The sequence below is a fragment of the Phyllostomus hastatus genome, unplaced genomic scaffold, assembly GCF_019186645.2.
Source record: "Phyllostomus hastatus isolate PE091 unplaced genomic scaffold, TTU_PhHast_1.1 phas_contig_113, whole genome shotgun sequence".
NCBI classification, from domain to species: Eukaryota; Metazoa; Chordata; class Mammalia; order Chiroptera; family Phyllostomidae; genus Phyllostomus; species Phyllostomus hastatus.
Genome location: NW_025333530.1, coordinates 8,069,605 through 8,213,783, shown reverse-complemented (window position 1 = coordinate 8,213,783; position 144,179 = coordinate 8,069,605). Strand labels below are relative to the sequence as shown.

General features: G+C 39.5%; 5 protein-coding genes across 11 annotated transcripts; 2 read left to right on the top strand and 3 right to left on the bottom strand.

Moving 5' to 3' along the window:
• Nucleotides 1-25,471: 25,471 nt before the first annotated feature.
• Nucleotides 25,472-36,228, top strand: PLET1 (placenta expressed transcript 1). Its single transcript, XM_045839606.1, has 4 exons — nucleotides 25,472-25,662; nucleotides 30,102-30,300; nucleotides 33,025-33,086; nucleotides 35,295-36,228. The coding sequence occupies exons 1-4, from the start codon at nucleotides 25,485-25,487 to the stop codon at nucleotides 35,510-35,512; spliced, it is 657 nt and encodes a 218-aa protein (XP_045695562.1). The 5' UTR covers nucleotides 25,472-25,484; the 3' UTR covers nucleotides 35,513-36,228.
• A 9,806-nt stretch (nucleotides 36,229-46,034) lies between these two features.
• PTS (6-pyruvoyltetrahydropterin synthase) lies at nucleotides 46,035-56,620 on the bottom strand. 2 transcript variants are annotated; one of them, XM_045839088.1, is made up of 7 exons: nucleotides 56,293-56,620; nucleotides 53,974-54,091; nucleotides 51,604-51,683; nucleotides 50,293-50,315; nucleotides 49,855-49,911; nucleotides 47,443-47,513; nucleotides 46,035-47,255 (listed from the first exon to the last, which is right to left on the bottom strand). In XM_045839088.1, the coding sequence occupies exons 2-7, from the start codon at nucleotides 53,979-53,981 to the stop codon at nucleotides 47,132-47,134; spliced, it is 363 nt and encodes a 120-aa protein (XP_045695044.1). In that variant the 5' UTR covers nucleotides 53,982-54,091; nucleotides 56,293-56,620; the 3' UTR covers nucleotides 46,035-47,131. The 2 variants fall into 2 exon arrangements, with proteins under 2 accessions (XP_045695044.1, XP_045695039.1); XM_045839083.1 differs by lacking the exons at nucleotides 53,974-54,091; nucleotides 56,293-56,620 and adding an exon at nucleotides 53,215-53,430.
• Nucleotides 56,621-56,712: 92 nt separating this feature from the next.
• On the bottom strand, nucleotides 56,713-99,333 carry BCO2 (beta-carotene oxygenase 2). 2 transcript variants are annotated; one of them, XM_045839071.1, is made up of 13 exons: nucleotides 99,164-99,333; nucleotides 95,180-95,284; nucleotides 93,559-93,763; nucleotides 80,667-80,878; nucleotides 80,375-80,490; nucleotides 79,598-79,700; nucleotides 74,433-74,561; nucleotides 73,262-73,422; nucleotides 69,878-70,045; nucleotides 60,234-60,371; nucleotides 59,464-59,646; nucleotides 58,842-58,952; nucleotides 56,713-57,031 (listed from the first exon to the last, which is right to left on the bottom strand). In XM_045839071.1, exons 4-13 carry the CDS (start codon nucleotides 80,854-80,856, stop codon nucleotides 56,918-56,920), a joined length of 1,413 nt encoding a protein of 470 aa, XP_045695027.1. In that variant the 5' UTR covers nucleotides 80,857-80,878; nucleotides 93,559-93,763; nucleotides 95,180-95,284; nucleotides 99,164-99,333; the 3' UTR covers nucleotides 56,713-56,917. The 2 variants fall into 2 exon arrangements, with proteins under 2 accessions (XP_045695027.1, XP_045695018.1); XM_045839062.1 differs by lacking the exon at nucleotides 95,180-95,284.
• A 4,396-nt stretch (nucleotides 99,334-103,729) lies between these two features.
• TEX12 (testis expressed 12) lies at nucleotides 103,730-110,272 on the bottom strand. 4 transcript variants are annotated; one of them, XM_045839351.1, is made up of 5 exons: nucleotides 110,153-110,272; nucleotides 108,301-108,379; nucleotides 107,121-107,232; nucleotides 106,970-107,021; nucleotides 103,730-104,301 (listed from the first exon to the last, which is right to left on the bottom strand). In XM_045839351.1, the coding sequence occupies exons 2-5, from the start codon at nucleotides 108,361-108,363 to the stop codon at nucleotides 104,157-104,159; spliced, it is 372 nt and encodes a 123-aa protein (XP_045695307.1). In that variant the 5' UTR covers nucleotides 108,364-108,379; nucleotides 110,153-110,272; the 3' UTR covers nucleotides 103,730-104,156. The 4 variants fall into 4 exon arrangements, with proteins under 4 accessions (XP_045695307.1, XP_045695312.1, XP_045695314.1 ...); XM_045839356.1 differs by having other exon boundaries at nucleotides 110,134-110,181; XM_045839358.1 differs by lacking the exon at nucleotides 110,153-110,272 and adding an exon at nucleotides 110,067-110,140.
• A 4,556-nt stretch (nucleotides 110,273-114,828) lies between these two features.
• On the top strand, nucleotides 114,829-141,750 carry IL18 (interleukin 18). 2 transcript variants are annotated; one of them, XM_045840216.1, is made up of 7 exons: nucleotides 114,837-114,957; nucleotides 121,730-121,785; nucleotides 122,124-122,210; nucleotides 123,015-123,026; nucleotides 132,829-132,963; nucleotides 134,908-135,041; nucleotides 138,511-141,750. In XM_045840216.1, the coding sequence occupies exons 3-7, from the start codon at nucleotides 122,132-122,134 to the stop codon at nucleotides 138,730-138,732; spliced, it is 582 nt and encodes a 193-aa protein (XP_045696172.1). In that variant the 5' UTR covers nucleotides 114,837-114,957; nucleotides 121,730-121,785; nucleotides 122,124-122,131; the 3' UTR covers nucleotides 138,733-141,750. The 2 variants fall into 2 exon arrangements, with proteins under 2 accessions (XP_045696164.1, XP_045696172.1); XM_045840208.1 differs by lacking the exon at nucleotides 121,730-121,785 and having other exon boundaries at nucleotides 114,829-114,957.
• Nucleotides 141,751-144,179: the final 2,429 nt, after the last annotated feature.

Below are 144,179 nucleotides of genomic sequence, written 5' to 3'. Positions count from 1 at the left end.
TCTTCTTCCCTGGCTGGTGTAGCTCAGTAGATTGAGTGCCAGCCTACAAACCAAGGGGTCACTGGTTTGATTTCCCATCGGGCACATGCTTGGGTTGCAGGCCAGGTCCCCAGTAGGGGGCACAGGAGAGGCAACCACACATTGATGTTTCTCTCCCTCTCTTTCTCCCTCCCTTCCCCTCTCTCAAAATTTTTAAGGTGCCTTCAAATCTTCTCACCCATAGTCCCACGGGCTCTGGAGGCATAGTTCAGTTTCTCCTGAACTCCTGGCAAACTCCTCCTACAGTTCTCTCTACTCCTCCCCAGTGACCTGATCAGATTTCTCTGTATCATCCTGAAACCAATATACACCCTAGATTGCCCCCTTCCATACCCTTCTCTTCCTGGGACACCACTGCCACCCACCCTGCAGTCCTGATGAGCGTGAGTAGTACCTTTCCCCAAAGCCTAGCTGACACTGTTCCTAAACAAGCCTCGTGTGGGAGAAGCCAGAAGCTCAGCTCACTGAGTTGAAAAAGCTCAGTCCACATTCCTTTTAGTGATATTTCAATAAAGGTTAAACTTGGGGGCCAATCCCACCAAAGTTTCCTTTCACGTATAGATGTAGTGGATTCTTTCCTCAAAACTACCCATAGAAAATGGGAGCCCTTGAGCTTCATAACGCTAGTCCACGTGGGCTGGCCCTGCGGTTCTGTCTAGCCCACCCCAGGCACTGTGTCACATTCAGTCCCTCGTCCCATTCACTTCCATGCCTCTGCACAGCTGTCTTCTGCCTGGCGTGTCCTGCTTTGCGTGCCTGCCTGTCTTCACAGCTCAGCCCAAACACTGCCTCTGGGAACTGAACACACAGACCGGGGCCTGCTCTGGACCCCTCCCCACGCCTGCCCGACTCCCAGCAGGTGCTCCAAAGGCTTCTCTACTAGAAGGGGGATTGAAAAGGAGACCGGGAATAAATTTCCTTTAGCTACCAAACTCTATCTTCTCCTTTTATAGAAACAGAATTGCAGCTGGGCACTGGCTGCCAGGAAAGGACTACATTTCTCAGTGCCCCTTGCTTCCATGGGACTAAGTTTTCACCATTGGACAATGAGCAAAAGAGACACATGTCACTTAAAACACCTCTGTGTTCTTTCTGGATCCCAGTGTTAGGCAGCAGTTCCAATGCCCTAGGGCATGAGGCTGGGTTCCTGAATGACTGCGTAGAATAAATGAGCTCATCTGCTCACCACAGACTACTAACTGAGAGAAACAAACCTTTTCAGCCACGCCCACTGTGGAGCTCTTTAAGCCACTGTGTATTCTTAGCTGTTTTCCTTACAACAGCTTGTCCTCTCACCCTAACTAATAACAGGAGCAGGCAATTTCCTGGCATCAGTCATACCTTGTTTCAGCTCACAACAGTGATATCCTCTAAGGATCAACTTAATACAAAGTGGTGGGTAAGAGCGTACTGAGTACTCCAGGGAATAACTACAGTAAGTGCCTCCCCAGTGCCTCCCCCGCCACCACCTAAGAGACACGCATGGACTCGCTCTTCTTTCCAACAGTTACCCACCTCTTTTCCTCCTGCCTCTTGCTTCACCTTTTCCCTGCCCTTTGAGGCACAACAGAGGATCCAAGAGAAACTGACGCACACTCAGTAGCAACACTAACCAGCTGAGTGCTCTTCACCAAGTCACCTGCCTTCTCAGGGCACCTTTGCCCTCCTCTCTGATGAAGGGCTGGATCTGACCAGAACTGCTCATGAGAATCACCCAGGGAGCTTTTTAAAATTGAAATGCTGAGTCTCATGCCAGACCAATTTAAACCAAACTTCGGTGGGGCAGGAAGTATCTAACCTAAGCATTAAATTCCGTCTTCAGGTTGACCTCATCACACCTCAGAGCCTAGTGGTTCCAATCACAGTGCAGCTCAGCCTTCAGTGGACTTTGTGTCTTTGCTAGCCCAACACTTAGGGCAGTAGTAGTTGTCACACATAGTTGATGCTCACTTTTCCTTCTGAGAGGTTGCTGTCATTTTAAATAAATCTCCATGTTTCCCGCATTTGATTTCAGAATGCATGAATGAAACTTTCTCTAAGAAGAAGAAAAAACACTAAATTCAGTTGCTTTTTACTCCTGTGGGGTCTCCAACAGATTGGTGCAGGAGAAAGAAAATGGGCTTTCCATCTCAGCTCTTCCCCTCCCTTGCTGTGTGCTTTGGGCAAGTGACTTATTGACCCCAACTCTAACCAATGTGGCCACTTCAACTACAAAGTAAAGAGCATCCTGGAGTAATGAAATATCCACCCTGCAGTGGCCCTGGCTGAACCTCTGAGCCCAGTTTCCTTAGCTATAAAACGGGAGCAAAAATCGCCATGACACAGATTCGATGCAAACATATAAACAGTGTATGTCAAACAGCATAGCACCTAGCATGTGGGAAGTGCTCAATAAATGTTCATTTTCTCCCACTTCCCCCCTGAAAGTTTTCTGCACCCTCATACCCATGCATTTGTGTCCTGTGAATGGGGAGAGCCACTGTTCCACAGCCACATGAGATCCTTGCAAGGACACCTCCAGATGCAAGGCTGGTGAGAGGCAGGCGAGGCTCGGCGTGGTCCTGGCAAAGCAGCCACTGACACAGCAAGTTTTGCATTGCCCAGTTCTGAGGGCTCCTTTCACCTCCAAGTCATAACAGGCTTGTCTGGTCACTGCAACAGTTTTCTGGAAGGTGTTGATGAAGTGTCTTGAGGAAGTGGTATCTTTTCATAAATCCGATCAAATCTGTTCTGTCTACCCGCAGCAGGGTGCCACCTCCACCCCCTCTCTCATCTGCCCTAATGTGACATTGTCTCTCATCAGCCAACCAATCTGCCTGCCCACAAGGTAAGTCCTAATGGAACCCATCCCAGGGACACACAGTGTGAATGGGAAACACAGCAGGAAAGATGGAGAAGATGAATACCACTAAGAGATGTCCTAAAGCTTCCATTCCCTGGGAGCTGCCAGCCCCCTGCACTGCAGACCAGACTGCCCAGCTCCCTACAAGGGCTCCCACTTACAGCAGCTACTTATGAGCTTCCAGATAGACAGCCCTATGCTGTGCCACACTCATCGCCCTTCTAACGCAACCTGCCTGCCCTGGGCCCCTGCTCCAAAGGCAACCCCAGGCCCTTCTATTTTGTATCACTCTCCCCTGCCCAGATCATTGCAACAGGAAGCAGCCCCACACATGGCCAATTAGTCGGCTGGCCAGAGACTTTTAATGTGGCCTAACATTAGAAGACAAGGGGGCAGGGTGGTGTCAATTAGATTTTGTCTCAGGAAACAGAACTGAAAAATGCCTCCCCCCCCAAATAAGTCCATTGGTGGCAAGCACCAACACTTAAATGTCTTGAGGTGAAGAGAGATGCCAGAGGGACCACAATAACGTAAGGATAAATCGGAACTATGAATAAGCAGAAGCTATGATGCAGACAGAGGGCAAATGTGGAATACCAGCAAGGGAGCTGGTCAGCAGCACATAGAGAATGGAGACCCACAGAGAGAAGGCAGGTCACTTTATTGGGGGCAACTAGAACAAGGACCTCAGGCTCCTGCTCTAGTGTGACCTCTGTGGACAGTTTTCCTCCCCTGATGTGCCACTGTCATTATGACTTCCTCCTCAAATTCTCTCTGCTAGCACAAAAAAGTCTGTTTGCTGCAACTAAAAGAACTCCAGTAAGACAGTTAGCAAGTGGAGATGGACAGAGAAAATCATGAAAGGAGCCAATTAGTAAGGGAACCACCTAAAAGAAGGACAACTATTCTGGAGTTTCTCGAAATAAGAATAATTAACACATGTATAACCATTTGCAAATTTTGGCTTGGAAAATGTATGGGAAACATGGAAATTGAAGCCAAGCTTGTGCGCGCACTCTCTCTCTCTCTTTCTCTCTCTCACCAGTCACCGTTGCAAAATCAATTCATTTTCATTAGAAAGCCAGATGGAAGCTTTACAATCTACAGCTCACACCCACATCTCAGTGGATCGTCTTTTTTTGTTTTAATTGAATGTATTGGGGTGACCTTCAGCTGTAAAGAAATCCTGGAGCAAAGAGCGAAAGGAGAAAAACATCTTGAAATACGCCCTAGTGGCCACTAGAGGGAGGTGCTTCCTTGTGAAACATGTCGCAGCCAGTTACCCATCAGGGAGGATTCCTTCTTAGCAGAGACCAGAAGATGTGGGGGTAACTGGTTCCCTTTTTCCTCGTAGAGACGTGAGGAGGCAGCACACTCTCGGGAACCAAGTGGGGTCTTTCCCTGCCTTTGTCGAAACAAGGCTGTGTGTCACAAAGTTCACGTTTTCAACCAGAGTTCACGCAGAACCTAGCAGCAGGAGTAGATGGGGAGGTGGAAAGAGGGAACCAGGAGAACTCCAATGCTGTCTCAAAGAGCTGAGAGGACACAGGGCACACCTACTCCGTGCTGCCTTGAGCAGCAGAACAGGACCAACGTGTGAGAGCTATAGGGACAACTTAGCTGCTCAATACAAGAAGGGCTCCTTGCAAACAGAGGTCTCCAGCCATGAAGTAGATTGCTGGACAGAGAACTAATCAAACTGACCGTGACCATATTCTGGGTGTGGTATAGATGGGACACCTGTACTGTATGGAAAGTTGGTCTCATGATCTCTGAAATTGCTTCTAACCCTTGAGTCCACAGGAAGGAGAGAGAAGTGATTATGTTCCCCTGCCCTCTGGGAGGCTCCTTGCCAGCCATACCACTAGGAGCCACCAGAGAGCGGGGTTGCTCTGGAAGAAGCCTTACCATTGAGGTTTTCAGGGCCAAAGCTTGAGAGCTAAATGCCCACCCTGAACTAAAAGACTACCTGTTAGGTCAGGTTAGCACAACGGGTCTGGCTTTGTTGCATCCCAGCTGCTCCAAACACATTGCAAAGGCAAATAAAATATAAAAAGGGGAAACCAAAAAATATAATACCTCCAATCACCAGCTACCAGCATAAGGACTGTTTCCAGACCAGAGGTCCAGGAAGCCAAGAGGAGGAACTCTAGACAGGCGTAATTGAACACATAGGAAGAAAAAAAATCCCAAATTTTCCCATTCCAAATAAGTCTGCAAATCCAAACTTACAAAACACATGAAGAAATCAAATGCTAAGCATAACAGAAAAAAAACATGAGCAATCTGAACATGAAGCAATCCAGTGAAATCAGTTTTAGGAAACAGTAAAATAAATATACAGAAGTGCATTGAGAATGTTCCAGAGAGAAATGAAGGCATAATGTCTGCCAACAAACAAGGGCAATGGCCAAGCAGCACATGCAGCTGGCCCACTGGAAGCAGCACCCACCGGGTACTCACAGAGAGGAGCAGGAGGGCATGTGGAGGTCTCCTAGGGCAGCACAGAAAGGTTGAGCACAGCCAGACATCAGAGGGACCATGACTCTCAGACTGAGGGGTCTCAAAACTATTGATTAGGTATATATCAGTTTCTTCCTCAGACAACCAGAGGTTGGGATGTGACCGCAGTATGATGTGGCAGAAACTGAGATCACTGTTCTTGGTGGGAGGTAGCACCAGTATTCCTGGATGGGATCAAGGCTGAGGTCCAAGCTTGGAGGTTGCAGGTATATGACTTAGCAAACTGGTGACGGGGACCCGTGGTTGAAGAAACACCAGCTCCTATCCAGCCAGGCATGATGAGCCACAGGGCTGGCACCCAGCCCTTGCCGTTGATCAGGACTGAATGTCATAAAGACTGGGCCAGATCTTGTGGATCTCTGCAGGAGTCTTTCCCTGGGAAGTTCAGGAGGAAATTTAGGAGACTTAAGATATTACTGGTGATTCCAGTGGTTTGAGGTCCACACTTAAAGGAGTCTCTCTCGAGACCTATGTTCTCAAAGGCAGACTAGTGTAGTAGAAAAAGCACTGGCTCCAGAAATATGACACCTGTGACTAATTTATGTATAACATTAGGCAAGTCACTTTCTCTCTCAGTGCCTCAGTTTCCTGAACTATAAAAGGAAATTAAACAAATGATCCTTAAATTCTCATAATTCTAACATAGATGACTTAATAATTCATTTCTTTCTTTTTTCTTTTTTTTTTGTTTTATTGATTCTGGAAAAAGGGGAAGAGAGGAAGAAAGAAAAGGAGAGAAACATTAACATGGGAAAGAAACATCAATCAGTTGCTTCTCGCATGTTTCCTGACTGGGATTCAAACCCATGACCCTTCAGTTTGCAGGACAACGCCCAACCAAATGAGCCACAGCAGTCATGGCAATTCTTCTATTTTTTCATATAAGCCCAGGACCATTTCTTTTCTATAGACTTTGTTTCTGATTAATATTAATATCATTTTATAGTGTCCATTGCAGAAAATTTGACAAAAGGAAAAAAACCCAAAGAAGGAAAAATATCACTACAATATCACTAATCGGAAACAAATGGCTGTTTTGCTGTAATATCTACTGGTCTTTCTTTTACTGTGCAAGTATACTTGTCTCTTTTTTTTTACAGAAATTGTGTAATAATACGCACTACTAACGGAGCATGTGATACACATCAGGCTCAGAACTAAGAGCTCTGCATGCATGTTAGCAATCCCTGCAGGGCAGACGGCCATGCCCCCATCTCACAGAAAAGAACACCAAAGGCCAAAAACTTCCAGAATTCCAGAATTTCTACCAGACTAGCTTTCTGAGCTGGTTTTGTGTGGTTCTTTTCTCACTTACTTCACCTTTAACATGTTCTCATTTTTCAAATGCTTTCCTACCATACTATCAAAGGTCCCTCAAGATATCAAATCACATAGTCCCTTACTGTTAGCATTTAAGTTATTTCTCATTTTTGCTATCATGAACAATGCAGTGATTATCTTCTTTCCCTGTATGTAACTCTGCCCACTGAGCTGTAACTACTTACTTAGGAGGAGTTCAGAGAGACTGAGGGTCTAGGTCAAAGAATGTGTGTGTTCTTGAGGCCATCAAAAAATAGTGCCAGGCTGTCTTTCCTCTACATTGAGCAATTATTCCCCCTTTAACTGTTTATAAAAGTCACATTTACCTGTAACCTCATTAATGTGGGGAATTACCTTATTTTTATTCATCTTTGCTGATGTCAGTGAAATTTCTTGTCAATAAAGCTGAACCTCTTTCTAATGCTATTAGCCATTACATGATTCATTGTAGTAAGCATTTCTTATACAAATCCTTGGGAGATATGAGAGAGATAAAGTATCGACATGAAAGAAAGCAGAAATTAATCTTAACTCATTTAACAAAATCAAGCACCTAACATTCACAGCACATGTCATAAGCCCCGCAGACATGAAGATGAGTAAGGTGTAAAAATGAACAGCCACTGCGCATCTACCCTGTGCTCGACAGCAGGCGTGCGAAGTATCATGAGAGACACACCCAAAAGGTGCAATACTTATCCTCCAAAAACTCGCAATCTAGTTGGGGAGGGAAAAAACCAACATACAAGAAGCTGTTTTAAATATATAATAATTTCTCCCTTCCCTGTTCTTTCATGGAACAACCTTTCAATCTCCATTACAGCTTTTTGAATCAGCCTTAGTCCACTGTTACGTGTTCACACGCCTCTCTCCTGGGTCACCTGAGAGCCCCACACACAGAGGTGGCATCTTACTCATACTGTTGTCACATTGTGTCACAGGAAAGCCGAATGACTCCATAACTTCTTCACGATTGTTCAGTGTTGTAAAATAGTGGCAGCTTGCCATGTCCTCTCCCCACTGCCCACCCCACCCCCATGCTAGTCCTCTGTATGCCTGAGAACATCAGAAACACAGGCAGGCACCCAAATACAAGGTTTTAGAAATATACATTAAATTAACATTCACAAGATTAACGTATCGGCTTCACTAAACAACCACCACACTCCCTTCCATGGCCAGTGTCCTAGGAGGTTCCTGTCAGTTCATTTACATGGCTGAACATGTAAAGAGACCCAAGCGTTTGGGGTTGGTTTGCTTCTCACTGTTTCTCACACCTGACTGGTGTTCCCAGGGATTGCCAGCCCTCCCAGGACCTGCAGGCTTCACCATGAATGCCATGCAGGAATGTTCCCCGAGTTTTCCCTTTCTGCTCACTGACATATTTTATCTGTGTAGCTCAAAGCATCTAGGGGCATCTAGGGCCAGCTCAGCTAAATACACATTCGCTTCATTCAAATTCTGATTTTGAATTTAAACTGAATTAATTCAAAGTTTAAGAGCCTTTCAGATTGCAGTGGGCTGGGAGGGTTGGCTGCCAAAGGTGAGACATGCAGCAACCTGAAGTATAAGATTTAGGTGACAATGTAGGCCGGGGTCTCTGTCCCCTCACCCTGTCCTTTCTTCCCTTTTCCCCTCCACTCACTTCTTAGAGGCCTTCCATAAGACAAGGAAAAGAGGTAATTGTTAGCAAAATACCGAAGGAAGTGAGGAGGGGCAGTCAGTACTGTCTGTTCATGGTCTGTACACAGCTTCACTGGCTCTCAGACGTGCGGCCGGGCCGGAGAGAGGCTGGCCGGCTGAAAAGACTACAGGGCTGAGGGAGAGGAAAGGGGAGCCCAGACCAGGAGGGGATTCCCGGCAGTGTGGCTGAGCGGTGTTGTCAAGGGAAAAGTGACGTCCTATGTGCCCCACCTTCGGGGATGGCATGTGTATCAGTTAATAATAACTCTCCTCCTGGTGTGGATTCCAAGAAGATTCATTGATGTGAACCCCAAGAAACAATTTATCTGCTGAGATGGACTCCCCATGGGCAACTGAGGGCCCAAACTTTATAAATTACAAAAGCCTAGTGTCCATTTGCTGACAGGGACCCCTCCCCTAGTCTGTGTACTGGGAAGAACCTCAGACTGCACTCTGGGCTGCCCGCTCTATGCCCACTGTGTGTGCCGTCTGGGTCAACCACTGCAGGGAAACCCTGGTTTTGTCTTTCTTCTACCAATAGACTCAGATCTGCCCCTCCAGTCAGAACTGCACAATTTGGGTACCTCATCTACATAAAACAGACCTCATTGAGAACCTGGGCAGGACTTTTGCTATAAAAAGCAGCCTGCCCTTGGTCTCAGTGGAACACAAGTTCTCTACCTGACTCTGTGTCTCCTGGCCTGAAGCTCCTTTTTGTTCAAATACATACTTTTTATTCTGTAATACAATCTTGGTTTACACTGGTAATGAACTGTGCCAACACCCAAATACCCTTCCCATATATGTCACTGATATGGCCACGGGGTTGTGGGGTGAATAATAACTACCATTGGCCAGACAGGCCCCGTGCTGGGTTCTGTGTCTATGCTACCTCATCAGATACCACCAACTGCATGCCCAAGACTGCCAAGATTCCCAATCAGCAGTTCCCGGACTGCAGTGCACAAGAATCACCATGGAGCTGACCATAATGTCACACAGATGTGTGATTTCCTTAAACCCGGAGTGGGGTCCAGGAGCAAGCATTTCCAATGTGCATCCTGTGACAGTGAGGCAGATATGCAGGGACCACCACAGTCTGCCAAAACGGGATCATTCTGGGGCTCCAGCCTGGCCCTGGATCTAGTGGACCCTTTGACTGCCCTTTGGACCCTTTGAATCAGCCAGTGTATTAAGGTCTCAGAGCTTGCTATACCCAGTCACTGCTGACAGCAACACCTCTGCAGTCACCCCTTGTCTGAGGGACACTTCAATGCATCTCCACTGCCCCTCTACCCCTTCTCTGTTTCCCTCTCTCACCAATCTTCCCTCTGTGCCATTTGAAGCCGACACTGTGTGGTAAGCTCCCCTAATATCTTTGGCCCTTCCCCTGCAACCTTTGGTGTTAGATGAAACCCACTTCTGCTGAGGGGACCACTTCCCAGGCCAGCAGTAGCTCTACAGTGCCTTGGGTAAACTTAAAAAGGGTCACCCTTCTGGATGAGGGGATCGCATTGGTCAAAAGTTCCCCCTAGACAAGCTAGTCCCCAAGGACCCAAAGTGTGGTGAAAGCTCAGATTTCAGCCCCTTCCCTCCTCAGCGCACAAACTATACACATTTCGGCCTGACCACTTCCTTGTAACCGTCCCTGGAGATTGCTCCATCTCCTATTGCCCACTGCCAACAAGGTCAAAGGAAGGCTGTTGCCCTATTCACTGCCCAGTGCCATTTCCAAGCCTTTACTCTTCCCTTTCCTGTAAGTCTCTGACACTCTGAGACTCGGCCAGGTGGTTATATCAGCCTCTAATGTCCCTCAAAACGACCAACTTCCAACCTCACCACTGAAGACTGACTGACAGCCCTCCTTTTGCCTCAACATGCGCCACCTTGTTGCAGAACGTAGACACCCATAACTCGTCCACCACTAGAGCCTCACAGTTCACAAACCTTTTCAGTCCGAGGCCTTCATCTCCACTCCCTTCAGATTCCCCAGCACCCAGGAACCTTGTCAGAAATCTCAAACTCCAGCAGCCCCACACCAAACAGCAGTCCACCTCCAGTGCAGGTATCTGCTGTGTCCACTCCTGCTGCATCTGCTCCTTGGCATCGCAGACAGTGCCCAGACTTGGCTGGGTCTGCATGCCGCACATCAAGGAACCTTTGATGTGTGCTTTGTAGGCCTCCACTCCCACTCTGCTCAGGAACGGCTCCCATCCCCACAGCCCTCTTCAAGTCCCCCACCACAGCCCTCCCATCTCAGCAGACAGCATCTCTTCTTATTTTATGAGAAACTGAACCCATAAATTGATAACTACCTGAACTTTCCAGACCCCAACTACACCCTCTGGTGAACTTGGGTGCCTCCTATTTCCTTCTCCCCAGTCTCCCAGGATGAGAGGCCTTCCTCCAACCCATGGCCAGGCCTCCATCTGTGTTCTCCACCTTGAAACTTGTCTTCGCCATTTTTCACTCTTTATCCTGCAGCCTCTTATTATCTAGTGTGTCTTGCCTCTTAAGCCTATAAATAAGCTCAACTTTTGCAACATTTAAAAACAAACAAAAACTTTCCTTCCTCTGTGTCTCCCAGCTCCACCTTACCACCCTCTTTCTTCTTTACTAAAGCCTGTGCTTGCTCTCCTCCCTTCCTCGTGTCCCTTCTCAGTTCAATCCACGGCATCTCTGATGCTCCAGTTCATGTTCCTCAGTCAAGTATCATCAATCCCTTCCCATTGCCAAATCCAGTGGATAATTTTCCATACTTTTCTTACTGTTGCATTGGATCCTACCGCTCATTCTTTCTTGAAACTGTTCACTCCCTTGTGACTGCACTGCCACTCTCTCCATGTCAGTGTGAGTTTCCACCTCGACACCTTCATGCAGCACTTCACCACGGGTGTTCCCTACCCACCGGGGTTTGACCTACTGCTTTCACATTCCACACAGTGTCCCTGGACGATAGCATCCACTGTTGAAGTTCTCACTATCACCAATATTCTGATAACTCATAAGTTTGTACTTGAGCCTGGACTTCCTTCCTGAATGTCAGAGTTGTATATACAACTGCATGCTAGACAACTCCGTTAGCACATCACGTAGGTACCTCAGCTATTTGTACCTGTCTAAACCTGAACTCATCATCTCCACCCTAGCCCGAAACTTGCTCCCCCTGTGATCCCCATCTTAGTCACCAGCACCTCATCCGCCCACCAGACAAGTCAGACACCTGAAGTCATCCTCAACTCCACCCTCTCCTCAGCAATCTGCCTCTAGGATCTGTTCTTCTTACTGTCCTAATTTTTAAAATATTTCCACTCCCTTCTAGCCCTACACCTGCTGACTTTTGTGATATTTCATTATCCTCCTAGTTGGACTCCTCATTTTGCCCTCTTATATCTATTCCCCACATAATCACTAAAGTTATTCATCTAATCCCAAATCTAGCATGTCAATCTCCTGCTATATAACCCTGTTGCCTATAAGGTAGAGTTTTAAATTCTTGGCATGCATGATCTACAAGGCCTCCCGTGACTTGGCCACTATTCACTCTCCGGCATCAACCCATCTCTCCTTGTCTTGAACATTACATTTTAGATATGCTCTGCTCACATCATGCTGTTTCATAACTTCCACACTTCTCTCATCCAGGAACACCAACCCCTAAACTCTCCCCACTTGTGTGGGTCATCTCCCCCCATCCTTCAAAAGGGCTCATACACTATTTACTACAAAAAACATTCTTGCCCTTCCTTTGTACTCCTAAAGTACCTGTGCTTATCTTTATCTTCTCATTTACCCATTATTCTGAAATGACTTACACTTAACTTCCCAACACTTAACCAAAATCAAAAGCAGGAGTCTTTGTGCTTTCCCCCACACCCCATAATGCTGAGCACAGCACCCAACACATATTAGGTACCCAAAAAAATGATTACTGAATTGATTGTCACAGCTGGGCTATGAGGCAGGTACTAAAATGAAAAGGCTCAAAGCCAGAGAGCAGTTTACACACTAGCAGCTGGAAGAGCTGCAACTGAAACCAGCTCTAAGACCTACGCTCTTTCAAGTACAACCTGGGAAACCAGCTAAGCATAGAGATGGAGATAAGAGTGGCATGCCAGGGCACCAGTCTAAGGGTGATGGTGTATGTGAGCAATCTAGGGAAGTGAAGGCAGGAAAGATTCTGGGGGCAGGAAAGTATGGGCTTGAGGCCCTGGCACAACTGGTTCTAAGCAGAGCCCTGGTTTGAAAAGCTACTGGCAGCACCAGGCCTGAGCTGTCTAGTAACTAAATCTAGATGCTGTGCTTAAAACAGACACTGTTCCCCTAAACTCTCACAACTCTGCTTCACAGCTGTCTTCTGAGACCTGCACATAATTCCTCTCCTGGAAACCAACCTCCAGAAAGTTCAGACAGGGAACATCCCAAGGATATTAGAAGAGAAACAAATATGGACCTGTGTGAACAAGAGCTGCAAAGTCCTGGATGGTCCCTATCCTTCTCCCAGCCCCCTCCAGCAGCCTTCCCCCTACACCCTGAAACATAGAAGGCAGTCAATGAAAGGGGTTAAGAGGCAGAGCCATGAGCTGACCCAATCCAAGGAAAGCTCCAGAACTCACAGAATGAAAGGAACCTTCTGAGACAGCAGCCCATGAGGGGAACTGTACATGTAGCTAAAGGCTCCAAATCTGCATAGATCAGAACCATGCCCTCCCCTGCATGGCTCCCTCTGGGGCTCCTAGGCTGGAAGATGATTGCTTTAAAGGAAGGCACAAGAACATAGGATTGGAATAGTACCAGGGAAAGAAAACTAAAAATACTGTCCTTTGTAGACAAAACACAGAAAACAGCAGCTATGGTATGGATAACAAAGGGCAAAGATAGGGCACCCTTTTCTTGTAAACTCTCTATCAGACAAATGTGAAGGCCAGAATGACCTCATTAGCAGAGAATTCTGCAGGTATTCAGGGCAAGAGCATCCCCACCCTTTGTCCTCACCTGAATCTCTGGCAGTCAAGCCAACCTACCTCCTCCCTTAACTGGTGGTCAGAACAGGAGAGCTTACTTCCTACCTAGGGAAGGGGCTGGAGTGGGCAGTGGAGCCTTTGAGCGGCCTCGGCTCGAAAGTGTACATACTTTCCATTCACAAATGGAGACTTCCACACACCTGCTTGCCATCTTGTTTCTGCTCTGTAGACTGTGATAAAGGCCTTCAGTCTGCAAAGATTCACAAGAAAAAGGAATATGCTATCCTCTTCCCCACTTCCTCTTAGCCAACTCCAACTCCACCCCAACTCAGCTGCAACTGGCTCATTACCAGTAGGATGGACTACCCTGGAGCCCAAGTGAAGCACTTGCAGTCTTAACTCACCTTTCATTGCTCAAGGACCGGCAGAAACCTGGACATCTTAGAATTCCCCGCTGAAGGAGGTGTGGGCAGCTCTCAGGCACCACCTCAGTGGAATCTCTCCAATGATAACAACAAGAAAGACAAGCATTTATTGAGTGCCTTCTCTATGTTGGGCATTGTGCCTTACATGTACTATCTCATTAAAAGCAACAAACTTAGGACATGGGTGCTAATGTTATCCCCATTTTATGGAGAAGGAAATAGAGCAGTTCAATAGACTGGTCTGAGGTTATGTGGGTAGTGAATAGAGAAGGGTGGATAAGAGCAGATCTGTCTTCCTGACTTCAGAGATCCTGCTCTTAACAACCCTGTGTGCATCTTCCTCTCATCGCTTGAACTATGACTTTTCCCTTTTCGTAGCTGCTCAACTTTTTGAAGTTATAGTTTCCCATTAGAGCATGAGCTTCCTGAGGTTAGAAATCATTTTTAATAGTGCTTTAGGAATGATACCAAGAACATAAATGCTGACTGGCCAACTGAAGTTTCAAAATATTATGGATGTTTAATAAATGCTATTTATTGCTTGTTATTAAAACCATTCATGTTCCATATACCACATAGCTCAATTCCTGTCCTCTAGGGCAGGGTTTCACCACCTCAGCCCCATTGATATTTGGGGCTGGATAATTCTCTTTCCTGGGGGCTGTCCTGTCCACAGCAGGATGTTTCACCACACCCCTGATCTCCACTCACTAGATGCCAATAACACCCCTGCCAGTTGTGGCGACCAAAAATCCCTCCAGACATGGCCAAATACCCCTTGGGTGACCAAATCACCCCCAGTTGGGATCTACTGCTTTAGAGCAAGCAAATAAAAATAACAGTACTTATATGCTCAGAGTAAAACAGAAAGAAAACTTATTTCCACCTACCATAAAACAACACTCTTATTATATATAGTTTAAAAATATGAGAGATTCTAAGAATTGTTTACAAAATAAAAGTCCCAGAGCACCAATATCAGAAAGTCAAGATAATGTTCCTATTCTTCCTGAACCAATCACTTTCTGCTTATAGAATTTTTTTGTAGGGCAATGTCATAGACTGGCGGGAGCCCAGAGGCAAAAAAGGATAGACCTGGGTTTGAATCCCAGCTCACAGTCCTAAAATCATTTGCTTTTAACAGGACGGAGCAGACAGAAATCTCAGCTTCTTCACTTACTAGCTTATAGTCGATTCACTTACTATCACTGGTCCCAGTTTCTGTAGACTGGGTGATAGTACTCAGCTCAGGACTGCTGTGAGGATCAGACACCGCAAACTCGAAAGCAGCTCTCTAGCAAGGGTTGGCTCAACAAGGCTCAGAAACAGTCACTCCTGTTTCCTCTCCTCACTTCTCACCAGGCCCTTAAGAGCATCATAAATGTCTTAGTTTTGTTCTCTTCACACCATCCAGCAGAGTGGTCTCACCACTGGCTACACCTGAGAAAACCTAAAGAGCTTTCGGAATGCTGATGCCCAGGCCTTGCTGCACACAGACTAGATCAGAACCTCAGGCTTGAAAGTACATATTGTAATTATTCAAATATTTAGTCATGATAAAGGTACTATAGTATCTTTCCCATAACTTTATTGATACCAAAAATAAAACAGTAATATTTGAATGAGTTCTTAAATTATTATAATTATATATTAGTAATTCATAATTAATCTCTTGCAAATAATTTAAATGAATCAGTATATCTCCAGATGGAATCTATTCTATTCTTAGGATCCACAAATCCCAGTAGAATTTTTAGAGTTTATGTTTTAATTTCAATGATCATTTAAAAAGACTTTTGTGTTATTTTTTTTTAAATCTTTGAAGTAATAATCCTCAACTGAAGGACATGTTCACAGAATAAACTTTTAATCTCTTAACTCAGTGCTTTTCAATGTTTCAGAAAACAATGCTACAGATAATTTGGAAATTCACATGCCCACAAATTACACGAGTGACAAAACTGCACTTGTACACAAGACTAGTAGAGCCTATTTTTTATCAGGAGAAAAAATACTGTCAATTGTTTTATTTTTAGGAAAGATCAGATGCTATAGTAGACAGTAATGATATTTAAATGCTACTACATAGTATCAAATCAGCAAAAAAGAAAAAAACCATAGTTCACGATTAATGGCTAAAGTGATTAGTATCTAAGGTAATTAAATGAATTAGAGGATCTTCCTGTGACTCAGCTAATGGAAAGTTATCGAAAAAGGAAAAGTATGGGCTGCATTCAGGGCTGTTTCAGTAGCCTTGTTGTAATGTATCCACCCAGCCCTTGAAAGCGTGTGTCCCTCCACATGTCATGAACCCCGTGAGGGCAGGCGTTTGTCTCATTCTCCCTGTGTCTGCGGCAGCACCAAACCCACAGAGACACTCAAAAAACATTTCTTTTTTAATATATTTTATTGATTATGCTATTACAGTTGTCCCATTTCCCACCTTCACTCCCCTCCACCCCGTACACTCTCTCCCACCCACATTCCCCCCCTTCAGTTCATGTCCATGTGTCATAAGTACTTTAGCTTCTACATTTCCCATACAATTCTTGCCCTCCCCCTGTCTATTTTCTACCTACCATCTGTGTTACTTATTCTCCATACCTTTTCCCCCTCTCTCCTCCTCCCACTTCCCTGTTGCTAACCCTCCATGTGATCTCCATTTCTGTGATTCTGTTCCTGTTCTAGTTGTTTGCTTAGTTTCTTTTGGTTTTGCTTTAGGTGTGGTTGTTAATAATTGTGAGTTTGCTGTCATTTTACTATACATGTTTTTTTTATCTTCTTTTCCTAGATAAGTTCCTTTAACATTTCATAAAATAAGAGCTTGGTGATGATGAACTCCTTTAACTTGACCTTATCTGAGAAACACTTTATCTACCCTTCCATTCTAAATGAAAGCTTTGCTGGATAGAGCAATCTTGGATGTAGGTCCTTGCCTTTCATGACTTGGAATACTTCTTTTCAGCCCCTTCTTGCCTGCAAGGTCTCTTTTGAGAAATCAGCTTACAGTCTGATGGGAACTCCTTTGTAGGTTACTGTCTCCTTATCTCTTGCTGCTTCTAGGATTCCCTCTTTCATTTTTATCTTGACTAAATGTAATTATGATGTGCCTTGGTGTGTTCCTCCTTGGGTCCACCTTCTTTGGGACTCTCTGAGCTTCCTGGACTTCCTGGAAGTCTATTTTCTTTGCCAGAATGGGGAAGTTCTCCTTTATTATTTGTTCAAATAAGTTTTCAATTTCTGGCTCTTCCTCTTCTCCTTCTGGTACCCCTATAATTCGGATGTTGGAATGTTTAAAGATGTCCTGGAGGTTCCTAAGCTTCTCCTCATTTTTTTTAATTCTTATTTCTCCATTCTTTCCTGTTTTGTTGTTTCTTTCTTCCTTCTGGTCCACTCTGTTGTTTTGAGTCCCAGTTTCCTTCCCCTCACTATTGGTTTCCTGTGCATTTTTCTTCATTTCTTTTATTATAGCCTGCATATGATCCTCTAATTTGTGACCAAAATCAACCAATTCTGTGAGCATCCTGATCACCAGTGTTTTGAACTGTGCATCTGATAGGTTAGCTATCTTTCAGTCACTTAAAAGGATGAGTTCTGGGGCTTTGATTTGTTCTTCTGTTTGAGCCTTTTTTTTGGGGGGGGGGGTCTAGTCACACCTGTTACAGTAAGGGGCAGAGCCTTAGATGTTCACTAGGGCAGGGTCGAGAGGGAACAATGGCGGTTGCTCCGTTCTCCATGGGACCTCAGTCCCCTCTGCTGCTTCCCCCAAGCAAACTGGGCTCCTCTGGTGCCAATTCCCGTGTGGGTGGACTTGTGCACGTGGTGGGACCCTCCAAGGATCCCCCCCCCCCGTGAGGATGGGTGTCTCTCCGAGCACCTCAATTCCCACAGATGTCCTCAGTCAGTGCCCTGAGGTTCTATTTTTCAGCGCTGTAGTCCTGGATTGCACGCCCTGCCTTGCTTTACTATCACCACCTCACTGGGTCTGCTGGTTGCCAGTTACCACCCCTGGGCCGGGGTCTGCCAGCTGCCACCTGCGCACTCAGGGTCCACCCACTGTGGTCCTGCACGCCCCGGATGCCTTATGTGCCCCTGGATGTCTTACATCCCTGGTCCCACTGCTCTCTGCTCTCCGAGCCTCGGCCGGACCCACGCCTGGCTGCTAGTCTCTACCCCTCCTACCGGTCTGGATGCATGGGTCTAATTCAACTTCTTGGTTGTCTGACTTCCATTCAGATCAATTTTCTGTCATTTCTGGATGTTATTCTGTTTCTAAAGTATTGTTGTCCCTATCTTGGTTGTGCATGGAGGAACAATGCATCCACCTATGCCTCCATCTTGGCCGGAAGTCAACAAACATTTCTGAAATAACAAACCTGCTGTCCTCTTATTAGCTTTTTCTTTCTATCCTTATTTTTTCTATATCCTTAATTTCTTACTTTTTAACTGCTGTATTTCTGTAAGCTACCTGGAGATGTATGTGAGTAAGGTAGGATATTAGGAAACCATTACACTTTTTAAAAATTGGGTGTAAGGGAATTCCCTTGAGCAATATATTTCCTTGACTCCGTTCCTTGGAGCAGTGTTTCCATTACCTTCTGGTCAGAGCACACACTGATCACAGCTAATCCTAGGAGTTCTCATCCAGGCCCCACTGCTTAAACCGTACCATACTTTTTTCACTCTTGAACTGTCTGGTTAAACAGTAGGAGCAATGCATTTGAATTGCTTTATAAAATGGTATGCCCTCCAAAGAAATTGTAAAGTGTAGCCGCTCTTTGCAGAGGTAACTGACCTGGGCTTGCTAAGCTCTCTTCAGCACTCTGCAATGCACTTCCCAGGCAGGCAGTGGCTGCCTCTCCAGCAAGGAGCCCATGCTGGCCAGCTGGCCCCAGGAAGGGGGTATCCAAATCTTTCTCTTACCTCTGCTGGGGTCACCTTTTCTAGTTCTTCTTCTATTTGGGCATTGGGAAGCACTGAGCCCTGACTTCCCTTCTTGTCTCATTTCACTTCCTCACCTACCACGCCCTCTCTGGTCAGACCACTAAGTGCCTTCAACATTTTTATTTCTGCCTAAAAATGAACGGAACTGATTTCCAATATGGGGAGGCACCATGGATCCTAACACTGGAAGGAAGAGTTTAAAAGATCCAACCTTCCACTCAACAAGAAAGGGGTCCTTGAACACTCTTCTTGAGTTAATTTTCCAGCTCTACCTAGATGCCAGAAATCACTGCTTCTTGCCACACCAACAAAAGACATTTCTGGGAGTTATGATAAAAAAGTAAACTTTCATGGATCACTAACTTCCAGACTTTGGATTTCAGGGACATAGATAGGATGTCAATTTTTCATTTTGCCAGATGAGGACATTAAAAAAATAAACAGATGGGGGAACCTACTATCTATAATCTACAATGACCATGATTTCATAAAAGAAAGGATATTTTATAAAACATCAAAAAGCTGTACTATGAGAACAAAAATTAAATTGGATAAATGTTTGCTTTCTTTTTAAAAATCTCAACATTTTGTTCTCATTTTTCTTGTTCCATAAAAGCAAGTGAGTAGTTGATCAAGGCTGGCAACAGGCTGGACTTTGGTAACAAGTGACTGCAGAGCAGGGTTACTTCCCCTAGCACTGTGTACACATGGCAGCTCACTCAGTGCCCACCACCCCGCCCTAGCCCACTAGCACTGCATACAAATGGAGCCTGTGGGTAAAGACTGGGCCAATCTAACTGTGCTCTTGACACAGTTTAGGATTAAGTGAAGCCACAGATGTGATCAACAAAAAGTCTTGAGCAAAGATATAAGAACAATGACAATAGTAAACTTCTAGTAAACTCCAAGTTCCATAAAATGCAAATTGACTACGCAGGAGTCCCAAATGTACCACGAAGTATAGACATGGCATGTTAAAATTAAAATATACTATACCTTGACTTTGACTCATCTGAATCTAAGATGCTATGTTGAACTAGTATGTATTAACTAAATAGTAGAACTACAGTGGACAGCATACCCAGCCAGAAGGAAGGAGGAGGCTGGGGGCTAGCCCCAAATATGCCACTAAGAGGGTCTATAGCCTTAGGTAAGTTTTATCTTTCTCTATTCAGTTCAATTAAAATGATCTCTAGGGCCAGTTCAACTTGAAAATTCCTAATGTCATATATAACGGTGTGTCATCTCTCTGAAAATGTACAAGGCCTCAGGGAATGAGAAGGATGATCTACATCTTATAAAAAGCTGACCACTTAGATTGTCCTCTGAAGCATAAGGATCCACATTATGGAATCCCCAAAGTATAACACCTACCACCCTGAACCAAAGAGCTAAAGGGTACAACCTGGTTAGTTCCTAAATCAACACACATTGACTTAAGAATCCACCATGGGCAAACAAACAAGAGGAAGTGTTCTCCAGGTCCTTCCTCCTAGAGCTGTACTGCGTCCTGCAATCAGTGGATAGGAACCACCACTTAACTGTGACAGACATGTCCCCTGCATTATCTCTTAAACCTTGACGCAGCCCTGCAAGGCTGGCATTATTATCCTTATAGTATGAATAAGAGAACTGAGGCTCAGACTGGCTAAGTATAGTCCAAGGTTACAACATGAGGGACAGGATTCAAACAGAGGTTTCTCTGACTCTCAAGTCCATGTGCTTTTCCCCACGGTGGCCATGTTGCATCCCTACCACCTTTTTTTTTTTAATTAGTTTGGGGGGTGGGGGACCGGGAGAGAAAGAGAAATGTCAATTTGTTGTTCCACTTATTTATGCATTCATTGACTGCTTCTTGTATGTGCCCTAACTGGAAATCGAACCCACAACCTTGGCATATAGGGATGATGCTCCAACCAACTGAGCTACCTGGCCAGGGCCTCTCTCATGCCTTTAACACGCCCAGGAGACTAGATAAAAAAACTTGGGGTTCCTCAGACTAATGATCCCTGTATTCACCACTGGTCATTTCTGGTGAATTTCAGGAATCCTCCCTTTAGGTGTTAACCTTGGGAAGACATGCTACTCTCTCCTCTCTGAAAGCTCTTTCCCAGACAGACCAACAAGGTATTCAAGTGCCCACAGGACTTCTGACAGTATGAACAGTCTTAGCATATAAGCTCTCCATAGAATGGCAAGTTTTGGGGTCAGGTCAGAACTTGCTACTTAAAGCAGGGAGATCCAAGATTCTAAGAGAGAAGACTCACCCAAGTTCACCTGATACAAAACAGGGAGCTTCTGGGGCACAATGGACCCTTGCTGGTACCTAGCACCAGGTGTGGGTCCACACGGTGGTCCTGGATGAGTTTCTTTAGGATCCTGCCAACTCCACTAAAATAAATGTTGATGTAAATTCTCTACATCCAAACTTGTAGAGAATTTTTTTAAGAATTTATTTGAGCCAAAACTGATGACAATGCTGGGAAACAAGATTTCAAATGGTCCATAGAATTATGGTTTTGGTTACTTTTATACATTTGGAATTAAGAAGAGAACATAAGAGTGATTACATGAGGATGGGATAAAGAAAGGAGGGCCTGGATTACAGGATAGTTACCAAGATTATGTGCTCTCTTAAGGGTGGTTACACTTCTGAGGGGTCTGAAAAACAGGCATTTCAAAAATGTGTTAACCTAGATGCTCAAAAACAATGGACAGGGCTTGCTTAAGGCAAAAATAAATCTTTTACTAAAAAGTTACTTGCCTAGGGTATGACTAGCCATCATGACCCGTCCAGTTAGGAATTTGTGATCATATCTTACTGGGAGGTAGTTTAGACTAGATTTATTACAGTGTCCATTTTTCATCCAATTAGTCTGACGTTCAGTTCCAACCTGGTTTACTCAGATCAACAGTTAAACCCTCGCTATTTGAGGCATCACCTGAGATCCTGTTAGAATCTGATTACAAACTAAGGAAGGAAGGAAGGGAGGGAGGTAGGAAATAAATTAGCATGTGTTATAAACCTCCTATATGTCCAATTCCCCACATCCCCTTAATCAGCTTACAAATATTTCTCACTTAGTATACATAAAAAGATGTAAAATTAGGATTAATGCCCCAATTTTTAGAATTAGAAATTAAAGTTCAGGTAGGTTAAAACTCTCCTAAAGCCTGGATTCTAAACCATATCTAATACTCAAGTTCTACTGCATTCTTCCTACTCTCCCAACTTGCCCACACAGAATATTATATCAAGAAAAAATTTTGGTAAAATATAAGTCGCAAACCGTAAAATTCAATTCAGTGTTGTTTTTTAGTACATTCACAAGATTATGAAACTATCACTACTTTATAATTTCAGAACATTTCCATCATCCCAAGCCAATTATCAGTCACTTCCCATTCTCCCTTTCCCCCCAACCACTTTCTGTCTATTAAATCTTTCTATTCTGGATGTTTCATATAGGTGAAATCATATTATATGTAGCCTTTTGTGCCTGGCTTCTTTTTGCTTAGCATGTTTTCAGGGTTCATCCATGTTGTAACATCCACCAGTAATTCATTCCTTTTTAGAGTTGAATAATCCATTGGATGGAAATGCCACATTTTTTTATTAGTTAAGGAGTTGGACATTTGGATTATTTCCACTTCTTGGCTATTATTAATAATGCTCCTATAAACATTTATGTACAAGTTTTTGTGTAGACATATGTTTTTAATTCTCTTGTGTATATATACCTAGGAGTAGAGTTGCTGGGTCATATATTAGTAATTCTATGTTTAATCTTTTGAAGAAATGTCAACTATTTTCCAAAGTGGCTGGACTATTTTACATTCCCACCTGCAATACATGAAGGTTCCAATTTCCTCATATCCTTGCCAACTCATCTCCTGTCATTTCCATCATAGACATTGTGAGGCTGTAAATTGGTATCTCTTTGTAATTTTGATTTACATTTTCCTAATGACTAATGACATTCAGCATCTTTTCATACATATATTGGCCATTTGATTATCTTTGGAGAAAGTACTCAAGTCACTTGCTCATTTTTAAAGTGGGGTATTTTTCTTTTTATTGTTGAGTTGTAAGTGTTCTTTATACATTCCATATACTAGGCCTTAATCAAATATATGATTTGCAAATACTTTTCCATTATTTGGGTTGTCTGCACTTTCTTGATAGTGTCCTTTGAAGAACAAAAGCTTTTAACATTGATGAAGTCCAACTTAACTACTTTTTCCTTTGGATGCTTTTGCTTTAGGCATTATATCTATTTAACTGTTGCCTAACTCAGGGTTATGAAGATTTATACCTATGTTTTCTTCTACAAGTTTTATAGCTTAAATCCTTACATTTAGGTTCTTGGTCCATGTTAAGTTGACATAGTGTGAGGAAGAGGTCCAATTTCATAATGTTGCATGTGGATATTCAGTTGTCCCAGCACCATTTGTTGAAAAGACTATGCTTTCCCCCATCAGATTGTCCTGGAATCCCTGTCAAAAATCAGTTGATTATAAATGAACAGGTTTAGTTCTGAGCTCTCAATTCTTTTCCACTGATCTGTATGTCTACCCTTATGCCAATACCACACTGTGTTGATTACTATGGCTTTGTACTAAGTTTTGAAATTGGTAAGTGTGAATTCTCCAACATTGTTATTGTTGTTTTTTCAACATCATTTTGGCTATTCTGGGTCTCTTGTACTTTTCAGTGTACAAGTTGTGTTTCTTTTATTGAATTTATTTAATCTCTATTGAATATCTTCAAGTTTATTAATACTTTCTTCTTCCAGTTCTAACAAATCTGTTGTTAATTCCTTCTAGTGAATTTTTCATTTTAGTTATACTTTTCAACTGTAGATTTTTTTGGTACTTTTAATCATCTCTATCTCTTTATTAATATTCTTTATTTTATGGGTCTTTCTTATATTTTCCTTTTATTCTTTAAACATATTTACAACACTTGAGTTAATGTCTTTGTCTAGTAAGTCCAACATCTGGGCTTCCTGGGGGACAGGTTCTATTTGTTGGAGTTTTTTTCCTATATATAGATCATATGTTCTGTTTCTGGTATGTCTTATAATTTTTTTTAAAAAGCATTTAAACATTATAATGTGGCCATTGTAGACAGCAGATTCCCTCCCAGGGTTTGTTGCAGTTCCCATTGGTTTTTATTACTTATTGTTGTTGCTGTTGCTGTTGTTTGTTTAGTGACTTACCTGATTTAATTCTGTAAGGCCTACATTCTTTATCATGTGTGGCCACTGATGTCCCAGCTCAGTTAGCTTAGTAGTCAGCTAACAAATAGACACAGGTGTCTTTAATGCCTGTACCAATACGTTCTCCAACCTTTGCCAAATTCCTCTGTGGGTGTGTTTTGGGGCATGCTTTCACTGACTAGATACATAGTTTGCAGCTCTGCCATAGTCCTATTTTCTCGCCTGTACAGCTCTGCCTGTACAGAGCCAGAAATGAGAGATTAGGACTTTCTTGGATATGTCCACAGCCCTATACACACAAGTCCTTCTAGATTCCCAGGAATTTGTCAGAGCTTTTCAAAGGCCCCAACCAACATTTTATTCCCCAGATTTTTCTTTTACATTTTTTGTGCAGCTCTTGGTTAGTCCCAATTGGAACCACAGACCAGGCAGCTGCAAAGTTTTTAAAAAATCTCATTCTTTGTTTTTAACAAATACCCTAGGAATAAGACTGTTTGCACATTCTGAGTCAGGTCAAATAAAGACAATTCTGTGAGGATGCAGCTTTTATAGAAAGCTCCAAACCTATTCTGTTACATTACACTGGCTGTCAGTTTGCTAGTTTTCATGACAACCATTGTAAGGCTGTTGTTTTCTAAGGCTACTATAGAGATAGAGTGAGGGGATGGGAATAGGACAAGTTAAAATGCCCTACTACTCACTGTGCTTAAAAACATACAGCCATTTTTCTTAAACAAATGCTCCCCAGATTGTTGCAAGCTTTGGTTAATATCTAGAGCTCAGGAAAAGTTGATTTTTGACAATTTTTGTTAGTGTTCTCATTGCTTCTCAGGAGGAGTGATTTTTTTCAGAGGTCCTCACTCCACCATTCCTTAAGTGCTTCTCTTAAAAAATAGTTCATAAATATCACTTTGATTCAATTCTACATTTTTTGTTATCTTTCTACTGACATAGTAGAATATTTCTGCCCTCTTTTTCCTTCAGTGAGTAATCAGAGAAGAGATACCAAAAACATGTTTTCTGATTTTTTAAAAGTAGTTTCCTTGCTCTACAGTGCAAGATGGAAAAAACTGTTTCTTTCCGAGTGTAAATCCAGAAGCACAATGTTTTTAGTTCTATGCTCGTCACAAAATGAACTGGGAAATGGATATGTAATATTCCAAGAAAAGATGTTTTTTATGCCTGAGTTTCCTACAGGGAGAAGAGTGGAGCTTCTAAATGAGCCAGGTATGTAATGATTACTCAACCCCTAATTTCACTTTGCCAGCATTAAACCTTTCTCCATAGATTTCTTCAAATAGCAGGTACTAAGGTGTGTGAGATGCAGAATAAATCCATAACCAGTACATTCTCTTTCTTGAGCAAAATTGGAATTGATAAAGGGTCATGGTGACAAATTTCAGAAGCCAGGGTGTGGTTAGAGCAGAATTTGCATGTATGACCTCACCCAGGAACTCCAGCATATAAATAGGTGAGGTCTTACCCAGCTCCAGACTGAGCAGTGTCCAAACAGACCAAGATCATGGCAGTTCTTGGGTCCATAATGCCATCCCTGGGGCTGTTTCTGTGCCTCGGAATGCTGTTTATTTCTGCCAGTTCTGCAAATGACAGTGACAGATGCATGTCCTTCAGTGAAGTCATCCCCACCACTGGCATCATGGCCAGTTCAGATGTTTATGAAGACAACAAGGTCTACACAAGTGAGTAGAAGCCATTCTCTCTGTTGTCTTTTTTCTCTAAGGGGAGTTTACGAGAATTTCATAACATAACTCTCCATCTCTGTTGTCATTTATACAAAATATGCATTTTTGACTCAAATAGGCAGTGGGGACAGAAAGAATGAGAATAAGTGAGAAAGTGGGTTGGGTAGAAATATTTCTGCATACTCCCTGTGCCAACTTGAGTGACAAGGAGTCATTAAATCCCCTCAGGCTGAGACCCAGCAAGAGCACACCCACGGCAAGTCCTGACTTAATATTGGCATGTTTATTATCTTAAGGGGTGATAATTGCATCACACTTTGTAATCTTTTCACACCCATTTAATAAAACAGTGCCACTGTGGATGACCGTCTGTTGCACAACTCCAGCAGGCATTGCTCGCATTTAGTACACAGGCAAAAAATCCAGTTCGCTGGACAGGGGAAGTATTGCTACCCCATCTTCTATATAAGGAGCCTGAAGCTGAGAGAGGTTAAATAACTTGCTCGGGGTCTCACTGCTAGTAAGTGGCAGAACTGGCTCTTGAATACTGTTCCTTTCATTCCTAATCAAGTTTTTCTTAAAGGTGCCTCATAATATTTTATAAATATCCTAAACCTACAAGTCAAGGCAAGTGCCTTCTAATTGCTTTCATAACAACATTTAATATAGTGGCTTATATGTATTAATTCATTTAGTCTTCATGACAACCTATTAGGTAGAGAACACTGTCATTCTTGTTTTGTAGATGAAAACACAGAAGTAGAGATGCTAGTGACTTGCTCAAGTCACAGAGCTACTTAACTGGTAGAGCTGGGGTATGGACCTGAGCAATCTATCTTCAGAGACTCTGCCCTTAACCACTACACTATATGCCTCTCAATTATAGTAATGAGAGCTGATACTTACTATGTACTGAGTACTGTTCTAGGGGTCAATGCTATTATCTTCCCATTTTACAGATGACAACTGAAGAACAGGTAAGGCAAAGTTTTACCCAAGATCACTAGTAACATAACCAATATTTGAACCTAAATAACAGTCCAGCTTTGTTCAGCCAGGCTGTCCAGCTTCAGAGCCTGTCCTCTTATACTGTGCTATCCTGCCTCTCTTACAACTCTAACCAAGTTTTACAGAGACTGCAAGGGTGATAGCCACACCCATGGTCTACAGATTCCAGGCTTCAGCAGGTAAATGACTATAGCCTGTCTTCATACACCCATGCCAGCTTATAGGTCGTTCTTTTTTTTTTTTAATGATTTTCATGGGTACTGTCACTAAACGTCTCAATTATGATAAGACTCACTATGTCCTACTCGCTCAGGCAGTGGATCTTGTCCTAAACAGGGCAGGGAGGATAATATTGTAATTCAAGATGAAGATAAGGAGGGCATATATGTGACCATGTATATGCGAAAGGACCTGGGGGGCCAGAGGGACTACTACAAAGGAGATGATAGAGCTCTGACTTAAGATGCTCTCTCAGGTGAAGGATTTTGCTGTTGAAATGGAACAAACAGAAACCTACCTTGTGAAAGTAGGGTAGGGGGTGCAGAGATGGGGGGTGATGAGCTTTCTGAAAGCAGGAAGGAAGGAGAAAAAAGAGTCAAAAGATGATTAGTAAGACTCCTTAAAAGGGAAAGACCCCTTGAAAGGGAACGTGCTAGCTGAAAGGGAAATTGCGGCATTTACAGAGGCAGTGGTGAAGCAGAGAAAAAGGAGAAGAAAGGATGCAATGTACTTCCCCAAAGCTCATCTGATTTCATCTCAGAATGTGCCACAGTTCTGTGATACACTGTAGGAATGATTTAAGTTGAGTCAAAACCTTGTGCCCACAAGAGTTTGAAGTGCCAGATTCTATACCTATGATTACAAAACACTCTCTGTGATTTCCCCGTAGAGTGTCATTGCAGGACTTGGCTGGCCAGGGCACTAACTTTTACAGAAACCAAGTAAATGCCCACACAAACTAACTTCTCCTTATTTAGATTTTGAAAATCTCTAAATATCAGGTTTTGTGTCAACATTGGTAAGTCGTGTATAAATGGCTTAGCAGGTCCCAAGACAATTGCAGTTTAGGCAATACAACAGGTTCCCTGGGTCTGTCTTCACATCATTGAAAGAAACCCCTAACACAATGACATTTATGTTAAGACTGTAATAGGTCAGCATCTGCCTCCATTTTTTACTTCTATGGACTAGAGGGATATAACTTGTCTTTTTTTCCTGAATCTTCAGCTTTAAGGGTATTTACTATACAATACTGGATGCAGAATTTTTTAAATCAATTAGTAGTTATTGATGCAGTAGGAGTACTGATGCAGATGAAACCACAGTACACAATTGAGCCAGGATGTAATTAAGCACTCAACTCTACAGTAAAAAAACATAAATGTTTCAGCAGTGAGAGGAAAAGAGGCTGAATTGACCCAGCGGTGGGTCATAAGCAGGATTTTGGAAAGTTAATGGGGATGAAATGTGTGATAAGAATGAAGTAAGAATTCCACACAGACAGCAAGACATGAACAAAGACCAGGTCCAGGTCTTTGCCATGCCAGTGTGTCTGCAGAACCAGAGGAAGACTGGCTGCCCCTAGAGTGGGGGCGCAAACAGCAGCGTGGGGTAAGTTATGAGGGTCACAAAAGCTACATGCTGGGTACTGTAACTGACAGAACAGAGGCAGAAATGTTTAGATGCTCTAGAAATAGCACTTTAAAGGTTTGGGAAAGGAGTGTCTGGATGGAAGTGTTACGTGTGGAAGTCTGATCTGGCTGCAGCCTGAAAGGAGGAAATCGTGGAAACCAGAAATCCAAATAAAACAGATGCCTGGGAGAGAAGAAAGGAGGACATGAGCCAGAGTGAGTGAGGGAAAGCAGAAGAAAGAACAGAGGCAGGAACATGCCCATGGGAGAGCTGACAGGTTTGGTGACTACCTGGATGACAGCATCACTTGTCACAGTCCACCTCACCACCATGCACACATCTAGGATGAATGCCAGGTTCTCACCAAGCAAGTCTGGGCCCACAGGACCTGGTTCAGCCCACATAAATTGGCAATCACAAATAAATAGAACAGAGGAGTGTTTTGTGCTAGAAATAATAACAATTGAAGTTTATCTAACATCCACAATGTATTAAAGTCTTTGCATTGTTCCCTTTAATCCTTTCAAGATAAGGTAGCATGATCTCCATGTGAAAAGGATAACATCATTATGTCCAGACCTAGAACTAGGCCTGGTGCAAAGCGGGCATTCAATAAATATTTGTGGAGTGAATGATGAAGAATAAGGAAACTGAGGCTCAGAGGTGAACTGATTTGTTAAAGCTAGAATTCAAAACCAGGACTTCCTGATACTATTGTTCTACATGATCCATGTTTTTTGGTTTGTGAAGGGGAAGTCTTTGAAGGAATTTTGGGAGTTTGAAAGTACCCTGGTAAACACCTTAGCATTGAAGAATTCTTTCAAAAGGTATCTTTTAAGGAAGGACATGAAATATTCTTTTGAAATTATCTCCCAATTACAGAATTCTGAAATTAACAATTGTCAGTGGGGTCCCCTGTGAGTACATGCCAGGCTAGGTCATAAGTCTCAGCTGAATGAAGAAGGTTAGGGAACTCTAAGGGGTCATTTGACAGTTACCTGGATTAGGGCCCTAGGGGATCAGAGGCACCCTTTCCCTCACCCTCAACAACAGAGACCAAAAGCTTCAGCATTTCTAGGACTAGGAAAGAGGCTTAGCTTTAATTTGGCAATGACATTGCCAATTTTCAGGAAGCACTTCCCAGGGGGCCCATTTGACCCGTTCTCATGCACCAACCCTTACTCTTCCCGCATTCCACAGCCCCTGAAAGAAGGGCAGGGTACATTCATCTGACAGATGAGACCCAGGCTCAAGAGGTTAAGGACAGCCTCAAATCTCACCCGTGGTGCATAGCAAAACCAGGACCAGAGAATAGGTTTCCTTTTATCTACCTTTTTTTTTGTAGGTTTTATTTATTTACTTTCAGAGAGGGAAGGGAGGGAGAAAGAGAGAGAGAGAGAAACATCAATGTGCAGTTGCTGGGGGCTGTGGCCTGCAACCCAGGCATGTGACCTGACTGGGAATCGAACCTGCGATGATTTGGTTCGCAGCCCGCGCTCAATCCACTGAGCTACGCCAGCCAGGGCCTTTTATTTACCTTCTACTGTAGAAAATTTAGAAAACACAGAAAAGCAGTAGGAAGAAAAGAAAAATCATCTGTAATCCCACTACCAAGAAATCATCATAGTTAATATCTTGATAGCTTTCCTTTCAGACTTTTTTCAACTTCCATAAAAGTGGGACCGCACTATATGTACATGCTATTTGTAACTTTTTTTCAGTTAATTTTGATTTCATGACCCTCATCCCTTCTTGCTACATAGGTGGCTGATTGTCTCCTTATTATTTCTTCCTAGTACTTGTTCCTGTGACTTACAGGACCAACTCGGTGGTCCTGCGAGCACTGGACATGAACAACAACTCCATAGGCTTCTGGTACAGAGCAGACCTGACCTGCAACAACAGCGTCGTGTACTTCCTGAAGGGCACACATGAAGGGTCCTTCCACGCCAGTTGGAGATCTCCTTCCACGAATGTAACAACAGTGGAGATACAGTAAGAACCTGTACATAGGATTTGGGCTTTTACAATTTCATATTGGGTTTATGCAGTTTTATACTGATCTTGGAAGACTCAAAATATAATCTAGATATGATATGGAGAATTCAGTACCTACACTCCTCTTCTGCCTCACCATTTTTAGCCTACCTTTTATCTGTAGGAGTTTACACATACACACACAAACACTCACACCATGTATGTTCAACATAAACAGAAAGAATTGGTGTTAAAGAAAATACATACATACATTCATAATACATATATATGTGTGTGTATAGAGAGATTTTTAGAGAGGGGGGAAGGAGGGAGAAACATCGATCAGTTGCCCAACTGGACTATTGCAATAGGAGAAAAGAGACAGTATAGAATCAGGCTCAATTATTAATATAACATGGGGAAGTGGAAATGTATAGGCAAAGAAAGAGCAGGGTGGGAGTCAGTGGAGGGAAAATTACTGAAAGGAAACATCAAGGCCTGTAAGGGGGTGAGGAATTTCTAGCTAAACTGCCCTAACAGGATTATTGCTGAAGGGCATGCCATGGGGATGAAATATCACCTGGGGGATGGTAGAAAATGAGGAACTCAGTCGGACATTAAAGGTTATCAGATATCAAGGGTAAGAAGTTCTTGTTAGTCCTGACTGGTGTGGCTCGGTTGGTTGGGTGTCGTTCTGAAAAGCAAGAAGTCACTGATTCGATCCCCAGTCAAAGCACGTACCTGGGTTGCAGGTTCAGTCCTAGGTCTGGGCGTGTATGAGGGGCAACTGATTGATGTTTCTCCCTCCTTCCCCCATCTCTAAAAATAAATAAAATCTTCAAAAAATATATTTAAGAAGAAGTTCTTGTTAAACTGACTTAGAAGCATTCTTGCTAAATCTGGATTTTACAAGCAGTGCACAGATGCACTGCCTAGGAGGTTCCGAAGCTGAACCTCCTCCTGACTGAAGTTTGATCAAGCAAAGAATCTTTGTCACTGGGCACCCTGTTTGCTTCAAATTCTCTATATTCAAACTGGAGAATCATTTCTTAAAACTGGTTCCTTTTAGAAATAGCTTGCAAACAGAAAGTGTGATGATTGTGTAATAACTGGCTTCCTAGTGTCACACCAAATGGACACACTCTCATTCCAAGGTGAGACCAAACAGGGGCTCACATTGCACTTTAACAAAAACCTTCCTCCCAGCCAGGGATTTGTCACCAAGTTTATTTAGAGACCCAATGTTGAGAGGTCCTTAGAGTTCTGACCTGTCATTTTGGGCTGAAAGCACAAGTCTGACCATTAGTCTGTGTCCACTGTGAACAGCAACCAAGTCTTTGTGGATAGTGGTGGTGATGGTGCGGACAAGCCATCCTACACTCACTTGCCACGCCCAGGGCCTGCTTGGACCTAGATGGCTCCCACAGAGTGACCTGCAAGAGCAGAGTCCAAAAGGAGCTGCTACAACCCAGCCTCACAGCTAGAGCAGTCTCTTCAAGGCCAGCCAAGGCTAATTAGAGCACCAACTTTTCCTTTCATCTCTCTTCATTACAGCAACAAAAGATAAAAGACCAAACAGGGACAATATGCAAGAGAAACAGCACATTCCCACTGACAGTGTGGTCTCCAGACCTTCCTGACTCATACCATGCTTTGATGCACTGGCTTCTCTGCTTGTCTGCAATGTACACACACAGCCTTGCTCAGCACAGCCGACAAGGAAAGGGGAGCAGCAAGTGTGATGGGAGATAAAGAAAGCAGGGAACTCCTCTGTGCTGGTAGGGCACAAAAGGGGTGTGAAGAGTTGTCTGGCCATGAACTTTACAATGAGGTTTGGTGAGGCAAGGCCATTACAGAAATGATTACTGAGGTTAAACATCACATCCTCAAGAAAGCATTTCCTAAACTCCCAGATAAGTTCCAGATCCCCGTTTTTACTCTCACACTTCCACTGCTTTGTCAGAGCACCTATTGCCACTGTGATCAATTACATAATTTGTTAATTGATTATTCATTTAAAATCTGTCTCTCTGAAGGGACTATAAATGCCACAAGGGTAAGACTATGCCTGTTTAGTTCACCACTGTCCCCTCAGCACCAAGCATAGTGATTGGCATGTTGTGCACTCTCATTAACTCACTGTTGAATGTATGAACAAGAGGCTGATATAATAATGGACCTACCTATATAAGAACAACACACCAAATTCTACAGATCTTTTAATGAATATTAAGCACCTACTATGTGTCAGTCATTGTTGACAACAGAGCCTGCTCTCAAGGTGCTGGCCCTCCAGCACAGGGAGAAGCTCATAGCAAGGCAATGCAATAGAGGTGCACATCTCTTTGATCTGTCTGGATTAATGATGATAAGGAAAACAATGTCACAGAGTTACTGTTAAATCTGTGGCCAGATGTGGTCTGGCTGGATGTTACAGGCAGAAGGACTGGCTTGAACAGAGACCAGAGGTATATACCAGCCTGTGGAGAATTCAGGGTGATGAAGTTGGCTGGGGTGGGGGATGGACATGATCTCCTCTGGAGCAAGATCAGGGAGGATCTTAGTTAAGACAATATATAGCAGACCAGTATTTAATGATCTGCTAATTGTGCTGTACAAAAAAGTAAGCACAAAAGGAACTAAGAGGTTAGGATCCTCTGGGAAGGCAGAAATGTGAGTGGAACTTGTGAATTCCACAGCTGAGGTCCTCACCATTATCTCTCATTGATTTACCCTCCACAGAGCCTTTGCTGTCAATGTACAAAAAATGGCTACATTTTCTTCTCTGAAACTGAAAAAACAAGGTAAGTTCCTTTGTAGACCATTTACATATCTAACAGTGAACTCAGTCAGCCTGGAAAGTTACTTTATGGGTACCTAGGAAAAAGTCTTTTAGTCACGCAATACCCAGATATCAGTTGAGCCTTCTAGCACCTTGAAACTTACTTAAGATTAGCTCAACCCCTTATCCTATGCCTTGTAGAAAAAAAAAGTCATCCCCAAGACTTCTGCCAATTTCTAGGGGCCTTATGTTCCCACAGTCACCTATGGCTCCAGAATGCTGCTTCCTCAGCCATTTCTATTCAATGCCACATAGACAGCAACATGAAAGTCAGCTCCCTCCTCAATTTCCATAGGCTTCCAACTCACATAAAACCTTCACAGGTATAGCAGACTTTATAGGGAAGAGGTGGTAGGTTTTCACAAAGAAGAACTGACAGCATAAAAATACCAAAAATTGCATTCATTCTTGGAATGTCCTTCAGCTACCACCACCACCGGGAATTTGCACTGTCTCTCACAGGCTGTAGTCCTCAACTTCAAACTGTCCTGAGGTCCCTTGCCCTTCCTTTCTGCTCTCTGTCCCTTTCTTTCTCTCACCTATAGAGAGCTAAAACAAATTCAAGAAATTGAAGTCCAGAAAATATTGGTAACTTGTGTAAGGTCACACCAAAGGTAAATGGAAAAACTAGGACTCAAATTCCTCATCTTATATTTTTTACACTTTTTTTAGACACGTCAAAACTATAAAGACAATCTTTTTTAATGAAGTTTTTAAATACAAGGTTCAACCAAGAACAAGAAACATTAACCTTTCTCAATGTATCAGTCCTCCTCAGGAGCCCCCAAACACTGCAATACATCTACTACTGCCCATTCCCACCAGTCATACACTGCAAATGTGGTCAAAGGGTATCCATTTTCAAAAACAAATTTTAAAATGATTATGCCTAATGAAACTATTACATAAAAGCCTTAACTATTTCACTGGTGGTTTTCCCTCTGTGAAAGGACTGGATGTTATTTTCTTCCTCAAGGACACTTTCAGTATGAATAGGAGTATAAATGCTAAGAAAGGTGGAGGAAAGTTCATTTCTAGTCAGGACTCCTTATCTCCATGCTAATAAAATCCAGTTGAAAAAAGGAAAATACAGTGGTTGTGTCAGACTTTCTGGTTCAGTGAGATGCCAGAGAAACGTCTGGCGAAATGCTAAATGAGATAAGGCAATGCCACAGACCTAAAGGCACCTTCCAAGCAGGCAGAGGAACCATGGGCCTAAGCAAGTCACTGGACAATTCCCTTCCTTAGTCCCTTCCATGGTCACCTCAGACCCTTGAAGGCATCACTGCCAAGCTCCAGGTTTTCCAGAATCAGACATCCCACCCACCATCCACTTCCCGCTCCCCACGCAGGGTTGCAGGCTTGGCTTTCTCTGCTTCTCAACAAAGGCAACCTCAGAGAACCAATGTGTAGTCAGATACTTCATGGGAAAATGACCAGTGCCTCGGAAACCACAGAAAGAGATTCAGGGGTTTGCACAGAGTCTCTTTTCACTTACTTTAAAGAAGGAGTAGCCATCCTCAGGTCTGAATGGTAACCAGTTTTGTTTGTTTGTTTGTTTTAATCCTCGCCTGAGGATATGTTTATTGATTTGAGAGGGAGAGAGACTGACAAACATCGAGATAAGAGAGAAACATTGATTAGTTGCCTCCCATAGTGCCCGGATCAGGGATCAAACATGCAACCTACGCACGTGCCCTGACTGGGGATTGAACCTACAAACTTTCGGTGTATGAGACGATGCTTCAACCAACTGAGCAACCCAGCCAGGGTGGTAACTAGTTCCTATAAGCTTTACATGCACCTTTAAAATCAGCGACAAAAAATAATTGTGCCATTCAGATCATATTTGCACTGATTCATCTAATACAATATTAAGGACACTTGAGGGCTGACAACCAACCCAACAGCAAATTCAGTAGTTACATAAGTATAAATTCACTCCCCTGTAGGACTGTGTAGACCTTAAGGGTACAGAGTGTTCTTCCTTTTTTTCCTTGACATTCTGTTCCCCTGAGTTTTCCCCTCCTCTACAAACATTTGGCCCTTGGGACATTCTTACTGAATTCTGTTCATGAACTCTGGCTCCAGTGTTCAATCAGATTAGCCTCATTTCTCCAGAGCCCACCCACTACCCACCAGAAGTTCTGATGCCATTTTTTTTTTCCAGCAATGACCGCCACACCGTCATACTCCATGATCTCCACGACCAGGCCAACCACAGCCCGAATCCTGACCACAACCCAAAGCCTAACCACAACCCGAAACCTAAATCCAACCTCAACTCCAACCACAACCAAAAGCTTGGCGAACAGAATCTTCCTCAGCCCCATCACAGATGCCATTCAGATCCTACTTGTCTTTCTCACCAGCAAACTCCTCTTCTAGAGGATACTAGAACAATTGTTCCTGCATCTACTGCATCCTCCTAAGTTCAAGTTCAAGCCAGGGCTCCGCCATGTGTGTGAATGAAGGACTTGTGCTCTCAATGTACAACTCTACTGCCACTGCTTTGGACCAAAAAGGAGACTGGGTTGAGTAGCCAGTCCACTAACTGGTGAATCTGGGACACACAGATATTCAACTGGATCTTTAAGGACACAAATTAGGCTTTCTGTAACCTCTTAGACCTGGTCGGGGTATAACCTGGAATTCTGGCTCTAGTTTTAACATGTTGACAGCCAATTCCATAGCCAATCTAAACTTCTGTTCATTGCCAAATGATTCCTCTGTGTTCCTGAGTCTCTGTGGGAAGAATCTTTCCTCACTTTCAGGATGACCTGATTTCTGCCCAAACCCACGCAGGTTACAGAGCTTCTTTGACACATGTGACTCAACAAGGAAAGGAGAAATTGTCCTTATGCTACTGGCAACACCAGTAGCATTTGAAAGGCAAGAAAATAGGAATGTACCATGTCTGAGCAGCCAAACAGAGGGAAAGATTATGGCATAAAGGCTTTATTTTTTATGTCATAGCAAATAAACAGTATTTCAAACAAGAATAATGTGTTAAATTCAAATGCCTTTTAGTAAGTGATTAATTTAAAATACAGAGAATGTTATCTAATTTTATTCACTTGTGTGAACATTAAAAAATAACAGATGAGAGGATGTGTTTTCAAGGCCTGACCTATGGGTAAAATTTTCTCAATTTTAGTATTCTTCAAGTGTAAACTGGTCATTTTTCACCAAATGGTGTCTTCCACTAAGAGAAATGAGCAAAATATTTATAATATTCATAATGCAATATAAAACCAACAGCAAGAATGATATTGCCAGTAATAACCAACAAAGTTTTCTTTCAATAATTATGCTAAATTCTAAGATGCCAACAACCAGTAACTGGCCTTCCTTTAGGGACAGTTTCTGTCCATTTCTTTTTTTTTTCTGTGAATAGGCCATACTTTCCTATTTAGTAGGTCTTTTTTTTTAACTACATTAATTGTAATGTAGTACCACTGGAAATCATATTCTCCCTTCTCCCCATGGTATGCTGTTGCTGCTTGTTGGGTCATCCATTTGTTTAGTGACTTTTCTAAACCATTTTTGCAAAGACTGCATTCTTATTGTGCGGTCATTGAAGTCTCCTTTGTGTAATCTGCAGCAGTTAGCCAGTGACTCAATTTTCTTAACTGTCAAAATTTGACAGCCTTTCTTTATAAGCATTCTCCTAATAGATGTGAGGGTTTTTGTTGTTGTTTTAAGTTAGATTCTAGAGTTCTGAAAAGGTTGACTGACAGTTTCTGCCAGCTTGTTTCCCAGATTGCTTCAGTGGACGGACCAATTCTTGGAGTTCCTTATTTCACCATTTTCTGTGACATCACTCAGTAGCTACTGGTATCCGCCAAGCACTGAGCTAAGCACTTTACATGTACTGTCACATTTAATCTTCACAACAACTCTTTGAGATACAGCCATTTACAGGTGAGGACACTTAGGCAGAGAGAGAAATATTTTTTTTCGAGAGTCACTCTGTGAGTAAGTATGAAGCTGGGCTTTGAAAAGAGGTCTGTTCCACTTCGGAGCCTGTACCCTTAACCAGGACAGCCTAAGGGTTCCCTGAGCAGCTCCAGCATTACCTGAGACCCCCCAGAACAACTGGCCCCTGGGTCATGTGACAGGGAGAGGGTATAGGTGTCCCTTGCTGACACAAGTAGGCTGCACACTCCAGCAGCTCTCCTCCATGCCTCACTTCCCTGCTGCCACCTCCAAGATGACCAGCAGTGAGTCCTGCCCCAACAAGCTAGGAACACGTTTCATCTCAGGTCAATGTGGAAAGTTTGACAAATACCCAGCAAAGATACTCTCTGAAGCTGGGAAATTTTTAGACTCAAAGAAATCTGGGTGAATTCAGACAAGCAGTACAGAGGCGCCTGAGCAAGAGTGCTGCATTAGCAGGCAGGAAGCCCATTCTATTCCAGCTCTGCTGCAAAGTATAAAGATAACCTTAAACAAATGCCTTTATATTCCTCCACCTCAGTTTTTTCATCTGTCAGGTGAGAGGTAGCTCAGCCATCTTTCAGGTCTCAATTTTAATTTCTATCATTGCTAGATATAGCTCTAAAGGCCTGGTCAGAGATAGTAAATAGGTGTTATTTCAATGCCGTATCTGACTGCCAGAGAACGCTGGGAGCACTGTTAAGAAGGATCCTGAAGCAAAATCCAGGCTCAGAAATAGTGTTGTACTCAACAAGTGATATCTTCTTTGGGCTTAGGAGACAGGAATTCAAGCAGCACAGGTTCCAAGTATTTGCCATTCCTGGTCACTCTTTAAGCAGGGTGGGTAGCAGAATAAGAGTAAAGGGCTACAGAAGTACATTCATTCTCACTATTCTCAGGAATAGCTAATCCTAGTTCTCATGTTTGTAATCAACCTCCTCATTGGAAGTTAATTTTCCTAATAGGAAAGTACAATACACCAAAAGGGAAAAAATGCACACAGGCTACTATATGGAAGCCCACAAGCTCTAACCTCATGCACAATAAAAAGATGAACAATAGATGGACTGTCCATCACTCCCACACTCACTTGCCCAGCCTTATTCTCCTTGAGTTTTCTTGTTTTCAGCATCATGCTTTGTAAATTCAATGCATTTTTATTCTATGACTGAAAAAGCAATTGCCTACCCATTATAATGCATTATGAGAAAGTGCGAAAGAAAACTGATGTCTTGCAAATCCCATTACTTCAAAGATCTTCACATCCCAGAAAGAGTCCCAACCTGGTCAATGATCCAACTATAACACCACCCATTCAGAGCAGGAAAAAAAATTCAGGAGGGACAGAAGATTGAAACAGTATTTTATTTTCTGCTCACATCCACATTATTCTGTAGGGTAAGTGTTGAAAATATTAATAATTAAGCAAAGCTTTATTATTTCATAAGTGATAGTTTGTAATTATCTTAAAGCATAAACTCTGAAGCTAGACTGCCTGGGTTCAACCTCATTTGATTTTGTCCTTTATCAGTTGTGGGACCTGAAACCAGTTACTTAACTTCTGTACACCTTGATTTCCTCATCTGTAAAATAAGGAGTAAAATAGTAGCCACCTCATAGGTTGTCGTATTGATATTAAATTAGTTAATATATATAAAGCACCTCAAACAGCACGTGGCACAAAGTAAACACTATATAATTATTTAGTGCCTAAAAAGCATCACAAATGATACAATGATGTAAAAGAAAACCAAGTATTATAATAATTTAATTATGTTCAAATAAAAGTATCTGTAAAAAGGACTAAAATTACTAATTTGAAACTGTTACAAATGGCTAATGTGTGATTTCACAATCTTCCTCCCTCTAGGCAACTTCACCTCCAGTCTTGAAGCTTCCTTTTTTTTTCAGTTTCCGTTTTATTTTTTTATTTTAAAAATAGTTTATTTATTTTTAGAGAGAGGGGTAGGGAGGGAGAAAGACAGGGAAGGAAACATCGACTGTCAACCTCCCACATGCCCCCAAATGCAGACCTGGCCTACAACCCAGGCATGTGCCCTGACCGAGAATCAAACCAGTGAGCTTTAGGTTTGCAGGTGTGCATTCAATCCACTGAGCCACACCACCCAGGGCCCACCCATCAAGCCTGTAAGTACAGGGTAAGTACAAGGTACTCTAGCCTTCAGGGTCTGCTCCTAAGCTCTTTCTTTTCCTAGAAAATCTAAATAATGGGCAAAAGGTTTAAATTATTCTACAGAATAAATAATTGAATCTGGAGAGTGAAAATTAAAATGATTTTATTTTATTTTCAAAGATTTTATTTATTTACTTTTAGAGAGAGGGGAAGGGAGGGAGAAAGAGGGAAACAGAAATATGCAAGAGATACATACATCAGTTGCCTCTCACACTTCCCCAAACGGGGACCTGGCCTACAACCCAGGAATGTGCCCTGGCTGGGAATCGAACCAGTGACCTTTCGGTTCACAGGTCAGCAGTCAATCCACTGAGCCACACCAGCCAGGACATAGAATTATTTTACTTCTGATTGCTGAACTTTATTTTTTTGAATGTGGCCCAGCAGCAAAACTAGGACATATGGACTACCCTTACCTGGCTTTGTGTAAGTTGCATCCATATAAATAGATAAAATGAAGTTAAATATATATACCTGATATAAGTATAAAACAATGTATTAACATATGCAAAAATATCTACTTGTTTATGCATACATATATAAACCTGTATTTAAAAATAGCTGTAGAACAGATGTTTGAGTCCAACAAACTCAAAAAAGCCTTTGACTTAAATAACTAAATATATAGACAAAGCACATTTAAAGAGCTTGGGAAAAAATTTTAAATAATTACTTTAATTGTTGAGCATGGTTTTCTTTTTAAGCCAAACAGACATAGGTTCAAATTCCAGCTCTCCACTCACTGAGTGACTTTGAACAATATAACTCCAGATTCCAAGTCGGTGAACCACAGCTAACTCTTGCCTTAAGAACATGGTGACTAAGACACGAGGCACATAGTGGCTGGCATGATGTTAATTCATAATTCAACAAATGCCAAAAACCAGAAGTTAGTTAATTGCACAGACATCAATACAGTCTCAAATGTAGGTGGAATACATTATACCCCATAATCTGGTTAGGGTACCTTTTTTTCCTTTCCTAAACACAGTTCTCTCCTTCAGGAATGCAACCTTGACTGCCCCCCCAGTACTTTGGGAATTATTAAGGGTTATTATGGAAACAAATTAGGCTTTTGTTTGCTGAAAACACATATTGCCACAGATCTGTTTAGTTCTACATTCCAAAGGAACCCTGTCCTCAGAGGCCAAACAGGTGGCATGATAAGCATTCTTGAGTTCTGGTCAAGATAGTGGCACAGGTAAACATGGCTCACCTCCTTACACAACCACATCAAAAATGCACCTAAATTTTAGAACAACCATCACTCAGAACCATCAGAAATCAAGTTAAATGGAAGTCTGACAACTACCGAATTAAAGAAACCACATCCATCCAGACTGGTTTGAAGGGTACAGATGCAGAACAGGCTGGTCCCACATATACATGTGGTGGACAATTTGGGAGGGACATTTCAGGAGTGAGGAGTCCCAGTCCCACCCCAGGGTTCCCAGGCATGGATCCAGTGCCAGGAAGGTAAGTCCCCATAACTTCTGGCTGCAAAAACCAGCAGGGATTGAGTCCTTGGAAGAAACTTCAGGAGTCCCAAGCACTTCCTCTTAAAGAACCGACTCTTACCAAAATCACTCCCTCTGACCTCTAGCACTGGGGTAGCAGCTTGAAAGGCACAGTGGCATACAGGCAGGAACTAAGTGTCTGGCATCAAGGCAAGAGCTGGGGGACAGCCTTCTCCCAGGCGAAGAGGTGGGCAGAGGCCATTTTCCCTTTTCTGAACCCTCCCCCCACCACAGAACCATAGAGCCAGCAGGCCACAGCTGAGACTCCATCAACCTGGCTCACACTGTTTGCCCTGCTCTGGAAATCCCGAAGCTCTGTCCCACCCACTATTGACAGTGGCTTTTCCATATGAATGGATGGTTTGGCTCAAACTTCAAAACTTCCTAAATCCTCTCAAACAAGCAACAGCCAGCCTCAGTGATCCCCCAACCCCTGTACCTCTTGCTAAGTGTCCACAAGCCCCATTCTAGCAGTGCCAGCCTAGATTCACAGCTTGGCTTTGCCTAGGAATCTCCAAGCCCAGCACAAGTGACAACCATCAGGTTGCTTTATAGCTCAAACAGTATGGCCCCTGGCAAAACATAGGTGGGGGTTGACCTTGGCCTGCACCACCTAGGAAAAACCAGGCCCAATGCACCCAGTGGACAGCTATAGACCACATCAGAGCATCACCACTCTGCCATGGCACAGGTGATCCTCCATGGAGGGTGGAAGTTGGTGGTCAGTGGTCACAGCCAAACCTTGTAGCTGACTGGCCTGGGTTAATCCCTCCCATTGATCTGCCAACAGCAACCAAGGCTCAACTACAAGAGGAGAGTGTACTCAGCCAATACAAAGGGCATACCTTGAGTACCCAGGTTAGGTGATAAGGGCGGCTCTGCCTCTGAACTATACAGGACACCTACTATATTAGGCTGAGCTACCAATGACAGGGAGTCACAGCAGCTTTAACTAATACATAGAAGCAAACACAGGGAGACTGCCAAAATGAGGAGACAGACAAACATGACCCAAACGAAAAAAAACAGATCAAAACTCCAGAAAAAGAACTAAGTAAAATGGAGATAAGCAACCTGTCGGATGCAGAGTTCAAAACACTGGTTATAAGGATGCTCAAGGAACTTAGTGAGAACCTCAATAGCATAAAAAAGCTCAGTCAGAAATTAAGAACACATTAATTGAAATAAAGAATAATTTACAGGGAAAGAACAGTAGAGTGAATGAAGCCAAGAATCACATCAATGATTTGGAACATAAGGAAGCAAAAAACAACCAATTATAACAACAAAATGATAAAAGAATTTTTTAAAAAAAGAGGATAGTGTAAGCAGCCTCTGGGACAACTTCAAGCATTCCAACATTTGCATTATAGGGGTGCCAGAAGGAGAAGAGAAAGGGCAAGAATTTGGAATTATATTTGGAAAAAATAATGAAAGAAAACTCCCCTAATTTGGTGAAGGAAGCACAGAGCATCCCAAACAAGATGGATACAAAAAGGCCCACTCAAAGACACATCATAATTAAAATGCCAAAGCTTAAAAATAAAGAGAGAATTTTAAAAGCAGCAAGAGAGAAGCAGTTAGTCACCTACAGGGGAGTCCCCATAAGACTGTCAACTGATTTCTCAAAAGAAACTTTGCAGGCCAGAAGGGATTGGCAAGAAATATTCAAAATCATGAAAAGCAAGGACCTACAGCTAAGATTGCTCTATCCAGCAAAGCCATCATTTAGAATCAAAGGACAGGAAAAAAAGAGCTTTCCAGACAAGAAAAAGTTAAAGGAGTTCATCACCAAACCATTATTATATGAAATGTTAAAGGGACTTACTTAAGAAAAAGATCCAAAGTATGAACAGTAAAATGGCAATAAATACCTATCTATCAACAATTGAATCTAAAAAAACAAACTAAGCAAACAGGAACAGAGACAGAATCATGGATATGGAAAGCATTTTGATGGTTGCTAGACAGAAATGGGTATAAGGGAATGGGTGAAGAGGTGAGGGGATTAAGAAGTACAAATAGGTGGTTACAGAATAACCATGGGGACATAAAGATGGTGTAGGAAATGGAGTAACCAAAGAACTTATGGACCCCATAGACATGAACAATGGTGTAGGGATTGCCTGAGGGAGTGGGGATGCTGGGTGGAGGGGGGCAAAGGGGAATAAATTGGAACTGTAATAGCATAATCAATAAAATATAATTTTTAAAAAAGAAGCATTCTATGCAAGACAAGCTGAGGCTCTCTCTGCCTGGGTTAAACCTACTCCCCACAGGCTAAGACAACAATTATGAACCAACCTTGTCAATGAGCCCTGCATCTGGGCTGCTAATTACAGTGTGGTCTTAAGGACATCAGTTTACTGAAAGATCCTTGATTCAGAATTCTAGTTTATCTTTAGTTAAATTAGTAGCTAGCTAGGAACTAAAATAAATTTTACCCACAAATGAAAATGGAAAATTTCCAGGAAGATAAAGTTAGCCAGATTCACAGGTTTGGAGGAATACTTAGGGGATTTATTTTATGTTGTGGTTGTTATCTAAACTCAAGCACATAAAGAATAACTAAACCGCTTTCTGAAGTATGTTTGAAAGTTTGGTATTAAATCTCAAAAAATGTGACCAAACCAGGTTCAAGTTCCTTAGAGATGGCAGGCACTGTCACTCATTCACTGCCTAATTATTGAGCATCTATTATGCAGCAGGCACTGAATTAAGTCCTGAGGCAAAAAGAATGAATAAGGTAGACAAGGCTCTGGCACTCATGAACTTGACATCCTTGTGGGTGGCACAGACAATAAATAGCAAATAAATAAGATAAAAGGAACACATATCTAATTTTAAAACTGCAAGATAGGGGAGTATATAGATATTATTGACAGAAAATAACAGAGGGTTTCTATCTATACTGAGTGATCAAAAGGGTGACATTTAGGCTGGGATCTGAAGACTAATAGGTTTTATGAAGGGGGTGGGGTAGAGGACAGGGGCAGCATTCTAAACAGAAGAGCATGACAAGAGAAAAACTTTAAGATGTCCTATGTTAAATTATAGCAGGCTAGAGTAAGTGACAAGATTAACCAGTAAACTACAGCAGACCAAAACCAACAAGAGTACTCACATTTCTGAATGTATGTTGAAACTGTGCATCAAGTTTCAGGCAGCCATCTAGAAAGACCAGCTTACCACCAACCATAATATCTGTCTGCCATGAACCTTCCACACTGTTGCCCACAACCAATCCAGAAGCGTCCCTCATGGACTTTTCCCTTATGGACTATCTACTATCCCTGAACTTTCTCCCCTTCACCTTTTCCTGCCCTGTTTATCTATAGCCAATGTAAATTCTTAAAAAAAACAACTTACATCTTTCTTCCCCAAACTCATTGTATGAAAAAGGCCCATCAGCCCTAGGATGGCAACGTGTCTGTATTCTCCATCTTACGCTGCTGCTGCTGCTGCTGATGATGCTGCTGGTTTAGACTGCATGCCCCAGAACCTGGTCCTTTTCTGGCTACAATGAGGCTCAATAATCCCCTTCTGTCAGGGCAACTTTCAGCCTTAAAGATTTTTGTTAATCTTTAAGGCAGAAAATGCACAGATCTTGAAGAAGGAAAGAAATTGGTGGGCCTTAGGACCTGAGAAATGGCCAATATGACCAAAACACAGCGACCAGCTTCAGGCTGGGGAGTAGGATGGTTCATACAGAGCTTGACGGGCTGGTGGGAAGCGTTTGGATTGTACTTTAGAAGCAAGAGGAAGCTTTCAAGGAGTAACATGGTAGGGAGAGGAGTGTTGGTGACAGCAGTGCAGGAGAGAACCACAGGGAAAGCAGATCAGTTAAGAGGCCATATCAGTAACCCAGGCAAGAAATGCTGGCAGTTGGACTGGGGTACTAGCATTGGAAATACAAACAAAATCATTATATAAGTTAAAGGTAAAACCTATATAACTTTGATAGATTAGATTAAGAGGTGAGAATCAAGACCAACTCCCAGATTTCTGGCTTGAAAAAAAATAAATGGATGGTAGTGTCATTTTTAGGGAAGATTGGTGAATAAATTTTGAAGGAGAAATCAGAAATTCACTTTGGAAATGTTAAGTTTGAGATGCCCCTGAGATACCCCACTACCCATCTATGGCTCTGTCTGTGGGCAAATACTTTAAAAGGTAAAAGACAAAACTAGTCCTTCTATTTCTTCAGGTTGTTATTGGCCACAGTGCTCATATTAAGATATTTGTGAAAAATGAAAAGGGCTTTTCAATTTATTTCATACTTATCATACTAAATGGGGAATTTTTACTGACTAGTAAACTGGCTGGCAGAAGGTGAACTTGAGCTGACATAACAAGAACTTGTTTCTTGGGCATCTTTAAGAATAAAAGCCTGGGATATCATTTCTTTAGCCAACAATAACAAAAAAGAAAAGGAGAAAGGAAAGAAAAGCAGTGTTCTAATTCTCTTTTTAAATGCTAACACTCTTCCTGTCTCAGTGGTGAGGCAACACTCGTGGGAGAGGGTGGGTGGATTTCTGAAGGACACAAACCAACTGCACAGCTGCTTAAAAGCACAACTGCTGCTTAAAAATCCACCAGCACAAGAACCACCTTCCCCTGCTTTTCTTGTGGTGATAAGCGGTTCTTTCTGCAGCTATGTGGACACAGTGTTTATCTGGGACATTTTCCAACAGTGTCTTGCAACAGAATCTTGCTATAAAGTTAAATTGTGTAAAACTAACAATGATTTTTGTATGTGCAAGGGAGGCTAGAAATACCAGGCATAACAAAAGCAAAATGAACACAATCTGTTTTCCATTTTTAAGATAATTCCATTTCCAAGACAAATGTAAAAGTTTGGAGTTTAAAAAACAAAATGGACACTTATTATGGGTCTAGTCTATTAGTGATCACATATAAGGGCTATACCTCAGCTGATATTATTCTGGCCATTTTTATAACCCAATGGTGGTGATTACATCAGCAATACAAACTATTGCTGAATTCTGGTCATTCTGTTAAGTGATATGGTCAATATAATTTTTTTAACTTCTCACCTTGGAGTTGTTTTAATTTCAAAAATCATGCTTCAAAGATTTATATTTATCTAGAAACATCCAAACTTGTAAGAATTTCTATGAGTTTGAGTTAAACTGACGACAATTGGCTGAAAACAAAATCCCAACAAATTAAGAAAATGCTCCAGAAAATGACAGTTTTGCACTTTATTTTATACATTACAATCAAAGGAGGAGGCATAATGGGGTTACATGAAATTCATTGCTAATGCATTAGAGAGGTGGGAGAAAGCAAAGCAGGGAGATCTCTGGGACTGGATAAAAAGTGAAACAAACAGACACATACTTCTTTTACAAAGGTGGGCATAAAAGAGTTAACAGTTGATAATTAACGTGATAGTAACAACAAGGGGATTTTTGGTCCCTGTTTTGTCTTCTAAGTTAAAATTGTTCACGTTGCCCTAAGGTTTGGAAACATAAACAAATATTCAAAATAATAAGCTTACTGATGTTCTATGAGATTTTCAATGTGCTATTCCTCACTAGGAAGGCATATTTCAATAATAAGCTATGCAAAACTGCAATGAACAATGTGCACTGAAGTAGCAATGCCATTAATCCTGTACATCCATCCACAATGTATTGCCTCAGATGATAGGTGTTTCTAATTTTCATTGAATAAACTTGTGCCTACAGCATATCCTAAAAGAAGTAATCAGAGTTCAATCTATTAAGAAATCTATGTTTCCAGACTTTGTGGTTACACCTTTATAAACACCTCTGCTATTTATATTAGACCAGAAAAAAAATGAATACTAAAAACGAGGTAATTAAAAAAAAAAGATTGTTTCTTCTTTCAAACAGTTCTACACCAAAACATTTTGCTGAAATGAAGTGACTTTTTTTTTTATTTTTAGAGAGGGGAGGGAGGGGAAAGAGAGGGAGAGAAACACTGATCAGTTGTCTCTCATATGCACCCCAACCAGAAATCGAACACGCAACACCAGCATGTGTCCTGACTGGAACAGAATTGGTGACCTTTTGCTTTGTGGGAGACTGTCCAACCAAGCCACACACCGGTCAGGACTGAAATGAAGTGATTTTTAATCTATATAAAACAGACTCTCTAAACGATACTCAGGATAAATTACATATTTGGTTTTAAAATATATTTGAATTTAAACAAGTTTTACTCAATGATTTCAATAAATGAAGCACTCCAGAATACAATGTGGAAGTGCAATAATTATGTGATAACTTCTTAATAGCCCAAGAAGATAAAGACATCTTTCAAATTTGGAAAGAAATTAAATCTTTCTATAGTATTAAGCCATAAAGGCTATTCTCCTTTATAGGCTACAATATTGTTGTCAGTTTCATATACTTTTACTTTATAAAGAACTCCCACAGGAAGAAATTTTTGGAGATTTTCCCAGATATATACGGCTACATTTTCTGTTGTGCTGTAGAAGAAAAGGAAAGATCAAAAGACTAATAAGTAAAATGTCATGTTTAATATTTTCAGAGAACAGAAATTCTATTTTTAAAAAGGTGTCATTAAACGAACTTAAAAATCAAGAAATAATTAGATAAAATGTTAAAATCAATTCTTCTTTCTTACTATATATTAGGTAAAACAGTCACACCCACCTTACAACATCTGCAAAATATGGCACATCTAGATCCAAATTCTTATGATCAAGGGGCTTCATAATTGCCTCCTATAGGCAAAACAAAGGCAAAACACCAATTCTATTTATGACTCAAATTCCAAAGTGTTCCACCTTTGCCTCTAAAACTTATCACTGAACCACTAACTCAATACATTTAAGTATTTTATCTGTCTTACAAAGCATTTTCAGAAAGTTTAAAATTGTGAAATAAAGTAAGTTCTCCATAATGACTGGTTATCCTAATTATTGAAGGCACAGAGGTTAAAAAACCAAGAAGTAGAGAATTCACTGGAGCTTTCTCGTAACAAGCCACTGTGATTTAGAATTCAATTTACCCTTTCCTGTATTCTGTCCAAAAAGTTACCAGAAATACTTCTCCATAACAGTCTCACCTTCAAGACAATGCCACAATGTCAATGGACAAAGATTCAGTGAGTACCACATTTTATAAAGGAGGCTGACTGAAATTATGTTAATAGTTCTAAATTTGTCCTATAAGGAGTAATTTAAGAATAACCTTGAACTCTTAGAAGAAAAAATATAAAACATAAATGCTATTGTTTCCTAATGCTCACATATATTAACAAATGTTTTCCCATATGAATGGCCAAGAATTGTTATTGCCTTAATTCTAAGTTTTTATCTAAACTGTACAAAACTAAATATTTTCTAGGCATTTACTTTTAGCCAGATTGTACAAAATCTAAGCAATCCAATTTTCCATATAGTATGGTCCAACAAGGGTACATTAATAATAAAAATAGCAATCATTTTTGAGTAAAACCAGAATCATAAAAATAATAGGTCCTAAACCAAACTAACTTTAAAATAGATCAAATGATATCCACATGGATATCAATAAAATAATTATGTTTGTTTTATCTTCAATTCCAGTTCAAGTCCCAACTTTTCCATTGAAGCCTCTTCAACGGAGCTCTTGCTAACTTGACTGTATGCCCTGAAGAGTCACTTTTACTGATGGGAATGTGTGGTGTACTTCAAAGTGCTATACAAAGGTGTATTTGTTTCATCGTATTGCTTGCTTGGTATACTCATATTTCTCATATTGTTGTCTTGTAGTATTGTATAACACTCTGTGAATATGTAGTTTATGACCCAAATAAACGCAAAAACTGTCTTTACAGCTTTCCAGAAGTACTTTGAGCACAGTATACTTTGTTCATTTACTCATTCTTTTTCATTTATTCAACTAACTTACTGAGAACTTAGTTTTTTCAATTTTTTAGTTTATTTAAAAATTTTTTTCACTTATACTTTACATTCAATATTATTTTGTATTGGTTTCAGATGTACAGCATAGTGGTTAGACAATCATATACTTTACAATGTGTGCCCCCAATATTCCCAGTACCTACCTGGCATCATACACAGTTATTATAGTATTATTAACCATATTTCCTGTACTTTACATCCCCCCATTCCCATGACTATTCTGTAACTACCAATCTGTACTTCTCAATTTCTTCACCCTGTGAGAACTTATTATTTACTTTCTAGAAAAAAAATAATATGAGCACTCCATGTGTAAGGGCTATGTCTCATTCATCTCTGCATTCTTAGTACTTAGCTGAAATAGTGATGCAAAATAGGCAAACTTGAATATGTGGATGATAAGTAATCTGAAAGAGGTAATGACAATCAGTAACAGCATTTTATGAAACAAATGCCAAATTTTAGAACAAAAGTAAGACACAGAACTGAAGCAAAGAACTAAATAAACAGGTGAAATGATAGCATAATAAAAACCAAGCTGAAGGAACAATACTCCCACCTTTGTAAAGGATTAACCATATGCCCTAGGACAAGTCAGGTAACTATTAAGCATCTCTCAATCTAAAGCATGAATAAATTGGCTTAGATATCATCAAAGGTTTCTTACAATGAAAGAATTAAATGATACAATCAGTAAGTCCTTTGCTGAACACATTATTTTGTATTATCCTTATAATGAACTGCCCCACTGACTTTATAATAACGCTAGAGTAAATAAAACAGGATCATGTTAAAATCTTCAATCAAAGGCATAAGGAAAATTCAGAGAAAAAGACTTCAAGAAGAAAGCTGCATTTGAGAGAACAGAAGTATTTGTTAAATACAGGAAATCAGGATATGCCAACAACCAATACAATATGAGCATGCTACATTTATTCCTGTGATTGTTAATACAACTGTGACTAATTTTCATCAAGTCACCCAAACACCATTAGAAAAACATGAAAGAGTTCCCCAACTACTCCCCCACTCCCACAACCAATTCCACTCACAACATCACAGGACCTCCGGAGATCCTTAGTTGAGAAAGTGCAAAGGGAACCATCAAATATTATGCTTAGAAGACAGCACATCATAAGCGCCGAACAGCCATTACCTCCATACACCCTTTGAGGTCAGTCAAATTCATAACCATTCCCGTAACAGGATCAATCTAAAAAGTATAAACAAAGGTGAATATTATTACAATATGCTCATCATATTTAAACCTCTGCTAAATTAGTAAAGGCTACACACTATGCAGAAATTGTGCCCACATTTGCCTTCATACCCAACAAAATCATCAGTCTCAACATGGGAGCACCAAATGCTCCAGGCATCCTTTCACCTGTACTACTCTCCTACCTGTCCACATATAGCACAAGAAGATGGCATTTTGGGAGAGGAAAGCCCTGGAATGTCAGCAGCTCACATACTCAAGGGTCAACAGTAAAGCAATACTGACTGGAGCAGAATTTTTCAACATAGAATCTATCATGTTGGCAGAAAGGACCCAAGAAACTGTACAAACCACACAGATATATTCAGCACGTACCTCTCCATGTACTGTCACCACAACTATGGGAAAGAAAACAAAATACCAAAAACCAATATGACTTTCAACGAATTAACATCCAAGCACAAGTTAGCAACATAAATTATTAGATCTCTGCCCTGTAAAGCTATATTTATATTTCCCCCCAAACATCTTCTCTCTTGGTTAAGATCTTTTATCAACCAAAGCAAGAGTCAAACAAGACAGAACAGCTTAGCAGGACCTTTAGCTAAGCAGAGGAGCTTAGCCAAAGCCAAAACGATATAATTCTGCTTATAATGTTGATGTACTGGTTAGGAATCTCCATGAGATAGGATCAAGATGCTGCTCAATCACTGCCTGAAAAAGTAGAAATGTACAGGAAGAAGTCCAGCCACACATCGGGTTGGTCCAATTTGGGGCAGTACCCTTCTAAGCAAAAAAAAAAAAAAACCTACTACTGGACCTAAAACTCTTTGGGGGTTGGGGGGAAGCTAAAACTCTATCCCTTTACTTAGATGAATGTATACAGTTTACAGTAATGCTTTATAAATTAACAAGTGCTTGTATGAAGCATTTGAAAAGTCTTCATAATCAGAATGCTTTACAAATTAATAACGTTTATATTTGTTCAGCTCCATACAAACACCATGGGATATGATATCATAATATGATTATATGAACAAACTAAGAATGAGAGGTATCATATAATAGATCAAGTAAGTGGCACTAACTAATCTAGAAATCCTAATCTTCCAACACTTTTCCTGGTCTTTACTCCATCATACCATATGCTGTAATACTCAATGGCTTATGTACCTGTTTTTTTGAGACATCAGCTATATCTCAAAGAATCAACTCTCTTACTCTTGCATAAATTAATTACTTTCTAGGAACACTGCTGGCAAAGCTTTAGACCCAACCTATCTTCCTACCATACAGCATATTCCTAGCCAATATTCCCTTTTCGTTGGTCATTACTTACTCAAAGAATATAATCTAATTTTAACATGAGCCTCAGCAACACCTAATTAGAATAAAACATGGTGTCAAAAGAATCTCATGTACACTAAGGCCAAAGAAAAAATTTAAACCACTCATTGTTTTGAACTATCTATAACAGAGCAGACAACTAATTGCAAGGTAAAAGTTAAGGCACATCCAACAAAGGCAACAGCTGTTTTCATTTTGAACTTCCATTTAACTTCTCATTCAAGACCCAAAGCATTACTGTTCTCTGTCCATACGACTTTTTACTCATTAAGATTGTATTTGCTAAATATTCTTCTACACTTACTGAAAAGGCTAAAATTGCATCCATTTTCCTCTCACCTTTGTAATTGTGCCCATGACCATTTGGATTGTTACATTTCCCAAACAGTTTTAAGTTTTCTTCATTGCTCAGAGACTTGCTGATCAGGGGGGAAAAAACAAAAACAAAAACAATGTCAACATGACACCAGTTCAAACACCCTTTCTATTCCCTACATTTACTATTTGTTCTAGCCTTTGAAACCCTTCACAAATTATTAATACTTTGCCTCACCACATGGAGAATCATAAATCAATTGGATTTCATTATTCAGCTTTATGCCAGGAAACACTGAATGCTCCCTAATTAGACTAACGTACCATACAAATTAGCATAAACAAACTCAACCTCCTTTTGTTCCACAGCAAGATTCCAAAAACTGATCTGCTCGAGGTCTTTCCATTGTTCAATTCAACAAACATTTACATGAGTACCTACTACATATTAGGCACAGCTGAATGATAAACAAAAGATGCTTATCCTTAAGTGGCTTAAGATCTCATTGCTCCTGAAAAATAATTACATGACCTATTAGTCTCTTTTTTAACAATCTTGCTTTATTATGCCTCAACTACTGCCTACTGATAACTTCACCAATCCACTGAGGGGCATGCAAATAAGGGAAATTTTAAAATTTCAATACTCAATTGTTGTTCTAGGCAGATAACTCTTTGCTTAAGGGATATTTATACCCATATCTATCCAATTTTCTCATCTTTAACGAGTCCTTACTACCGTCGTACATTCAAGCTTTGTTATACAACCCTTTTCTTTTTGAGACCCCCTTTATTATTTCCCTCACCTTCTCTTGCTCCTGCACTTCTTACATGTGGAGTGCTACAGTTTACACAGCTTTTGCACAAAATTATCTCACGGTACGTTCCACAATATTGACCAGATTGTACACTCGACACACAAGCAGTGACATTTGCGTGCTGAACACTGCTGCATCCTGTTAGCTAGTACAAGACCTGACAAGCACGCAAGAAATACATTATTATCCTTATTTTACAGCCGAGTAAGCGGATGCTCGGGGGTGAAACTTACTAATGAGTGGCAAAACTCTCCTCAGAGTCAAAGAAGTCAGAGCTTCTTTAGTGCCATAAAACATTCAGTGTTCTGGGTTCAAATTCCAACTGTGCTGCTTGCTCCCAGAGCTGCCTTAGGAAAAGTGAACATCTGCATTCATGGTATCTTCAGTAAAAGGGGGATAAAACTCGGCATGTTGTAATTCTATTGATTCCGGTAGCTCCTGGCATGTAGTATTAGCTACCACTTACTGAGTGTTTACGATGTGCCTGGCACTGTGTAATCTGGACAAGTTTAACCCCTGTGAACGTTACAGAAACCCTCTGAGGTAACGAGGAGAACCTGAGGGACAATGAATTTGCTTCAGGTCACAGATCCAGCGGAAAGAACCATCTTACTCCGCAGTCGGCTCGGGATACACAGCCCGCTCGTGGCCTTTTCACAGGATGCAGGTCACTCCTGTAGTCACGTTACGGCGTAGGCAACGAAGCCTGGCAGCCAACAAACAACGGCGGGCGCGCCCCGCCCCTGCGTCGGTGCGCACACCTGCCCCTCTCGCGCCGGGCCCCGCCCCCACCCCTGACGCTATGGGCACAACCCACCAATGGAGCCGGTGGGTCGCGCTGAAGGAGACCAGCCGGGAGACTTGCGCCCTGCGACGACGGCCGGAGACGTCAGTACTCATTTCCTTGCAAGCCTGAGCGCACGACCAGTATCTCCTCTCTCTGCGGGCAGCAGGGACTGCGGTGGGACCAGCGGTGGGGTATGTGGAAGGCGGAGCTTCCCCGCGGCTGCGCAGCCCGCTACACCCTGCGGCTGGGCTCCCTCTGCTGGCCCGGAGTACATAACGGCGTGACTTCTGGTAGAATGGGATCTCGGGATAGCCAAAACTCAAGTGGGGATGGGCATGCTTAGCAGCGGTCAAATGAGTAGGGTTTTAATGTCGATTTTTATTTCTGTTTAGCCTGAGGTCACGTCACTCCGGGTACACTTTGGGTCCCAGAGGGACTTCTGTGAGACGCTCCTCCCATTCACTTCTAGAAAGCTCTGGATTACAATAGAAACCTCTACTAGTTGGTTACTCAGAAAAACCCAAGGGCCGTCTTTTAGCATAAAAGGAGCAGGAATTCCAGGGCAAGTGCCAGACTACGTGGCTTTCAGAGATGATACTGCCTTTAGACTGTTTCTAAAGATTCTTACTAAGGAAAATTCTCAAGCTGTCCTCATGCACAGGCATGCATGAAATCGCTTATCACTATGGGTTGGCATAATGCGGATACATGCACAAGTGAACACGTACACTTTAGCAATTCTATGTCAAATGTAGACACCTCCAGAATGAAAGGGTCTTGTTTACTCACCTGCCCATAAGAAATATCCACACATCCTACCGGCACCAGTACCACGTCACCTCTTGCATCCATTCATGTTTTCATTAAATATTTACTTAATACTGTGAGTCTGGAACTGTTGTAGGCACTGGGAAGGATAGATGAAATCGTGAGTGTGGTAGAAATATAGGCCCAAAAGGTAATTTCTCTCAAATGTCTCAGGTCTCCAGCTATATATTGTTTGTTCTGTATTAAATTATTTATGTTATTTGGCAAACATTCTTCACACACTTTTCAAAAATGTTTCTAGCTCTGGCTGATGTGGCTGAGTGGATTAAGGGCCAGCTTCTGAACTGAAAAGTCGCCTGTTTGATTCCCAGTCAGAGCACATGCCTGGGTTGTGGGGCCAGGTCCCAGGCTGGGAGCTGAGAGAGCCAACCAGTCGATGTATCTCTTGCACTCTGATGTTTCTCACTCTCTTCCTCCCTTCTCCTCTCTCTAAAGGTAAATAAATAAAATCTTTAAAACAAATGTTTCTCATCTCCCCTTTGTGCTGTAAAGAAAACTTCAAAGAATTGTAAACTTCAGAGATTTAATATAGAAAATATCTTTACAGATAGAAAAGTACAGGCCCAGATAAGTGAATGACTTAACCAAGATCACTTATGTTATAAACAATATTTCTTGGGCATTGACTACATTGGAGGTACTCAAACAGTGGTTACACAAACACTGTACTCATTCCAAAAAATAGTTTTAAAAATCAAAATAAAATAAAAGGTAAGAAATAGAAGGAATTTCTGAGAAATTATTTTACCTATTTGCTTGACTAAAATATATCATTGAATTTGCAGTTCTTGCTCTAAAACTTTTTTGTTAAAGCTAATTCTGTATAAAGGTACTCACTAAATTCACCCTCAGTGATCCCACCATCAGCTGAATTGTAACCCCTCCAAAAAATTAGTATATTAAAGTCCAAACCCCCAGTACCTCACAATATAACTTTGAAAATAGTGGAAATAGGGTCTTTGCAAATATAACTAGTTAAGACAAGGTCACTAGGGTATACCCTAATTACTTTTCCCCTCACTTGTGGACCACATATCCCTCGAGCATTTGGACACTGGCCAGTGATGAGTTGGGCTTAGGGAGAGGAAGAAGCCCTGCCTAGGCTTTGAGCCTTAGTTATATGCTCACTCGGTTTTACCAAAACTTTCTGCATTGGGTTACTAAGCATATGCACCTAGATTATAAAATAGCATTCATCCCTTTTCGTCGTCTTCAAGAACCTCATAGATTCCAAGGCCAAGGCAGAATTCAGGCATCCTTGGGTCAAAATCTTATGATTGTATTACTAACTTTTATGTTTGAACCTCACTCCCCATGTAGTAGGATAGCGTAAAGGTTTATAAACAGAGGAAAGACATGATCAGATTTGTGTACTTCCCAGATGTCAACTAGTTTCCTTCACCTTTCAGACCCAGGTTCAGATCAAACCTCCCTGTCTTCTCTGGGGGAGTACCATGCCTTTTTGAGGACTTCTGTGAGATATCAGGGGATTTATGTTCTTATAATTATCTCAGCCTCTAAGCTCCCACATCTGATATTAGTCTGTTTAGGCATCTTCTTGCCATTGTGTGCCTGCTACTGTTCTGTGTCTCACTAACCCAAACACAAAACTTAGAATTTTTACTTTATTGTCACAATGTAAGCCTTCATATGTGGCATCTGTCTGCATGGAACACTTCACTAAAGAGTTAGGGTTTGTGATGTTTACAAAAACTCCTAAAGAAATTGAGAAGAAACTATATTGGTCCAAGACTGTGAGTAGTGACCTAATCATGAATTCACATTTGCTCCCAAAAGACATGTTGGGCGTGTTCTACAGCAATATACAACATGCAGAGGGAGCGTGGAAGGTTTAACTGGCCTGGGATTGGAATTCAGTGGAGGGAAAGAGTATAACTGAAGGAAAAGAGAACACGGGATTTTGAGGGTATTGTCAAGAGTGTGGTTTAAGTGACAGACCTAGGCTGACTTGTACTATTAGTGAAAACTGGTGGGGAGTTTAGAAATGTGACGATTAAATGGTCTCTGATGCCACCGGTTGCCCAACTAAATGAAGAACCACCAACTTTTCATTAATCTCTGAAGAACTACCATATTATCCTGTGTATAATGTGTACCTGTGGGATTGTGGCCATTATACACAGGATTATTATACCCATTATCATGCCCATGGTTTGTAATCATTATACCCATGTATAATCAGCATCCTCATTTTTCCCTCAAAAATTTGGGCAAAAAACTCCTCACTCCTCATTATATGTGGCAAAATATGGTATATACCCAGAGATTAGAAGAAATGCCAGATTTTAGCTGTGTCCTTCAAAACAACACTCTGCCAAGGCTGAGTTGGGGGCAGGGTAGGAGATGGTAGTGGGTGCTTCAACCACAGCTGCAGAGAAACAGTCAGTTTAAAAGAAGCCATTAAGCATGACACAGGGGGCTTCCTGTCCTCTGAGGACCTGAGGACCACTGGTAACAGGCAGACTGTGATAGAAAAAAAATAAACAGGTGATTTTCAGATCTATATTCATATTCTACTATCTACAATTATTTGTATTTCTTCTCCCAAATGTGAGGACTTCTGTCACCCACCTATCTGTGATGGTAATGACCCAGTTCTAGTTTTTCTTTCATGTATTCTTATTACCTAGAAGATATATCCAATAAATACAAATTTAAAACTCTCTTCAAGAGGTTGTATCAACACTTGTTTAATGTCTCCAAGGAAAAGTCCTAAGAAATATAAAGCCATAATTATCTCCTGTATTCTTTTTAACTGAAATTTAAAAACTGAAACTTAAAAACCAGTTGTTTATGGTTTGGAAGATAAGGTGGCCTTTTTGATCTCTCTTTTGTACAGAGCACATGCATTTTAAACCTAGTTCCAAACCCTATGCTTCTTCCATCACATGGTGACGAAGGTGCCATGAAACCCATAAGGCATTTTCACAGGCACCTCTGCTCGGCCCAGTTCGTCAAAGTTCTTGGCATCCAAGGCTAGGAGGAAATTGCTTTTATTCTAGAAAAGAAAAGACAATAATGAAAGTTATCCTTTTTTTCCTATCAAAAATATGTCTCTCCTCCACTGGTCTCTAAAATTCCTAAGGGAGAGGCCATATCTTATTCATCTTCATGTCTGTCCCTGGCACCAGCATACTGCCTTGCCTCTCCATTTACTAAACATTTGCTGAAAGGCTGAATTGGACTGAAAGGAAATTAGGGATGAAATTTATACCTAGAGTGAAAAAATTACATTGTTTATATCAATCACCTTAATAGGATCTCTTTGAATTTAAGGATTTATCTACCCCTTTTCAATTTCCTGAGACACAGAAATTCTTTCTTCCAAATTAGAAATGCTTCCAGCCCTGTCTGGTGTGGCTCAGTTTGTTGGAGCATCTCCCCATGGGCCGAAAGATTGTGGGTTCAATTCTAGGTCAGGGCACATACCTGGGTTGCGAGTTTGATCCCTAATCAGGGTGCTTGCCCTGATCAAGCTCTTATAAGAAGACAACCAATCAGTGTTTCTCTCTCACATAGATGTTGCATAGATGTCTCTCTCTCTCTCTCCCCTCTCCCTCTCTTTTGCCCTCTCTCTCTCCCCCCTTCCCTCTAAAATCAATGAAAAAAATGTCCTTGGATGAGGATTTTTAAAAAAAGAAAAGAAAGGAGGGGATAATGAGAGGAAAGGGGGGAGGGGTTTTCAGGAACGTGTATAAAGGACACATGGACAAAACCAAACAGGGGTAGGATCAAGGGTGGGAAGTGGGGATGGCTGAGGTTGGGGAAACTGGGGGGGTGGGAAATGGAAACAACTGTACTTGAACAACAATAAAAAAATGTGGAAAACAAAAGAAAGAAATGCCTCCAATTTGTGTTGATTTAGAGCTATTCAAATGTAGCTTTGCCAGGCAGACTGAGATCTGCCCAAGTATAATTACAGGAGTGGTAAATCCATGGGATGAGGACTAACACCTCCTAAGCCCATGGCAGACCTGAAGATTGATCAGAGCACATTTCTCACCAAACCCTTTAAAGGGCTTAGAATTTTACACACCAGACAGCCACTAATCAACACTTGGTCAAAACTGGTACTCAGCCCTGACTGATGTGGCTCAGTGGGTTGGGCATTATCCTACAAGCCAAAAGGTTGCATGTTTGATTCCTGTTCAGGGCACATGCCTGGGTTGCAGGCCAGGTCCTCGGTTGGGGGTTGTGCAAGAAGCCAATGGTTGTTTCTCTCCCTCTTTCTCCTTCCCTTCCCCTTTCTCTAAAAATAAATAAATAAAATCTTAAGAAAAACTAGTACTCAGGGAACCTATTTGCCACAAGATTGCCCTAAATGAAAAGTTAGATATTATTAAGCTACCAGGGCTTCCCACATTAGACTTTTGGGTCACTCAACTGAAATTGGCAGCACAGATGGTGGTATGAATATTAGACCAGAAGAGAGAACACTGAAATGAAATACTGGCTTTACTACTAGGAGATCTATTACAATTCTCTTTCAACTGCCTTCAGTTACAAATTCCATATGTGTAAATGGTATCCCACAAAGTTGTTTTGGTGACTAAATAAGATAAAATGTATAAAAGTAGATTGTAAATGCATTCTTATGCAAACTGAAATTATCGTAACTCTATAAATAGAAATTTAAAACAATAAAAAGTATGGATTATGATTAAAAGGGTACACAAATAGTAAGGAGAGGAAGAAAAGAGAGAAGGTGGCACAATGGGAAGTAAACTATAAATGGCATCACTAAATATAACCCTCGCAAGCCTCAGTGTTACTTTTCTTTCTGACTAGTGACAGAGAAATACATTCACCTGGTTGGGGGTTATCACCACAGAAAGAAGAACCCCACCATCTTCTTCACTGGTCCCTGGTACTGGAACAAAAACAGGTTCTGAAGGATAAAAGCCATCTTCTCTCCAAACCTGTAAGTCCCCCAAAAAAGTATTTAATAGAAAATTAGTTATGATGTGGAAGCTTTCAACAGCTTTTTTTCCCCTCCCGGAATGACTTTTGCTGTCAATATAATATTCCAGCAGTAAAAAGAAAAAAAAAATCAGGCTTACTGAGTTGAATATAGGAGAGATAGAGGGAGCTTTTGGAGCTGCAGATTCCATCATCATCAAACACAGTCTGTGAAATTACAATTTCCCACCAACCTGAAATACAGGTATGCCAGCAACCTTCACCCCATGATTTCTCTCCAAACAACACCAAGCATAGAACTATTTTTCTGGGTCTGTGGTTCATTTAGATTCCCTAGGGGAACATACTCCTACCTATGTAATTCCATGGTTCTCACACTTAATAAAACTAAATGGCTGAACTGCTTAAATATTAAAGAATCTCAAAAGCTACCTTAAACAAAACAGAAACTAATTCAAAGGGCAGAACAGATCTTTAAAAGGTATGTAAAAGGAAAGAGATTTTCATTACCATCAGTGTCTTGTTCACCACGTCAACCTTGATCAGAGAATCCCCCACCAAGTGCCGAAAGCCACAGCCATAGAAGAAATGATACTTTTTGCCACTGAATTGACCATAGTTGATCTGAGGAAATTCAATACCTCCTTCCTCTTCTAAGTTTTCAGGATGTAGATTTTCATAAGAGCACCAAATCTAAAAAAGGTCCCAGAAGGATTTGTAGTGATTGCTCAATTTCCACTTACTTTATTCAATGCAGGTTGGAGCAGGGGCAGGGGGTGGGAGTTGATACTCTGTAAGAGTTTCTAACAGGGCTTGGAAACAGAGGTTCTATGTAATTTTTTAATATTGTTCCTCTTTCCATCACGTATATGAATGCATAAAAAATTATCAGGTTTTGTGACTAAGTTGCTAGGAGGTACAAGTGGGCTTTCTATTTTACTAAAGCCAAAACATTGATAGCTGCACAATGATCTGCCTGTGATAAGCACACATTATCTAAATAGTAGGGATGGTCAATAACAAACTCAAATGTTTAAACATTTTACAACCATTAGAAAGTTACACATATCTATTTCAAAATACAAAACGGATCAGTAAACATAGTGCTCACTCCCAGCCAGAATTGTGTGGTTCTTGTGCAAGCAATGTCCCAGGACCTTACACTGCTCAGACTAATGTTATGAAACTTACTGTGAATCAAACATTGTGGAGAACAGTCAATGAATAAAAAGACACCAGTAAAATTCAAAGTCTTAGTCTAATGTTCATTCATAGCTTACCTTGCCATCAGCCTGCTTCACGGCACTGGCTGAAGAATAGGACAGTGGGTTGAGGTTCTCCCCCTCAGGGGCATTCAGACTGACATGTAAGGGCAAAACAAACCTCCGAGGGAAAGATCTGGCCATTGATTCATAGACCTGTTCAGGAAACAGAAATAAACAGGTGGAAAATTGTCATTCATAGCATAACAGCATATCCCAGTAATTTAGATTTAGGCAACACTATTGGCATTCCTAAGTAATTCATAAAGGATCCTTTTCATTCATTCATTTATACAACCAATACCTGCTGAATACCTACTATAGGTAGTGTTTTAGACACTGGGAATATAGCAGTGAACAAAACAAAACCCCTGGCCTCATGGGACTTACAGTCTAGTAGAGAAAGAATGACAATAAATGTTATTCAATTAGTATCAAATAAGCAAATGATTAAACTAGCCCAAGGTGTGATAGTGATAAGTGCCATTAAAAAACACACTACAGGGTGAGGGACAGCAATGTGACAAGGGCTGCTTCATTCCTCGGGTTTGGGCAGGATAGACCTCTGTGTGGAAAAGGGTTAACTTAGCAGGCCAAAGTTGCTCAAACCCTGCACATTCTCAAGAAAGACCTGTTTTCATGTGTGGCCCTTGTCTGGCACCTTGGACTGTTCTGTCTGGTAAAAGTGTTTTGGCATGCCTGATGCCTTGAGTCACACTGTACTAGTTAACCCAGATAGTTTATGCTAACAATGTCATTTATAATGAACCTCTGCTTTCTCTATGGGGGTCTGGAGCTTCAGTAACTGAGGTTACCCATGTAGGAGCTATATGTCTATGTGTAGATCCCCAACAAAAACCCTGGACAACCAGATGCTGATGCGTGGGTCACCGGCCATCAGTGATCATGGAACGCTGCAGATGGCTCATCGAAACTCAAGAAAAACATACACAGAAACAACCAGGTCCTGTGGAGGAACAGGAACAGCAGGGCCACTCCTCACATGGGGAGCGCCTTGGCCACCCTCTCTCCTGGGGGGCGCCACTTGGCCACCCTCCCTGGTGGGGAGAGTGCACCATTCCCCCTCCAGAGAGGCTTTTTATTGGTTTCATTTCCATAAGAATTCAAGTAAAAGCTCATTACTCATTACGAGGAAGTAAGGATCAAACAATAGATAACAAAGAAGTCTGAGGGTCTATTTTGAGTCAGGGTCAAACAGCTGTAAGACTTTTAAGGAACAAACTAACTTCCTTCTTGGACCCTTCTCATTCAACTAAGAGCATTCTAAACAAAGCAGGTCTCACAGGATTTTACATATTCTTTCTTAGGCCTGATCACCCAGGGAATCCACCCTTTTCAGAACAAAGCTGCACCATCCTGTCATTGTTTCAGGCTTAGGTGGAGCAAGGGAAGTGAGGCAACCAAGAGTAAGGAGATTTTCTCCCAGACAATGAGGACTCAGGCTATGTCAAAGCTGAGGAGCAAGGGTCCATCACCCCCTTTTGCTGTAGCCCCCAAAGTCCTTCTTTTGGGGGCCTCCCACATGATCGTGCCTGTCTTAGATTGTTCCCCCCTTGGGGAATCTTACCCGTCTTTGGCTAACCGACCAAGCTTTGGGGTTCAGTGATGAATGAAGCAGTAGAAGCAGCACTCCTGCCAGGGAGATAAGCTTTTGTCTCCTTGCTGGCTTACGGTCCAAGGCCACTCCCTCAGCCTTAGCCTTGGTGGGGGTTACAGCTTCTGATACCAGGCAGGACGGTTCCCAACAAGATGTATGCTTCCAAGGACGCGGGTATCCTTCAGACTTCACCCCCTGCACCTTTTCCTTTTGCTGATTTTTATGCCTATGAATCTTCCCAGTGAATTATCAACAGGTGGTCTTAGGGACCAACACAGCCTCTCTGCAGAGATGATGTTTAAGCAAGAGACCCTAGTAAAATCAGTATATTTTTATGACAATAAGATGCTTGAAGTACATATTTCTCCTTTAAAATACTGTAAGATGGAGCCAAGGTTGCGGGTTCAATCCCCATGAGGGCACATACAAGAAGCAACCAACGAATGCATAAATAAGTGTAACAACAAATGGATGTTTCTTCTCTCTCTCCCCCTCCCTCAATCCCTTCCACTCTCTTTCTAAAAATTAATTTTAAAAAATATTGTAAGATGGAGAACTGTCATTTCTCCCCATATACCTAGTTCATATTATCTCCATCTCATGCAGAAATACTTTTACTGAGTAAAGATTTAGTGCTATTTTTAAGCTGCATAAAGAGTTAGCTTTTTAAAAATTACTTTTAAATTTATTTAAATATTTTTTCTTTTGCAAAACCATAGATGAACAAAAAGAGACTTCCAATAATGGTAGATTAGATAATGTGGATAAACTGTCCCTTTGAGAACAGCTAGAACACCTAGACAAAATGTTTAAAACAGCCGTTTGAAGGCACTGGTGAGCAAAAAAGCAGGGAAGAAACATGGGATGGCGATTTGGGAGGAGGTAAACTAGGTATTGGGGGTAACTTTTCCTCTAAGGACATAAGTTGTTTTTAGGAAAAGGCAGCTAAATGGCTGGAGAAAAATCAAGAAATTTCTTTAGTGAACTTTTTTATTTTGAGATCATTGCAGATTCACATGCATTGTAAAATACCGAAAAACAAATTATTTAAAAATGGGCAAAGGGGACTTCCAATCAAGATGGTGGCATAGGTAAACACAGATTGCCTCCTCACACAACCACATCAAAATTATAACTACTCTATAGAACAACCATCATTCAGAGCCATCAGAAATTGAGCTGAATGAAAGGAAGACCTACAACTATGGAATTAAAGAAGAAACCACATCAAGACTGGTAGGAGGGGTGGTGATGCCTAATGGGCTGGTCCCACACCCACATGTGGCAGATAAAAATCAGGAGGGATGCCTCAGGAGTGAGAGGTCTCAGCCCCACACCAAGCCCCACAGCCCAGGCTTCCAGTGCCAGGAAGATAAGTCTCTATAACTTCTGGTTGTAAAAACAGACAGAGATTGAGGTTATGGAAGACAGAAACTTCTGGAATCCCAGGCAGTTCCTCTTAAATGCCTCATGAACAGAATTATTCAGACTCATTCCCTCTGAGCTCCAGCATGGGAGCAGCAGATTGAAAGGCATCAGAAACATACACAGAGGAACTGAGTTGTCTGGTATCAGGGTGAGAGCTGGAGAGCAGCTTTCTTCAGGACAGAAGTGCTGACAGAGGACACTGTACATTTTCTGAACCCTTCCCCCAAAAGCCACTAAGCCAGCAGGCAGGTACCATACCTGAAACTCCATCAGCCTGGCTCACACTGTTTGCTCCACCCTGGTGATTTCCTGAGACTCTGCCCTACCCAACTTTCAGGCTCACCCAAGCTGTTTCCAGTGGCTTTTCCATGCAAATGGCTTGCTTTGAGCCCATGCTTCAGATTCTCCTAAATTCTCTCAAATAAGCAGCATCTGGCTTCAGTGAGCCCCGTACCTCTCACTAAGCTGGCCCAGGCCTGCCACCACCAGCAGCTGTCCTTGGTTCACAGCTTGGTCTCGCCTAGACACCTACAAGCCCAGCACAAGTATCAGCCATCTTCAGATCATTTTGTAGCTTATGCCAGGTGACCCCAGACAGAACACAGACAGTAGCTGGCCTTGGTCATGCCAACAGCAATCAAGTCTCAACTACAACAGGAAGGTGTACACAGCCTACATGTTAGACACACCTTGAGTACCTAGCTAGGGAGGCCATGCAACCAGACCCTACAGGACACCTATTACATTAGGCCACTCTACCAAGCCTGAGAAACGTAGCAGCTCTACCTAATACATAAAAACAAATAAACACAGGGAGGCTGCCAAAATGAGGAGACAAAGAAATGTGGCCCAAATGAAAGAACAGAACAAAACTCAAGAAAAAAAAAACTAAACAAAATAGAGACAAGCAATCTATCAGATACAGAGTTTAAAACACAGGTTATAAGGGTGCTCAATGCATTTAGTGAGAACCTCAAAAGTATAAAAAAGATCCAATCAGAAACAAAGGATACACTGATTGAAATAAGGAACAATAGCCCTAGCTAGCGTGGCTCAGTGGATTGAGTGCCAGCCTATGAACCAAAAGGTCGCTAGTCCAACTCCCAATCAGGGCACATGCCTGGGTTGCTGGTCAGGTTCCCAATAGGGGGCATGCAAGAGGCAACTGCACATTGATGTTTCTCTCCCTCTCTTTTTCCCTCCTTCCCTCTCTATCTAAAAAGATGAATAAAAATTTTTTTAAAGAATAATATACAGGGAATCAACAGTAGAGTGGATGAAGCTGAGAATTAAATCAGCAATTTAGAGTACAAGAAAGCAAAAAACACCCAATCAGAACACCTAGAAGAAAAAAGAATCCCACCCCCCCAACCCCGCAAAAAAAAAAAAGGGGGTGTTGTATAAGGAGCCTCTGGGATAACTTCAAGCATACCGACATTCAATCATGAGGATGCCAAAAGGAGAAAGAGGAAGAAATTGGAAACCTATTTGAAAAAAATGACAGAAAACATCTCTAGCTTGGTAAAGGAAATAGACAAACAAGTCCAGGAAGTGCAGAGAATCCCAAACCAGATGAATCCAAAGTGGCCCACAACACAACACATCATAATTAAAATGTCAAAGCTTAAAGACAAAGAGAGAATCTTAAAAGCAGCAAGAGAAAAGCAGTTAGTCACCTATAGAGGAGTTCCCATAAGACTGTCAACTGATTTCTCAAAAGAAACTTTGCAAACTAGAAGGGATTGGCAAGAAATATTCAAAGTAATGAAAAGCAAGGACCTACAACCAAGATTACTCTACCCAGCAAAGCTATCATTTAAAATCAAAAGCAGATGAAAAGCTTCTCATACAATAAAAAGCTAAGGAGATAATCACCACCAAACCATTATTACATGAAATGTTAAAGGGTTTTCAAGTGAATCTAAAAAAACAAAACAGAGCTCCCAGCCATAGGAAGATAAGCTCTGCTTCCTCACACAACCAGAAGAAGGATAACAACTAATTTTAAAACAAAAAACAACCAGAACTGCCAGAAAATCAAGCTTTTTGGAAGTTTGACAATCAAAGAGTTAAATAAGAAGCATTTATCCAGACTGGTAAGAAGGGTGGAGACAGGCAGCTGGGGTGGCAAGGACATGGGACAAAGTGGTAGCTGGCAGACCAGGGCAAGCAAGGTGGCAGCAGGATACCCCACATTCATGTGCAGATAAGCCGGGAGGAACAACTGGGGAGTGGGGCAAACCGCACAACCTAGGGTTCCAGCCCAGGGAAATAAAGCCACAAAATCTCTGGCTATAAAAACCTGTGGGGGTTGCAGCAGAGGGAAAAATCTCCCAGTCTCATAAGATAATCTGTTGGAGAGGCTGACGGGATCCTAGAATGTTCACAAGCCCACCCACCAGGGAATCAGCACCTGAGAAGGCACAATCCACTTGTGGAAAGTGAGAGAAATGACTGAAAGCTGAGCGAGAGCTGAGCAAACTAGCAAGAGGCATTGTTCCCTCTTCACCCCACCCCCACAGACAATGCCAAAACACAGCAAAGTGGGTTGTGCCACCCTGGTGAATACTTGAGGCTCCAATCCTTACAACATAATAGCTGCACCGAGGCAAAGGAATATGGCCCAAGTGAAAGAACTGACCAAAACCCAGAAAAAGAACTAAGCAATGAGGAGGTAGACAACCTATCTGATGGAGAGTTCAAAACACTGATAATCAGGATGTACACAGAAATAATTGAGCTCGTTCCCAAAATGAAGGCTATACAAGTGAAATAAAGGAAAATATACAGGAAACCAACAGTGAATGGAAGGAAACCAGGACTCAAATCAACAATCTGGAACAGAAGGAAGAAATAAACATACAACCAGAACAGAATGAAGAAACAAGAATTCAAAAAAAAAATGAGAAGAGGCTTAGGAACCTCCAGGACAACTTTAAATGTTCCAACATCTGAATTATAGGAGTAACAGAAAGAGAAGAGGAAGAGCAATAAGTGGAAAAGTTATTTGAACCAGTAATGATGGGAAACTTTCCCAATCTGGCGGCAAAGGAAATAAACTTCTAGGAAGTCCAAGCTCAGAGAATCCCAAAGAAGTTGAATCTAAGAAGAAAGACACCAAGACACATAATCATTAAATTACCCAAGATAAAAATGAAGGAGAGAATCCTAGAAGCAGCAAAAGATAAGGAGACAGTCACCTACAAAGGAGTTCCCATCAGACTGTCAGCTGATTTCTCAAACGAGACCTTGTAGGCAAGAAGAGCCTGGAAAGAAGTATTCTAAGTCATGAAAGACAAGGACCTACATTCAAGATTACTCTATCCAGCAAAGCTATCATTTAAAATGGAATGGCAGATAAAGTACTTCCCAGGTAAGGTAAAGATAAAGGAGTTCATCATCACCAAGACTTTATTATATGAAATGTTAAAGGGACTTATCCAAGAAATAGGAGATGATCAAAAATATGAACAGTAAAATGACAACAAACTCACAACTATCACTAAACAAAAAAAAAACTAAGTAAACAACCAGAACAGGAACAAATTCACAGAAATAGACATCACATGGACGATTATCAGTGGGGAGAGAGAGGAGGGAGAATCAGGGAAAGGTACAGGGAATAAGAAGCATAATTGGTAGTACAAAATAGACAGGGGGAAGTTAAGAGCAGTATAGAAAATAGAGAAGCCAAAGAACTTATATGTATGACCCATGGACATGAACTAAGGGGGGGAAATGCTGGTGGGAAAGGAGATGCAGAATGGTGGGGAATAAAAGAGAGGAAAAATGGGACAACTTTAATAGTATAATCAATAAAATATATTTTTTTAAAAAGGTAAACAACAGATGACAGAAACAAAGCCACAGGGGATTCAGATAATACAGTCATCAGACATTAACAAGTCTGAGTATGTTGAAGGAAATTCTTTTAAATTTGGAATTGTAGCAGAGAACTAGAAATTATAAAAGAAAACTAAATCAAAATTTTGGAACTGAAAAAGTGCAATCAGTTTAAGAACTTAGTGGCTAGGTTTAACAGCAAAACACAGCTGAAACCTGCACACAAATGTTTATAGCAATTTTATTCATAATTGCCAAAAACTGAAATCAACCAAGGTATCTTTCAATAGGTAAAGGGATAAGCAAAGTGTGGTATATCCATACACTAGAATATTATTAAGCAATGAAAAGAAATGAGCTATGAAGCCACTGAAAGACATGGAGAAACCTTAAATGGGTGTTGCTAGGTGAAAGAAGCCAGTCTGAAAAAGCTGCATACTATATGACTCCAACTATATGGCATTCTGGAAAAGGAAAAACTGTAGAGACAGTAAAAAGATTAGTAGTTGCCAAGGATTCAAGGAAGTAGATAGGTAAGAACAGGTAGAATGCAGTATTTTAGGGTACTGAAATTATACTATTAAGGTAGATATAAGACATTATGCATTTGTCAAAACCTGTAGAATATAAAACACACAGAGTGAACTCTAATGTAAACTATGGACTTTAGTAATAAAGTATCAATATTGATTCATTAGTTGTAACAAGCACACCACACCAAGGCAAAACGTTCATAGGGGAAACTGGGGAGGTAAAAGGGAAGGGACTATATGAGAACTCTCTGTACTTTGTGCTTTATTTTCCTTTAAACAAAAAACTTCTCTAGAACACAAGGTCTATTAGTTTTTTACTCTACAGCAAACAGCATACTTAACAGTAAAATGTTGAAAGTTTTTCTTGTCAAACTGAGAACCAGATAAGGATGCCACTGACATTCAACAATGTACTTCAAGTTCACTAGAATAAGGCAAGAAAATGAAAACCAACAAATGCATTAATCTGACAGATATTTTTGTTTTGGTGTGTGTGTGTATGAACTGACAAGCTAACTCCAAAATTTATACAAAACTGTAAAGGGCCAGGAATGACCATGATACTCACTATAGAAAAAGAATTAGCAGGACTTGGCCTACTAAACATCAAGAATTTTTATATAGTGATAGTAATTAGAACAATATGGTACTGGTCCAAGCATAACAGTGAAACAGAATATAGTCCAGAAACAATAATAAATATATGGATACTTAATTTTTCAGAATTAAAACATCCTCTAGAAGATAATATAAAAGAATATTTTCATGACTTTAGCACAGGAAGATGTCTGAAACAGGATATACAGTGCTTTACTCATAAAGGAAAAGATTGATATACTCAATTTATGGAAATGAAAAGGGCAAGAAAAACTTAGGCATTCTTAAAAAATAAAAGAGCTAATTGACTCATACTGCAGATATCAAGACCTATCATACAACTATAAAACATAAATAAGTTAGTAAGTATAAGTAAACTTCAAAAGCAATGTTTTCAAAAGATTTTAAAATAAGAAGTCCAGGGAGCTCAGAAAGTCCCAAAGAAGGTGGGCCCAAGAAGAAACACACCAAGGCACATCATAATTACATTAGCCAAGATAAAAATGAAGGAGAGAATCCTAGAAGCAGCAAGAGATAAGGAGACAGTCACCTACAAAGGAGTTCCTATCAGACTGTCAGCTAATTTCTCAAAAAGAGACCTTGCAGGCAAGAAGGGGCTGGAAAGAAGTATTCCAAGTCATGAAAGACAAGGACCTACATCCAAGATTGCTCTCTCCAGAAAAGCTTTCATTTAGAATGGAAGGACAGATAAAGTGCTTCTCAGATAAGGTCAAGTTCAAGGAGTTCATCATCACCAAGCCCTTATTATACGAAATGTTATAGGGACTTATCTAAGAAAAAAAGATAAAAAAAACATGTATAGTAAAATGACAGCAAACTCACAATTATTAACAACCACACCTAAAGCAAAACCAAAAGAAACTAAGCAAACAAGTAGAACAGGAACAGAACCACAGAAATGGAGATCACCTGGAGGGTTAGCAACAGGGGAGTGGGAGGAGGAGAGAGGGGGAAAAGGTACAGAGAATAAGTAGTATAGATGGTAGGTAGAAAATAGACAGGGGGAGGGTAAGAATAGTATGGGAAATGTAGAAGCTAAAGAACTTATAAGTATGACACATGGACATGAACTAAAGGGGGGAATGTGGGTGGGACAGGGTGTACAGGGTGGAGGGGAGTGAAGGTGGGAAATGGGACAATTGTAATAGCATAATCAATAAAATATATTTTTAAAAAGAAAGAAAAAAAGATTTTAAAATAAAACCACAGCTAAAAACAATTTATATTGCATAACCCCACGAAAAATTTTACCTTGGACTCAATATCAGAAAAAAATGAAATCCTTCAGCTACAGGAACTAATGTACTTTATTAGAGAATTAAGGTTATAGTCCATTTTGCTATCCCTTCCAGTAAATTTAATTTACAAAATTAGTGCTCAAGTGTCATAAGCAGCTAACAACAAGTGCTTCAAAACAAGTGCTTTCTATTAGGTATTAGGTAAGTACTTCATATTATTTTTAAGTATTATTAAGTAAGTAAGTGACAAAGCTGTGTCTTTAAAACCATTCTCTCTCCTTATTTGCCAAAGAGGAAACAGAAACAGCTAATTCCAAAGCCAAAACCAGGACATGGCTAGTTAAAAATTATTTTGCCAACACCTGACAAATCAGAGATACCTACCTGATCAAGCTCCTTCCCAGCTTTCCTAAGATTCTGTAGTTGGTAAACGTCTAGGTTTCTTCCATTATCTTGACAGCACAAGTCAATGATAACACAGCCCTGGTCCTCAAAAGCATTGATTTGATGAAAAGTAACAAAAGGTTTAGTGTAGTACATTCCTGGAAGAAGCTGCAGGGGGAAATCAGACAGTGAAGAAAAAAAAAAGACATTTCATTTTATTTTCATTTTTTAAATATACTTTATTGATTATGCTATTACAGATATCCCATTTCCTCCCCTTCACTCCCCTCCACCCTGCACACCCTCTCCCACCCACACTTCCCCCCTTTAGTTCATGTCCATGTGTCATAAGCTCTTTAGCTTCTACATTTCCCATACTATTCTTACCCTCCCCCTGTCTATTTTCTACCTACCATCTATACTACTTATTCTCTGTACCTTTTCCCCCTCTCTCCTCCTCCCACTCCCCTGTTGCTAACCCTCCAGGTGATCTCCATTTCCGTGGTTCTGTTCCTGTTCTACTTGTTTGCTTAGTTTGTTTTTGTTTTTGTTTTAGGTGTGGCTGTTAATAATTGTGAGTTTTCTGTATTTTACTATACATGTTTTTTTTTTATCTTCTTTTCTTAGATAAGTCCCTCTAACATTTCATATAAGGGCTTGGTGATGATGAACTCCTTGAACTTGACCTTATCTGAGAAGCACTTTATTTGCCCTTCCATTCTAAATGAAAGCTTTTCTGGAGAGAGCAATCTTGGATGTAGGTCCTTGTCTTTCATGACTTGGAATACTTCTTTCCAGCCCCTTCTTGCCTGCAAGGTCTCTTTTGAGAAATTAGCTCACAGTCTGATGGGAACTCCTTTGTAGGTGACTGTCTCCTTATCTCTTGCTGCTTCTAGGATTCTCTCCTTCATTTTTATCTTGGCTAATGTAATTATGATGTGCCTTGATGTGTTTCTTCTTGGGCCCACCTTCTTTGGGACTCTGAGCTTCCTGGACTTCCTGGAAGTCTCTTTCCTTTGCCAGATTGGGGAAGTTCTCCTTTATTATTTGTTCAAATAACTTTTCCACTTGTTGCTCTTCCCCTTCCCCATCTGGTACCCCTATAATTCAGATGTTGGGAGGTTTAAAGATGTTCTGGAGGTTCCTAAGCCTCTTCTCATTCTTCTGAATTCTTGTTTCTTCTTTTCTAGTTGGTTGTTTCCTTCTTCCTTCTGGTCCACTCCATTGATCTGAATCCCAGTTTTCTTCCCATCACTATTGGTTCCCTGTGCATTTTCCTTCATTTCACTTAGTGTAGCCTTCATATTTTCATCTAATTTGCAACCAAATTTGATCAATTCTATGAGCATCCTGATCACCAGTGCTTTGAACTGCACATCTGATAGGTTGGCTGTCTCTTGGTTGCTTAGTTGAATTTGCTCTGGAACTTTGATCTGTTCTTCCATTTGGGCCATGTTTTGTTTTGTTTTTTCTTGTGGTGCCAGTTACATATGAGGGGTGGAGTCTTAGGTGTTCACCAGGGCAGGGCAATCCAATTGCTGGGTTGTGATGCTGTATGCTGGGGGGGAGAGGGGTGGTCCGAGAGGGAACAGTGGAACTTGTTCTGCTTTCTGTTGGCTTTCAGTCCCTTCTGCTGCCTCCCCCAGGCAAACTGGGCCCTTCTGGCACTGATTTCCATCGTGGGTGGGCCTGTGTACATTCCAAGATCCTGTGGGTCTCTCCAGTGAACTCTCCTGTGAGGCTGGGAGTCTCTCCCTGCGAGTCAACCCCAACAGGTGTTTTCAATAGGTGTTTAGAGGCTTTATTTCCCAGGGCTGGGACCCTGGGCTGCTCTGTCTGTCTCACTCCCCACAAATGTGGGACCTCCTGGTCAGCCATCTGTCTGGTGCACAGTGCCTCACTTCACAATCACCACCTCTCTGGGTCTGCCTGTTGTCACCCCGAGCCCGGGGTCTGCCAGCCACTGCCTGCTCACCGAGGGTGCTTTGTGTGCCCAGTGCCACCACTTTTTCTGCTGCGACCCCTCTCCACCAAGTCTGCCAACTCCACCCTGCCTACTGGTCTGGATGAATGTGTCTATTTTAACTCCTTGGTTGTCAGACTTTCAAACAGTTCAATTTTCTGTCAGTTTTGGTTGTTATTCTGTTTCTAAATTGTTGTCCTTATTTTGGTTGTGCAAGGAGGCACAGTGTTCTACCTATGCCTCCATCTAGGCCCGAAATCCTATTTTATTTTCATTTTTTTCCTTTAGGGAACAGATGCAATAAGTACAAATTAAGACACACACACACACACACACACACACACCCCACCAGCACCATCAGCACCCCCACATCACCATTACATGACAGGCCAGATTGGTGCAGAAAGTAGTACTTGAAATGCAGAAGCAAAGATGCTCTGATTTAAGTATTGCTTGTTTAAGTCACCTTACCTTGTATCAATCAACAAACTGGGGCAGTTTAATATAATTACCAATCAGCTGTTAGAACTTAAAAGTCCTCATGAAATATGTCCCAATGTTTTAAAGCATAGATAAGTCTTATATTCTACATGGTTAAATAGAAAACACTGCTATTAAATAACTTATGATAAATTTAAGTGATAATCTTTGAAAAATGCATTCATTATTAAAGTGGAATTTTTATAATAAAATAAGAGTACAGTAAATGTAGGATACTTTCTCTTTAGAGAGGGGAAAAATAAACATATATCATGCTGCTATTAATCAGGGGTATAGAAAGATAGCCAATATTCTTTGGACTTTAGTAGGATTATCATATTTACATATCAAGAAGTTGTAGAAGCAACTAATTAAAGTATGTTGCTGCCATGACTGGTGTGGCTCAGAAGGATGGGCATCATACTGCAAACCAAGAGGTTACCAGTTTGATTCCCAGTCAGCGCACATGCTTAGGTTGCAGGCCAAGGCCCCTTGTTGTGGGCATGAGAGAGGCAACTGATTGATGTTTCTCTGGCACATTGATGTTTCCTTCCCTCTCTCTTTCCCTCCCTTCCCCTCTCTCTAGTAATAAACATATAAAATGTTTTTTTTAAAGCATCATTGCAAAAGTTACAGAAGACATTTGCATGAACAAAATTCTCTTTTGCAAATATTATATGGAAAAACCCATGTTAAGAGGGTTTCTAGATGGCATTTTAATTGAATCAGATAATTAAAAGGATAAAGCCATTTCCTACAATGTTCTAATATGGTAAATCCACTGTATTAATTAATAAGTAGCTAGCCCTACCTATGGAAGAAAGTAATATTCTTGATCAAGAGTCATGCAAGTAATGCCCAGAGAAGATAAAAAGCAAACAAATGAAAATTTGCCTTTATTTCCAATCACCTTTATAATAAATACTCTTAAAATACCCCACCTGTCCAGTGTGCTTATCCACCACATGGAACCGTGTATTGTACTGGGGTTCCCAGCTTATTCCATCAGAAAAGGCCTTCCCCCGAATTTTAGAAGTGATGATTTTCCTCAGGTTCATCTTTACAGGTTGTTCAATGAAGATTATATAGTTCTTTGTCATTCCTAAAAGGTTACAGCCAACATGAGAATGTCATTTGGTAAACGTGAGTGGTCTGGGATGTGACAGGGACTTGTCTGAATGCTTGCACACATTACCACCCACCTAAACAAGGCATGCCAGAAACAGTGCTGTACTGCTGCCCAGCCTCGTTACACAGGTTTCCTGCTCTGACATGCAAATGGGAGCTGCTTGAGCACTTTGGGTTCAGTACCCTCAACTTGCTTTTTATCTTTTTTTTTCTTTTAAGATTGTTTTGGTTTAAGAAGAAAGTAAAGAAGCATAATATTAAAGTGTGGTTTATGATCTAAACCTTTATTCTTTAATCCTTTTGCTATTTATACTGGGGGTAAGGATCCAGGAGCAGATTGGCTATAAAGGTTTAGAATACAAAAGATAAATATTCTGAGAAAAAGCTGAAGCAATCCACATATAATTTGAATTTCTCTGCAAAATATAGTTAAGATCTTTTCATATATGATTATTTGTGGTCTCTAAAGTTACCTGAAATTCCAAATCCTATCAATTAATTTTTATGGTTAAATTTTTTTTACATTAAGACTTGAACCTTTTAGAATTGTTTCAGGTTCACAGTAAAATTGAGGGTAAAGTGCAGAGTTTTCCCGTACACCCTCTGTCCTTATACATGTATAGCCTCTGCATTATCAACATCCCCCACCAGAGTGGTGAATTTCTTATAACTGATGAACCTACATTGACACATCATAATCACTCAAAGTCCATAGTTTACATTATAGTTCACTCTTGTGGTTGACAATTAATTTTTTACTAATTGCTTATACTAAAGTAACTATCTTTTCAAGCAGTCATTCAGCTAGGGTGAGAAGTATATTACTAAACAGAATAAATGTAATTGGAATTAAAATGCAGCCTTGGTCTCATTGTCACCATACTCTAATAAACTGTATTAACATAGTACTTGTCAAAGCTAGTCCTTCTGCTATAGTAACATAAAAGCTGACCCCACTGCAATTTGCTTCATCTCTGGACTCACCAAAGCTATGGTAGTAAGAAGGTTTCAAACTCTCTGTAGAAGCAATAGAACATATCACCTGGGCTCCTTGGATTGTATCCCCAAGGTCCACCTTCTCTGGAGGAACTTGAATAATATTATAGCAAGAGCCTGGAAAATGGGAAATTTGGTCTTAACTGCTTTACATACATTTTAAGAATAAAAGATAACCCTTGCATTTATGGACTAGACAAAAGCAGTTAAAAAACTTATGCAATATGCCTGGTACCCGTATTTCATGAAAGGTTATTTCAAACAGACTTAGATACTAAAAATATATAAACTTTATGAAAATCATTAGCTAAGGTTTTGAAACAACACACAAAACAGTTTATTATATTTTAATGCTCTCAAATGGTTATCCTCTTGCTCTCTGAAGATGAACTCAATCTCTACTTCATAGGAGAAGATAAGGTAGCATCCAGGAATACCCTCAAATTCTATTTGTCCCTCTCCCCACTCCCCACTCCCAACAACTACAATCTCATTTGCACCCCTGTCCAAACCTTCCCTCTGGTCCTCTGGATCCCAGGGGTGGCTTGAGGTCCCATTTCATCCTGTCTCATCAGCAATCATTCATCTGACTATTACTACTTCTTCAGTAATCAACTCAGGTATCCATCCACTCCTCAAGTAGTCTTCCTTGAGTCCTCCCCACCCCACAGTCATTTGTTGCCCCTTCTTTATGCCCCAATTATCTCTCAGACAGTCATAGCACTTATCTCATTGTCCTGTAATTATCTATTTGTTTATCTGCTTCTACTGGGAAAAGAGAAAAACAAGTAGAGGTTTTTAAGACCAGATTTTTCTGCTTCATTTTTGCATCTTCAGTACCAAACAAGGACTAGCATTTAGTAAGTATACCATAAACAGCTATTGATGGATTTACTAACAACATGTTTATTAAATCATTCAATGAATGAGCAAATATTGAGGTCATATTAAATTATCTTCCTAGTATTAGAATAACCAATGTAGGTTCAAAAGAACTGGGGAAACTTACAGGTTTTTTGCAATCACAAAGCTTCTTTGGGAACAAGATAACCCATAGAGTTCTCTATTCAGTTATTCAACAACTATTTATTGAGTGCCAACTATATTCCAGGCACTTTTCTAAGTGCCATAAGTACCATATTCTAGACACTTGCATATAACTGTACAAAACTTTTAAAAGGCACTTCCTTTATAAAGCTCAAATTCTGATAAGCCATACAGTAAGTAAAAATATAATACATCAGATGGTGGTAAGAATGGAAAATAAACCAGGGAATGGGGATTTGGAGTAAGTATAGAAAGATGGGTATTATTATTTACAATTTTAACTATGGTGGTCTTGGAAAGCTTTACTAAGAAGATGACATTTGAGTAAAGATCTGAAGTGGGTGAGGAAGAGAGTCCTGAGGATATCTGGGGGAAATGTCTTCCAAGAGGAGAAAAAGAAAAAATGAAGAGTCTCAGCCAATAGTAAGGTTGGATTTTGGATATATTTTGAAGCATTGCTGTAATAATTACTTTTTGACCAATTGGATGTGGATGTGAGAGATGGAGATGTGAAGGATGATTCCAAAGCAACTGGAAGGAGGGAGTTACCATCAGGTGAGGTGGGAAATATTTTAAACAGAGAAAGTTTAGGGGAAAATATGAGGAGTTTGGTTTTAGACAAGTTAATTTTGTAATGCCTATTAGACATTCTAATAAAAACACTGAGTAAGCAATTAGACATAAAATACTAAGAAGGTCTAAGTTGGTAATATAAATGTGTTTTCAGAGTCCATTATATATAAAATATCATGCTTTATACAGTGATCAGTTATTAAAAAATTAAAAGAAAAGCTCCATCATTCAAGAGTACTATATCACTAAGTAATTACATATTTTACAATATTACTGACAACTAGTTGGATTGATTAATGTTTTAGAGGATTTTTGTTAGTTTTTTAAATATCTAGAAAAGCTAAAACAATTAAAAGCCTTTTACTTACTAAAGTTAGAAATTACCAGCAAGCACTTTATTAGAATGAGAATCTCTAAATTTCCCCCAAACACATCTTAGGTCATTGAGCTGCTTGCAGCTACATGCACATTTGAGTTTCAGTTCAAAAACTCCTCGCTGAACCAAATAATTAAGCAGAAGAAAAAATAAATCCAGTTTCAGTTGAGATTAAAAGATATTCCCTGTCTTGGCAACTGGATAATTAACAATTACTCAATCCACTAACTGTAAACACTAGTAGTCAATAAACTGTTCTAACTGCAAGACATGATGGCATGAGCAAGGCAGACAGACACCCAGGAAACACCCAGCAGAGGAATGCCTATAAGAGTGACCTGCCCAATACCGTGAGTCCAACTCCGGAAGATTCTTCAGGACTTCCTAAACAGCAAATCGAGGCAAAGTAACAAGCACAGCCTTTGGTGGTTGATGGTAGGGTTTCTCAAAGATCCAGGGGCCACTTGCACCAACATCACCTGGGACCTTGTTAAAATGCACCAAGGAGTGAGGGAGTTGTTAAATTCTTGGTCCCTTTTCAGGTCTGCTGAACCACAAACTATGAAGTGCAGTAATCTACATTGCTAGGAAGCATTCCAAACAATTCTTAGACACACTACAGGCTGAGAATGTCTTATCTAACAATTATTTTAGAATACATAATTCAGAATGGTTAAACAGTATTTCTCATTATGAACCAGTTACAAAATTATCCACTTGGATTTTTGTGATCAAAACAGATAGCTGGACAAAACACTGCTGAGTCAGTTAACCCACTTGCTGGCACATTTTACCTAAAAGGATGTTTGCTCTTTCCTATTACAACTTTGAAGAATGCATCTCTACCTAAGATCAGGTAACAAAGTAGAGAGAGAGCCGGGTACCCTGTCTCTACCTGAATCAGTAAAAAATAACCTTGCAGTATTCATTTTCTTATACACTCCCATGTGTAAATATGGAGAGGTAGAGATGAATAACCACAAAGCCGATTACTCACCAAAGTTACACATTAATCTATACAAAAGGCTTTAGGATATAGATAAAAGACTGATTCACAATTAATATAGTCAGAAAGATCTAATACACATTCTTTTCAAACAAAGACATGTTGTAGTCAGATATAAGAACATGAATTTGGATGTCCTGAGAGTCTTCCATACTCATACCTGAATAATTATTAAGATAGTCTAACAGAGTATGACTAAAAGCAGCTTTGTGTGTGGTTCAGACTTAGTGCCAGGTCTGGTTTCAGACACAAGCTTGCCTAAGAAAGTATCTTAACTTCTCAAGGTTCACTGCCCTTGTCTGTAAAATGGAGTAATAACAGTACCTTTCTCAGAGAGGTGTTATAGGATTGAATGAGAAAATATATAGATGCAAAATTCACAAAGTACTTACAAAACTCAACACCCCCCCAAAAAAAAGAAAGAAAGCCGAAAAACCAACCCAATTTAAAAAATGGGCAAAGGACCTGAATAGACACTTCTCCAAAGAGGACATACAGATGGCCAATAGACATATGAAAAGATGCTCAACACCACTAATCATCAGAGAAATGCAAATAAAAAACACAACCAGATACCATCTCACACCTATCAAAACAGCTGTCACCAATAAATCAACAAACAAGTGCTGGCGAGAATGTGGAGACAGGGTAACACTTTTGCACTGTTTGTGGGAATGCAGACTGGTGCAGTCACTGTGGAAAGAAGTATGGAGATATGTCAAAAAATTAAAAATGGATCTGCCTTTTGACTCAGCAATTCTACTTCTGGGAATATATCCAAAAGAACCCAAAACACTAATTCAAAAGAACTTAAGCACCCCTATGTTATTTACAATGCTTAAGATCTAGAAGCAGCCAAAGTGTCCATCAATAGGTGAGTGGATGAAACAACTATAGGATATTTACACAATGGAACACTACTAGGCTGTAAAAAAGAAAATTTTACACTTTGTGACAGTGTGGATGGACCTGGAGAACATTATACTAAGTGAAATATGCCAGTCAGAGAAAGACAAACACTATATGATTTCACTCATATGTGGAATCTACTAAACAAACTGAACTAGCAAGCAAAGCAGAGATACTCATAGATGGAAAACAGCTAGTGGTGGGGGAGTTTAGGGGGTGGAGGGTTTGAGCAAAAAGGAAAAAGGACTCGTGGACAGGGACAATAGTGTGGTGATTGCTGGCAGGGAAGGGTATAAGGGGACTAAATGGTAATGGAAAAATAAAGACTATATATTTTTTTAAAGAAAAGAGAAGATATAGAAAAATGCTTAACAACAGCACATACTAGACACTTGATAAATCTTAGTTATCATTATCAGCTATTAGAACGTCCTGGAGCAGATTGGTAGGCAGTTGGGGAAGTATGAGGACGACCAGGAAAGAGATGTGATATACATGGTTGTAAATGCAACTGCACTGTAACCTTAACTTACTTTGTGATGTATTACTCCCATTATAAAAATAAATTCTTTCCCACGTGACAGACAATGCATCTTCGCTATATCTTTGCTACAGAATTCTAAATTTCTTATAATATGGTGCTTCTTAAAAATTCAAGTTTAAGAAATACATATTGAAAATCTCTACAATGCTTATGAGCCAAAAAGCACCATGGAACATTAAAATATGAGTGATGCTAAGGTTAAAAAATCAGCTGCTAATTAAGCATATGTGCAAAAGCACCACAGAACACATACTCGAAGATAAATTATATACTTTAAGTTCAGTAATGCCACTTCAGAGATTTTTTTCTGAGCCTTTCAAATGAAGTTTCATGTTTACATCTAAACCATAATAGAACCCTAGGAAGATAGTTTCCTCCTAATTATTATTATTTTTTAATCCTTACCCAAGGATATGTTTATTGATTTTAGAGACAGGAAGGGAGAGAGAAAGGGACAGAGGGAGGGAGGGAGGAAGAGAAAGAGGGAGAGAGGGAGACATCCAAATGTGAGAGAAACATCGATGGGTTGCCTACTGTACTTACCCCAACTGGGGATCGAACCGCAACCTAGTTATGTGTGCCCTGAACAGGAATTGAACCCACAACATTTTAGTGTATGGGACAATGATCCAACAAACTGAGCCACCCAGCCAGGACAAAATTGCAACTATTTAAAAAAAAATCCCATCCCACTTTACCATGTGGTCCATAGGAGTTCCCCATGTTGTATGCTGTTCCATCTGGGTCATAATGAGGATGTGCAGTGGCTCCATTCACAGCAATGAATTTGCTCCAGTCTACCTGCAAATTTAAGACCATCAGAGACTTTTAAACGTTACACAGACAGATCTTTATTTCAATGCAGAGAGTAGACATGTGTCAAATACCATTAAAGTAAAATATGAAAACTATAACCTAAGCCCTAATATCTCACCTTTGAGAAATCAAAATCATTTTCCCACTAAAGAAAAAAAACCTAAGACCAAAAATATAAAAACAAAAACCCACCACTACCAAACAAAAAGTGGTCAAAAATGCTTATCCAATAAGGGTAATTTCCCCCCCAAGATCATAGAAAAGTTCAAAAGAATAAGAATTAAAATTAAAATGTTGGTCCAAAATATCATTTAACTTTTAATTAATGTGTTCAGCTAAAGCAGTACAGATCTAGACAATTTCCAGTCCAAGTCTACCTACAGCTAGGAAAACCAGGAGCTGGCCAAAGTAGATCTGTACTGTTGTATTTTTCCTTTACCCTAGCCTTCAGATATTAGGACTAAGGAAGAAGTCTAGAATTATGGAAAAGCAACCCCACAGGTCATTCTAATCAGGACAGAGGGTACACCATGAGTAATTTTGGTTTTGTTTGGTAAAGGTTCCTATTTTTATTCAAATATCTACTATACTGAGAACTACTTTTGAATAGAAAGAACTTTGGAGGCCTATTTTATTCATTTTTTAAACCTACATTTTACCTTTTCTGTCTTCTCCAGAGTTTCAATGTCCAATTTATTCATAAAGTTGGTCTCAGTACTAGCATAATAATCCCCCTTGTACCGCACATAGTTGACATTCGTGTTGTCGGTTATTGCTGAAACCAGATCCCAGAGTTACTTAAATACCACAATAGGAGACAGAAAGCAGTTGAGGCATCCTTTCATACCAAAAACATCTATTTCAAGGTTTATATAGATTGTTCTATATCATACTAATTTAAATAATCAACAGCGTCATGTGCAAACTCTAGGCACATTAATAGCCACTTACCAGGCAGCTCAAACTTGGACATGAAACGTTCAAAAATATTCCTGCATGGATCAGGGAGAGCCAGTGTGCCAAATTCTGAGATCACAATTCGATTATGAGCAGTGTTGGCCTTATATGTATCACTCTGTAGAAACTTGCTCTTATATGTCACTGCACCCTTCTCTATCCTAAACTGGTGAAGCAAAGCCATTCCATCAAACCAGTGATTGTACCTTCAAATAGGAGCAAACATAGAAAAACAAATATTAGCAAGAAAAACATGGGGTCAAAATGAAAGATTTCAAACATAGCAATAAAGAAATGGGATGAGTTCCCAGCACAACCTGAGAACATGAAATTAAGTGATTCTTACAATCCTTCTGACCCTTAGCCCTGCTGAAGACCTCACACTTCAGAAGGCTAAAGAAAAACCCTATGCCCGTGACTCCTAAAACAATTCTGACCTTGACCCTTGACAAGGAGTAAGTTCTGAGATATTCTAAGTTAAATAACAGCAGTCCAGAGGGTTGAAGGAAGAGACAAGAAGGGGTTTCAGTTAACTTCATCAGTTAACATCAGGGCAAAACCAATAAAAGATTGCTTACATTCCTGAGTTTAAGTTGAAACTTTGAGTTAACTTCCAGGTGGCTATTTCCATCATCTAAAAGAGACTAGCCAGGCATCACCATACCAGAGGACTTCTTGCTTACAGAAGAACTTTCCACAATCAATCCAAAGAAGCAAACACCTCACCCTTACAGACTGCATCCATACTAGAACGGAGCTGCCTTCACTTTATCCCACCCACCTTATCTGTAGCCAATATAAATTCTTACAAAACAATTTACATCGTTCTCCCTGCTGCATGTTGTATAAAAAAGCCCTTCAGCTCCAGGACAACTGGCATGCTTTTCTTTTCCACCTAGCTGTGTTGCTTGGTTAGATTTCATGCCCCAGGACCTGGTCTTTATCTTTCTAGCAATGACCCAAAAAATCCTTTCTTTTAAAAAGGATTTCAGCAGTGAAAGTTCTTTGTTTTACACCTAAGAGAACTGCATAAGAGGATATGGAATGCTTGACATTTCCCAAATTCAAATGGGTTTCTAAGATTTTAAAAATAGTTATTTTTATATCTTATATGTATTACATTGTCCATTTACTTTAAAATGTTTCAAATTTATCAAAATTATGCAAAAGTCAACAAAAAAGATAACTGCTATTACTGGATAATGATTTTTGTCCATATAATTCCACTAGAAATTATCTATTTAAATAATGGAACATTGAAAAATTCTAAGGAAAAGTTTGTGGTTTTACTTTTAAAAGGGTTTAACATCATACAGTCTTTTCATTCATGTCCTTGACAGTTTGAATTCTTAATGTCTTCACCATGGGTAAGCAGGCTATCATCACCGTCTTAAAAGTCATTTCTTTTTATTGTGGTAAAAAACACAACAAAATTTACCATCTCACCATTTTTAAGTATACAGGTTAGTATGAAGTTTGTTCACATCACTGTCAAACAGATCTTCAGAACATTTTCATCACAGTGAATTATATTTTTAATGTAATGTTGGATTCTGTTTGTTAATAAAATACTTATTAGCACAATGTTAGTACTATATATTTTTAACTTTTCAATGATATTCATTAATAATATAAATAAATAATGGTTTTCTTTTTGCACAACCTTTATCATGTATAGATATCAATATTATCCTTGCTTCATAAAAAATGGAGTGTTTCCCTTTATTTTCAATTCTCTGAAGTATCCTTTTTTAAAGTATATTTTATTGATTATGCTATTACAGTTTTCCCAATTTTTCCCATTTATCCCCCCTCTGTACTGCACCACCCAACCCTCCAGCATTCTCCCCCTAGTTCATGTCCATGGGTTATACATACAAGTTCTTTGAATTCTGTTTCCTATACCATTTTTTACCTCTCCCCATCTATTTTATGCCTACCAATTACGCTTCTTATTCCCAGTACCTTTTCCCCCATTCCTCCCCTCCCCCTTCCCACTGAAAACCCTCCATGTGATGTCCATTTTTTCTGATTCTATTCCTGTTCTAATTGTCTGCTTAGTTTTTGTTTTCATTGCTTTTCTTTATTTTTTAGGCTCATGTGTTGAGAGTTGTGAGTTTGCTGTCATTTTACTGTTCAGAGCTTCTTATCTTATTCAACTTCTTAGATAAGTCCCTTTAACATTTCATATCATAAGGGCTGGGTGATGATGAACTCCTTTAACTTGACCTTACCGGGGAAGCACTTCATCTGCCCTTACATTCTAAGTGAAAGCTTTGCTGGATAGAGTAATCTTAAATGTAGGTCCTTACCTTTCATCTTTTTAAATAGATCTTTCCAGCCCCTTCTTGCCTATAAGGTTTCTTTTGAGAAATCAGCTGATAGTCTAATGGGAACTCCTTTGTAGGTAACTCTTTCTTTTCCTCTTGCTGCTTCTAAGATTCTCTCCTTATCTTTAATCTTGGGTAACTTAACAATAATGTGCCTTGGTGTATCTCTCCTTGGGTCCAACTTCTTTGGGACTCTCTGAGTTTCTGGGACTTCCTAGAAGTCTATTTCCTTTGCCAGATTGAGAAAGTTTCCCTTCATTATTTGTTCAAATAAGTTTGCAATTTCTTACTGTTGTTGTTCTCCTTCTGGCACCCCTATAATTTGGATGTTGGAATGTTTAAAGTTGTCCTGGAGGTTCCTTCATTTTTTTTTATTCTTGTTTCTTCATTCTGTTCCAGTTGGATATTTATTTTTTCCTTTTGTTGTAAATCATTGATTTGAGTCCTGGTTTCCTTCTTGTAACTGTTAGTTCCCTGAATATTTTGCTTTATTTCACTTTGAGTATCCATTTGTTCTTTCATTTTTCAACTAAGCTCAGTCAGTTCTGTGATCATTTTGATTACCAGGGCTTTGAACTCTCCATCAAATAGGTTGGCTATCTCTTCATCGCTTAGTTCTCTTTCTAAAGTTTTGTTATATTCTTTCATTTGGGCCCTATTTCTTTGTCTCAGGGCACCTGTTAAGTTGTAAGGAGGCAGGGCCTTAGGTATTCACTCAGGCAGGGCAATAGTCCTTGTTGTGCTGTGGCACTGCCTGTGGGGGAGGGGCCAGAGAGGGAACAATGCAGCTCCCCTGCTCAGCTCTAGCCCCACTTTCCAATAAACCCTCATGTGAGACTGGGAGTTTCTCCCACTGTGGAAACCCCTGCCATAGTCCACAGTCAGCTCTGAGTCTGTTTCCATTCAGCCAGCCCCGCCCATGCAGTCCCCCACCTTGCCCAGGTTCTCTCTGTCCACTGGTCTTATTGGTCTGGTTGGTCCGGTTGACTGTTTAATTCCTTGGTTGTCAGAGTTACAGTTTGATTTTCTGGCACCTCTGGTTGTTTATTGATTTTAGATTGGTTGTTATCCTCCTTTTGGTTGTGCAAGGAAGCAAAGGGTTACTACCTACGCTTCCATCTTGGCCAGAACTGTCTGAAGTAACCTTTTGAGCTTTGAGACTATTTAATAGTTGAAGGTTTGGGAGGCTATTCTTGTGAAATAATCTGGGCCTGGTGCTTTCTTGAGAAGTACGGTAGTTCTTCAATGAGCTTCTCTTTTTTCTCTACAAAAACCGATTTGCTTAAACTTTCTATCTCTACCAGTTTTGATAACCTGTATTTTCTCAGGAAATTTGCTCTTTTAAAGGGTTTTCATATGTATTAGAAGAAAAGCATGAAAACTCTCTTGTAATTTTTTATCTATTTCAATGGTTTCTTTCCCACTGTCACTTTTTATGTAGTACATTTGTGTTTTCTCCCTTTTTCTTGATTATGTTAGCTAGTAGTTTTTCTATTTTGGCAATTTTTTCAAAAATATTAAAAGTATTAAACAGCCCTGACCAGTGTGGCTCAGAGGGTTGGGTGTCATCCCACAAAATGAAAGGTCGCTGGTTTCCTGGTCAGCGAATATCCCTGGGCTGCTGGTTTGGTCCCCAGTGGTTGGGGTGTGTACAAGAAGCAGCCTATCAATATTTCTCCTTCACATTGATGTTTCTCTCTCTCTCTGTTTCTCCCTCCCTTCTCCTCTAAAATAAAAAACAAAATAGTTTCAATAATTATTGCTATTCTAGTATAACTCCTTCCAGAACCACAATACATAGAATGAAACACAAAAAAAGTCTGGGTATAAAACCAGACAGCTTCCTCATTTAATATACTTCATCCTCTTTTCTTCCCTTCTTGTTTTTCTTTGCTATCATTTCATATTATTGACCCACACTGAAGTCTCAATCAAAATCCCTGAGTAATTTTTAACACATACTGCTGTTAAACTACATCTCTTTCATCCTTATACTTGTAAATTTTCTTTTCTTCATTCACATTTACCTTTAATAATTTTCAACTTCCTAGATTCCATCTCCCAAGATCCTTCCAGGCCCTGTAATTTCATGCATTCATTTATTCAAATCAACCAACACTTCCAGGAGCTGTGCCAAACCCCATGCTTACAGGCACATTAATAACTATGCCACAAAGTGATTACTACAGCAATGGAGAAATGTCAAAACTGCTTTTCATGCACAGAAAGGTCAACATGATGTGAGGATGTGGGGGTCAGGGAAGGGCCAAAAGGGAAGGAAACATTTGGCTGGTTTGTTAAGGATGTTTGTCAGGTGGAGAAGGGCATCCTAGGGACAAGTGATTTTAAAAAAGAGCTGTGAAGGCACATGGCATCTTGGAGGAAGAGCCAGTTAATCAATTAGTGTGGGGGGAGGCAATGATGATGGAGACAGAGGCAGCACAAGGCCTACCAGCACTTAGACTTAGGGCTTGAAGACCTTCAGCAGGAAAGCCTGGAGTTTTGAAACTGGAGACTGAAACTGTGAGACCCACCTCTTAGAAAGGTCACTCTGGACACGGCACCAAATATGGTGAAGAGGAGCATCCAGGTTGGGAGAAACAAACCAGGAAATGAGGAAACAGTTCCAGTGAGAGAGGATGAGAGCCTAAACTGAAGCTGTATAGTCACAAAATCACAAAGTCCAGAAACAAATCAGAGGTGACTGGTAAGAGAGGGTCCAAAAAGCCACACCTGAATGACTAGCTGGATGACAATGGTGTAACAGAAATGGAGGATATGTGAAGATCTAGTGTTGGGAAAAAAGCAAAGAGTTCAGTGGTGAATAAGAGTCTGAACTCTTTGTAGAACATCAGGGTAGAGATGTTCCACAGCCAGATGGCAAAATACAGGTGTAGTGCACAAGGGGTGAGGGTGGGAGGTGCTTGTCTGAGAGGATCTATGTGTGGTAAGTATAGCCACAGACGCAAATGAGAGGTAATAACTACCATCTACTGAGCACTTACTACTCGCCAGGGACTGTGCTAACCACTTTACTGTATCTTTTCATATATAATTTTTTTTCACACATGCACATTACTGTGACAAATTATCATTCCCATTTCACACACATGGACACCAAGGTTCTGAGCAAGAACAAGCCCAGGGTCACAATGCTGGTAAGTGTGAGAACAAGAATCGAACTCAGTGCTGACTCCAAATCCTGGGCGTACAAGAAAGGTGAACTACAAGAAGTTATTTGGCAGGAAAGGGAAAGAAAAGAATGAAAATGTACTAAGTGGCAATTTTCATCAGCCATTGAAAGAGGCACTGTATGTGCCTGTCTCCTTTGCTCTTCAAACCCAACCATCAAAAGCGATATTGTTAGTCCCATTTTCCATGTGGGAAAACTCGCTCGAGATCATAGCACTGATAACTGATGAAAATGGGACTTGAACCTTCTCCATCATACTCCAAAGACTGTATTTCCACAATCCTGAAGAAAGCATACAATGAGAGAAAAGGGAATATGCAGGGCAGAGAATGGGATATATCGGCATTAAAAGAACAAGGAAGTGAAATGAGCAACAAAAAATTATTTCAGAACATGCAATCAGAGGGAAAGAGAAAATATCATGTGGGAACTCAGGGATGAGAGAATTTTAAGATGGGTGGTTAGTAAGGTCAAATGTTGTTCAAAAGTCTGGCTGAGGACTAAGGATCCCATTGCATTTAATAATTAACAGGCATTGGTGACCTTTCTGAGAACAGATACTGTAGAGTGGTGGCGTTTAAAGCAGATGGCAGTGAACTGAGAAGATGTCAGGAAGTATAAAAACAGAAGCAGTGAGGGGAGGAGGAAGGGTAGCTGGAGATGAAGGTGGAACAGAGAATGAGGGTGTTGAGGATAAGAGGACATGTGCAGGCTGAGAGAAGGGGTTAGTGAAGGAGAAACAGATGCAGGGGGCAGGGTATGAATGATGCAGCAAGGTTCCAGAGGAGAGGAAGATGGTGGGGAGGCAGGAATGGGTATGTATGTGGGGAGATTTGGAGGTGGGAAAGGGGGAAGCTGAAGGAGCCCAAATCTAAATGCCCCTCTATTCATTATGAAGTAGATGGGTTTATCTGTTGAGAGTGATAGGAACAGGGAGAATGAGGGAGGCTTCCAGAAAGGGACCCTGTGGGAGGCTGGAATGAACAATAATAGTACCAAGGACTCAGTAGGGCTGGAAATCATAATCTTGTCATGAATCAATCTGCAAGTTTACGTGATTTCCTCTAGCAGGCCGGAATGGTGAGTGGAGGAAACTACTGAAATCGGTCAGAGGAAAAGCAGCAATCACCAGGAAAGTGAGGATGAAGGTGAGAGTGTCTCTGAAGTGACTCATTTTGGGATCTGCACCAGGGAGAAGAAATTAAAGCAGAACTGATAAACTGAGAGGACAGAAAAGAGCAAGGAGAGGAGAACTTGATGCCACTGAACGTAAGTTGAATAGGAATGGAGGAGTGTGAAACTGGAGTTTAAGCAGAGAGTAGAGTTTCAGAGTTCAAGATTTCTAGGGTAGGTAATTCTGTAGAATAAGTTCCAATGTAGCCTTGCTACATGGCATTGTTGTAGTGGCACAGAGGGGGACAATCATGGCAGTGGGATGGCCAAGGAACTAGGTCTCTCCACTACCTTCATCATGGATCCTGGAGTCATTCCAGGAGACTGGTAGATATTGAGATACTGAGGATATTTACTACTCTGCCCAGATTCATATCACTTAAAAACAAACAAACAAAAATGATAAGCATGCCTTCAATGAAATCAGTGACAAAAATTTTTAATTGAAGAATGTCATGTCATGTCACTACTATGTCTGCATGCTGACAGAGACCTATTACATGGCATCTAGCCAAGAGATCAGAGATTCACAGCTAGTGGGGCTATGCTTATCCACAGATGAAGGGTTACAAGGACTAGCTCTTCTCTCTTCCTTTTAAGTCTAATCTGGGAGCCAACCATGAAACCAAATGTCACTGCGTCTTCTCTTTGACCTGAAGATATCTGTACTCGGTATCCAAGAGACAGGTCAAGACCCTGTTGTTGCTATAAATGCCTACTGCGGGCTCTGAAAAAACCGATTTGAATGGCAAATCAGACACTCATGAGGACCAGCCACACCACCCACTTCCCTTACAAAGATGTTATCTTTAAAAGAGGCCTGTAATGAAAACCTAGGTATGAGTAACTCTGCTGCTTTGTTTAAAATTTACTACATCTACTTCTGTAGCAGATGAAATACCATATGCCTTCTAAAGCGGTTGTTTCTCTGTGGGGATTGAACCAGTAGTTTTATTTTTTCCTTCTCCTCCTTCTCTTTCATTTTGCCTCATAATCTTTTTTCAAATTATAACTTGTATAAAATCCAAATCTGTGAAATAGGGAAAAGAAAAACAGAGTTTATCCAGTTAGGGACAGGGTCAGCTCACTCACCCTCTTTTTTTCTGTACCCAAACCACCTCCCCATTACCCTGCCCCCCAACCCTAGTCTCCACACAGGGCCTTAAAAGTAAATTCTTAAGGGATTCCTGAGCAGCTGTTGGGATGAGGGACCACTGCATTTTATTGCCTTTGAGCACTATCATAACAAGTCTATTATCCAGTGAAGACAAGGTACAATAGATTCAGCAAATTAAAATACTTGGGATATTAAGAAATATATCTTACTTCCAGTCAAGATGAAGGCATAGGTAGACACACTGTGCCTCCTTGCACAACCAAAATAAGGACAACAATTTAGAAACAAAATAACAACCAAAACTGACAGAAAATTGAACTGTATGGAAGTCTAACAACCAAGGAGTTAAAATAGACACATTCATCCAGATCCGTAGGAAGGGTGGAGTCAGGCAGCCGGGTGGAGAGGGGTTACAGCACAAAAAGCGGTGGCACCGGGCATGCAAGGTAGCAGCTGACAAACCTTGGGTACACAAGATGGCAGCGGGTGGACCCTGGGCACGCAGGCAGCGGCTGGCAGACCCAGAGAGGTGGAAATTGTGAAGTGAGGCACAGCACGCAAGGTGGCTGGCTGACTAGGCAGTCCCACATTTGCACACAGATAAACCTAGCGAAATTGGGCAGTGAGACAGACCACGCAACCCAGGGTCCCAGCTCCCAGAAATAAAGCCTCAAAATACCAATTGAAAAACATGTGTGGGTGTTGAGGCACAGGGAGAGACTCCCAGCCTCACAGGAGAGTTCATTGGAGAGACCCACAGGGTCCTAGAACATACACAAGTCCACCCAAATGGGAATCAGCACCAGAAAGGCCCAGTTTGCTTGGGGGAAGTGGCAAAAGGGACTGAAAGCCAACAGAGAGCAAAGCAAGTGCCATTGTTCCCTCTGGACACCCCCGCAACATATAGTGTCACTACCCAGTGACTGGGTTGCCCTGACCTGGTGAACACCTAAGGCTCCACCACTCATACATAACAGGCATGACAAGACAAAAACAAAACAAAACAACAGAACAAAACATGGCCCAAATGGAAGAACAGATCAAAGTTCCAGAGCAAATTCAACTAAGCAACCAAGAGATAGCCGACCTATCAGATGTGCAGTTCAAAGCACTGGTGATCAGGATGCTCATAGAATTGATCAAATTTGGTTGCAAATTAGATGAAAAAATGGAGGCTACACTAAGTGAAATGAAGGAAAATGCACAGGGAACCAATAGTGATGGAAAGAAAACTGGGATTCAAATCAATGGAGTGGACCAGAAGGAAGAAGGAAACAACCAAATAGAAAAGAAGGAAGAAACAAGAATTCAGAAGAATGAGAAGAGGCTTAGGAACCTCCAGGATATCTTTAAACCTCCCAACATCTGAATTATAGGGGTATCAGAAAGGGAAGAGGAAGAGCAACAAGTGGAAAAGTTATTTGAACAAATAGTAAAGGAGAACTTCCCCAATCTGGCAAAGGAAAGAGACTTCCAGGAAGTCCAGGAAGCTCAGAGAGTCACAAAGAAGGTGAGCCCAAGGAGGAACACACCAAGGCACATCATAATTACATTAGCCAAGATAAAAATGAAGGAGAGAATCCGAGAAGCAGCAAGAGATAAGGAGACAGTAACCTACAAAGGAGTTCCCATCAGATTGTCAGCTAATTTCTCAAAAGAGATCTTGCAGGCAAGAAGGGGCTGGAAAGAAGTATTCCAAGTCATGAAAGGCAAGGACTTACATCCAAGATTGCTCTATCCAGAAAAGCTTTCATTTAGAATGGAAGGGCAGATAAAGTGCTTCTCAGATAAGGTCAAGTTAAAGGAGTTCATCATCACCAAGCCCTTATTATATGAAATGTTAGAAGGACTTATCTAAGAAAAAGAAGATAAAAAACATGTATAGTAAAATGACAGCAAACTCACAATTATTAACAGCCACACCTAAAACAAAAACAAATAGAAAGTAAGCAAACAAGTAGAACAGGAACAGAACCACAGAAATGGAGATCACCTGGAAGGTTAGCAACAGGGGAGTGGGAGGAGGAGAGAGGGGGAAGAGGTACGGAGAATAAGTAACACAGATGGTAGGTAGAAAAGAGACAGGGGGAAGGCAAGAATAGTATGGGAAATGTAGAAGCTAAAGAACTTATGACACATGGACATGAACTAAAGGGGGGAATGTAGGTGGGAGAAGGTGTGCAGGGTGGAGGGGAATGAAGGGGGGAAATTGGACAACTCTAATAGCATCATCAATAAAATATATTTTTAAAAAAAGTTATCTGTTAAAAAAACAGAAATATACATTGACCATGCCCCTAATTTCTTATCTATTTCCAATAACAGCTAGGAAAGAACAGTTGGACCACAATCAGATTCCCATCAAGTTGTAGCTAAAAGAAAGTAGAATGTATGGCTACCATGGCTTGGGGAAGAGAAGTTATTGTTTAATGGATACAGAGTTTCAGTTTTGCAATACAAAAAGTAGGTGGATAGTGGTGATAAAAGCATCAGTGTGAATGGACTCAATGCTGCTGAACTGTGCATTTAAGATGGTAAATTTTATATTATGTGTATTTTACCACATTTTTTAAAAAGGTCATTGTTCCTGAAATATCATCCACCCTTTGAAAATAATGATTATTCAGATTTCATAGCAACATAAATAAAAAAGCTGACGATAGTGTAAACTGTTTTAAACCAAGGCAAAAAAAATTGGTTACTATCATCTATATTCATATATCCTATATCTACTTAGATATCCATATATATACACATATATATACTCAAATGTATATATACACTCCTATATCCATATATATATGTATACACACACATACTCATATAACTGGGTAGAAGACATGAATAGACATTTGCCCAAAGAAGACATACAGATAACCAACAGGTACATGAAAAGATGTTCAATGTCACTAATCATCAGGGAAATGCAAATCAAAACTACAATGAGATACCATCTTACATTTAGTAGACTACATATTATCAAAAAGACAAGAAGTCGTCCTGGCCGGGTGGCTCAGTTGGTTGGAGCATTGTCTCATACACCAAAAGGTTGCAGGTTCGACTTCAGGTCAGAGCACGTATCTGGGTTGTGGGTTTGATCCCTGGTAAGGGAATGTATGGGAGGCAATCAGTATATGTTTCTCTCTCACACTGATGTTTCTTTCTCTTTTCTCTTTTCCTCTCCCTTCCTCTTTTTCTAAAATCAATAAACATGTCCTCGGGGCTGAAGGGTTTTTTTAAAGACAAGAAATAACAAGTTTTGGCAAGGATGTGGAGAAAAGGAAACCCTTGTGCACTGTTGGTAAAAATCTAAGTTGGCATAGCCAATATGGAAAACAGTATGGAGGTCCATCAAAACATTAAAAATCACTAACAATAGAACTGTTATGTGATCCAGCAATACCACTTCTGGGTATTTATCTGAAAAAAAACAAAAACACTAACTCAAAAAAATACATGCACCCATGTTCATTGCAGAATTATTTACAATAACCAAGCTATGGGAACAATCTAAGTGTCCACCAATAGATAAATGGACAAAGAACATGTGATACATATGCTATATATACAATGGCATATTATTCAGCTATAAAAAGAAGGAACTCTTGCTGTTTGTGACAACATAGATGGACCTTTTAGTCATTATGCTACATGGAATAAGTCACATAGAGAAAAATAGAGAAAGACAAATACCATATGACCTTACTTATATGTGGAATCTAAAACAAAACAAACAAATAAACAAAAACCAAGTTCATAGATATGGAAAACTTATTGGTGGTTGCAAGAGCTGTGAGAAGCAAAATGGGTGAAGGTAGTCAAAAGGTACAAACTTGCAGTTATAGAATAAATAAGTCATGGAGATATAATGTACAAAATGGTGGCTATGCTTAATAACACTATATCGCATATTTGAAAGTGGCTAAGAGAGTAAAATCCTCATCACAAGAAAAGAAAATTTTTGTAACTATGTATGTGATATGTGTTAACTAGACTTATTTTGGTGATCATTTCACAATATATACAAATATCAAACCATTATGTTATCCACCTGAAACTAATTTAATGACACATGTCAATTATACCACAATAAAAAATTCTACATTTTTTAAACAAACCTATGGGAAGACTAGCATGAAACACCAAACAGAGGATGTGATACAGACATTTCCCTATTCTTTTCTATATTTTAAAGTTTCATACAAATCCAAACTTTCAGATGAAAAAATGTCTAACATTTAAAAATGTTTAAAGCAAAGCAGATTCCTTCCTTACTATAGGGATTTCTTCACATCATTTTAAATGCCTACTAGACACATGGAAAAATAATACACTGAAGAGTTATTCAGCATTTTTTCATTTATCTACATATATTTATGAGTTCTATTTAAGTACAAGGCACTGTCCTAGATATTGGGGACATGAGGTGAACAAGAAAAAGTCTCTGCCCTCATGGAACTTACTTTCTAAAAGGGAAACAAAGCTAATAAAAAACATAAAAATGACATTGATTATGTTTTGTAAAGAGTTAAAATACTTATTACATTATAGGTAATATAATAAATAATAACATTTTTAGATTGGGCAATCAGGGGAGGCTCAATTGACATGAAATTTGAGCTGACATCTGAATGATAAGAATCAGACTTGAGAAGACAGGTAACAGAGCAAAGCCATGACTCTGAGCAGAAATAAAATGTGTCCAGTTTGGGGAACTGAAAGAGCCATTGTGTCTGGGAAGTACTGGGTGTGGAAGTGGTATGAAGAGAAGACACTGCCCCTTCCTTCAGGAACTTGTGGTGAAATAGAGCTTGGTACAGAATTTCTGATACTTCTCTTTTGGTATAAACCTTCAGAGAACTTCAAATTCATAACAGCTACAGAACAGAAATGTCAACTTTTTAAACAGAATTAAGTCTCCATTTTTTCCTTATAGACAGACTACCTTCCTCATCTGCAATGAAAAGGGATAACATGGCAATGTCAGCCTCAGAGAAGAAACAGGTATTAATGTGTATTCAATAGAACAAGTCCATGCTAAGAAATCCAAATCTTCCCAAACTCAAGGCTTACTTGTCCTTGCCAAATTCAAATTTCCCAGGTCCAATTCGAAGTAGAGATCCATTGAGCCACTTAGGAAAATGTCCTCGGACTTGAGCAGAGATGACCTGTGGAGTCTCCTCTGCTGTGGTCAGTAATGGTGCAATATATGGAAGACTTTCCTGCTTACTGAAGATCGCTTTCGTCTGAGGACTATTTTCTATGTACTTCTTCAAAACTGTGAAGAAGAAATCAAAAACACAAAAAATGTTTACCAATCTTCTATAAATATGCCTATTTCTCCCTGCTGGTCAGGGAAATGTAAACCTAATCCAAATACAGTCTCCGAATTCCTCTTTCTCTTTCCTCATTCTCAGATCAGTTCTTTGGTTCTTCTTTTATTTATTTTTTTAACAACAATCCTTTTTCTATCTTTGCTGTACAAATATATTTAGGAATTAACTCAGGACTTTAATTATTATTATCATTTCTTATCATTGAACAGTACTCATCTTTTCACAAGATGGAATCTAACCCTAGATGTGCTAATACCAACCTCACTGTTATAATAAAAAAAATGACCTTCATTTAACATTATCATAATTATGTTGACCTTAGTACTTTATATACACCAGAATGTGATCCCAAAAATTTCATAGGGATTTATGGAGAGCATTTAATAGGATCTACAATTTAATTTCTTCTATTTCAATGTACACATGAATGTTACATGGCATTTTCTAGAAGGGTGTCATAAATTGAACTATGCAGTGATATGTAGTCTAAAATTACCTGAAGCTCAAAAGCCACAAGAAAAAAATTAATAATTATATAACAAAGACCTGGAAATTGTTCCTATTATTTCACACTTAGTGTTCAAAAGGCAGTATTGCCTCACACAGAGGGGTGGTCAAATATATAACTAATGAGGCACTATAAAATACAGTCATTTATTTTATTTCATAAAACCTTAACAGTGAGATAAAAGTCTAAACTAGAACAACTAAGACATAGAGACACTATTCCTCTAAAGTGAAATTTGCATTTTTTTAGTAAGATATTTTACAGTGTTACTCTGGCTGGCGTAGCTCAGTGGATTGAGCGCGGGCTATGAACCAAAGTGTCGCAGGTTCGATTCCCAGTCAGGGTACATGCCTGGGTTGCAGGCCATGACCCCCAGCAACCCCACATTGATGTTTCTCTCTCTCTCTCTTTCTCCCTCCCTTCCCTCTCTAAAAATGAATAAATAAAATCTTTAAAAGAAAAGATATTTTACAGTGTTATATTTATTACCTCATTTCTTTCAAAAATATAGTTTAAAGTGCATGAGACCTTCTACTTTGCCTTATGTAGCAATTCAGTCAAACTCAACTATTTCCTAACTTCACAAATAAAATTCACTTTTACCCTAAATGCCCTTCCCAATAATCTATCTCCGAGGAAATTTTACCTATTGTTCAAAGTCTATCTCAAACACTACTTTCTTTAAGATGCAGCATAATGTAATGCTTAAGAATGTGGGCCCAAGAAGATCAGGTAGTTAGTATGGAATAATAACATGAAACATACACATAAAAATACAACACAAATATGAGTTAAATACATATCCACTGTTTCAGTGCCCAGCAACCATTTTCCCTCCTGGCAACTGTACCTCTAGGATTTTCCTCTGGTGAGGCACCTCCTCTGCCTCAGTTCCTGTGCTGGGTAAGTAGACTTGACTCCACCTCTAACTACCAGGACTGGACAAATGATGGACCTGGCCAATCAGAGCACAACAACTGCTTTAGTACTCATCATGGTACCCAATCAGAATGAATGATACACAATGAGAAGGAGAAGAAAAAAAAAAAAGAATGTGGGCCCAGCCTCTGCCTGGCTCCAGAATGCTTGGGTTGAAATCTTGCCTACTAATTTTCAAACAAATAGCCTCGAGCAAGACAATTAACCTCTCTGTATACTTCCTCCTTTCTAAAATGGGGATAATGGTAATTCTTATTTTTCCTAAGACTATAAATAATAAGTGAATTAGGTAATGCAAAGATTTAAGAAATTGTGAATATTCAAAAAATCTTAGCTATTATTTATGTAGCTTTAAAAATATGTTCATTGATGTTAGAGAGAGAAGGAGGTAGAGAGAGAAAGAGAGAAAGAGAAACGTGGATGCTGACTGGGCATCGAACTGCCAGACTTTTGGTATATGCAATGATGTTCCAACCAATTGGGCCACACTGGCAAAGGCTATTTATGTAACTTTTAAGGATCAATCCAACAAGATGTAATACATTCTTTCTTTAGATTATGAGGGGGACCCCAAAACCCAGACTTTATTTATAAAAAAATTGTGTTTTCTTACATGTTTAAACTTCAGTCACCTTCAAAGTACTCTCCATTTGATGCAGTACAGCTATTGAGATGTTTTTTCCACAGCTCAAAACAGTTTTTGAACTCATTGATTTCGATACCTTTTAGTGCTTCTGCAATTTTTTTGTTTCATCTCTTTCACATAGGCAAAACATTTCCCTTTGAGGACTTTTTCATCCGAGAAACAAAAAGAGTTGCTAGGGACAAGATAGGGTGAATAGGGAGGGTGGGCTCATGCCATTTTTTGGTAGAAAACTGCTGAACACTCAGCTCAGTGTGGGCAGGTGCACTTGTAAATCACCCATCATGAAATGGGCAAACACACTGAAAGAATCTTCAACAAAAATTCACTAAAGCCTAAAGTAGCCTCTCATGACAATGTCTGCTGGTACTCTGATACAGATGGGTTCCTAGAACACTCACCTAGCAGGGGAAGCATGTACTATAAGAGGCCTACCCAACAGAAGATGATTCTGGGGTTCTTTTGTGTCCCCCTCATATTTATGTATTCAACAAAGTGTTGGGCACCGCTGAGGGTTAAAAAGGTATGACCTTTGACCTTTACTCTTTAATCTCAGCACTGTTCCTTGGTAATCACATCTAGACCCTTAATGTCACCAATTACTTTTTGCAGGTGACTCAACATGTCAAAAGAGAATTCCTCATTATCCCCCTTCCAAATCAATTTCCCACCTGCTAAATCACCTAGCTTCAACATCTCTGTGGGCCTTGAATTCTTCTTCACATTCACTAACAGGTTAAATTCTACTGATTATACCCCCACAAGACTAGAAAGAGGATGCTAGGGGGATGATATAGGATAGCTTGCATAAATTAGTAGGACTCAGAAGTTTGCAAGGGTGCCTGGAGTAAATCCTTTGCAAGAACTTATCCTCTGGCCGGGTAGCTCAGTTGGTTAGAGCATCATCCCATATCCCAAAGTTGTGGGTTTGATCCCCAGTCAGGGCACATACAAGAATCAACCAATGAATGTGTAAAGAGTGGAACAACAAATCAATATCTGTCTATCTGTCTCTCTCTCTCTCTTTCTTTCTCTCAAATCAATAAATAAAACTCTTTTTTTTTTTAATTTACCAGTCCACCTCTCCAGGGCAACCCCACAAGTTTTTCTTCTGGCTTGATCTGTCCTCATCAGAACTGATGCTTCAGTTTTTCTTGCCTATCAGCCAATTCCTTCCTACTGTCCTAATTTAGGCCCTCACAACCTACTGAGGCAGGAGATAATCAGGAAGGAAACTCCAGAGGCCCCGTAGGGCTAAGATAAAAGACATCCATACATGACAAAGACCCCCTAAGACCAGTTGTTCCTGTTTTCTGGAATAACTCTGAATCATGGTGGCTCAAGAATGCACCTGCACAGAAGATGCTACATGACCCCTGATTCATTATAATAGCATTATAATAAATTAACATTGTGAGACTTCCTTCTCAAGTAGCCAATCAAGAAAATCATGGGAGACCACACATGTGCAGTAGCTTTGAAATGCAACTCCTTGTACATGTGCAATAGAAGCCCACCAAAGACTAGCCAGGAAGCTTCTGCCCTATAAGAATAGAATCCCTCCAGCCCACGGGATCAATCTCTGCTCAGAGTTAGCCTGCTCCCATGTTCTGTGGAGTGGACTATCACTGAATAAATCTCTCTTTCTTTATGCTATAAACTCTGTGTGTTCGGTTCAATTCTTTGTCCTTGATCACCAAGGACCTGGTTACCTGTGCCCACCTGTGACACTACTAGATGGTTAGTATCATAGCCTCTTATTTGGAAGGAGAAATCAGATAAAGGAACTGTCTTCTAAACCAGGACTTCCTAAATGGTGGGTCTCTTGATCCCCTTAACCCCTGGGATGGCCAGAGAATCACCTCCTGTTCTAAGCAATTCATTGAAGCTCCAGATTTCATCCAATTTACTCCAGTGTGAGATAAAAAGATTATCATTTTCTATGTGTCCTATGATGTGGAAAGGCTGGGAAGCACTGCTACTAAATCAATCTTCTTAAAGACAGATTTAATTATATCACATACTCCTCCATAAAATCTTTACAAATGACTGACTCCTCACTGTCCACCAAGTAAAGTCTAAACTGCTTGGTCAGGCACTGACGAAGGCACTGTACAATCTCACACCAACCTGCCTGTCCAGTTCTGCCTCTCACTCCAGCGGAGTCTGGACCATTCCCCACTGTCTTCTCTTCTCCTCTCCTCTCCTCATCATAACTGCATCCTTCTCTTCACCTAGCATATTTCTCATATCCTTCAGGTAAAATGCACTTACCTTACTCATCCTTCAAGATCCAGTGCCCTTGTCACCTGTTTTATAAACACAACATTCCTATTTCTTATAGCAAAAACGGATTCTCCTTAGTCTGAACTCACACAGCAACTATTATAGCTCTCTTATGGCACTTTCATATTCTATTCATGCAATAAAGATGAATATACTTCATGATCTCTCCTACCAGGACGCCTTGAGTACAGACAAGGTCTTGATTTTTGCCTTTACCCCAGCACCCAATACATTGACATGCATTGAATTATTGAATTAAATAATTTAAAGTTTATAGCATACATCAGCATGATTTCTCATAGCTCTATATCAGCCCATTTCAAAAAATAAAATCATGAGCACTGGCTGGTGTGGCTCAGTGAATTGGGCACTGGCCTGTGAACCAAAGAGTCACTGGTTTGATTGTCAGTTAGGGCACATGCCTTGGTTGCTGGCCAGGTCCCCAGTAGTGGGTATATGAGAGGCAACCACACAGTGATGTTTCTCTTCCCTTCTCACTCCCTTCCCCCTCTCTAAAAATAAATAAATAAAATATTTTAATAAATAAAAAAATCATGTAACAATAGTGGCTATAATAGAAAGCTTCAAAACAATAAACAGAGTGTTAAGGAAGCTCCTCAAAATGCAAATAGAAGAACCAGATATTTACATCAGAATGTAAAGCAGTGATTTTCAATTGAGAAAGGCCTAAATAGTGAATATTTTTCCTATTGCAAATCTAACAGAATCCCAAAACCCTGAAACCTGCCCTTGTAAGTCGTATAAAATATACAAATGTAAATTTTGTTTCCCTGACGAATAAACAAATCCTGACTGTCTTCTTAAACTCCCAGCTCCGCACTTCCTGCCTGCATCTGCTTCAAAAAGAGTGGAAAGCTTCAGAAGCCCCCAGTATTCTTCAGAAAAGGCATAGAATTATAAGTTCAGACTGGTGGGAAGAGGAGGAGGACAGGACAAATCCCCTACCTGGAATCCGGTGTATCACAGATCGGAAAACTACTGCAACAGTAGAAAGATTGTGGACAAAACGGAGAAAGAGTTGAAAAACCATTTTTGTGTTAAGTAGCAGCAGATCCTGTGATTTCCAGATCCTCACATTCATTAGCAGTGAGGCTAAATAAACTTCCTGGGCAGTCTCTGGCTCACAAACAAAAAATGGAGAGGAGGGATGGGGGATGGGACAGACCAGAGGCTTCAACACACGAGAAATCTCTCTCACTTTCACTTCCATGACAAGTACCCCAACAACCTATCTATAATAAGTAGTGTTTGAAATATCAAATTAAACTACCAACAGTGGTCTCCCTCCCTAAACTCTCCTCATTCAAATCTGTCCTCACACTTCAATTAAGTCAGTTGATTCATGGATGAATTTCCTAATGTTACTCCTCTCCCCTGAAAGATACAGATCTCCTTTCTGTGCAGAATAAAGTCCAAATGTAATCTGTCAACAAAGAACTCTACAACCTGGTCAAAACCTACCTTTAATCTTTTTCTCTCTGCCTTTCTAGCATTTCATTCTTCCTTTTCTTTTCTATTCATTTAATTTACAAAACATTTTCTCACAATCTAGTGTGAATAAGGAGGGTCCTGTGAAGGTATGTTCTTAAAAAATTTTAACCATATATAATTTAATTAATTCAACAAACTTTTTTAGCACCATAGTATCAAATACTGCACTACAAATTGAGAAAACCAAGAAACAAAATTCAGTTCTGATTCTCAAGCAGTTTAGATGATACATTATTCCCCTTTGTGAATTCTCAGTCCAGTGAAATGACTATAAAAGTACCACGTTTTTGTTCTTCTAGCCTTTTGAACAAAACTTTCCCTGCCTGAAATGTTCTCCCTCTTCCTTTTTCAGACAAGATCGGGCACATTTAGGGTGGTATGGCCGTAGACATCCCTCTTCCCTTTTCAAAAACCCATTTGAAAATCTACCTCATTGACCCCTTGCTAAAAAGCCCGACTCCCACTAGGAGTTACTAGCACTGCCACAGAGATTCTTTTAACATGTACATATCATGTCTTCCTAGCAAAGGCACCTAAGTGCAATTTCAAGAAAGGAGTGGTTAAAATTTTCAGAACGGAGAAAAAAGATCATATTAAACCATTCCGTATTTCCCACAGTACCTAGCATAATATAATGTACAAAGATAGTCAATATGTATTTTCATTTGTAATCAATGAAAAATACAAACTTGTGAAATTTTATTGAAATGAAAGAGTGATACTAGAAGTGCAAATTAAAGGGCAATGTAATATTAGAAGTGTAAATTAAAGGGCAAATAAGCCTTAGTTAGGCATTCAAGAACTTCTCTAAGAGGTGACTATTCTGACCAGTAACACTAGGTTTCTGACAGTAAACACATTGTTTCACTAAAAATCAGTTAGTTTTAATCATACCAAATGAAGAGATCAAATTGATTCTCTGAACCTGCACAGGAAGAATCAGATACTAAGCAATGGAGACACCATCAAGATATAAGAAGTATATTATGAAATCCATTCTGAAACAACCTGTTACACTTAGCTTTCATATTAATAATAAATGCTTAGGAAAAAAATAATTCATGAACATTTTAATAGTGGTGGGCCAATAGTGTCATCTTTGTATTTAGAACATTCAAGAACTCTGTAAGGTAAAAGAGTAATTCAAAATCCAGGTGATATGGTATACCACATCAAATATAGTCTTCTGGTTGCATTTAATATTTTAAAACCCCATTTGTAACAGTTACTTGACTGGCCTCTATTAGTGTATCTCTCTACAAACCTAATAATTCTTCCACTTAATAATCAATATGTTTAATAAATATTATTTTACTGTTTGCAGTCCTTTCTTGTATGAGTATTTCATTATGTGTTAGGTATATATGCCTTGAAATAATTTTGTGAAATGAGATTTTACTTCAACATTTAAAAGGCAACAAGACAAACATGCTGTCCACCTGAAGAATACCAAATCCTTGTGGTATTATTTATAAATATGTCCAAATTTGTGATTGCTTACATCAGCAAAATATATTTATTAGATTGAAAAATATATAATACATTGAATTATATATGTGACTTAAAAATGAGTGCTATGGTTTTTAAAATCTGATTAATATAGTTATTACATATAATTATATAACACAGTGAAAATTTTTCAATGAAATCATAACAGTGCCACCTTGGTTGGTGTGGCTTAGTGGATTGAGCGCTGGCCTGTGAACCAAGAGGTCACTGGTTCAATTCCCAGTCAGGGCACATGCTTGGGTTTCAGACCAGGTACCCAGTTGCAGTCGTGCGAGAGGCAACCAATCGATTTATCTTTAACACATTGATGCTTCCCACCCTCTCTTTCTCTCTCCCTTCCCCTCTCTCTAAAAGTAGATAGACAAAATCTTTAAAAACATAAATTTAAAAAAGGAAAATAAAATAAAATAAAAACAGACTACTAAAAAAATCATAGTGAGCCTTCCATCAAAGGGAAGATATTGTTTGCTACATAAATATTAGAGATCCACTAGTCCAAATTCAATTTCTGAATTATAACAGGATTGAAATGATTCATCAAAGTTGCCTTGTTTAGCCAATCTCTTTACTTCTGTTTTATAGTATATTTTATTGTTTATGCTATTATAGTTTTCCCAATTTTTCCCATTTATCCCTCCTCCACCCTGCACCCCCAACCCTCCAGTTTCTCCCCAACTTAGTTCATGTCAATGGGTTGTACATATAAGTTCTTTGAGTTCTCTGTTTCCTATACCACTTTTGACCTTTCCCCATCTATTTAATGCCTACCAATTATGCTTCTTCTTCCTTGTACCTTTTCACCACTATTCCTTCCTTCCCCCTCCCCACAGAAAACCCTCAATGTGATATCCATATCTCTGATTATGTTCGTGCTCTAGCTGTTTGCTTAGTTTTTGTTTTCATTGTTTTTGTTTAGGTTCATTTGTTGAGAGTTGTGAGTCTGCTGTCATTTTACTGTTCATAGTTTTTGATCTTATTCAACTTCTTAGATAAGTCCCTTTAACATTTCATATCATAAGGGCTGGGTGATGATGAACTCCTTTAACTTGACCTTACCGGGGAAGCACTTCATCTGCCCTTACATTCTAAGTGAAAGCTTTGCTGGATAGAGTAATCTTAGATGTAGGTCCTTACCTTTCATCTTTTTAAATACATCTTTCCAGCCCCTTCTTGCCTATAAGGTTTCTTTTGAGAAATCAGCTGATAGTCTAATGGGAACTCCTTTGTAGGTAACTCTTTCTTTTCCTCTTGCTGCTTCTAAGATTCTCTCCTTATCTTTAATCTTGGGTAACTTAATGATAATGTGCCTTGGTGTATCTCTCTTTGGGTCCAACTTCTTTGGGATTCTGAGCTTCCTGGACTTCCTGGAAGACTATTTCCTTTGCTAAACTGGAGAAGTTTTCCTTCACTATTTGTTCAAATAAGTTTGCAATTTCTTGCTGTTGTTCTACTCCTTCTGGCACCCCTATAATTTGGATGTTGGAATGTTTAAAGTTGTCCTGGAGGTTCCTTCATTTTTTTGGATTCTTGTTTCTTCACTCTGTTCCAGTTGGATGTTTATTTCTTCCTTTTGTTGTAAATCATTGATCTGAGTCCTGGTTTCCTTCCTGTCACTGTTGGTTCCCTGAATGTTTCGCTTTATTTCTTTTTGGATATCTTTCATTTGTTCTTTCATTTTTCGACCAAGCTCAATCAGTTCTGTGAGCATTTTAATTGCCAGGGTTTTGAACACTCCATCAAATAGGTTGGCTATCTCCTCCTCATTTAGCTCTCTTTCTGAAGTTTTGCTCTGTTCTTTCATTTTGGCCCTATTTATTTGTTTGGGGGCCCTATTAAGTTGTAAGTTATAATGGGGCAGGGCAACCCTCCTTGCTGTGCTGTGCTGCTGCTTGTAGGGGAGGGGCCAAAGAGGGAACAATGCAGCTCACCTCCTCGTCTCTAGCCCACTTTTCAACAAACTCTAATGTGAAACTGGGAGTTTCTCCCGACGTGGCAAACGCCGTAGTCCACAGCCCACTCTGAGTCTCACTTTCCCCTTAAGTCAGCCCCACCCTCAGCCCTATGCCTTGCCAGTCTGGTTGTTCTGTTTAACCGTTTCTTTAATTCCGTGGTTGTCAGAGTTCCATGTGGTTTGATTTTCTGACACTTCTGGTTGTTTATTGATTTTACCTCCTTTTGGTTATGCAAGGAAGCGAAAGGTTTCTACCTATGCCTCCATCTTGGCCGGAACCTCTTTACTTCTGGACCACTAATTTTATCCCATACCACACAACTGCTACAACTTGTAAGTACAATTCATTAACAACAACATTGATATGGTTGTATAAAAAAGCCAAGTCATATGAGGTTCTGGTTATTTCTGGTTTTTATTTTTACCACAAGAAAATAATTATAAATGAAAAACTTTTATTAATCATGTAAAATAACTAATAGTGAAAATAATCAAATGATAATATTAAATAGAAAGAGGACATATAGTTCATTACATATTGAGAAACTGGACAAATCACCTTTAGGTTGTAATTTTTTATAATACTGACCATGAAAAACATTTCAAAACTATCTCCAAAGCCATCTGCTATTTAAACAAAGTATTTTAATGTATAATATTGTTAAACATTATCAAATTAACTCACTGAGTCCTCTTTTAGAAGTTGAAGGCAAGAGCATTTAAGAAAAAAAAAAGAATCCATATATAATTTAAATAATTTACACTTTTATAAAATACACCAAATATTTGATCCTCCAAAGAAAACCTACATATTCCATATCGATGTCCAGTTTAAAGCCCCCTTCAAATCTAGAAAAGAAATTCAGGGAGTTTCCCCTTCTATGTTTAAGGTACACATTTTCTTTAACAACTTTTAGAGCATATATGTCATTCTTTCATTACAACAATAATGGGTTTAAAGTCTCAGCTTATTTTAAGTACACAATTTTATCTGTGCAATGTGTTTGCAATCACTGTAAATCTCTGTTTCAGAAGCTCTCTTTTTTGTATCAGAAAGTTTTCAATAGTATTGGCTTCTTTGAAGAGTCCATCTATCTCATCAATATAAGATGCATCTACTGCTGCTCTCTCACTAATGGGGAAGAAAGATTTTATGTTAAATTAAATAGTTGAACAGTTATGATATCAAAACACACCATCATAGTGATGTTCTTTATTATCCTATATTTGTTAGTTATTTCATTTAAATAGTTTTGTACATTGGAAAGCTTCTGTTTACAAACACTCTTCAGTGAAACTTAAATTAGTCCCACAAATATTTTGACTACTCAAATTCTCCTGATACAGCAGATACATTATACATTATAATGTATAATATATCTTATACATTATAATTCTAACATCAAAAAATATGCAGTCATGCTTCACTTAACAGTGGGGATATGTTTGGAAAATGCATTGTTAGATGATCTGATTATTGCACAAACATCATAGAGTGCATTTACACAAACCTAGATGGTATATAGCCTAGTACACACTTAGGCTATATGGTATAGTCTATGTTCCTAAGCTGTAAGTCTGTATAACACATTACTATACTGAATACTATAGGCAACTATAACACATAGGAAAGAATTTGTCTAAACATTAAAAAGTTATAGTAAATATAAAGTATAAACATTTTTTAATGGTACACCTGTATAGGGCACTTAGTGTGAATGGAGCTTGCAGGACTGAAAGTTGCTCTGGTTGAGTCAGTGATTGAACGGCAAGTGAATGCAAGGGTCTAGGACATTACTGTACACTGCTGTAGACTTTATAGACACTGGCTCATGAGCAAAAAATGGGGAGGAGGGATGGGGGATGGGACAGATGAGAGGCTTCAAAACATGGGAAATCTCTCTCACTCTCATTTCCATGATAAGTACCCCAACAACCTATCTATAATAAGTAGTGTTTGAAATATGAAATTAAACTACCAACAGTGGTCTCCTTCCCTGAACTCTCTGCATTCAAATCTGTCCTCACACTTCAATTAAGTCAGTTGATTCATGGATGAATTTCCTTATGTTACTCCTCTCCCCTGAAAGATCCACAAAGCGTTCCCTGCTACTTCCTTCTGACAGGGTCAGAAATAGAACACTGAAGGTGTCAACAATGCTCCATGAACAAAAATGCAGGCACACAGACTGAAAATTTGAAGGAGAAACTGGCTGGGTAAGGCATAAATCACCATAACAGTAACTGTCAGAAGGGAGTGAAAGGTAGCCTGAGAATCAGTAAGAACAGAAAAATCAAGAAGGAAAGACAAAGGAACATAGGGGATAGTCATAGTAATGCTGTCTGGCTATTGCATGTTGGAGCAAGTGGTCATATTAAAGAACTTTGTGATATTCAATTTTTTTTTAAAAAAGAGGTTATTTAACATGGAGAGGGTATAGAACTGAGAATTCAATTTTTACTTTGGAAATTTCTTTTTGGTTCCATTGACTTTATCTGGCAAAAACTGACTCTCTCTGGCATTGAACTGGTGGAATACATAAAGTTTATCTATATTTTACATCATTATAACCTGAAAATATTTCCAAATATTTCCAAAGTACAGGGACAGGCTGCCTCTACACTATCACAGAAAGCTTTTACTGAAGTGGCAGTGGCACTTATACTTGTTAAGATAGCTCCTTCAGAACTATGTCATTTTATAGGATCTTAGGTGCTCAACAAATATTTTTATAACAAAGTACTCTTAAGACTATCATCCTATATCTGAGAGGGCTATAGCCCTCTCTGAAAATGTAGCGCTGGGGGAACAGTCTCCTCTGTGCTGAATCAGGTCAGTGCCTGACTATTTAGGTTGTAACCTGTGCACTCAGAACTGAGGTTCCATGAATAAGAGAGAATCTACTGCCAAACCCCACAGATACAATTCCCATCAGAGGAAAACAAAATTCCTCCTGAGCCACATAGCCTTCCATTGCTTAAAGGAAATTCAGCTCCATTAGAATCTATGGGACCACTGTTGTACATGTGATCTGTCATTGACTGAGACATCATTATATGGAGTATGACTACACACTATTTTAACCACCACACAAACCATTATTCAAATGCAATGACTGTACAGTAGTTTTAAAAAACATCTTAAAACTCTGGCTGGTGTGGCTCAGGGGATTGAGTGCTACCCTGAGAACCAAAGAGTCATAGGTTTGATTCCCAGTTAGGGCACATGCCTTGGTTGCAGGACAGGTTCCCTGTGGGGGGTTGTGTGAGAGGCAACCTCATATTGGTATTTCTCTCACTCTCTTTCTTCCTCCCTTCCCCTCTCTCTAAAAATAAAGAAATAAAATCTTTGTTTAAAAAACCCTTATAAAACATGATAATTTTGCATAATAAAATATTAAAATTCATCCTTCAAATATATAGATATTTAAATAGTTCATAAATATATTTATTTTATCTTTAATATCACTCTATTATTATCATTAACTTCATCAAATGGTAGTTTTCTAAAAGAGGTTTTATCATAAAATTTTAAATGTTATATCATCTAATTAGAGACCAAAATATATCCAGCCTAGTATTCATTCCAGGAATAGCAAACAAAGGATATTCAGTGGAAAAGTTGGGGTTATTCTTTGAAAATAACAACTTATTATAAGAAATTGAGGTAGAATTTAAAAATTCCAAAATTATAAAAATTGGATAGGTTCTACAGCCACTGATCTAAAGTTCCCATCATGGAGTTTCCAGAATAAAACTTCTAAAATAAAGTCTCAAGAGAATATACTATAAGTACTTACCTTAAGATCTTTGCATATGTAGACAACATCAGATTAATTTCCTTGCTCATATCTATAAAAAAAATCACTAAGTTAAGTTATGAAATACCACAAACCTTCTGTTTATTATAAAAATAAATATAGAGAAATATAAGCATTGTATATACATCACCATTCAAATCTTTCTCCAGGGCTTCGTCTTTATAAAATAGTCCAGAGCTTTCAGAGAAAGAGGAATCTGATTTTCCAAGAGAGGGCAGTGGCAGACTATCTGGCATTTGAGGCTAATACAAGAAAGTAAAAGAAAACAGGTAAATAGTCAAGAAGATCCTTAGGATATATATTTTCTATTTTTTAAAAGCAAAATAAAACATCTTTCAGAAAAAAGTAAACATGCTAGAAATTATATGATCTTGTATCCTAATTAGTCATTTGAAAGTTTATAACCAAGGAAACTTTTAGTCTCAACAAGCACTTTGTTCAACATACTAACTTTTGTTTTGACTTTTTTATTAGAAATATGGTATTAAGCCCCTGATGAAAAGGTTTCCTATATCTTGAACCAGTAGATGTTTCCATGGCAATATAACAAAACTTTCATTTAGACAGTAGCCAAATGCTTGAAAGTTTTTGCAAGTAATGTAAACTTTAAACAAGCAAATAATGCCCCAAATGCAAACATCAATTGGTGGGGATAGTAGTGAAGAAGGGCAGAATACAGTGTTTTTATTTTAAAAGATCAGCAACTCCAGTACCTAAGTATCCTACTTATTATAGCAAAATAATTATTTAAAGTCCTGGGTATCATAAAGATATGAATTCACTTCTGTCCCTAGATCACAAATTACCACAAAGAAGTCTCCCAACAGTTTCTTGGTAAACTATATATTTAGTATAAAAGCAGCTGGAGTCACCATTGTTCCTGCTGTGACAATCCCAGCTCTGGGAATATGAAAACTTAAATTACATTTATCAACAGAACTTTCTTAACTGGAAGAAATTTGAGAATTACCATGTTTTGCCATGTATAATGTGTACTTTTTGACCAAATTTTTGAGGGAAAAATAAGGATGTACACTATTTTGTACATGGTATGTATAATGATTACATACCATGGGTATAATAATGGGTATGATAATCCTGTGTATAATGCACATAAAACATGGGTGCGCATTATACACGGCAAAGTATGGTGTATATACAAAACAAAATAAAGTAAACCCTGACAACTTATCGATGTCTCTCTCTCTCTCTCTCCCCCCGTCCCTTCTGTTCTAAAAAGAAAATACATAAAATCTTACAGAATCATAAAATAAAATAAAACATTAAGGCTCAGGGAGCATATAAATTACCTCCAACTCTCTTGGTCTCTTACAGTTACCAGTATCAGGTTTTACAAGGTGACTTGCCATCATATTCTGTAGACAAGAGCTGCAAAATTTTGAGCAATGCCAAATTTAAATACCAACTCCATGCTATACAGCTCTCTTAAAATTTTCCCCTTCTGTCCACTCACTGCCACTGCTAATTGAGGCTCTCATTATGTCACTTACCTAAACTACAGTTTTTCCCTTCTCTAATTTATCCTACCAACCGCTGTTTGGGCAGTCTTTCAAAACTCTGATTACCATATTCCCTTAACCTTTCAAAGCTCTAACTACTGCATTCCCTTATCTCAAAAACTTTCCCTTTACTATTCACTGATCCAGAATAAGTTCAAATTCCATACAAAGTCCTATAATACCGAGAGCCAATCTACCATTCCCATGATTTTCCTCTATTGCTTCTATATACAGTCAGCCAAGCTAGTACCTCTGGCGCTACTGCCTTGCATCAGGATTCCTTTAAGATTCTTCTACCATTACAATATCTGAATGTTCAAATAGATATTATTGTTCATCTAAGCCAATCTCATTTTTTCACAGACATGAAAACAGGGGCAGAGTAAGTTGACCAAGTTCAAACAAGTAAAACTGGGACAGCCTAGACCAGATCTTGTCTAGCCTGAAGTCTTCTCCTACCTTCATGTACCATAAAATTTTACTTTTAAATTATTTTTCCATAAAAAATTCTGAAGATAATTTTCCTAGGTGTCTGAAAGATTAAGTTTAAAAAAAAAATGTTGCAAACTAGAATGGTATAGGCTCTACATCTTAAAGAGTAGGAGCCCTGTCTACACTCAAGCTATCAATTAACTTAGCTTGTTGTTGAGAAATTATGCTGATGTCAATAATTTTTTAAAGATTTTATTTATTTATTTTTAGAGAGGGAAGGGAGGGAGACAGAGAGAAAGAGAGAAACATTAATGTGCGGTTGCTGGGGGTCATGGCCTGCAACCCAGGCATGCACCCTGACTGGGAATCGAACCTGCAGCACCTTGGTTCACAGCCCGCGCTCAATCCACTGAGCTACGCCAGCCAGGGTTGATGTCAATTTTACTTAACCTGCTTGATTAGTCACATGTAACATTCATAGACATAAGCTTGTAAAACAAATAGTAACGATGTTTGTTTAGTAAATTCCATATAATTCTTCTACATTCCTGTCAGTACCTTTCTGGTAAATTTAAGTGTCATAATAGTAATACGCAGAGAACACTACACATGCACCGTAGTGCTGGCTTTGCCATGGGAAGTTTGAAAATGTCTCATAGAAACTACCACGAAAGTTTCTCTTCTCCCTTCCCCCTTCCCCCTTTTCTCTCCCCTTTTCCTTTTCCACCTCTTCCCCTCCTCTCAAAAAGTAACTGCATGTGCACAGATGTCAAATATAATTAGGTAATTCTGTTTCTGGGAAAAAAATTATTTCTGTCACAACATACGGCCTTACATGAATCCAGGCCTGGTCAAGAGCCTGGGCCTTGTCCTGTAACAAACACCATTCAGAGCCACTGACATCAGCTGTGCAATCCACGGCTTCAATAACGTCATCACTATCAAGCTCGACCCCTTTGCCTTATACAATTTTTCCCCTAGTCTTCTCTTTCTCCTCAATGCCACCTCAACTCTCAGGCCATTTCACTTACCTTGTTTCTCATTTCCCACCACCACCCCCCTCCCTGCCTTTCCTCCCTACTGGTGAGTCAGCCCCACTACAGACACTAAGAGGAAGCCTTCACCCTCGCCCACTGTTTTCTTTCACACTCGCACAGTCATCCCGCCGGCCCCAACCCAAAACCAGTCTACCGCCCGCTGTGCTCAAGACCTCTCCGCCTCAGCGAACGCGCGGGAATGAAGAAGCCAGCTGCGTGCTAGTGCGCAGGCGCAGGCGCAGCCGGCGCCGTAGACGCTGCGGGCGTGGGCGGCCGAGGGTAGCCGTGGTTGTTCCCGCACACAGCAAGTGCTAAGCACGTGAGGGAGCCGAAGCAGCCACCGCCTCCTGGAGCCCAGCCGGGTGTCCCGTCCCAGTCCTCAGCGCGCTGTGACAGAAAGGCGGCTTTTTTCCGCTTCTCTCTCACTCGTCCCTTCGATTTGGAATCTACGTGAAACAAAACTTTCTCCCTGCCTCCCAGCGTGTGTTTGGGGAAGAAGAGGAAAAGTCTAAGACTCGTTTCTCCAGAAAGAACGTGGAAGAATTGCCAGAGCAAGACTAGATTGTGTCCCAGAATATCATTTTGGAATCTCAGAAAAGGAACACAGAATAGTACACCACTCCCACTTTTATGTCCTATTCCACATGGTTTGTGTGATGGAAGGGTTTATACATGAATCCCCCTGCTCTGCAAGCAAGCCAGACTTCAAGATCAGAGCCTCCCCCCTTGACTGCTTTTTTCTTTGGCACAACCAAACTTTGAGAATCATGCCCTTTTAGAAAATTACTTTCCTGATATGCCAATGAGTTTAGTCCACTTAATTGACAGCATTCATGAAACATTTTGTAACACACATGATCTGCATACTTGAAGCTTAGCCTATTGGGTGCTTTAATGTGGCGACTTTGACCTGTAATTTCAGAGGTAGACATTCAAACTTATGCCCAGTTAAATGATATGGAAAGAAAAAAGGATATCAGCTCATAAAACAAAGGTCAATAACACCCACCCCCATAAATTCCAGGTAGCCTGTCTTACACCTGTGAAAATTTATTACCCATACCTTAACCTAGACTAATAGGAAGGACTTATAGGAGAAGCTCACACCCTATGTCTCAAAAAGTCCTATGGGAAGAGCTTTATGTGTTACAAGAGAACTCGTGGTTGTAACAGCCCCTCCAATTAACTTTTCCCTTCTATAAAGTACCTCCTTTATCCAGGCATGAATCTCCACATGGTTGGCCATATCTGCACGTTTTGTATTGTGACCTTTCTTTTCCTGAATAGATACTTTTCTGTAAGGGAATACCTACTCCACTTTTGCTTACAATTGACACACCTTAGGAAATTATATTTAACATATAAAATTTAACGTTTTTCTTTCTTGGTTTATTTATTAGAGAGAGGGGAAGGGAAGGAGAAAAAGAGGAAGAGAAACATTAATTGGTTGCCACTCATATGTGCCCCAGCTGGTGCCAGCCCACACCCCAGGCATGTGCCTTGACGCCAGAATCCCACCAGCGACCTTTCACTTTGAGGGTCAGCCCAGCCAACTGAGCTACACTAGTCAGAGCTCCTTTGGCTTATTTAAATGCTAGTTGTCATACAGACTTGTAAGTGTTGTGTGTATATGTTTATTTATTGGCTGTTTGTGAAAAAGCCAATTGTTTTAAATAAGTTCCTAGAAAACACATGCTCAATTTGTTTAACTTTATTTGCTAATGTTGTGACCTATCAATCACATGATAAAACTAAGCTAGATGACTATGGTGCAGTTATTGACAGTCTTTAAAGGATGTCAATCTATGTTGAATTTTCCCCATCTGTGCTAAAGTGAGGGAAAAAGTAATGAAAATTCCATAAAGCTAATGTGTTTTTTTAAAATGTCATTTATTCTGATACTATGTCCTAAATTTTTTTGGTGTTAAAGTGTCCTTTCATGAAATAAAAATATAAAGATGTTTAGATTTGTAATGTCCTTAGTAAAATATAAAGTTGTCCATTCAGTGTTTACGTAGTCCTTATTATCACCATTATTGGTATTATTTTTATGGTCATTAAATTCCAAAGTGTGTAAAATACTGATCTAATTCCTCTCCCAGCCTTCACAGGGAGTTATCCAGTTTTTAAAATATTTCCAGGAAGCCCTGGCTGGCGTAGCTCAGTGGATTGAGCTCGGGCTGTGAACTAAAGTGTCACAGGTTTGATTCCCAGTCAGGGTACATGCCTGGGTTGCAGGCCATGACCCCCAGCAACCACACATTGATATTTCTCTCCATCTCTCTTTCTCCCTCCCTTTCCTCTAAAAATAAAAATAAATAAAATCTTTAAAAAAATAGTATTTAAAAAAATCTTATCTAAATAGTATAAGCTAAATGAGTAAAAAACAAGTGAGAGGGTGAATAGCATTATTGCCGTCTAGTGCTTTAAAATATTCAGCCCTGGCTGATGTGACCAGTGGATTGAGTGCCAGCCTGCAAAGCAAAGGGTCACAGGTTCAATTCCCAGTCAGCACATGCCTGGATTGTGGGCCAGGTCCCAGGATGCAGGACATGAGAGGCAACCACACATTGATGATTCTCTTCCTCTCTTTCTCCCTCCCTCCCCTTCTTTCTAAAAATAAATAAATAAAATCTTTAAAATAAAATAAAATATTCAAAGAATGCCCTCACCATTGATTGGATATCATCCTGTTAGGTCTAGGATCCACAGCAAACCAAGGCCGGGAAGGGGAGGGAGACATGTCTCACCCACTAACTCAGCAGTCCTGAGCCTGATCTGATAATATTGCCAGGTGTTCCAGCATCACAGGAAACACCATGCTTACACGGGAGGAGGGGAGTCCTTGAAATTCTGTGTATCGATTCCACTATCTGGGGAAGAATCTATACACTGTGTTTTTATCCCAAAGCCTGCAGGAGAGAGTCCTCAGCACTCAAAGAAGGGGCCCATAAAACAGCTTTGGTTAATTGCCTACCTATCCGTTTTATCAGCGAGTCCCTAGTGCTTACAGAAAAAGCCCATAAATAACTTTGGGTAACTGCCTCAACTTTAATTAACTGCCTCCTGTTATGTATCTGATTTACAACAAGATGAACAAATGGGGTCTGGAGCAAGATAAGAATTGGAGCTAACAGACCCCCACACATACCTAAATTCCGGTAGTCACATCCCCCAGGGAAAGCTGGCACCACCTTTACCTGTCAATCAATATGTGGCTTCTTTACCCGCATTGTGCCAACTATGTAAGTCCCCAAGACAAAGGACCTGATGGCTTTGGCCACTCTTACCTTGCCCTGCCCTGAACCTATGCCTTTCAACCCCCACCTAGCTAGGCTTGTTTTCTTCTGTGAGAATTTATCACTAATAAATCCTGCTTACATAATAATAAATTTGCTGATCTGTAATTTTTACTGTGTCTGCAAGAAGAACTGAGTTTCTCCTGCAACAATCCCGCAAAACAAAAGGGTGATTGTTCAGTTCCCAGTCAGGGCACATGCCTGGGTTGTGGTTCTGTCCCTGTCCCTGTGTATGTGTGTTTGTGTGTGTGTGTGAGAGAGGCAACCCATAGATGTTTCTCTCCTTCTCTTACTCCTTTCCTTCCCTTCTAAAAGTAAATAAATGAAATCTCTAAAAAAATTCAAAGAGCTATCATCGGCCTCATTTAATCTTAAATGTCCCTATGAAGTAGGCAGCACATAGAGACATTTGGGTTACTCTATATCAAAGAAAAAATTGTGTCCCAAAACTAAGAAATGTGTTAAGTTATGCATTCTATGTCTTTACAGTGGGAGAACTACAATTGGCAAAATGCCATTTAAAATTAAACTTGTTTGGTCCTCTGCTACTGACCACTATTTGACACCACCTCATGCTTTCATGTTATTGGCCTGATTGGACATTACAGCTGGAGAATGAAAACTTATTTCAACTTCAATCGTATGTGTATTCTTTTACACTTCTTAATGTGCTATGTTTTACTTCTGATAATCACCATACCAAGCACCTCCAGCCATCCTGCCACAGACTTCCTTTGTAATCACTACTGTGGATATAATATTTTATGTTATATTATATTTTATAATATAATATTTTATATTATATAAAAGTATGATATAACTTTTATATAACTCATATAACTTTTATATGATAAAAGTATGATATAAAAATATTTGACCTTACATATGACCTTATAAAATGAAAACACTCTTGTTAAAAACAAAACAAAAATATTTGAACTAGCTGGTAATGTAAGCATTATGTTTTGTAACTCTAAAACCCCTGTATTCCCATACAGTCTCTGTACTGGCAATGAAACAAAAACCAAAAGTCACCTTACTAATTACCTTTCTAGCAAGGTAGTACAACTTAGCACATACTTAAGAGAAAATTATCTAAAAAACTTTGTTTCTACTGTTTTCAAGCCTGTGATATTTACACTCTGCTTTCCAAAAGTTATGTTTTAGGTATTAAAATTACATTAACTATTTTAATAGGGCTAATTATTCAGCACTAGATAAGAAAATTAGATAAGAAAGTTTTGTGCTTAAGTATGAGTTGAAAATCTCAAACAGATTAATGTGAAAAAGATGCTTTTAATTGAGCAAGCAGGTGCTCTTTTTAAAGTTGCTTGGATGTGCTTCTGAAAGAGGTACAAACTTTGGACAATCAGAACTCCAACTTTTACACAGGAAATTATTTCATTAAAATACTGATTTTACATTAAAGAAATACGCATGTTTTCTGACAATTTAAAGTTCTATTGCCTTAAGAAAGAGCTCCTGTTTGAAGGCGGGCCCCTGGCGTGCCAAGAAGTCTCCTCCTCCCTCCATTTCTTCCTTCTTCTGCCGAGCTGTCTGCATTCCTGCTTCGGACGCTGAAGGGCTGTCACCTTCCCCTGTCTCCACAGCCTCAGAAAAAGAAAAGAGACCTCAACCTTTCCACATCACTTTTTCTTCTAGGAAACTATTGAGCACAGGTAAGAAATATCATTGCTCTTTATTTGGAAACCAAAGCATGGTGATTAGAGGTAAACAAGCTAGAAAAGCGACTGAGAGAAATTTAAGTCGTCTGACATCACTATGATAGGCAATCAAGTCAGAGTAGAAACTTGTTCTCTCTTTTAGCCAACTTTGGAGAACACCATTTTAGAGCAAATATTCTCAAACTTTTTTCTCATGACTTCTTTACATATCTAAAAATTATTGAAGACCTTGAAAAATTTTTGTTTCTCTAGGTTATTTACTCTATTACTGTCACTTACTATTTGAAATTAGAACTGAGAAATTTTAATAATAGCGACCTATTATTTATTTTAAAAATAATAATAAGTACATCATATGTTAAAATAAATTACATTTTAATTATAGATCCACAAAAAAACCTGTGAAGGGTGACATTGCTTTTTATTTTCACAAATCTTTTTAATGTCTGGCTTAATAGAAGATAGCTGCATTCTCATCTGCATCTGATTCAGTCTATGTAATATCACACAGAATGCAGCCTCTGGTAAACTCCAGTGTGTACCCATGAGAGAATGAGAATGAAAGAGACAGATTACATCTTAAAATTACTATGACAATAGCTTTGACTTTGTGAACTCCCTGAGTACTACTGCTTTGGAATGATAAAATAAATAAGCTTTTCTTTAAAGGGAGTCTCAACTCTGAATCACTTACTTTAAAAACAAACAAAAATTTGCCAAAGGTTGATAATTTTAGTGTAATCTGCATCATCACCTTAGTCTCGGCTACAGTTGGGTAATATTACTGCATTCCCCAGGAGAATCTCACAATAAGAAGGGGGCTGTATCTGTTTTGAAGTATGAATAACAAAAATTAGAACACTCTTAAAGTCCTCTTTTCCTTTTGCCTATGTCTAGCTATTTCAAGTTCTATTAAATCTTCCTTTAAAATTTCTTTTTAATTCTGATTTATTCATATAATACCTATATGAATACTATGAATTCTTACTTAAATTTCTACATGAATTCTTATAGTAGTTTCATAACATGTCTCTAATTTATTCCATATAGCACTGTCAGCTCAGTGACCTGCTTTCTAATTGCTGATGAGATTAAATTCAAATGCTTCTACATGACTTGCAAAGCTCTCCATAATATAACCCCACCCTTCCTTGTGTTCACAGCAGGTAGCAGGATTGCTTCGATACAATAAAAAATATGGCCCCACTCAGTACCCCCCCAACACCACATCGTTGTTTTTGTTACCCCATAAATGTGTTTAAACTTTGAGCATTCTTTAAGATTAAATTTAATTTTCCTTTCAAACAAGGCCATTTCAATTATTTCAGTTCTGTTTTGGCTTTTTGTTTTTAGTCTATATTTGGCAGTTAATTATGTATCTTTTATTATTCATGATTTATCTAAGTATTTACCTAGATTTCTACCCACACCTCCACCACACCACACTCACACACATACATAAATAAGATGACAAATTTTTCTAGGACAAAATAATTTACAGAACTTAAAAGTTGGGTTTTGAATCTTATTCAAGCTGACTACATATCTGATTTCAGGGAATTAGGTAATGTGGTTCCTCATTTAATTCCATATTATTCCACAGAATTGGAATTCCGCAGCAAGGTTAAACATAATTACAGTTGCTTTTCAAGTTCAAGGCATTCTTACTTTTGACCTACTAGCATGGTTTTAAACTCCTACTAGCTTAACAATGGCGGTTATATAATAAATATTCAATAAATATATGTTGTTTTAGAATTATGAGGAAGTAGTTACTAGGGCATTTGCCACAAATAAATGGTTGTTTCCTTGCAATCTTATCTAGAATCTAGAATTAAAGAATGCTTGTGCTGGAAAGGACCTTAAAGATTGACTATTCAACTCTCTGCTTATCCAAATAAGAAGATTGACACCCTCAGAATTAAATGACTGGCACCAGATAAGTTTGGAACACATGTGGCCTAATTTTCATCATGATTTTCTACCATCCATTAACCTCTAGGTAGTTTCCAAGGCTTGAATAACATAACTTGTTGCTGTCGTTGTTGTTGTTTCAAAGAACTAATTATCCCTGCATATTCTTAGGAGGATCTTTCTGAGGTGGTTTATAACTCTTTAAAAAAAGAGTCAATAACCTTAGTATCTTACATGAAATACTTTTAAGCATTTTTATCCAATGGAAACTATAATTTTTAAAGATTAGAGTTGAGAAAGCAAAGGAATACAGATGAGAAAGGAAAAGGAAAACTGGAGGAAGGAAGTGGAAGGGGACATAATACTTGTAATCATAGGTGTATTAAGATTTAACAAAAAGAGTGGTAGCCTGGCTGGCGTAGTTCAGTGGATTGAGCGCAGGCTGCGAACCAAAGTGTCACAGGTTCGATTCCCAGTCAGGGTACATGCCTGGGTTGCAGGCCATGACCTCCAGCAACCGCACATTGATGTTTCTCTCTGTCTCTCTTTCTCCCTCCCCTCCCTCTCTAAAAAATAAATAAATAAAATCTTTAAAAAAAAGATTTAACAAAAAGAGTGGTAAGAGATGAAGGAATTCAAAATCAACACATCCAGTAAAGAGAAATTACCGGGGAAAAAAAGAAGAGGAAGAATATTAGGGAAATTATTCTATTTTTTAATATGTTTTCAGACTTACCCCCTTTTTCTTTTTCTCATTGGCTTTAAGATGGAAAGTTTTAAGACAGAAAAAAACTCTACTAGCCCTTTATACATTGTTGTCATGATGACTACTGTGTACAAGTTCTTTTCAGGTGTTGAAGATTTTTTTTAAAGGACAAATTGTCTTAAAGAAATTCACTTTAAAGCTGGGCAGAACTACTTGTCATCAAAACAATCTTAATTCACTGTAAAATCTATTTCAGAAGACTGAGTGGGGAGAGTTGAGGGAGGTAGGTACCGAGAATGATTAACTAGAAATGTAGGAGTCAGGGAGGTTTTCCTAGAGATGTTTGAGCTGGGATTTAAAGGATGAAGGAGGGCTTGGCGGGCAGTTAGTAGGGAAAGTTCCAGTCTTGGGTGGTGGGGGGCGGGGCGCGGCGGGGCAGGAATAACTGGCAACAATTATATAGTGGGGGAGAGTCTGGATGCAAGAAAAGTGAGGAGTATTAAAGTGGAAGATGCATAAGTGATGAGAGCTTCATTTAAAACAGTGCTGGTGGAGATGGAGAGGTTATACCAAATTATAAAGACATTTCTGAGCTATAATCTACAGTATTTATGAGGCAGAGAAAAGGTTAGTCAAAAAAGTCAAGAAGGGCTTCCAGGTTTCAGTTTTGAACAAGTCATTTGGACATGTTTGGGAAAGTAATTTATTAGTACAATATATCTTACAGTTGGACTGAATCTGGAGCTGGAAATTGGCATTTACAAGTTATGCACCTCGCAGTAACTACCACCTTCTCTCTTTACTTTATCGCCAAACTTCCTAAAAGAATAGTTTGTATTTACTGTCTATACTTTTTCCCCACCCCATACTGTCCTAGATCTTTGTCAACCAGCCTTTTGCTACCTCTGCTTTCCCCAAATTTTTCTGCAGACACCAAAACTTCCTAATTGTCAAGTTCAATGAACAAGTTTAAGCTTGTATCTAAGTTTGGGGTCTGCGGTATCTGATTTCAAGCAGCCCCCTCCCTGATGCTCCTTTCTCCCCTGACTTCTCTGACATTTCTCTCTTAGTTTTATAAAACTGAGCCAATTATTTTCCACTCCAGTCTCTCTGTCATTCCCTCTTTCTTTAATGATGTAACACTCAACCGATTGCTCAAGTGAGAAACTTTGAAGTCATCCTGTTTCTCCTTCTTCCATTTGACCCACTGCCAATCAGTTAAAAAATCCCGCTGTCTAATCTCTTTTGAAACCATCCCCTCCCTTTCATCCCCCCAGCAACCACCTTAGTGTATATAGCCTCATCAACTCTCACCGTAACTGCTTTGGTTTGTTTGTCTTAACTGTTAAAATTGCTTCTAAGGTTGTTTTCTAGCCTTTGTCCAGTTTTCCTCCATCAAATCTATTTTCTACATTGCTGCCAGATTATTGACTTTTTAAAACATAAATTTGACCACATTTTTCTCCTACTTAAAGTAAGGCAGTATTTTCAGAAAAAAATTGCAAACTCTTTAACCTAATTAAGCAGGATAATCTGACTCTTCTTTACAAGTTTTGTCAAACCAAATTTCATTGCAAGTTGCTTTTTATGTAACTTGAATTAGGCAGAATCAAACAAATGTAATATAAAAATAATAGTCTCACTTTAAGGCGAATTAGTGATGCAAATTAGTTTATCTAAAATGGCATGATTTCACAGTGGTAAGCCAAGTGAGCTGTGCACTGTGACACTACTGCTACATGGAAGTGTCTCTTCTGCCTGGTAGAATGGGCTGCTGCCATGTCAGTATTATGTGATCAAGGCTACTCTTCAAATATCTCAGAAATTCTTGAGACATACAGGTATTGTGCTGTTAATTTTTTAACATTCACAACTATTATAATTTTAAATGTTTTTATATCTGAAAATGATGTTATCAAAGTGCTAAGGGGTATTGTTACTGCTTGTGCTGAAAAACAAAGAAATCAAGTGGTACGAAATTTAGGTGCAAGTAAACAATATTAAGAAGACCAAAGCATCATGATGATTGCTGTGTAGAGAGAACACTCTGCAAGATATTAGTAAAAATGCCAAGAAAGTTCAAAAAAGAAAGAAAGAAAACACTTTGGTTGTATATTTATGGACTCCAATGATATCTTCTCACAAACTTTTATATTTATTCCCAAGAAAAAGTTAATTTTGAACTATGGTAAGATGTTCAGAAACACATTCTTTCTGTAAAATCTGACTGCATTTGCTTTAATTATGGTAAAAATAGTGAGGCTCCAAACGAGCCATGTTCTCTCAGCCTCCTAGCTTCTGCTTACATTGTTCTCTCCTCGTGGAATGCCCGCCCCCCACACATACACCCACACCCCGCCTTGAAAATGCCTGCCTCTCTTTCAAGGCAGTACAATCATCTTTTCCTCAAAGAAGCCTTCTTCAACACCACCAGGCAGAGAGGATCTCTTGTAAAGCCAATGGTTACAACATTTATTATACTATTTTGTATACTATTGATTATATACTTATCTCTCTCACTAAACTCTGAGTAATTGGAGGGTAAGAACTAAGTCTCCTGCATATGTGTTTTGTCAGCTTTCTAGCCCCATGCCTGATATGTAGTGGATACTCAACAGTGAATAGATGAATGAATTCAAATATTGTGTATTATTATTATTATTTTTAAGGTAATTTTGTCCTCTAAATCCATTTACTCTTTGACTAACTAAATACTGTAGTAAACACTATTAATTTTATCCAATTCTTACACATACTACTTAGTACTTTTCAGATAAATTACTTTCATAAAATATGTGTGCACTACATATTAAAGTTTATAGAGAAGACTGCCCTAGACATTATTTCCCCAGCTTTATACATATATGTTTGTATATTATATATCTACAATTTAATAACTATCCACATTTGTATGAGTGTAAGCAACTGCACCTAGATATAACTGTTAAATAGCCACCAACTAACAAGTATTATGGGTCAGCTTAATTTAGACTAAGTTTTTGAAACTGGGTTTTAATTTCCTGATCCCTCTGCCACATATATTTGGCCTTAGCAGTCTATGCTAGAAAAATTTGAGTCAGTTGTCTACCTATGAGCATAAACTTATAAATACCCCTGTGTACATCAACGACAATTGTGACTCAACCACCTTTGGAACCCCAACCATAACTGCTCTCAGGGATGCAAGGTACTCCTGAGCTCTAGAATAGGGCTTCCTAATCATTCCTGTGGCATAGACCCCCAGGGCAATCTGATAGTCTGTGGGCCACTTCTCAGATCAGGTTTTTACCTTCATAAAATTAAATACCTAGGAATATAAAGGAAACTCATTATGTTAAAATAGCACTGTCAAAAAATTTTTAACAAATTTTGGTATAGTACATATGTGCCTTTTTAGTAATACATTAAATAACAAGATCTATTGGTGAGACTAATAACTTCCGTATATTTCTAAGGAGGAATGAGTTTAAACCATGTATTTCAAGATCTCTGCAACCATTACAACATAATAGGAAATCTGTATTTCTACTAGTAACAGTTACTACTATTATAATAACACTGTGGTTTGTTTCCTATAACATAATGAAAGGGACTGTTAAACTTTAATTAGAAGAAAATAAATATAGAGTGGGGCAAAAGTAGGTTTACAGTTGTGATGACATGAAATGCAGTTTATTCTTGTATTATTTAATTACTGTATTATTTTCCATATCAACAACTGTAAACCTACTTTTGCTCTACCCATATGTAATTTTTTTCCCAGCCAATTTCACAAATTTCCTAGATTTAGAAACCTTGTTCCATAGGCAAAGGTCTAAAAGGTCTCACTCCAGTCGTCATATTGGAGTGAGGTGGGTAGGCTGGGGCAGAAGAGAAAAGCAAAAAGAAGAATTTTTGACATTTTTCAAATCCTATATTATTTGATTTTTTAACAGAAATATTACATTTATGTATTGCTTGTATAAAAGGCATAATATCCAGATTCCAGTAAAAAAAACTGCTGCTGCCCAAGGAGAAAGAGTGCCCTCAGATGCCAGAGCCCTTTGGCCTCCTTCTACTTGCCGCCACTCCCAGGTGGAAGCACCATTTTTACCATCATCTCACCTTTAGCACTTTGGTAACCAACCTTTGCTTTGTCACACACAGGAACCCACTGGTTGTAAGACAGATAGAACCAATCTGCAGTTAAAGGACAGGATTAGGTATGTTTCTGGTATATTGATAATATATTCAGTTCAATAATAGGGCAATAATTCAGTTCAATAATGGGCCACTTATCCACCCTTCGTAACATTGTTTAATGAGAAAATGCTTTCTAGATTCCAAATATCTGATGGTGTGCAAGAGAACATTTGAACACGTGTATTGATAAGATAAAGACTCCCATCATTTATTAAATGTCCAGAGTGTTCATCAGCATACTGGGTGATAGACTGACTTGTGAGTTTGGAGGTAGTATAAGGCAGTAGGGAGAAAAAATCCCTTTTGTGTAAGAGGAACAATCACTATCTTTTAACAGATGACTCTTTGCTTTCATCAGGAATAGAGATGGCTGCTGAACCAGTAGAAGACAATTGCATCAACTTTGTGGAAATGAAATTTATTGACAACACACTTTACTTTGTAGGTAAGTCCAAAGCAATAGGCCAAATACAGAGTTCAGATAAATGTATTCAGCTAGAAAAAATGTTGTGAGATGAACTATTAAGTGACTCCTTACTGTCATCAAATTCTACTCTAATGCTAATGATATTCTTGTCTGAAAAAAAAAGGTATTGGACTTCTGGAAATGAACCATAATATACCAAAGGCCCCAGCACCTTGTCCTACCACATGACCTGGCACTTTCATTAGCAGTAGCCCACTTACAAGGTGGCAGCAAGCATATATCACGTAAATTCCACAAAACTGGGTACATTCAGAGAATACAATTTCCCAAAGCAAAGTGGCAAACTATATAAGAGACACCTTAAATCTAGAGCTCTGTGAGTTAGATATACCATGTAATGTAAATATATTTGACAAATACAAACAGATTTTTATGATTAGTCTTTCACAGGCTATTTGGCTTCATTTGAAAGCTTCAAAGAAAATCCTGAGACAACCTTCCATTGAAGCAATAAATTGCAGAGTGAAATCTATCACTTTATAAAATTTCTTTTTAGCTACAGATTTTTATTTATAAACCCCAGATTTAGGTTTCATATCTAACTTACCAGAGAATACACTAAGTCTAACGAGCTTCATTTTATGGGACATTATGGATGATTATATAATATTTCTGATGAGGCCACCAACAAAGGCCATCACCAGTAAGACAGGAGTTAAAGATTGGGGAGTGGCAGAAAAGAGTAACAAAAGGTAGGGTGAGAGGAGATTCTGAGTTCAAATAAGAAATTAACATTTTGTTTCTCTTTTTTTTTCCCTTTAGCCGAAGATGATGGTAAAGTATAAATTCATTTCTCTTTCTTTGCAAAAGTAAAAGTAGCTACCTGAGTAAGCATCCCACAGGCACATCCATATCACCATTCTCAGCTGCAAGAAACTGGTACCAATCTATTTGAGAAGCTAATCTTCCCTCAAAGGAATGTGGAGCCAATAGCACAGCCTTGGAATAAAGCTGACCATAAAGGATACAAAAAAGAACCTCTAGCAAAATTGCTTCTTTAGCCCTGACCAGTGTGGCTCAGTTGGTTGGGTGTCAGCCTGCAAAGTGAAAGGTTGCCCGTTCAGTTCCTGATCAGGGCACATGCCTGGGTTGTGGGTTCCATCCCTGGTCAGGGCATGTGCGAGATGGAACTGATGTTTCTCTCCCACATCAATGTTTCTCTCCCTCTGTTTCTCCCTCCCATCACTGCTCTCTAAAAATGAATAAATAAAATCTTTTTAAAAATTGCTTCTCTACACATTAGCAAATTCTCCAGTTCTTAGAATCCACGAAGCGGATGTTGCTTGTTATATAGATTTTGAGGTTAGCAAGACGTCATGGATTCTCTAGAGTACATAGGAAGAGGGGTTAAAACATGAGAACTGTAGGCCAAAATCAAGAACATCTTCAATCCTCTCTCTCAAAAACGCTTTGGGAAGAAGCCTGGGAGGATCCCAGGGAAATAAAATTTTCAAAGTTGAGAAAGTAGGGAAAGTTGGAGCAAGCAAGAACTATGAGTTTGAATCATTAAGTCTTCTTAAGAGGTGGATGTACCCAGCCCTTGTCCTTTGGACATTCAGGAAGGATCTAAGCCACATCTAGCCTGCCATCCACTAACACACAGATGGCAAACACAAGGCCCATGGGCTGAATCTGGTCCTCCACCTTGTTTTATCTGGCCTGGCACCTTGTTTCTATGTGGCAACAGCACTGAGCTCTTGCTTAACTGTTAAGAAGTAGATACATTTGTACAGCCCTAAAAGTACATTCGGCCCTTTGAAGGCAACTTCGAGGCTGATGTGGCCCCCGGTGAAAATGAGTTTGACACCCCTGCTCTAACAGATGCCCAGATTCTTAAAGGTCATTAGTTTCTCACACTTTGCCTTAAAAATAACCCTTCTTTATTTTAAGGTGATTCTCACTGGCCTAGAAATAGAAAAGAGTAACTTTTTAAAAAATAGTATTCATGTTTTTTTGGTCCAGCTTTATTGAGATATAATGACATGTAACTCTTCATGTTTCTTAAAGATGGCCCTACTCTCCATTTATTAATTCAGTATATACAGGGTGGGGTTTACAGTTGTTCATATGGAAAATAATATAATAATTAACCAATAATAATATAAGAATAAACTCTGTTTCATGTACTCTCAACTGTAAACCTACTTTTGCCCCACCCTGTACTGGCATTTACCTCTCAGGCATTGTTCCCCTCTGTGAGCATACAGTTGTAAGCAAAACACATTTCCCATAGGGAAGCAGGCACTTAAGGGAGGCAATTGGAATGTGGTAAGTTAAGGCTCAGATGCTGGGGGAGCATGTGGAAGGGGCACCTACTTCAGTCCAGTAGATTCTGGGAGGGCACTTTAAAAGAGGGATATATTTGAAGAGTGAGTAGGAGTTAGCCAAGAGAGAATATTCTGGGCAGAGAGAAAACCACATGCAAAGGTCAAGATATGAAAGAAAGCATGGCATGTATGAGGAATCAAAGGTATTTCAGGCCCTGAGTGGTTTGGCTTGGTTGATTGGAGCATTGTCCCACAGACCAAAAAGGTTGGGGGTGTGATTCCTGATCGGGCACATGCCTAGGTTGTGGGTTTGTCCCTCCATACGCGAGGTAGCTGATGATGTTTCTCTCCCTTTTTCTCTCCCTCCCTCCCTGTCACTAAAAATCAGTGGACATGTCCTCTGTTAAGGACAAAAAATTAATACTTCAGAAAGGGAGTAGGGAGTAAGAAAATGATGAGAGAATTATTTATAGGATGCAGATCAAAAAGGTACTCTCATTCTAAGATTGGAATTTGAATCTTATCTTTGGGTAATGGGGGTTCATTAAGCACAATATGCATCATCTAGAATACAGATTGGTTTGCCGCAAGAAAGAGATCCAAAAATATAGTGGCTGAGTAAGAAAATATTTCTCTCAAATACAAGCCCAAGCAGGCAGTGCAAGATTAGTACAGTTGAATGCAGCCAGATGTTGTTGGGACCTAAAATTTCTTTTGTCTTGTTATTCCATTATGCCCTAGTTGTTTGACTCACATACCTGAAAATCATTACTACACTTCTTGGGTCCACATCCTAGCTAGCAAGAAAGGGCTCAAAATAAGAGGAAGACAGCATCCAGGGTGACTATGAATGTGGCCCAAAACAAAATCGTAAATTACACACAGACCTTTTTTTTTGCTCATCAGTTTTCGTTAGTGTTTGTGTATTTAATGTGTGGCCCAAGGCAACTCTTCTTTCAGTGTGGCCCAGAGATGCCAAAAGTTTGGACACCCCATAGAAGTCATACACAGAAATTCTACTCATATTCCATGGATTAGAAGTTTAGCCACACCATCTGAAAAGAAATTTGGGAAATAGGATCTTTATTCTGGATGACCATGTGACTCATTAAAATTCAGAGATAGTCATATATCTGAATTTTAACTTTAATGAAAAATTCCTTCTGTCTTCAATACAAAGACCTGATGTGGGGCCCTGTGGCTCAGTAGGTCAAGCTCCTGAAAAGCAAAAGGTCACCAACTCAATCTCCAGTCAGGGCACATGCCTGGGTTGTGGGTTTCGATCCCTGGTCAGGGGACATGCAACAGGCAACCAATTGATGTTTCTCACATCAGTGTTTCTCTCACTCTCTTTCTCCCTCCCTTCCTCTCTCTGTAGGAATAGGTAAATAAAAATTTTTTTTTAAATTGATGTGGGGACAGAAAAGGGGGATGCCAATTAAGAAGCTATTGTAGTCCCTATAAGAAATTGTGGGAACATGAATTAAGGTAGGCAAAACTGGGTGCCAATAAAGAGATGTGAATGGATTTTAGAAATACTTGGGAGAATCCGAGTATTTTGGTGTTGGACTTGCAAGGGGATAGAGAAAAAGATGATGCCTATATTTTCTCACTTAGGTGATTTGTACCATTCAGTGAAATAGGTAACACAAGAAGAAGAGCAGGGTAAAGTGTGCAGAGCAAAAAGGAAGATCGATGATGAATTTAGTTTTGTATCTTGTCTTAGGGACACCCTAGAGGAAATGTACAGTAGACTCTTGGACATAATGGTCCTGAGCTCAGTATGAAAAGTTGGGCTGGAGATACAGCTATAAGAGGATTATGTATAGAAATAACATCTGAAGCTATAGGAATAAAAAGACAAATCAGAGGAAATGTGTAGACTGAGAAAGTAAAAGCCAAGGGATAACTCAGAGGAATACGTATGTTTGAGGATGCAGTAGAAAGAGAAGCTAATAAATAAAAGAGAGCAACTTAGGAGGAAGAAGAATAATGAAAAGAATGCCACCAAATCCCAGGAGAGATATTCAAGTTGGATGCACAGATAATAGGCACTGTGTTGAATTTTGCAGCCTTAAAAATCAAGGGTACAAAAACAAATATTTCATTTAGCAACAAGGAATTTGTTGGTTTTGGTGAAAGAAGTTTGGTGGAAATGGAGGCAAAGACAGATTGCAATGAGTAGAAGAGTGAATGAAAAGTAAGGAAATTATACAGTTTTGCCAGAAGCTCCATTATTAAAAGGAGAAACAAGGCTAGGACCAAGTAGGATATGATTGATGGAGGAGGCTGTTTTTTGTCATATATTTTATTGATTATGCTATCACAGTTGTCCCATTTCCCCCCCTTCATTCCCCTCCACCCTGCACACCCTCTCCCACCCATGTTTCCCCCCTTCAGTTCATGTCCATGTGTCGTAAGTTCTTTAGCTTCCACATTTCCCATACTATTATTGCCTTCCCCCTGTCTCTTTTCTACCTACCATCTATGTTACTTATTCTCCATACTTTTACCCCCTCTCTCCTCCTCCCACTCCCCTGTTGCTAACCTTCCAGGTGATCTCCATTTCTGTGATTCTGTTCCTGTTCTAGTTGTTTGCTTAGTTTTTGTTTTTGTTTTAAATGTGGTTGTTAATAATTGTGAGTTTGCTGTCATTTTACTATACATGTTTTTTATCTTCTTTTTCTTAGATAAGTCCCTCTAACATTCCATATAATAAGGGCTTGGTGATGATGAACTCCTTGAACTTGACCTTATCTGAGAAGCACTTTATCTGCCCTTCCATTCTAAATGAAAGCTTTGCTGGATAGAGCAATCTTGGATGCAGGTCCTTGCCTTTCATGACTTGGAATACTTCTTCCCAGCCCCTTCTTGCCTGCAAGATCTCTTTTGAGAAATCAGCTCACAGTCTGATGGGAACTCCTTTGTAAGTGACTGTCTCCTTATCTCTTGCTGCTTCTAGGATTCTCTCCTTCATTTTTATCTTGGCTAATGTAATTATGATGTGCCTTGGTGTGTTCCTCCTTGGGCCCACCTTCTTTGGGACTCTCTGAGCGTCCTGGACTTCCTGGAAGTCTATTTCCTTTGCCAGATTGGGGAAGTTCTCCTTTACTATTTGTTCAAATAACTTTTCCACTTGTTGCTCTTCCTCTTCCCCTTCTGGTACCCCTATAATTCAGATGTTGGGAGGTTTAAAGATGTCCTGGAGGTTCCTAAGCCTCTTCTCATTCTTCTGAATTCTTGTTTCTTCCTTCTTTTCCATTTTGTTGTTTCCTTCTTCCTTCTGGTCCACTCTATTGATTTGAATCCCAGTTTTCTTCCCATCACTATTGGTTCCCTGTGCATTTTCCTTCATTTCACTTAGTGTAGCCTCCATTTTTTTCATCTAATTTGCAACCAAATTTGACCAATCTATGAGTATCCTGATCACCAGTACTTTGAACTGCACATCTGATAGGTTGGCTATCTCTTGGTTGCTTAGTTGAATTTGCTCTGGAACTTTGATCTGTTCTTCCACTTGGGCCATGTTTTGTTTTGTTTTGTTTTTCTCATCATGCCTATTATATGAGGGGCGGAGCCTTAGGTGTTCACCAGGGCAGGGCAACCCAGTCACTGAGTTGTGACATTGCATGTTTGCGGGGGGGGGCGTCCATAGGGAACAATGGCGCTTGCTCTGCTCTCTGTCAGCTTTCGGTCCCTTCCACCACTTCCCCCAAACAAACTGGGCCTTTCTGGTGCTGATTCTCATGTGGGTTGTCTTGCGTATGTTCTAGGACCCTGTGGGTCTCTCCAATGATCTCTCCTGTGAGGCTGGGAGCCTCTCCCTGTGCCTCAACCCCCACAGGTGTTTTCAATCAGTGTCTGGAGGCTCTATTTCCTGGAGCTGGGCCCCTGGGTTGTGTGGTCTGTGTCACTGCCCAATTTTGCCTGGTTTATCTGCACGCAAATGTGGCCTGGACAGTCAGGCACCTTGTGCGCAGTGCCTCACTTCACAGTCACTGCCTTGCTGGGTCTGCCAGCCTTCTGTGCACCTGGGGTCTGCCCACTGCAGTCTAGTGCCCAGGATGCCTTACATGCCCGGTGCCACTGTTTTTTGTGCCTCAACCCCTCCCCACCCAGCTGCCTAACTCTGCCCCTCCTACCGGTCTGGATGAATGTGTTTATTTTAACTCTTTGATTGTCCGACTTCCATACAGTTCAATTTTCTGTCAGATCTGGTTGTTATTTTGTTTCTAAATTGTTGCTGACCTTATTTTGGTTGTGTGAGGAGGCACAGTGTGTCTATCTACACCTCCATCTTGGCTGGAAGTGATGGAGGAATTTTAAATCTCAAAATGAAAGGAGCTTTGTGTTTTTCTGATTATAAAAATAGTGTGTTATATTAATAATTGAGGTGATAACAATAAGAACATAAAGAAAAATAAAAACACGAAAATAACTTAGAAATAATCATTACTACCATTTTGATGTAATATTTCTATACTATAAATATATATGTGGGCAAAAGTAGGTTTACAGTAGTGAGCACATAAAACACAGAGCTTATTTTTTTATTATTGTTTATTAACTAGTGCACTATTTATTTGTACCACAACTATAACCTACTTTTGCCCACCCCTGTGTGTGTATGTAATGCTATACCTAAACTTCTTTTTCTAGTTTAATACACATGGACATCCTTCCATGGCAATGAATAATTACAGTTCATTAAATTTATGATACTCCATAGTAAGAGCATAACAAAATGTATTTGCTGAACCCCAATTTGTGGACATTTAAATTGTCCACATGTTATAACCCCAATTGTGGACATGTTAAATTGTTGTTATTAACAGTGGTCCCATAAGCATTCTTGTAGAGAAATATTTACATGTTTTCTGATTGCTTCTTTATTTTTTAAATTATATTTTATTGATTATGGTATTACAGTTGTCCCAATTTGTCTTCCTTTGTCCCCCTCCACCCAGCAGCCCCACTCCCTCAGGCAATCCCCACACCATTGTTCATGTCCACAGGTCATGAGTATTAATTCTCTGGCTACTCCATCTTCTATACTCTACTTAACATCCCTGCGGCTATTCTGTAAGTACCTATTTGTCCTTCTTAATCCCTTCACCTCTTCACCCATTCTCCCATACCTCCTTCCCATCCAGCAACCATCAAAATTCTCTCCATATCCACGATTCTGTCTGTTTGCTTAGTTTGTTTTTAGATTCAGTTGTTGATAGATATGTATTTATTGCCATTTTATTGTTCATAGTTTTGATTTTCTTTTTCTTAAATAAGTCCCTTTACCCTTTCACATAATAGTGGTTTGGTGATGATAAACTCCTTTAGTTTTTTTCTAGTCAGGGAAGCTCTTTATTTGTCCTTCAATTCTAAATGATAGCTTTGCTGGGTAGAGTAATCTTGGCTGTAGGTCTCTGCTTTTCATAACTTTGAATATTTCTTACCAGTCCCTTCCAGCCTGCAAAGTTTCTTTTGAGAAATCAGATGACAGTCTTATCAGAACTACCCTGTAGGTGAATAACTGATTTTCTCTTGTTGCTTTTAAGATTCTCTCTTTATCTTTAACCTTTGGCATTTTAAGTATGATGTGTCTTAGAGTAGGCCTCTTTGCATCCATCTTGTTTGGGATTCTCTGTGCTTCCTGGACTTGTATGTCTATGTCCTTTACCAAATTAGGGAAGTTTATTTTTTCAAATACAGTTCCAATTTCTTTCTCTGTCTCTTCTCCTTCTGGCACCCCTATGATGTGAATGTTGGACCTCTTGAAGTTGTCCCAGAGGTTGCTTACACCATCCTCATTTTTTTTTAGATTCTTTTTTCTGCCTGTGGTTCTGATTGGTTGTTTTTTGCTTCCTTATGTTCCAAATCATTGATTTGGTTCTTGACTTCATTCATTCTACTGTTGTTTTCCTGTAAATTATTCTTTATTTCAATTAGCATATCCTTCATTTCTGACTGGATCTTCTTTCTGCTGTTGAAGTCCTCACTAAGTTCCTTGAGCATCCTTATAACCAGTATTTTGAATTCTGCATCTGGTAAATTGTTTATCGCTGTTTTTTCTTAGTTCTTTTTCTGGAGTTTTGACCTGTTCTTTCATTTGAGCCATGTTTGTTTGTCTCCTCATTTCGGCAGCCTCCCTGTGTTTGTTTCTATGTATTAGATACAGCTGCTATGACTCCCTGTTTGGTAGTGTGGACTAATGTAGTAGATGTCCTGTAGGGTCCAGTAGCACAGCTTCCCCTATAACTCAAGCTGTGTACTTGAAGTGCACCCTTTGTGGCTGAGTACACCCTCCTCTTGTAGCTGAGACTTGATTGCTGTTGGCAGGTCAATGGGAGAGATCTATCCAGGTTAGTCAGCTGCAAGGACTGTCTGTGACCATTGACCACCAACCTCTGCCCTCTGTGGAAGATCAACTATGCATGGGTAGGGTGGTGGTTTTTGAAAATGGTCTGTAGCTGTTCATTGGGTATGCAGACTCTGGGGTTTCCCAGGTGGTACAGGCCAATGTCAGCCCCACCTGTGTTCTACCTGGAGCGACCCTTCATGAGCCATAAAGCAATCTTAGATGGCTACTACTTGTGCTGCACTTGAAGATTCCTAGGCAAAGCAAAGTTGTGAATCTAGGCTAGCTGCTGCTAGAGCCAGGACTGGAACCACTTAGCTGTTGCTTGCTTGCTTGATAGGGTTTAGGAAGTTGTGAAGCATTAACCTAGACTAGCCATTTATGTGGAAAAGTCACGGTTAACAGTTAGGGTGGGCCTATAAATTGGGTGGGATAGAGTCTCAGGGGTTCTCTAGGCAGGACAAACAGTGTTAGCTAGGTTGATGGAGTCTCAGATATGGTACCTGCCTGCCAGCTCTGTGGCTCTGTTGAGGGAAGGCTCAGAAAAGTGACAATGGCCTCTGCCTCCCTTTCTGTCTGGGAGAAATTCTCCCCCATTTCTGCTTTGACGCCAGACACTTCAGTTCCTCCCTCTATGCTACTGGTGCCTTTCTAGCTGCTAGCCTGGGGGTGCTGGATCTCAGAGGGAGTGCATCTGTATAAGTCCATGTGTGGGTTCTTTAAGGGAAACTGCTTAGGGCTTTGTCTTCCACTGACTCAATCCCTGATGGTTTTTGCAGCCAGAAGTTGTGGGAACTTATCTTCCTGGCACTGGATAACTGTATTGTGGGATGTCGGTTGGGGCTAGGACCCCTCACTCCCAAGATATCCCTCCCTAATTTTTATCTACCATATGTGGATGTGGGACCAGCCTGTTCCATGACTCTGTCCCTTCTACCAGACTGGACGGATGTGGTTTCTTTAATTCCATAGTTGTTAGACTTTAATTCAACTCAATTTCTGGACAGTCTGAGTGATGGTTGTTCTGTATTTTAGTTGTTTTGATGTGGTTGTGTGAGGCAGTGAGCCATGATTACATATGCCACCATCTTGATGAGAAGTCCTTTCTGATTCTTTCTTTAGGAAAAAAATCAAGAAAATAGAATTTCTGGGTTGATGGAGAAGAGGGAATGATTAGTAAATCAAGATTTCCAGAGAAGCTCCATCAGAGCACAGATAGGGTTAGCCTTGAATACCAGAAGGGACACCTTTTCTACATTCTCTCTTGGGACAAGAGGGGTAATAGAAATAACTGGTGGTGCCACACTTAAATTTGTAAGTAGCATAGCAGGAAATCACTTACTGAAAGTGAAAACAAAGGTGATGATGTCAAGATTCTGAGGAGAGTAAGGAGGTTTTGAAATTATAGCTATGACCTATGGAAGAGGGCTGAACTATATAAAAAAAAGTATTGACAATTAATATGTTTGTATGGCACCAGTTTGTGCAATGGTATAACTGTTTACTCAGCAGCCAGGTTTGGAGTTTTATGGTAGAAAGACAAATGAACAAATGAGTTCAGGACTGGAAGACTGGCAAAAGTGTAGGTAATATGATGAACAATAAGGTCCAGACTGAATGGAGAATGAAGGGAAGACAGGATAGTTAGATAGGGAGGAAATGCCTTTTTAGAATAAGGAGGATTCAGTTAAGTGTAGGAAAGTATAAAACAACTAGGAGAGGAGATTTTGATCAGAAAGCAGAATATTTGAATTTAAAATTTCAGAGGTAGAATAGTTCTGGGTGATAACAAGAAACTGGTGTACCCTTAGAAGTGGGTTAAAAGACATTGTGAAACTTAGCTGCTTCTGTAGCAGAAAATTGTTATTAGTAGTTATTGAAAACTGAAATACATAATATGCCTATTTATAAATTTTTTTAAAGTCTTTTTAATGAGATTTAATGTTTATTCTAGAAAACCTGGAATCAGATTACTTTGGCAAGCTCGAATCTAGATTGTCAATCATACGAAACATAAACAACCAAGTTCTCTTCATTTCGCCACAAGACCACCCTGTGTTTGAAGATATGACTGATGCTGACTGTGAAGGTATTTTTTAAAAATATGTTTACAGCCCAGCTGGTGTATCTCAGTTAATTGACAGTGGGACTGGGAACCAAAGGGTCACAGGTTCGTTTCTCAGTAGGGGCACATGCCTGAGTTGCAGGCCTGGTCCCCAGTAGGCGCACGCAACAGGCAACCACACACTGATGTTTCTCTCCCTCTCTTTTCTCTTAATTCCCCTCTCTAAAAACAAATAAACAAAATCTTTTAAAAAATATATGTTTACAAACACAGAAACGACAAGCTACTTCTTATTCCATTTTACTGCTTATATTTTTCTATTACAAGCTTACACCTGAAATGAAAAGTCATAGCAGTAGTAATAATTTCACTTACAAGAAACTTTGTAGGGATACAAATGTTTTAGTTGGGATGAAAAAATTGATACAATAAAGATATTGCCAGGAGTTGGGAGGAGGACAAAGGAAGTAAAGGGAATCAAATTTGTGATGACAAAAGGAAACTACGTTTCAGATGATGGGCACATAATAGACTATACAGATGTTGTATTATCAAACTGTACATCTGAAATTTATATAATGTGATTAACTAATGAAACCCCAATAAGTTTAATTTTTAAAATATTTTAAAAGATATTGCTAGGGGTCATGCTACTCTGGGCCTACATTTGGATCACCAATTCCTTCATTTCAATTGCATTAACTGTATAAGATCTCCATAGAGTTGGATCCTTAACACCTGCTGGTTATAGCTGAAATAGCTAATAGCATTTTCAAAACTCAGAATTAAAAACAAATACACAAGCATTTCAAATAAATCTGTCTTATGCCATAAATTTAGAGTGCCTTAGAAAATGAGTAAGTTTGCTTTCCAAGGTATGAATTCAAATACCAGAGTTTAGGCAGAGTTGAAACAGTGACTGTGTACTTTTTTTTTAAGATTTTATTTATTCATTTTTAGAGAGGGAAGGGAGGGAGAAAGAGAGAGAAAGAGAGAAACACCAATGTGCGGTTGCTGGGGGCTGTGGCCTGCAACCCAGGCAGGTGCCTTGACTGGGAATCAAACCTGCGATGCTTTGGTTCGCAGCCCACGCTCAATCCACTGAGCTACACCAGCCAGGGCAAAACAAGGTTTTGTTTTGTTTGTTTTGTTAGGACTTTATTTATTTATTTTTAGACAGAGGGAAAGGGAGAGAGAAAGGGAGGAAGAAACATCAATGTGTGGTTGCATTTCATGCACCCCCAACTGGGGACCTGGCCTGCAACCCAGGCATGTGCCCTGGCTAGGAAATGAACCTGTGACCCTTTGGTTCACAGGCCAGTGCTCGATCCACTGAGCCACACCAGCCAGGGTGGTGAATGTGTACTCTTGAAAAATACTTAGCATATTGTTCTCCAGGTCCATCCATACTAAGTGAAATAAGCCATTCAGAGAAAGACAAATACCACATGATTTTACTCATAGTAGAATCTAATAAACAAACTGAACTAACAAGCAAAATGGAGACAGACTCATAGACAGAGATCAGGGTGACAGCTAAGGGGGTGGGGGAGGGCAGTGGCTGGAAGGATTGAGCAAACAGGAAAAAGGACTCATGGACATCGACAAGAGTGTGGTAATTTCAGGGTCAGGGGGTGTAAGGGGACCAAATGGTAATAAAAAATAAAAAATCCTAAATGTTTACCTTAACAGACAGATTTTTATGATTCTGTTTAAAAGTTAAAGACAATCTTTTAGAATTCAAAATGTCTCTTAAGCACTCAATTTGCTGCTTTTGTGTTGTAATGCACATTTGAGTGTGTTTTAAAGAATATGTGAGCAGCTGTATGCAGTCTCAGCTAACTGGCTGAATCTCAGTGTGGGATTAGTAATGGGTCTACTAAGGATTATCCCTTGGCTAATTTTCATAAATATTGATTTGCAAAAGTTCTTATAACTAGTGTTCTCATTTCTTAATGTTTATTGCAGATAATGCACCCCGAACGGAAATTATCATATCTATGTATAAAGACAGCCTTACTCGAGGCATGGCAGTAACAATCTCTGTGAGGTGCAATAAAATGTTTACTCTCTCCTGTGAGAACAAAAGTATTGCCTTTAAGGTAAGACTGAGCTTAAATTTGTTTTAGTCATATTTATGTGAAAAATTAGAAAACCTAAATATCCTCAATTCAACTTTTTGTCTAGAACAAGAATGGCAAGAAGCCAAGAACATTAAAATAGTTACTAAAAATTATCCAGCTCTCTGATCCGTTGTAACATCAGGCTTTTTCTAAGTCTGCCATACGGAAGAAGTATAACTGTGGTTTCATAACCTGTCTCTTCTGAATAATCATTCTATAATAAATAATAATATTGAAGACATATATGAATTATTATATTTAAGAATTGCATACTTTTCCCAAATAAGTTTTTTCAACAAAATGAAACTAATTATCTTTCTGTAAACCCTCTATATACTCTGTGAATTATGATGATAATATTTTAACCCTTAATTTTTTGTTCTTGCTTCTCAGCTGCATCCTTCAGCTTTCAGTTGATGTATGTTATTTTTAATGTAAATCTAAGTGAATAAAATTAACAAGATTAGCTGTAAAAGCAATAGCATAATGTATCTTAAAGCCATGTATAAACTGTTTCTAGTCATTGCTTTTTCTTCCTCTATGCTCTTTTTTTTGTCTCTTGAAGAGTTCCCAAGTGGGGATTTACTGGTAAAATACTGCTGTGGGAACTGAAGGTTAGAGTATGGCCTTAGTAGACATGCCAAGGGGCAAGTTGGGAGGGAGGAAAAAGCCAATCTAAAATATAATCCAAGAAAAATCAGTATGTGTGCCACAAATACAGCCTCCAAACAAATCCTTTAGCCATCACCTTCCAACCAGAGTGCTACCCTTTTGGGTCCTGACAAGCAGGAAGCTTAGTTATCATAATGGCTTTCCAGGCCTGGAGATGGACGGGCAGGGTGGAGAGGATTAAGCATGTTCTTCCTTAGCAACAAAATCAGAAGGGAAGGAAGGGGATAGCCAAACTCAAACCATGTGGGGTAAAGGAAAACTAATTCAGCTGCAGAGACAGATTCAGAGTCTGGGATAAGCCTGAACTCTAAGTGCATTATTACTGAGAGAGCCTGGGGAGTGTTAAAAAAAGATGGAAATAATGCTACTATATACCTATAGTAGGTACTGGGGTAAATCCAGGTTTGGGAGAGCCTGAAGCTTACACAGTTTGGGCATGCCTTTTAGAGAAAGAGAATGTAAAATTACCAAAGAAATAAAGTTGACAATTTATTTAGAATAAGAAATGAAGGGGCTTTAGAAGAGACCTGTGCATGTTGGGGTAGAGGGGGATGCTCTGGCATTTAAGTTTCATTAGCTTCATAGCAAATCTGCTTCTGAAAGGAACTCAGTAAATATTAGTTGGAGGAAGGGATGGAGGGTGAGAGAGGAAGGAAAGGAAGGAGGGAGAGAGGGAATGAAAAGAGCTAGTTTTAGTTCATGCTCTTTAATTCATTTTCCCCCTACTAATAAGGATCTTAGCAGTGATTATAAATATAGACTAAATTCTACTAGATAATAAAACACAACTGGCTGCCATTATGTGCTCATCTTTCTGTGCTGGTTACTAGCTATTAAGTCCTAGTGCTTATGGTTACCCCTGTTTGCTCTGGGTAAGAACCTTCATGACACCAGCAGAGATTTCTTCAATAAGTTACTGTTAGTGTCTATTTCTTGTATATGTCTCCAGGCATGGTCTGGATTCTCTCAAACTTGCTAATGCACTTGGGAGAGGGGAAAAAAAACCAAACCAGATATTAGGTCAAGCTTAACTTTCTCTGGGTTGATATTCAATCCCTCCTGATGTAAACAATCCCATAGGCCCTTGGAGCACTCGAGTTTCATTACACAAGAGTGTTTCCACATTCATTTACTGTACACCTTCCCTATGATGGCTAAGAATAAGCAACACCAAAACCAAGGAAAGCTACTGTCCCGGGATTTCCTTGACCCTGTTCTGAAATGTGTATCCATGCCCCCACTTTCAACTACAACTTTTCATGCTAAGTTTGAACTAAGGTTTAGCTCCCTCTAACATTTCTAGAGATTCTGAAGTTTTGGCTAAGGACTATTTCCTACTTGTACATTCGAGTAGGTTAGTACCAAATTGGCTCCCCAGCTTAAGATCTCTTCCTAAATTCTGGGATACAATAGAGAGCTGCAGAAATATACATCTGTGGGACAACTATTTTATATTGTTATCAGTATACTCACACTTATTGATAAAGAACAAAGTTTAAGAGTTATGGCTATAAATTCCCTAACTGACTGAGAAGTTTGGAAGTACCCAAACTTCTTTCAGGTATTGTAGGAGGAAGCTGGAATGCTATTAATATTTTGGATCTGGAGGTTTCTCCATCAGTCTTTAGTTAGGATCATGAGAATTTTTGCTACTGTGGGGTCAAAATTAAGTTCAAATGTCTGCTGATTCCAGAATTAACATGGAAAGAATCTTGGATGGTCCTTGGACTTTCTAGTCCCTCTTGAAAAATAGGTATGATACAATAAAAAAAAAAAGTGTAAGCAATACTGTCAGTTAGGTGACCAGCAGGATTATAGTTTCAAATGATCTAGCTAATCTTGAGAAAACCCTATTCTGTGTCTGAAAGATATAAGAATCAGAATTTAACCTTGCCCTAGCCAAGTAGCTCAATTGGTGAGAGCGTTGTTCTGATATGTCAAGGTTGTGGGTTTGATCCCTGTTCATGGGATGTAGAAGAATCAACCAATGAATGTGTAAATAAGTGGAACAACAAATCGATGTTTCTCTGTCTCCCTCTCTCCTCCTTCCTCTTCCTTGCCCTCAAATCAATACAAAAAAAAATAAGTAAGAATTTGGCCTTTCAGGGCAGAGCCCAGCCAAAGACTACTTTCAGAATAGAAATTCAGGACTACTGTGGAAATGGAGTACTTGGCAGGGAAAAGTCAAAGGCTGCTGACTAAGCCACTATGGCAAGGTTATATAGGATTCAAGGACTTAGCCCTAGAACAGCTGTAGTGGGTCTATTTACAGTAAGTTTCAGTTCTAGCCTCCAATGAAGGAAGGAAGCACCTAAGATTCCTGTCATTTCTGCCTCTCTCACAGTTAGCTCACAAACTACAGCTAGACTAGGCCTATGGGTGGAGGTTATGAGTGTCTTTAGTTCTGAATGGCTGGAAAAGACAGGAACTGACATTAGCCCAGAAAGGTTGTGGTCTTTGCTAAAACTGACTCTATCTTCAGCAGATAGGAACGTCACTCAATGGAAGAAGAGAGAAGGAACTGTATGATTAATAAATAGGAAAAACTATAGACCTAGACCAGAACGTGCATTTCATGGTAGGAAAAGCCAAATGGACAAAGATAATAGGAGATTAGGAATTAAGAGGGAGAGATTGGTATTTTTATATTCAGAGATGTTTATCTTAATTCATGATCATGCAAACTTCTTTAGTTCTATGCAGTAATACACTTTAAAATAAACTGCACATATTCTAATTGTTCACATCCTAAAAAATTAATATATTTTCTCTATAGGAAATGATTCCTCCTGATAGTATCAATGATGAAGGAAGTGACATCATATTCTTTATGAGAAGCGTTCCAGGACATCACAATAAGATAAAATTTGAGTCTTCATTATACGAAGGACACTTTCTAGCTTGTAAAAAGGAGAATGATCTTTTCAAACTCATTTTGAAAGAAAAGGACAAATATGGGGATGAATCTGTAATATTCACTGTTCAAAGCAAGAACTAGGTATTAAAATTGCATAGCTTGAACTTCCTGAGTTTTTGTGGTTGAGAAAGTTTGTAAGAGTTTGAACCTATAATTGTAGTGATGAAATAAAATGTATAGTGGTCTCAAAAGATATTACTAAGAAATTAATAATAAGCTTTCACAAAATTGAATTGACTCCCCCTTATCTGGATGAATAAAATATTTGCATAATGTAAAAAAGAATGCATAGTTTGAAAACACATTCTACATTGTTAATTGGAACACAGATCATACTCAATGGAAGTGTTTTGAATCTTTTGGGTTATGTTGAAAGATATTGATATTTGAATTTTTAATTGTTAAGAATATCATTAAAGCCATTAAGATTTTGCCCTGGCTGGGTGATTCAGTTTGATAGGGTGTCACCCCATACACCAAAAGCTTGTAGGTTTGATCCCCATTTGGGGTGTATATGGAAGGCAAATGATCGATGTTTCTCTCTTACATGGATGTTTCTTCTTTCTCCCTTTCTCTCTCACTAAAATCAATAAACTTATCCTTGGATCAGGACTAAAAAATATGTACCATCCAGATTTTATAAAGAGACCATTTCAGCTGACTAATTTCTGTCAAAGTCAGGATATCTTTAAAATTCAGATTGATCCTGAATCTAGCAACATATAAAAAGGATTATACATTCTGAGCAAGTGGCATTCAATCCAGGAATGCAAATGCTTTAATATTCTAAAATCAATTAATATAATATATCATATTAATAAAGAATAAAAACCATACAATCATCTCAGTAGATGTAGAAAAGCCTCTGACAAAAGTCAATTCATAGCAAAAATTCTCAACAAACTTGAAAAAGAAGAGAACTTTCTCAATGTGATAAAGGGCATCTGTGAAAAACTTACCACTAACATCATACTTAACAGTGAAAAAATAATGCGAGAATGTCAGCTCTTGCAACTTCTACTCAATGTACTGGAAGTTCTAGCCAGTATAATCATAAGAAAAGGAAAAGACACCTAGATTAGAAAAAGAGAAGTAAAACTGTTCTTATGTGAAGACAACATGATTATTTATGTAGAAGATCAGAATACACACATGTGTGTACATGCACACAGACCCCTATTAAAACTGAAGAAGCTCAGTGAGGTTGCAGGAAACAAGACTAATATATGGAAATAAATTGTATGTCTACATATGAGAATGTACAATTAATTCCATTCATAAGAGTACTAAGAGATATAAATATAAATTCAGCAAAAGAAGTGTAAAACTTATATAATAAAGTTTTCAGAACATTGTTGAGGGAAATTTAATATGATCTAAATAAGTGGAGAGACATTCCACATTCATTGATTGGAAGACTCAGTATTGTTAAGATGATAGTGCTCCCCAAATTGATGTATGGATTCAACTCAATCTCTGTCCAAGTTCCAGCCGGATTTTTTGCAGAAATTGATAAATTGTACCTGAAATGTAGATGGCAATCAAAAAGACAGAATAGCAAAAACTTTTTAAAAAAGAACAAAGTTGGAAAACTTTCATTTCCTAATCTTAAAATTTAATGTAAGTTCTCAGAACTTTCTGGTACTGACATAAGCATAAACAGATCAATGGAACAGATTTCTGAGTTCAGAAATAAATCCTTATATTTATGGCCAGTTGATTTTTGACAAAGACTTTTGACGAAGATAGAAAGGAGGGTTTTCAACAAATGGTGCTAGGACAATTGGATATCCACATTCCAAAAATATGAACACAGAACTTTACCTAACACTATATAAAAATTAATTCAAAATGGATCAGAGACACTAATGTAAACTAAAGCTATTAAACTTTAAGAATAAAACAGGAGAAAATGTCAAGACCTTGGGTTAGGCAAGGTTTTTTTAGGTCCAACAAAGAAGTTAGGTCCATAAAAGAAAAAACTGATAAACTGGACTTAATCAAAATGAAAACTTAGGGAGTGAAACTGGGCAAAGGGTACATAGGATCTATCTTTGCAACTTCCTGTGAATCCTTAATTATTTCAAAATTAAAAATTGTTTAGAAACAACTTTACATTCTAAAGACATCATTAAGAAAAGAAAAAGATAAGACACAGACTAGAGAAAATATTTGTCATCATATATATGGCAAGAAAAAAATTGTATCCAGGATATACAAAAAAGTCTTACAACTGAATAAGAGGACAATTCAGTTTTTAAATGTGCAAAAGATTTGAAGAGACATATTTCAAAAAGACATAGAAATGGTTCATAAGCACATGAAAAGATGAACATCATTAGTTCTTGGAGAAATATAAATTAAAACCACAATGAATTACCACTTCCTAGCCACCAGGATGTTTATGATCATAAAGACAGACAATAACAAGATAACAAGTAGCAAAAATGTTAAGAAACAGGAATTCTCATACATTACTGATGGGAATGTGAAAAGTACAACTCCTTTGGGAAAGATTTTCAGTTTCTTACAAAGTTGAATACAAATTTTTCACATGAGCCAGCAATTCCATTCCTACATATCTATTCAAGAGAAATAAACCATGTTCCCACAAAAACTCATACAATAATGTTCATATCAGCATTATTCTTAATAGCCAAAAAGTGGAAAGAGCCCAAATACCCATCAGTTGGTGAAGAGATAAACAAAATATGGTATATCCATAATGAAATACCAATACTAATAAAAAAAAGTGTAAAATACAGATACTTGCTACAATGTGAATGAACTTTAAAAAGATGCTAAATGAAAGAAACCAAACAGAAAAGATTACATATTACATGATTCTATTTGTACAAAATGTCCAGAAAAGGAAAATCTACAGAGAAGTGAATTCATGTTTGCCAGGGTTCTGGTGGGAAGGGGGATGAATTGTAAACAGACATGAAAGATCTTGGAGAGAAGAAAATGCTCTAAAACTGGATATGGTGATGGTTGAACAACTAGGTAAATTTACTAAAAATCATTAAATGGTACACTTAAAATGGGTAAACTTACAATATATAAATTATGCCTTAATAAAGTTATTTTAAAAACAAACGAGTCAGTTTGATCAACTTTTTATATTAACTTTTATTGTTTTTCCCTGCTATAAAATTAAGACATATCCATCACAAAAATTTTAGAAAATACAAAGGGAACTGTTAAAAAACAAAATTCAACTGAGTAAATTTGAGTATCTAATAGGCTTTACTCAGTGATTCATGAATCAGGTAGCATCCCATCTGCCAAGTAGGAGCTCTGAGAAGCTATACAAAATCGGAGGCTCCTATAGACAGGAGCGGGCAGAAAAAAAGAGAGCAGATTACCTCACCTTTCTTTGGGTCTGTCAGGTGGATGACCTCAGTACTGCTGACCAGGAAATTCCAAATGAACTGGGAGATGCTAGAACTGCTGTTCAGGTGTTGTCTTGGTTTGGTGACATGGGCTTAGCACAAGTGACTCCATTTGAGACCATTCTCTCTCTTTCTTAACAGAACAAAAGAAGAAAATTTAAACCACTCATCCTTCTATCTTCAGATAACCATTTTTGACATTTTGGTGTAGATCCTTACAGTTTTCCTTTCTGCAGAAATTTAGGCTGAAAAATTAAAACACTCTTTACTTCTTGTCCTAGACAGAATCTTGTATATCTTTCAAAGCTGCAGATGAAATCTTAGATATGCAAAGAGAGGGCCTGAGCTGAATCTGGATGTAAGAAATGAAAAGAGCTGATAGTTCTGGTTAGAAAAGACAGGGCTCTGAGAGGGAAAGCACAAATGGGGTTCTGGCTTGAGTTGCCCCCGCCAACTAAAAAATAAAAATCAGCCAATCAATCAAACCACACCAGAGCCTGAAACAAGAATTTGTGTGCAGATCCTGTGTTTGAGAGGTGATCCGAGAGAGCAGGAGCAAGAGAGCTAGGAGGGTAAGAAAGGGAAGGTGCAGAACCTAGTACAAGGGGACGTTATCAAGGTTGTTACTGTGGGCCTGGTTTGTCCAGAACCTCCTGAGAAGCACAAAAAATGCCCCCAAATTATCCCCCTGGAGCAGGATGGGCAGGAGCACTACCCACCAGCTCCTGACACCCATTAATTGAATATTGCCCTTAGCCCCACACTTCTGAGCTGTGTTTGTGTTACCAAACAGAAAGAGTCTGTTCACCCAGCACTGGCAGAGTCAATCACTAGACACCAAGAATTTCAGTGGAGAAAGGCTGGCTATTTTATTATGATTGGTGCTACCCAGGAGAGCAGGAAGCTAATGCCCAAAAGCCCTAACTCCCTGATCCAGGGTTCAGGCAGGTTTCTAAGGGGCTGGGAGAACAGGTAGGTAGAATTGCTGGTAGGCAGGTTTTAATTGGAGGACCTTGAAGCTTGGTCATTTACGGTGAAGGGGCTTCAGTACTGCATCTTCGGGGACAAGGACCCTTCATCTACAAAAGGGTCCTGGTGTTCAACGTTAGGTTAAATCCAAGTCTTTTGGCTCCCTGGGGTGGGCAGGGCGAGACTCTGGTTCTAGGAGCAGCTGGAGGTCAAAGTTCTCTTCTCTGCACCTGTTTCACCTGCACAACTTTCAGTTTTGGTCTGTTGTCTTGTTAAAAAAAGAGATAGGATCATTTTGAGCTGGGTCTGTGTTATGGCTGGCCAGGTAGATTTATCTGCAGCAAAGAGTAAAATAACGCAGCAGGCTCAAGGTAATATTGTTAGCCTGAGCTGGCGTGGAACTCTCTGCAGCACTTAACTGCTGGCATCAGAAATGGGCTGAAGCAACATGACACCAGACTGGATCAAGGCATCATGGCAAGAAGGTAGAGCTTAAGTAGCGGAAATTACCAGAGGGCTTTTTAAAACCAGAGAAGTAGAATTCTCTTTTTATTGCATCTAAGATGCTATTGATTGTAAAATATACCATTACTTTAGGTGCCACTGAGAAAAAGAAGACACTGCCAACTAAAGTAGGGGATACCTTCAATTGTAAGGTGCATTCTTATTTCAGAGATATTAAAATGTGAACACTTGCATGTCTTAGAATTGATGAAATAGAGGTACAATGGACCACTATTTGCATTACTCTAATGTAAATGTCTCCATTTCCATACACGTTTAATACAGTCTGCTAAACACACAGCACTTTATGTGACTTGTTTTTCATGGAAATTAGGTGAAATAGCTCAATTTCACCTAATTTCACCTAATTCAGCTGAATCAGTGTGAACAGAAGAGTGACATGCTTTGGAAATCAGAATAATCACTGTTGGAGGAAGCAGCAGTTCAGAATCAAAGGTCTTCCTGGGTCTCAGGAATCTCAAGAAAATTTTAAGAACATTGATTCTTTTCAATTCATAGAATGGGACTTTGAGCCTATTTTAACAAGACCTTAACAGACAGGGAGAGTACTTTTTTAAGAAATATAAAACTAGGTTCATATTAATCATATTAACCAGACTGTTTTATGCCCTTTATCTCTTAATTATATAATTTGATCAC

Bases quoted from the DNA above. Each gene is read 5' to 3' on its own strand.
- PLET1 (XM_045839606.1), top strand. From the start codon at position 25,485: ATGGCAGTTCTTGGGTCCATAATGCCATCCCTGGGGCTGTTTCTGTGC. The intron at 25,663-30,101 runs GTGAGTAGAAGC...ATTTCTTCCTAG, and splicing joins AGACAACAAGGTCTACACAA to TACTTGTTCCTGTGACTTAC. The intron at 30,301-33,024 runs GTAAGAACCTGT...TACCCTCCACAG, and splicing joins GTAACAACAGTGGAGATACA to AGCCTTTGCTGTCAATGTAC.
- PTS (XM_045839083.1), bottom strand. From the start codon at position 53,297: ATGAGTACTGACGTCTCCGGCCGTCGTCGCAGGGCGCAAGTCTCCCGG. The intron at 50,316-51,603 runs GTGAGAGGAAAA...TCTTTCCCATAG, and splicing joins TCATGGGCACAATTACAAAG to TTGTGGTGACAGTACATGGA. The intron at 47,514-49,854 runs GTAATGGCTGTT...TTTTGCCTATAG, and splicing joins ACCTCAAAGGGTGTATGGAG to GAGGCAATTATGAAGCCCCT.
- BCO2 (XM_045839062.1), bottom strand. From the start codon at position 99,299: ATGAATGTGAGGATCTGGAAATCACAGGATCTGCTGCTACTTAACACA. The intron at 93,764-99,163 runs GTAGGGGATTTG...TCTTCTTCACAG, and splicing joins TGTGATACACCGGATTCCAG to TTTTGAAGAAGTACATAGAA. The intron at 74,562-79,597 runs GTAAAGTGGGAT...CCCATTTTCCAG, and splicing joins GAACTCCTATGGACCACATG to GCTCTTGCTATAATATTATT.
- TEX12 (XM_045839344.1), bottom strand. From the start codon at position 109,878: ATGACGTTATTGAAGCCGTGGATTGCACAGCTGATGTCAGTGGCTCTG. The intron at 108,380-109,777 runs GTAAGGCCGTAT...AAAATTTTGCAG, and splicing joins TTGACCAGGCCTGGATTCAT to CTCTTGTCTACAGAATATGA. The intron at 104,302-106,969 runs GTAAGTACTTAT...CTTCCCCATTAG, and splicing joins ACATATGCAAAGATCTTAAG to TGAGAGAGCAGCAGTAGATG.
- IL18 (XM_045840208.1), top strand. From the start codon at position 122,132: ATGGCTGCTGAACCAGTAGAAGACAATTGCATCAACTTTGTGGAAATG. The intron at 132,964-134,907 runs GTATTTTTTAAA...TGTTTATTGCAG, and splicing joins GACTGATGCTGACTGTGAAG to ATAATGCACCCCGAACGGAA. The intron at 135,042-138,510 runs GTAAGACTGAGC...TTTTCTCTATAG, and splicing joins ACAAAAGTATTGCCTTTAAG to GAAATGATTCCTCCTGATAG.